At 40.4% G+C, this 102,753-nt stretch overlaps 2 protein-coding genes across 6 annotated transcripts; one reads left to right on the forward strand and one right to left on the reverse strand.

Moving 5' to 3' along the window:
* Positions 1 to 8,933: 8,933 nt before the first annotated feature.
* On the forward strand, positions 8,934 to 84,145 carry RASGRP3 (RAS guanyl releasing protein 3). 2 transcript variants are annotated; one of them, XM_032216813.1, is made up of 17 exons: positions 8,934 to 9,164; positions 53,042 to 53,222; positions 54,503 to 54,605; positions 55,663 to 55,725; positions 56,776 to 56,907; positions 58,351 to 58,498; positions 59,643 to 59,816; positions 61,726 to 61,842; positions 64,337 to 64,612; positions 71,494 to 71,571; positions 72,063 to 72,176; positions 74,000 to 74,115; positions 75,877 to 76,024; positions 77,451 to 77,487; positions 78,682 to 78,807; positions 80,166 to 80,518; positions 83,244 to 84,145. In XM_032216813.1, the coding sequence occupies exons 2-17, from the start codon at positions 53,153 to 53,155 to the stop codon at positions 83,250 to 83,252; spliced, it is 2,064 nt and encodes a 687-aa protein (XP_032072704.1). In that variant the 5' UTR covers positions 8,934 to 9,164; positions 53,042 to 53,152; the 3' UTR covers positions 83,253 to 84,145. The 2 variants fall into 2 exon arrangements, with proteins under 2 accessions (XP_032072704.1, XP_032072705.1); XM_032216814.1 differs by lacking the exon at positions 8,934 to 9,164 and adding an exon at positions 35,218 to 35,302.
* A 2,832-nt stretch (positions 84,146 to 86,977) lies between these two features.
* Positions 86,978 to 101,055, reverse strand: FAM98A (family with sequence similarity 98 member A). Of its 4 annotated transcripts, none has more exons than XM_032216189.1 (9): positions 100,911 to 101,055; positions 100,203 to 100,307; positions 98,114 to 98,262; positions 97,601 to 97,735; positions 96,101 to 96,285; positions 94,892 to 94,972; positions 93,727 to 93,843; positions 90,040 to 90,207; positions 86,978 to 88,739 (listed from the first exon to the last, which is right to left on the reverse strand). In XM_032216189.1, the coding sequence occupies exons 2-9, from the start codon at positions 100,253 to 100,255 to the stop codon at positions 87,960 to 87,962; spliced, it is 1,668 nt and encodes a 555-aa protein (XP_032072080.1). In that variant the 5' UTR covers positions 100,256 to 100,307; positions 100,911 to 101,055; the 3' UTR covers positions 86,978 to 87,959. The 4 variants fall into 4 exon arrangements, with proteins under 4 accessions (XP_032072080.1, XP_032072081.1, XP_032072078.1 ...); XM_032216190.1 differs by lacking the exon at positions 100,911 to 101,055 and adding an exon at positions 100,787 to 100,879; XM_032216187.1 differs by lacking the exon at positions 100,911 to 101,055 and adding an exon at positions 100,678 to 100,751.
* Between the last annotated feature and the right edge of the window lie 1,698 nt (positions 101,056 to 102,753).

A 102,753-nucleotide genomic window follows, 5' to 3' on the forward strand; every position in this document is an offset into this window, starting at 1 on the left:
GTTGCCATAGTACTTGAACTGACATGGCAGAATCCCCACTCTCTCTGTTGTGATTACAGAGAAGGAAAAAAAGACAGCAGAAATTTTGCCATATATTTAGATCCATATTCATGATTAGCCAATTAATTAGACAGGAAGAATAAATCATCACTGAAGAATAAATACGGGTGAATAGGACGGGCAAAACCATAACTTCCTGGGGTTTATACATTAGATCAGTGTTTCTCAACCTTGTCGACTTTAAGCTCTCGCTGGCTGGGGAATTCTGGGAGTTGAAGTCCACAGGACTTAAAATCGACAAGGTTGAGAAACACTGCATTAGATGCTTAAAAAAAAAACCAGATAAACAATCATGTGTCATCAAATTCTTAGGGGGGGGGGAAACCATTGTGAACCCCCAGATATATCTAGTTTGGATCTCACTAATTCCTCTACCTCTTCTTCTGTCACCTTTAATCACCATATTCACCATAAATTTACAGATCTATCTGAAAGGTTCCTTTGCATTGTCTTCTAAAATGTACATATTATGAAAAGAAACCTCCCAGTCTCCTGGACCATGCAGAACTCTTAGTGGTTTTTTAACAGAATCCAGACTCTGAGTTTAGTGAGAAGGATGATTCCACCCGCAGTCCTTTCTTAACAGGTAAATGTGATCTCTGCTTTCAGTTCTGCTGGCTGGAGGATGACCTGCCACAAATGCCTGAAACGTTTTTTGTTTAATCAAATCAAACCTTTACTACACTCCTTCACCAACCATTCTTCATAATCCTTTCTTTTTAAAGCAAAATAATATTTTTTGTCATCCAGAAAACTCTGTATCATTGGGCAATGGAATTGTGCTTCTCCCACCCAATAAATGGAAATAAAAATGCTCAGCTTTTTCAGTGCCAGCATAGCATCAACAGAGATTATTCCTTCAGTGTGGATCAAATAATTATGGATTTACTGGTACTGGCCCAATATTTATATTTTAAAAATCACATTTTTGGAACAAAATAAAAGATCATGAACTGATTCCATTACAGTTACCTTGTTTTGAGGGGGGGTGGGGAGGTAAACAATGTGCTGCTAAATTACAGTTACAGTAACCTATTGAATATCTTGATTTTCTATTAACAGCATTTGCCTCTCTAGCATGGACAAGCAAAACAAAAGTACAAAAATGAACCAGACTTTTCTTTCTTCGGATAAAAGGGATATCAGTTACTATCATTTCATTCCTTGGTTTAAAATATTGAGGTACCCTCAAAATGACCAGGCAGAATAGCATCTATTGAGCTGCACATATCTCAAATTCTGTAATATGATTCTTTCAGATGAAAGCTGAGGAAATGGGATTGAGGCCTGGGGAGGTATTGCCATTATAAGAACCAACTAAAGGAGAAAAACACTATTGTCAGCAGTTTGAGGAAAGCCATGTCAGGAAACAAAAACTTTGATTCAATATCCAGGATTACCCTCTGCGAGAAATTAAAATGCACCACTATCGATAAACGCCTCCTCTTCCTCATACAAAAATTGAATGCCAATTCCACCTTGAAAGAGAGGTGCAATCCCCAAGGGAGTTTAACTGGCCCAATAAGGGTACAAAAAGGGGTATGGCAGGGTTGCACCCTGTCCCCCTCCCTCTTTAACTTCTATATTAATCCCCCTAACCTAGCCCAACACAAAATTCCAATTCTCTTATATGCTGATGGTGTTGCTATTATTTCACAAACCCCTATAGGACTGAAGAGAGCAATTAGGGAAACACTCGGCTATTACAGGCAAAACAAGCTGGTCCTTAACTTTGTTAAATCAAAAATTTTAGTTTTTGCTAAAAGACCTAGCCAATACCCCTGGAAAATAGAAGGACATAGTTTGGAACAGGTTAGTACAATTAGATACCTTGGGGTGGTTTTCCACTCACAAGGGACATGGAAGGCACACCTGGACCACACATTGCAAGTAGCCAATAGGTTCTCAAACGCAATTAAACATTTATTTTACACAGGTGGAAGTCAGTTAGTACCTGCTGCCTTAAAACTTTTTGAGGCCAAAACATTGGCACAAATTCTATATGGGGCACAAATAGGAATCCTTGCAAAGAAAGACTTGCTAGAAAGCATACAAACCAAATTCCTGCGAGCCATCTTAGCTGCCCCCAACGGAACTCCAAATGCCCAGTTAAGAATTGAGACAGGCATGCCACAAATTCAGGTAAGAGCCTGGAAGATGATAATCATTCATTGGCTTAAAATGCATTTCTTTCCAGAGGGACTGTCCCCACTAGTGTTGACTGACAACTTCCCCTCTCCCTGGAAACGGGCAATTGATCACATGCTGGGCTCTTATGGGCTCTCACTGGTATTCTTAATGTCCCTAGGCTTTGAGCAAGCAAAGCAAGTAGTAATCAATAGAATGAAGGACATGGAGTTCCAAGAAGAACTAAATAGGTTGCCTCTCCACAGTAGGGACTGAATCAAACAGGGTTTGTAGAATCGGCAAGATATCTAAATGACCTGATCTTCCCAAAACAAAGAATAGCTTTCTTCAGAGCCAGATTTAACATTCTTCCTTCAGCACTCCGCCAGGGCAGGTATAAGAGAACACCTATAGCAGAATGGGTTTGTATATGTGGTAAAGGAGAAGTGGAAGATATCTCACATGTTCTATTACACTGAGCTATACAGAGTTTGTAGATCTGCACGTATTCTCCCCTTATTAGAGAGATTGCCAGGGAGGGCAGACAATTTTTAACTAGGCTTTCTCCTCCAGGACACAAACCCAGCTACCACGTATGCAGTGGCAAAGTTCTGTGCTGCTGCAATGTCCACAAGAAAAAAAAATGGTTACAGAAGTATAGCTGTCATCTTGTATCAATTATTTGGACATATCTCTTAACAATTTCTGGACCATTGTATTTACTCATATTTAACGGCTTTTCACCCAGGTAAACCAGGGAGTGACCCGAACAATTTGAGAATATGTATGTTATTTTCCACTTTTAACATCAATACTTTTTAATTATATCTTAATATCAGTACTTTTTAACATATTGTAAAAAGTAATGTGTATTGCTGGTCTTTGACCGTAATAAAGATTTATTATACATACAGACATGGAAACTCTAGAAATCTGCCCTAGGCTATAAAAGTAGAATCTTGAAGCCTGTTTCTCTTCTTTCTCTCTTCTACCGAACAGACTCAAGGTGGCCTGTCTTAAGTTTCCTTCTCACCATTTCTTCTGTTTCATCATTTTCTGAGCTAAGTCATGTTTTTTTAATGCATGCCACATATTTTCTCTAAGGCCATCCCTGTATACTTCTACACTTCTCTTTTGTGACCAGTGGACATCTTAGAAATTTGGAGAACATGTTGCAGGCTGTTTTATAAATACAATGTACACTTAGCGACCGTTCATAATTATGACAGATGCACCCAAGGCTATTTATAATTAGACTTAAAATTCCACTGGCCAGCTCTCCGCCGGCGCCCCCCCCCCAATACATACACAATCACATGATCACATTTTGGGCATTTGGCAACCAACCTACATTTACGACTGTTTACAGTATCTTGCAGTCATGTGACCATGATTTATAAATTTTTTCTGGAAACTGCCATTTATTTCTGGTTTCTGGCAAAAAAAATGCCCATGGCAAATAATGGTTTTGCTTAACCACTGCAGTACTTAACGATCAGAGCGTTTGCTTAATGACTGCAAAAAAAAAGCATCAAATTGAAGTGCCGTAGTGCAGTGACCTGCTTAATGATGGCATGACATATAACTGAAATTCTGGGCTCACTTCCAAGCTGACAGCCTTCATTCAGTGACAATTTGAAATTAGAATGAAAAAATGGATCCCTGTCTGAAGTTATGGCCATTGCAGTGCTCTCACAAGGAGGTGATCCAAATTCAGGTGCAGGGCAGACCGCCTATATTTACAACTGTGGGGGCATTGTAACTTCCCCTGGCTATTCCCCCCTCACCCGCCTCAATGTCTTTTTGGTCACCCTGCACAGTGACATTCAGTGGCTTCCCATTGGTCTCTGAGCACAATTCAAGGTGCTGGCTAAAGCCCTACATGGCTTAGGACTCAGATAGCTTCAAGACCATCTTCTGCCGCACACCTCCCTAAGATCGATAAGATCGCACAGGATGGGCCTTCTCCAGGTGCCATCAGCTGGACAATGCTAGCTGGCAACGCCTCGGAGTAGGGCCTTCTCTGTTGCCACTCCAGCCCTATAGAATGAGCTACCCCCAGAGATCCGGACCCTGCCCACTCTCATGGCCTTCCGGAAAGCTGTTAAGACCTGGCTATTCCGGCAGGCCTGGGGCTGTTAACCTCTGGATTGAGGGGGATGATGCAATGATAGTAAATATGAAAACTGTTCATAAGTCACTCTTTTCAGTTCCATTATATCTTCAAGCAGTCATTAACAAATGGTTGGAAGTCGAGGACTATCTGCATTTGTTTTGATTTATCTGAAGGAAGGATTTATCTGGGATTATGCCTTGGCAGGGTGAAGCCAGCAGAAACTCTGGTGGAGGTCCATAGCCGTTCTGACGTGCAAATCGGTCATCCAATCTGGGTATAGGGGCGAAAGACTAATCGAACCATCTAGTAGCTGGTTCCCTCCAAAGTTTCCCTCAGGATAGCTGGCATAAGGCTGCCGCAGTTTTATCAGGTTAACCGAATGATTAGAAGTCTTGGACCGAAACGATCTCAACTTATTTTCAAACTTTAAATGGGTGAGAAGCCCGGCTCGCTGGCGTGGAGCCAGGCATGGAATGTGAGACGTCTAGTGGGCCACTTTTGGTAAGCAGAACTGGCGCTGCACTCCTAGTTAATGTTGAAGCTTTATGTAGAATGTCACTGAATAGCCAACTTGATACCACAAAAGTGAGCAGGATTGGCTGCCATACTCTGCACTAGGACAGACTGGCAAAGCATGAGCAATGATTGGCTGAAGATCCTTAAGCATTCAGACAAACGCCACTAAAACATATCAAGAATAGCTGCAGGATTTGGGTCTGGCTAGTCTAAAGAAAAGAATTAGGGGTGACATGATAATAATATTCCAGCATTTGAGGGGCTGCCACAAAGAAGAGGATTTCAGATTATTCTACAAAGCACCAGAGGCCAAGACAAGAAACAATGGTTGGAAAATAATCAAAGAGAGAAGCAACCTGGAATCAAGAAGAAACTTCCCAACAGTGAGGACAATTAATTGGTGGCACAGAAGTTGCCTTCAGAAACTGTGGGTGCTCCATCACTGGATGTTTTTAAGAAGAGACTAGACAATCACTTACCTGAAATAGCTTGAGCAGGAGGCTGGACTAGAAGACCTCCAAGGTCCCTTCCAGCTCTATTCTATTGTAACAATTCTGAAAGCATTTAATGTCTGCAAATAATGAGAGCATTAGGGAATTGCAGGCTGAATTGAAATCCACCCTGTAGTAGGCATTTGAAGTTTATTATGAATACCTTACCCGTATTTCATATTTTCAGATTGGAAAATCTTACAGGAGACTAATGCAAAATAAAATGTACCATACTAGTATCCTTATAGCAGCGATGGCGAACCTTTTTGGTGCCAAGTGCCCAAAGCATATGTGTGCACTCCCAAAATGCAATGTGAGAGGCACCTGCACATGCACCTATGCATGCACTTCACCACCCCCCATGCATGCGCACGTGTCCCCTGTGCATGCATCTCATGCCTCCCTTGCCCATTTTTGGCTTCCAGGCTGGTGCAGGAGGCCTTCCAGGCTCAAAACAGGACACGGAGCGTGCACGCGGGCCCTATACCCAATTCTGGCTTCCAGGTTGGTGCAAGAGGCCTTCCATGTCCAAAATGGGTGTGAGGGGCACACACGCGGACGAACCCCCAAAATGCAATCCAAGCACCCCCAACGCATGTGCCCCACCGACTCCCTCATATGCACACACGTGTCCCCAACATGCGCCCCGGCCCCCATACATGCAGAGACCTGAAGACCAGCTGGCCGGTGGGAGGTGCACGTGCATATGTGGTGAAGCTGGACTGGGGTGGCAGCTGACATGCCCGCAAAGAAGGCTCTGCATGACACCTGTGGCACATGTGCCATAGATTCGCCATCACAGCTGTATAGCATCCACTCCTTCCCATTAGCCAAAGACTGCTGAAAAATATTACTGTAAAAGGTAAAGGAGAAAAGGAGAAAGGCTTTAAACAGGAGACGTCTGATGACCTCAAGTCAGGAGGAAAACCTCTCAGGAGGAACGTCTCTCAAGCTCTCCAGTCGAGGAAGAAAATTCCCAAACAAGCAAGCAAGAGAACCGGCTTAATTTGTTCAGACTTTCAACCCGTGCTTTAAAGTCCCTTGACAGACCTATATTGACATTAAGTATTATCAAGAAGCAAAGAGTTGTCAGACATTTTAAAAAAATGTTTACCTGGTTAGTCACTAGGAAGGCCACAGAGACTCATTTAGTCCAGGTTGTTCTTTCTTTGTCTTTCATTCACAAAGGTGAGTCATCTTACAAAGGGAGCAAATGTTCTGTAATCAGGGCCTTGGTGAGTCAGGCATAGCCAGGAACTCAAATAGAGAAAGTCCAGGAGCCTGAGGAAGAGAGAAATATATCAACCGTTCCCAAAGGGTACGTATATGAAGCTTACATAGATCTCACTGATCATGGTTGTCTCTGAGCTTAGTTGTTTCCTTGCAGACATGTCATTACCCAAACTAGGTAACATCATCAGTGCTAGTAAGGAGTGGGATTTGCTCTTAGTTTATATTCTAGTGTTGGTGGGAGTGGTCTTGGAAGCTTTTTGGTTGGACTGTTTATTATTACCTTCTTTGGCAATTCCTTGATTTGGGGTATTATTTACTTCTTGATTTCCTGATTTCTTGGCCTCGGTTTTTCCTTTATCGGTACCACGTATGAGGGTTCTTTTTTTTCCCCTGCTGGAAAGCATCTCAATTCTCTCATATGTTATTGTCATAAGTTGATATTGCTGGAAAATACATTATACGAGAATATCAAGTCTCTCCTACACACCCTCATGCCATGATTCTGTTTGCAGATTGCAGGCTCAGATGGATCCTTCTATACTTCTGCAATTGAGTCCCAGTTTGGAGAGACACTACAATTTACCTTAAAGTAGTAATAGAACATGGGCTTTGTAGGCTAATGTTCCAGTTTTAGTCCTCACGTCAGAATATCTGTCTGAAAATGGGGGAAACCAAGAAATGGAGGCCATCCTAATTTAAAAGGATGGTGACTTTGATTCAATCACTCTCTTTATCTCTGGTCACCATTCTGCCAATCTGGACACAAGATAGCAAACTGCCTGAAGTTGCACAACAGGTTCATTCAAAATCTCACACAACAACATGCTAAAGGCTATTGTATTCGTACAACATACAAAATTAGCTTTAATAATTGTTAAGAGCTTTGTGCACAAATCCAAACCGCTGTATGTAAATAATTATTTACTGTGCAAACCCAGAAAATGGGTTTATTCAGAGAACTTTACCACTGGAAGCAGATTGGAGAGCATAATGTCTCAGCCACTCTCTTTCTGCTTCTTATTGAACTAACTGCTTAGCATTCTTGGATTAATCAAAGTTATGGTCAGTCTTTTCTAGCCTTCTCCATATATCTCTGTTACTTATCCTGTTCCTCCTCTTTTGCTTTTCTCTTCAGTGGTGGGATTCAAATATTTTTACTACTGGTTCTGTGGGCGTGGCTTTAGGCTTTGTGGGCATGGAGGGGAAGGATATTGCAAAATCCCCACTCCCTCCCTACCCCACTAACCTGCTTTCCAGCTCTATTCTCCTGTTCAGGGCAACAAAAGAAGATCAGCTGGAGGCAGCAAAGCTGGGGCCAGCCTCTTAGCTGGTTCTTTAAACTACTCAAAATTTCTGCTACTGGTTCTCCAGAATCTGTCAGAACTGGTTGAATGCCACCTCGGTTTCTCTTCCTTCAGAAGACGTTGCAACCTCAACTTAGAGGAAGACATTCCTAGCTTATGGCTGTAAAAGTTGTTGCCCTCCTATTGTTGATCAATACTTAGTAACAAAGGCCTAAAACAGATGTAAGCTGCAATTAAACAATTAAAATCCCATTAAAAAAAAACTGGGGCATAGATGTACCACAAACAAATCTGAGTGATGAATTCATAAGATGTTAGTTGCTTAGACAGATCTTTGCTGTTTAAAAAAACATATTAAGAAATTATGTGAAAATAGGCAAGTCTGTTCTTTAAAATATCTAAGCCCACATTCCAAAAGATATTGAATGCATGCATGGGCTACATACCTAGTTCTCAGTTTCAAAATGAATGATTGCAACTATTTTGGGGGAAGATTTCTTTGGATATGACAATGTACATGGTCACGACTTCCTCTGTTGTTCCTGTAATACGATATCAAAATTCCTACTGGAAGTGGTGACAAGCGCTAAGATTTATTCTCATGTCACGATATCCAAAGACTGCCAACACTGCAAAAAGAAATTAACCAAAGCTTTTGCCACTGCACCAAACTTTAAACTGGAAGTAATATTATCTGATTTGTGACTGTTGAGAAAAACCGGGCTTCCCATATCACTTTCAAAATCTAAGTAAACAACAAAAATAGCAACAGCAGAAAACTTTAAAATGAGTTAGTTTTGTAACCCCTGACATTAATAACATTGCTTGGAAACTTGTGACCGAACAGTTCAATGTGATCACCAATTAATATTGAGTTTATTTTGTGGTGGATCCTGGAAATAGGCATAAGTTGTTTGCTTGTTTCACTTCTCATCACAGCCAACACACATGAAGTCTCTCCTTTGCTTTCCTGTATTTCCTGCTGCCTTCGCTATTATAAGTTATGTTGTGGAAGCTCTATTTATAGTACAAGGAAAGGAAAAAGCACTTCTGGAGGCAGGAAAACCAACCAAGGAAAGAATCAAAGGAAGTGTGGCTGCCATTTTACCAAACAATTTGGAAAGCATTGAGCTTCGAAACTCACAAGCGTTGTCATTGTTGCTAAGAATATGAACTGAGCACAATTCCTTTGTTTGTCCTCCAGAAGTATTCAAAAGGGCAGCCTGAACGAGAAGGATAACGGAATGAAAAAAATCTTAATTTAATCAGTGTACTAAGAGCAGAAAAAAATCTGGAGCAGAAAAAGGGGGTGCGCAGGTAGGTAATGCAGACACAGAGGTAAAGTATGCAGTCTACATTTTTATTTCTAGGTTTCTTAGAGATGCAAATAAGGTTGTCTTTCTTCAGAGTTCTGCTTCCCTAAGCTCACTGCTCCATCTCTGTGTCTATTACTTTTTGGCTGGATTGATGGGAATTGTACTTTGAGGTGTGAAAACTAAATGTGCTGGGGTCATTGAATGTCAAGTGGAAGAAACTGGCACCAATACAGGTGCTGTGTCAGAATTTCTGTAGAGACAAAAGGAGATGGTAATAAATCGAAGAAAGTTGAAGTGTGACAATATCTAACGCACGTGTTCTTGAATAACATGTTTACATTACAGAAAAAGTACACTTGTTGTGTTTAGTTTGTGGCAAATATCGCAGTAATTGTATGAGTGGGATGTGATCTAAATGTCTGCTCTTACAAGGGCTGATCTTGTTGCTAAAAGCAGCTGGAGACCATTTAGCGACGCATCTGCAAGATCTCCTGATGTCTTCTCACTTTGACTGGTCTGGGGAAACTTTGTAATTACACAGATTTTGTTGACTTGCTTTCATGGATTCAGAACTTTCATTGAGACATAGTGGTGGCTGTGAGTGTGGGCTGTGATTCACAGCAGCCTATGCCCCAACAAATGTGTTAGGCTTTTAAATGGTCCAAAACTTTGTTGTTGTTGTTGTTATAGCTTTTTTGGTTTCTACTATTCTCCTACCACAATTTGGTAGAAAAGAAACTATAAATAAACTGATGGTGATGAATACTATCAAGATCGAGTAGCTGTATTTGTTTGAAGAAGCAGGGACGAAACAATGGCAAATATGCTTAGTTTGCACGGGCAGTTTATTCTTTGTGTTGGTAGAAAGTATCAATGGTGTAGTTGCCTCCGAGTTGTCCGAGATCTGAAAAGTACCAGCTGCCCTCTTTATTCTCAACTAGCATCCTAATTTCAGTGGCTAACTTAAAGATCCAGGGTGACTTTTTTCTAACCTCTTGTGTCTTTGGGGGGGGGGGGAGTATAATGGCAGTCACAACTGTACAATGAAAGTCCATCCTTTTTCAGTTTATTAACCTTTGTTGAGCTCCACTCTACCGCAAATGTTCATGCTGCCTTATCCATCCGTATGTTTCTTTCATTGCCCCTCTTCCCGGTCACTGCCAGTCATCTGACTCCCCCCCCACCAGATAATGGGAAGATGACAAAGTCTAGTCTAACACATTTTTTAAAACCGTAAGGCTCCCTTTGGCCAAATCAGGAGAAGAAAGGGACTCCAATACATCTAGGGATGTCTATATAAGTCAACCTTCTTCATGTGCTGTGTGTAATATGAAGGTAAAGTCATGATGGAAGAATTATGCTACCAGAGCATATTTCTACTATAATAAGATTAAATATAAGGCCTTCTGTACATTTTTGGAGGTTTCATTTTGCCTGTAAGAAAAACAAATGTGAAGGTGTCTCTGGAAGTTAAAAGTTGAAGAGGCGTATTATTGTTCAGCAGATACTTTTAAAAGTTAGAGTTATGTACAAAATTACACAGAGTCATATGATAGTTGCATGTATAACGAAATAAAAGTGTGTAAATAGGAAGTAGTATAAATTAATAAAATGAGAATATGGGAATATTTGAAACTTTGCTAGACTGAGTCAAACAGTTATCTAAGTTTGCAAACATGTACATGCAACCGGGGCGGGGGGGGGCATTTTTTGTGTCTGCAAGCGCCTCCATGATAGGCTCCCTATCTGATATGTTTTGATTATGCTATTTTAATTTTTGAAAATAAATGAAAAGCAGGCACATTGCAAAGCAAAGTTCCAAATCATACAGTCTTTCAGTACATTGCAAAAATGCCGCTCTCTTGTGAATACAGATGCAAAATTGATCCAAAAATAGTTAAAAACTAGAACATAAACCCTGAAAGGTGTTTTTTGTTAATTATTATTTTAGTGGTGGAAAGTAGGAACTGGGATTATTAAGAGAGCAGGTAGCAGGAAGTGGCCTCACCATTTTAGTTCTGATGAAGTGAATGGTATTTTGGGGTCTGACTATATTTCCTGCAGTCTTTTTTTGAAAACACTCATAATATTATCATCATATTTTGGGACTCAAGATATTACACTCTAATCCTAGAATGGAAGAGTGCTTGGGGATACCTTCTAGATGTCTTTTGGATGAAATGGATTACAGCTTCCAAAATTTGCAGCCAGTTCTTCTTTTCATAAAGCAAAGATATTACCGGTAGATTGCAGAAAGCTGATTTGTCCATTGCTTTCTGAGGTACAGGTGTGAATAGAGAAAAACAAAAAACAACTTTCTAATGGAAGTCCTTACAGACATACAGTATAGTATTGAGAAAGAACTACACAACCACAATAATGCTGTTTGTTCCAAGAATTTGGTCAGCTTGCATTCCACAAATAGTGCAGCATTCCTCAAAGGCAGATCTTTGAGCTGCAGTGCTAATTGGTTTTGGAAACTTAGAGGGTTTTTAAGGTCATATGAAGGATTATATGGCAGGAGTTTGGTCAGTCGAAGCAGAACAGATTTTCTTTTAAAAAAAAATCTCAGCCTTTGGCTGCCTTCTTCCTGGGATCCCTGCTGATGAGTTTCAGCTGACGGAAGAGAAGAACTGTTGGGTTTGTTCACTCATGATGTGCGTCTTGTCTTGTGTCTGACTCATGACATTAAATGTAAGATTGCACAAGCAGCAGAACAATAACAAAGATTCAGGGTGATCCTCAAACCATATCTAATGTTATTGCCCTTCTTGGCTGAATCATGTGGCTAAAACAGTTCTGTTCGTGGCTTGTTGCTGCCATTTATTGTGTTATCTATGGGCAAAAGAGGCTTGCTTTAGCCCCAACAGTCTGTTGGAAGAAATGTCCTTCTGGGTTCAGCTCCAAGTGGGGAAAAAGACACTGGAGCATTGAGCATGGAGGCTGCTTAGAAAGATGGTTTAATGGTGGACAGGACCGCATGGCTTGAGGTCCTGGGGAAAAAGGTGATCACATGCTTCCAGATGTTGGGTGAAGAAGAAGGGCCGAGGGAGGGCCTTGCAGGGTTTTTTATAATCTGTTCGGCCCCACCTATCTGTTTCCTGTTCCTGTGTAAGAAATGTATTCTGATTGGCCATCAGACTCACATGGGGCCATGCAGGGGTAACTCTCTAGGCTGAGTCCAGGTTTGGTTGAATTCTCAGATGCCATGTGGTCAGTTGGGTAAAGGTCTTATACTAGCATGCCTTGATTCCATCACCCTGGAGTTGATGCGGTGGGGTCTTTGTTACGTGAATAGACTGGCTTGGCATCTTAATGGCCCATTGACAAAAAGGGGGTGAGGCAGGAAGGTGCAGGAAGTTTCTCTTTAAAACGTTTCTCCTTTTTCACATCCAGGGAAACATAATATTCTGCCTTTTCAATATTTCCTAGGATATTTCATTTTTCTGGGAGAGGGTTGGGTTATAACTTCCTACAAGTCCATTCCAATACATGTTTCATGATGCAGCTTTGCCCTTCCAATTGTGGTAGTGACCTGTTTCATCTGTCATTGGAAAACCAGAATTCAGTGATGGGAGTATCTGCATAGACTTCTCTGCGAGAGAAACACTAATGGAGCAATGGGGGATATGGGCATCCAGGAGCAAGGAGAGCAACTGTCATCACATGCACATTGATGTCATCACACCTTTGATATCAATTATGTCATTTGCAAATTTCATAACTTGTGTCTTGTACAGTGATGTCATGAGGCACTTGTCATCATTGTGGTTTGTGCCCATGCCTATGGTGGTGGTCAGCTACTTCAGGGTGGATTGCTCTTAAATCCCTTTAAGTAGGGATTAAAACTGCCTGCTCTCTATGGTCCTTTGGGATTACTTGTTGCTTGATTGAAAAAAATTGAACAGCCTAATTGTGAAAACAAAAGCACATTTTTCATGATTGTTTGCATATACATGATTTTGCAATCTGGTCGTAGTGTCAACTATCTACAACTATGGGAATTGTAGTTCAATGCATCTGGTAAGTACTTGGACCAACAAAAATACATTTTAGAATAACAGGCGATATCTACTACATTCTCCTAGAACTTCTCACTCCAGTTTACAGATCAAGAATTCATACTAGCACGAATGCCCACGTGGCACATGAACTGATGAACTCAGTGCTTCTCCACGAAGAAGTGACTCACTCATCTAGAGTTAAGGTGATGTGGGCCACCTTCTTCCTTCCTGACGATATTTTTGTCCTCAATCCCACACTCTCCATCCTCTCTTTCTCTCCCCCACTCCCCCTTCAGCGAACATATACTTGTCAGTCTCCTTTCTTTTCAAACCTTCCTTCCTCAAGTAATGACTGCTCAGTGTTGGACAGTGGGTCCAATTCACTCTTTCTGATTTTGAAAGGGTTGATTGGGCCAGTGGAGAACAAGCTCACCACCTTTCTCAAAGGTATCCCTCCTTGGGTAGTAAGCAGAGACGTGCAGTCAGGGGAGGCAGGGGAGGCAGAGCCTCACCACTGTCATCATGAAAAGAAAAAAAATGTAAAAGGAAAAAGGCTGAGCTAGTTGCTGCCAGAATCACAGTGGATGACTCTGCTTAGTGCTTAACTGTGTAAAAAAGCCTCTAAAAAAGTGCCCTCTATAGGAGGAGGCGGGGAGGGAGGGAGAGAGGGAGGAAGGAGGGGGAGGGAGAAGAAAAAGAATGAAGGAAAACTTTTTCACAAAGGAGAAAAACAAATGCTGTCGCTTCAAATCGGAACTGAGCATGCCTGGCTGTGGAATTCTGGAAGTTGAAGTCCACAAGTCTAAAAAAATTTGAAACCCCTGTGTCAGTGCCTCACCAGCCATAAACCTCACTGCACATCACTGGTAGGAAGCTATGTCCAGTAGTGAGCATTGTTCTCTTTCTGTTAAGGTCCACCTTCCTCTGACCATGCAAGGTTTATTTTCTCCCTTAGTTTACTCAGAGATCTTTGGTAAAGGTTTTACTTCACTGCTCTTTGTTTCAAATTCTGTGGGTGAACAGCCTCCAACTACAGATCCAATCTATGATTGATTCCCCATCAGCATTTCTTACCTGCTATTACATTTGGGATCCATCTTTGTGTGGCTGAAGTATAAAAGCTTTCTAACTCAGTTAAATATCTACTGTCTCGATCTTTATTGGCAATGCCTCACCCACATAGTGGCCCAAGGAAGGCCTGTTGAATATGCCAGGTGCTGCAGCATCATAGACTTTCAGAGTTCTTTCTTTGCCCTGCACAGCAATAAAGGAGAATATTTATTGTTCATGGTTGAAATGAAGGATCCTTGGCACTCTCTGAACTTGCCTGTTTTCTTGCAGATGTTTCATTATCCAAACTAGGAAACACCATCAGTGCTAGTTCTCACAACCAAACAACAAAGCTCAGAGAGCACCAAGGACCCCTGCTCAGCAATGCTAGTAGATGATACTACGTGATTAATGCTGAGAGGAGATATAGTCTCCTGCTCATGTGCCAAATTCTCTAGGCCAGTTTACATGACTGGCAGGAGGAATACTCTTACTACTGTGCCCCACTGTGGCCTTATCTTCTGAGAGTGGATTTGGAGTCTACTGTAAGGAAAGTAGAAATGGATAGAGAGAGATCTGTGGTATTTTGGGGGGGGGATGTCTTAAAAGACTCTTCCCCAAAGAACTCTAGCCTCTTGGGATATCAATGTTGTATTTATATAGCTATCAGCAACAGTTACAAACATTTCACACATTTTCTTAATAAAGAAAATGAATGGCAAAAAGGATTTCTCAGTTGCATCTGTACATCAGTGTCTTTTTTCCCCATAAAGTTTTTTTTATTTTTCATTTTCATAACATATAATAACATGTATACTATTACATATCCAACATCGTATTGTATTATTAAATGTTTACATCAATTAATCTTACCATCAACTCCCCAAGAGGGGAAAAAAAAACAGTTATTGGCCCTTCTGCTCTACATACACTATATTTGTGCATTCACTTTCTTTTCTCTCTCTCATCCCCCTCCCTACCTCCTTTCTTCTCTCTGTCCTCCTTCCCTTCTCTACTTCCCCTTCCTCTCTCTTACTCCTCTCTCCCCTGTCCACTTCTCTGTCCACTCCCCACTTCCTCTCTCCTACTCCTCTCTCCCCTGTCCCCTCCCCTGTCCACTCCTCATTTCTCTCCTCCTCTTCCCTCTCCTACCTATCCCTCTCTCCTTCCTTACCTCTCTCCTTTTCTCCCCACTCTTCATCTCATTTGCTTGGTGTATTTCAGCTTCTGAGCAAGCTCCATTTTATGTTGATGGTATTTATAGTTCCTTTTCAATATACATATTTAATTTTAAACATATATTCTCCTCCTTTAAAAAAAAAGAAAAATAGAACAAAAAAGTATACATATGTTGAAAGAAATGTCCTTCTGGGTTCAGATGCAAGTGGGGAAGAAGACACTGGAGACATGGAGGCTGCTTGGAAAGATGGTTTATTGTTGGACAGGGCCACATGGCTTGAGCCCTGAACGGAAAAGGTGATCACATGGTTCAATGTAGGTGGAGAAGAAGAGAGAAGAAGAAGAGGAAGGGGCTTGCTAGGCTTTTTATACCCTGTTTAGTCCCACCTCTCTGTTTCCTGTTCCTGTGTAAGAAATGTATTCTGATTGGTTGTCAGACTCCCATGGTGCCATGCAGGGGACTACTCTCTAGGCTGTGATGAGTTCTCAGATGCCTTGTGGTCAGTTTAGTATATTATCATGCCTTTCTGTAGCTGCTGGTGAAGTCTTTATTATGTAAAGTGGGCTAGCCTGGCCATCTCAATGGCCCATTAACTGGGGATGGGCAGGAAGCTACAGGCAACTATTCTGTCTTTTAAAACATGCTTCTTTTCACATCCAGAGGAACATTCTGCCTTTTCAATATTTCCTAGGATATTTCATTTTTTTCTGGGAGAGGGCTGGATGATAACTTCCCACACATATATAGTCATTGTACTTTAAAAAAAACTCAGCCTAATTTTGGTCGAGATGTAGACCTGGTTACAATTCCCAGCTATTCCCATTGTTATCTTTATATAATTATACATCCTTACACGCTCCCAATTTGTGATTCTCCCTTTAAGTCTCAATAGTTTCCGATTATAAGTGTATTTCATGTTCCCGCTGTAATTTTTCCATGTCTTGGATTAGATTACCTTTAGATGTCTATGAATGGCAAACCTCACTGTTCAATATTCATTTCAATTCCCTTAATCTATTGTATAGAATAACAAAAGGTAAACATCTCTCTTTATTTCATCATCTTAAAAGTACTATGTATAGCCATATTTCATAAATTTTAACCCATGCTTAGTTGTCCTTCTGTTGTCATTTCTAGTCAATTTGCCACTCAGTTTAATTATCATGTATAAAAGTGAATGGCAAACCTCTGCTTTACAACCTCCACATGTCAGTTTCATATTTATCCGCATTCCATATATTTTGGGCTTAGTTTAGTTGTCTTTCCATTATTATATTCAACCAGTTAGCAACTTCATTTTATTGTCATGTTTTTCACAACCTCCCCACATCAATATCAATATCATATTTACCCACATTCCATATATTTCAACCTTTACTTAATTATCTTTCCATTATTACATTCAATCAATTAGCAACTCCATTTTATTGTCGTATTTAGAAATAAAACCCTTATCTTAGTTTTATATTCTCCCACATAAAAATTTCAGGTTGTCTGATTTTTTTTCTAGTAAATCTTTTTCCCCACTTCTCTGCGCCTGCCCTCTCCCTTCTCTTTGCTTCGGCACATCCAATCTCCCCAACTTTCCCCAGGTCACCACCAAAAGGATGTTTTTTATTTCTCTTTGTAGGGACCTCCCCCTTCAACTTCCCTTATGCCACTAACAGCCTCAACCTCTTTTGTCTGCCTTTTGTTTCCCTCTGTTTCTAGTCCTTCATTATCTTGCCCCCCCCCCCAGCCCCTCTTCCTCTTTGAATTCTTCTTTAGATATCCGCTTCTCTGGGTTCAGAATTCTATTTAGACTTGATTTTAATGATTTATGCATATTTTTTATAATTTCACGTAGTTCTTCAAATTCCCAGCTTTCCATGATGTCCAGTTCCAAGTTAGAATTAGCTCTATGGTTATTTCAAAGTTCTGGTCCACCTTAAGTTTGTCCACTTCCACTGCTGTAGGAGAGAACAATGGGACCCATCTTGATCTTTTATGCTTCCTTAATATCCAGTTCCAAGATTGCAGTTAGTTATACAAAGTCTTGTTTTGAGGCTCTGATCCACCTTAAGTTTTAGCTACTGTGGGACCGGAAGTGAAGCTGGGGCCATCTTAATCTTTTGCAGTAAAATAAGAAGATGAAGGAGGGAAGAAAAGAAAAGAAAAAAATAGCATTTTCCAGTTCTTATCTCTGTAATAATTCTTCCCCCTGTCACCTTCTGTCTCTGATCAGGCACAGCTGCTTAAAACATATCAATTAGAATAAACTTATAAAGAGCTAGATTCGGGTATGGGTCTCTTTTGCCTCATGCTCTTGGTTAGGTTATCCGTTATCAGAGAAAAAGAGATCAAAATATTTGGTTTCTATTTGATATCCGAGACCAAATTAGAGTTTATATTGAGTAGGTTCAGAAGAAGACGTGCTTTTTTATTGATTATTTTCGCTGGAAGGGATTCAAACAAAGTAAAAATATTGGTTTCTGTTTAAGATCCAAAACCAAATTTAACGTTTATAATTAGGTGGTTTGTAGCTGCTCTGCTTTCTGTTCTTCTGTTCGAAAGTGCAGACAAAGAACTTCAGGGGAGGCTGGTGTTACAACCCTCCACCTTCCTTTCTTCCTTTTCTTTTAGGAAAAAAAAGTCCCAATCTGACCATCAGTATTATTTATGTTCTCAAAATTTCTTTACCTTTTCCAGGTTTAATTTATAGTTATGGGTAAGATAAATTCTCTTACCAGGTCTTTTATCTCTCCCTGTCTCCTCCTGTTCCAAACTTATTTTTACAAAAAGGCCAGTATCTTGTCAGCCATGAAGGTTAACACTCCAACTCTGATTCATAGGCAAATCTCTAACCCACAAGAGATCTGTTGCTTCTCTCAGGGTCTGATGAGACACTGCCCTTCTTCTGATTCCAAAAAATCTTCAGAGGTGGTTTGTCAGACAGGGTTCATGTGAGACTCTTAGGAGCCCACATTTCCCATGTCTGTCCAGCCGGACAACTTCCTGTTGAATCGTACATCAGTGTCTTTCTGATGGTGATAGATTGTATGCTGCACTGGAGCAGGAGCAATGTGAACATAAAAAGCCTTTTCTTCTATGTCTCTAATTATCAATGTGGAATTTTAATTATGGTGTACTTCAGGAACTGTGGGCCCACCTGACTGAGAGAACAATGTAAGCTCTTTTCCTAATCTTAATTGTGCAGGCTAAACACTAAATCTTTTTACCTCTCAAAGCATTTGTATCATCTAGACTGTTTAGGAAAATCCTCAAATTGATGATTAAATGAGTTCCTTACAGGTCACAAGGCGCAGAGATGGCATGAGTAGCATTTCATGTGGGCATTGATGTTGCTGTCCTGGCATCCACTTGTCACCAAAGGCCGTGTTCCTGGAAGCATGACAATAGTTTGAGGAAGGCTGAATTAGATATAACAGAGATGAAGTAAGTCAATAAGTAGAGTAGATATTGTAAATTGAAACAGAGTCCTCAGAAATGTTCCCACTTTGGATATAAATATTTTACTGGTACCTAGCTTTCTTACCAAAACTGGAGGTCACTCTGGAGAAAGAAAATAATGCGATGGCGAACCTTTTCAGCACCAAGTGTTGAAAAGGTTGTGTGGAAATGTCATGCATGCACACACACACACATTCATTGGGGCCATGCTCCAGAAAAGCTGAACTTCCAGGTTCTAGCGTACATGTGTACCCAATGATCAGCTGGCCAGCCCAAATGCATAGGCCGGTTTTCAGCACTGCCGCACGTATGAAGGGATTGTGCTCCAGAAAAGCTGAACTTCCAGGTTCTGGCACGCGTGCGCACCCAACAATCAGCTGCTGGCGCTTGCAACACTGGTTTTCAGCACTGGTGTGCGAGCTAAGGACAGCTGATTGTCGCGTGTATAGGCAGACCAGAAACCCAGAAGACAAACAGGCAAGGCCACACGTGCCAGGTGGCATGGCTTTGTGTGCCAATTTGGACACGCATGCCATAGGTTCGCCATCACGGACCTACACTAATCCTGTTGAGTGAAATTGTGGTGCATATAAACCATACACGCTGAAGGGAATTCTGCCTTCATGAGGTCATTCAAATTATGGAAAGAACAGCTTCAGGAAACGTATTAGTGTTTCGTATTAGCAAACAAACTGTTCTCTTTACAGTGTTAAATCAGCCCCATTCTTCCTGAATTTCTATATTTTCTCCTTTAAAGCCAACTTCTGTGAAGGTTTTGTACAGAGCAGGCCTTTCATTAAATGAAAAGCACGGTGGTTAGTGTGCTGGTCTGAAGGCCCATCCATACAGGCTCTGTTCCCTGCTACAGAAATAGTCTGCCCCTGTACTATCTTCTACAAGTGTACTGCTGCTGAACTGATGTATCTCTGGTTCATTTGCAATAGAGCTCAAATGATAGAAAAAAATAAATGGAAAGCTTACTATGTTGGGCAAGCTGGTTTTCCACTGGTCAGAACTCTACCTCTTCCTGCCTCCTGGACTCTGTGGACTATTTCTTGTTCCCCACCTCCACTGGTATCCCACTCTTGCTATCAGTCTATAGACATGTTTCTCTCCCCCCCCCCCCAGGTACATAGAAATGTAAAACCATGATTAGATAGTCCAGGGCTATACAAATAGTGAAAACAAAAAAGGATAGCTATCTCTGTATTTGCAAGCATGGATGGGATTCGTTTCCTTTCCCAGTATTTACCTCACACTTTCAATCTGATTAAGTGGAGCCCCTCATACAAGCTATACAGTAATAGAAGAACAGTGTGGAAGGAAGAGAGTAGGGAGAACTTGAACATTGGGCACTATCTAATAAAATGAAATTCAATGGTGAAGAGTGTAAAGTTCTACATTTAGACAACAAAAACGAAATGCACAGGTACAGTATAGGTGGTACCTTGCTCAATAGTAGTAACTGTGAGAGGGATCTTGGAGTCCTAGTGGACAACCATTTAAATATGAGCCAGCAGTGTGCAGCAGCTGCCAAAAAAGACAACACAGTTTTAGGCTGCATTAACAGAGGGACAGAATCAAGATCACGTGAAGTGTTAATACCACCATATAAGGCCACACTTGGAATACTGCAGTTAGTTTTGGTTGCCACAATGTAGAAAAGATGTGGAGACTCTAGAAAGAGTGCAGAGAAGAGCAACAAAGATGATTAGGGGACTGGATACTAAAACATATGAAGAACGGTTGCAGGAACTGGGTATGTCTAGCTTAAAAGAAAGAAGGACTAGGGGAGACATGATAGCAGTGTTCTAATATCTCAGGGGTTGCCACAAAGAAGAGGGAGTCATACTATTCTCCAAGTCACCTGAAGGTAGAACAAGAAGCAATGGGTGGAAACTAATCAAGGAGAGAAGCAACTTAGAACTGAGGAGAAGCTGCTGCTGACTATCTTCCCCCCTCCCCACTGCTATTTCTAAGGAAGTTGCTTCCTGAGGCAGCAGCTGGGTATTCAACTCTCTTCTCCTCCTCTGACCAATTGGATCATCTGGAATCAAGGAAATGGGCAGGAGAAGTCCAATCAAATGATGGCATTTTCAGAAGTCCTGACATTGGGACTCAGTTCTTCTCCTGCGTTCCTTATGGGGCAAGGAAAAACCATCCATGTGGCTGTCCCTCTGCCCTCAATCTCTGCCACCTGCAGGAGAGGCTTGACAGAACTGTCTTACCATTGGAGGAATCATCTGAGAAGTTTATCTTGGGTTCCAGAGAGTCTTACTTTAAACACTAGAGAGTTTGGTAAAAAAATGGATATGTGGTTATTTTGCCATTATGGGTATTGAAAGAACCTTAAAAGTAACAAGGGAAGAATATGTTTGGAGGCAAGAAATTCCCTTCATAGCAACTGCTCAGAGGTATGAGTTGTTTTGCAAACTGTTTAAGCAAATGCACACAAGTTACAGATGTGCAATTCTCAATATTCCAACATTCCCAGAAAAACTGCTGAATTCTTAGTTTACTGTTAGAAGTTTCTGGATCTGATTGTAATCCAGTCCTATTCTAAGCAAGGTTCATGTGCCCTCTACTTTGTATTTTAATAGTGGGGTTTTTTTACATCTACAACTGCATATAAACAAGATAAAATAAAATAATTCATACACTACAATAGATGTAGTGAATGGGGGATTACTAGAAATGTTTTGGAGAACAGATTAAGGAGTTTTTGTTACTCCAAGATTTATTTGGGGGTCAGGATGTTTACAAGGTGACAATTATTGTATTTTCTCTTTGTCAACTACAGCTAAACTTTTATTGGCTTCCTATATGGTGCTGCCTACTAGAAACAGGAGAATTAAGATGATTGCCCTACAGAATTTATAGTAAAAATGATTAGTATCACATTTTTCATGAGTAATTGAGGTTGGGAAACAATATGATGTGGAGATGAGCTAAGAAACCCAGGTTCGAATCTGGGGAATCTCACTGAGTCACCTTGAGTGAATCTCTGTCTCTCAACTCAGTCTTCCTTGCAGGCAGCGTCATCTGCAGAGAAAACCTTCAGGGAAAATAGTGAAAGCAGGATTTGCCATTGTGATGCACGCAGTGCCCCCATGTTGTGACATTGCATGCATGTATGAAAGTTTGTGTTGCTATGTTTTAACACTTTTGTTATGGTTTTGATAAAAGTGCTAATCCTGTGGTGTAGAGGTGAGCTTGAAAGAAATATGCAGGAACCGTTAGATCAGCAAAAGCGACAAAAATATTTTTGAAGGCCAGAACAATGAGGGAACATTTGGAAGCAGTTCAGAGCAGATGCCTCCAGGAGGAGGGATGGTGGGAGAGGTAGGGGGTGGAGGAGAAGGAGAAGGAGGAGGAGGAGGAGGAGGAGGAGGAGGAGGAGGAGGAGGAGGAGGAGGAGGAGGAGGAGGAGGCGGCTTATAAGATTCTGTTATTCCAGCCAATCTCAGTTACAGCCTTCTTGTGAAATTGAATTTCTTTCTGATCTACCTAGTGGGGCTGACATCAGCACAGCTCTTCTTGAGGGGTCTTTGGAGAAAAAGTATTATTTCATGCTATCTTGAACTCCTAACCATCTAACAAGATTATCAAATATTTTATTGTTTCTCTACACTTAGTTCCAAGGCTTTACACCTGCACACCCATCACTGATAATATGAAGTGTTTCACATCTTCACATTCATGCCTTTGTTTTTTGTGGAGTCCATACGTTATCTCTGCTTACAGTGTGAGCCCTGCAAGGCATTTTTCTACTGCCATATCTAGAGAAAGCTTTTCTTTCCACCATGTCCTCCAGATGCCTTTAAGCAAAACCACTTCACATGAGAGCTGCTTGTTTATTTATAGCCGGCTTTTAATCACACTTGGATATTTTTAAAATGTCTTGCCTGGTAATATCGGAATTGCTTTCATTCATACATTTGCTTAAATCTCATTGTTTGTCCAGCAATAGCAGAACTAGAAAGGTACTATATAGCAGTAAATCCAGCAGCCACTTTCTTTTGGAAGCCCACTTAGGAGAAAATCCTAAAGATAAACAATAAAAGCCTACGAGATATGATTAGAGCACAAGCATGTTCTTTGAAAAAATCATGCCACACTCTTCCCCAACTCACTGCCCTTAAGCTGTGTAGGGTTGTAAATGCCATCAACCTTAGCAGCAGTACTACTGACATACTAGCTGGCAACATGGACATTATAGTCCAACCTTGGAAGGGTGTCAGGTTGGATGAGACTACTCAACAGAGACTCAACACCATTCAAATCAGGCTGGTCTTGAGCTTTTGCACAGTCTCATTGCACTGAGGCATATGTATGGATTCAATCAGGGGCAAAGTGCATTACAGAAGGACCATTTAGCCTTGTCAGAGGTAAAGAATTCATAGAAGATAAATTGAGAGTAATGGAATAAATGAAGGATTCAACTACAGGAATGTTTTTGGCCCCACTGTCTTGTGCAACATCCCTCCCCAGCCTCACCTGAACAGAGAGGAATGAAATGGGAGAGGGACTACTGGGGAGAAGGGAATGATTATAAATTAAGCCTGGGCATCATCATCATCGTCAATTAAGTGTAAGTTTCTCAATTAAATTTAAATGTATTAAACTTAAAATAGTTTAATAAATACATGAAGTGGCCTCTCTCACACCACTTCATGTTGCCCTGGAGAAACATTTCAAAGGTACCTCAACATGCTGCTTCAGTAGAAAGAAGGGAGTCTAAAGAAGGTTTATTTTGTCAACGTCCTTAAGTTTCTGTTTTTGAATCCAGGCAAAGCATTTTAGACTGCATTTCCCACTTCCCTTTTTTACTTGTAAGCCGCCCTGAGTCTCTAGAGAGTGGGCGGCATACAAACTAATTAAATATAAATATATAAATATTTTAAGTGAAATCCAGGGACAGATATGGGAAAAAAAACTTACTCAGAAATCTCCTAAGGCATTCTAGTATAAAAGACCGCAACTAAAAGTGTTAAAAGGTTAGTGAAGCTGCTTCACACACTTTCAAAAGGACGTCAATTCAGATTATCTAGGGAAATAGAGGGTGGGGTGGAGGATTATTTTGGGAAAGGTAAGATTAAGCAAAGATCAAGCAACAAATTAGAGCCTACCAAGGTTAAACATCAAGGAAACAGAATGCCCACCAAATATTTGTTTGCATTTCTTTTTTCTTTGGCTGCAGCCAGACAGCATTGGAATGCTACTTTCCAATCTGTGAGGTGATGGGAAAGTATGTTGGCATAAATTATGCTGTCCTCATTATCTGATCCTTATTCTGCCTCAGTGATATGTTTTACTGTTTTCATGAAAAACAAGTTAAGCAAATTGATTGATAACCATGACCTGGATGACTGAGAATCTACATAGACAATAACTAGTTTAGCTGCCTATTATTTTGCCTAACCAAGAGGCTGTACAATGAGGAGTGGATTTCAATGCTCTGCTGAAAGAATGCTAGAGTCCAAAAATAGTTCAGTTCACAAGTCACACATAGGGAGGAGATGACTGATCATGAGTGAGCTCCACCTTTGACTGATCCTACCACAAGACTGGCATTGCTGCTAGTAAGTGGCAACTACCAGCAATGGGCCATGAGCACTCAGGGGTAGCCTGTGGACAAAGCAATAGAAATATGAAAAGTCTAGCCATGCTAGACACAATGTTGGAAGAAGCAGCAGAAAACTTGCAGTTTGCTCATTGATGACACAATCAGTAACACCAGCAGTACTTGAGAGTAGTCGTCTAGCTTTTCAACTCATATTTGCTCTGAGCTCTGGTGGTGCAGTGGTTAAGATGGAGTATTGCAGGCAAACTCTGCCCACAGCCTGGAGTTCAATCCTGACAAAGCTCGAAGTTGACTCAGCCTTCTATCCTTCCAAGATCTGTAAAACGAGGGCTCAGATTGTTGGGGGCAATATGCTGACATTGTAAATTGCCAGAAAGTGCTGTAAAGCACTTTGAAGCAGTATATAAATCTCAGTGTTATTGCCAAATTTAGTAATAAGAATGCTAAAATATCCAGCAGTCTTCAAAAGACCACCATTAAACCTGTGCATATAAGAAGCCCATGTAAGATTTGACCTGGCATTATGTCATCACATGCTTCTGAAAAAGCCAAGCACTTGGTGTCTTCAACAGGTGAAGTCAAAATGGCTGGAGGGGGGCAGGTGATAGCTAATAATTTGAGAGCGAGGGAGGAAACCCATTGAAATAGGCAGTAAAATAAAATAACTAAAATAGGCATTAAAAACTGGGCAGATACCTCTATAATACATTCACTCTTTTTCATATTATCTAGTCTACACACACACACACACACACACAAACACACACACACACGTATTTAAAGTTAGCCAAGAAGGGAGAATTACATGAAAAGGGAAAGGATTTCATTTTCCCTTTCTATGATAAATCTGCATTATAATTCTTTGAGGGGTTATATTCTAGCCTTCAATTCCTCATCACTGTCAGATTAAATTTCACAATGTTGCACATATTGCCTTTCTTTCCCTTAGAACATTAGTAAGTTATATAATTCAACTACTCCCCATTTGTCCTTTAATGTGGACAGCAGAAAGAGTTTGGGGTTTGTTTGTTTTTTCCAACCACATCTGAACCCAAACAGACCAGCCTCAGGTCTTGATTTATTACTATCTTCCTGAATCTAACCCTAAGGTAAAGGTAAAGGTTCTCCATGCACATATGTGCTAGTCGTTCCCAACTCTTGGGGGCGGTGCTCATCTCCGTTTCAAAGCCGAAGAACCTGGGCTGTCCAAAAACATCTCCATGGTCATGTGGTCAGCATGACTAAATGCCGAAGGTGCACAGAATGCTGTTACCTTCCCACCAAAGGTGGGTCCTATTTTTTCTACTTGCATGTTTATGTGTTTTCGAGCTGCTAGGTTGGCAGAAGCTGGAACAATTAATGGGAGCTCACTCCGTTATGCAGCGCTAGGGATTCGAACCACCAAACTGCCAACCTTTCTGATTGACAAGCTCAGCATCTTAGCCACTAAGCCACCATGTCCCTTTTTTAATCTAACCCTAGACAAAGTTAACACAATATACAATATACAAATGTGATTAAATGGTACATTACATTCATGCATGTATACATACATGCATTCATTCATTCACACATATATACATACTAAAATTCTACTTCTACTCAACTTGGCAAACAGAACTTAATAAGAAAAAGGAGCAAACGTTACTATTCTCCTTTTCTCAAGCACGGCTGACTATGTGTGAGCCCAAGACCAATTTTGGCCAACTCTCAAGTAAACATGGCATAATGTGGTATTCAACCACATCTGAACTCAAGAAATGTGACTAAGTTTTGCTATAGTGGATTTACAATAGGCTAGCCTCCGGCTATGGTTTATTATTATCTTCCTGAATCTAACCATAGAGAAAGTAAACTCTGTGTCTTTACTAAGCTACTAGTGAATATGAGATGGGCAGCTATACAAATTAGCACAAGGTGCATATAATAAAGTTAGTAGGTAAAAGCAGGGTCAATTTGAAATTCAGATCACCAAGATCCACTCTCAATGGCAAGTCTGTGTAGCAAGATGTCATCAAGGTGCTAACAGAGATGAAAGATCCTGAGTTGTCATAGCAAATGGAGGGATCAAAGGAAGCACAATCTCAGCTTCTTACGAAAGTTGTTCTAGCATGTGAATATTCTTCCCCCCTCCCCTTCCTCCCACCTTTTCTCTCCCTTTCTCCCTGTCTCTCTTTCTATTTCCTACGCTCTCACCTTCTTTCTCTCTCCCTCTCTCCTCTCTTTTTCTCTCCCTTTCTCCCTCTCTCTCCCCCTCCCTCCCCACTCCCCACCTCTCTCCACCTACCACAGCCAAGGCCACAGTAGCTGATTGTTCTGATTATTCTTACTCCAGAGCAATAAAAATACAAATCCTGCTATTTGGTGTTTGGGGAGGGGGAGAACCGCACAATAAACAACTCATCCCAAGGTGTAGCTGTGAGCAATTTAGTATTCCTCTGGCTTTGCGTTCAGTGTCATTGATATTCAGACAGATTTAAAGACTTTGCTTATCCACGAAGCCTGATTCCAGTTTTACTATTTTCAAGATCACCCCAACTTTTATAAGAAGCCTTTTCAACTCTGCTGTGCTCTGCTTCTCCTCTTTGGACAAAGATACTGTATATCCTTACAAGGAATGTTTATCTCTAATGTTTATCAGCTGACCTCTTGCCCAAGCAAATATCTTCAAAGAGGCAGCAACTACAGGAGACAATACTAACATCAGAGGTGATAAGAGCACAGATAAGTGAGATTCCAGTTAGGATGCTCTGTGCTCTTTGGGGATAATTTGTGCACTCAGAAGTGTGAATGACACTACAGTGAAAATGTGCCAGAACAACAATTTACAAAAACAAAATAGTTTGTTGAATAACCCATAGTGGGGTCTGGTACAGACACAATGTGGGGGGGGGGGCAATGCTAAACTATTCTGGGGTGATTGTTAAACCATATAGTAGATTGGTGTCTGATGTTGAGGTAAGCCATGTAATAATATGGAATTAAATTTAAATATTAAATTGAAAAGAAATATGCCCCCTTTAATGTTGTTGTTAGTTGCGAAGTTGTGTCCGGCCCATCGCGACCCGATGGACAACATTCCTCCAAGCCTTCCTATCATCTACCATCTTCTGGAATCCATTTAAACTCACACCTACTGCTTCAGTGACTCCATCCAGCCACTTCATTCTCTGTCATTTCCTTCTTTTGCCCTCAATTGTTCCAAGCATTAGGCTCTTCTCCAGTGAGTCCTTCTTTCTCATTAGGTGACCCAAGTATTTGAGTTTCATCGTCAGGATCTGCCCTTCTAAAGATCAGCCAGGGTTCATCTCCTCTAGGACTGACCAGTTTGATCATCTTGCAGTCCAAGGGATTCACAGAAGTCTTCTCCAGCACCATAGTTCAAAGGCCTCTTTACTGTATATTGTTACTAACCCCCTCCCCCCGCCCCAAGAACAGATGGAAGAATGAATACAGTTAAGGTCAAACTGAAAGAAACACTGAGAGGGATTCTTGATATTTGAATGAGAAATTAAAGGGTAGGAATGTCCTTCCCAAAAGAAGAATGATCAGAATACATTGTAGGGCTCTTCAACCTTGACCCAGGCTTGGCATTACTTTCTGCCTGAGTGCTTTCAAAACAGCCAGTGTATATGGAAGCGTCTATAAATTGTTTCTGTTTCTGTACAGCAGAGGAACTAAGAGATAATGCTGCAGTTTACCAAGTTGGTTGTTGCCACGTAGGCTGAATTTTTCCAGCTTGTCATCCATAATAGTAGTTAAAAGAATTATTATTGCCAATGTTGGCAACCTTCTGATATGTTGGATTATAATATCCATCACCTCAGCCAACATAATTATTGTCTGAATGTGTTGACTAATAAGTGACATCATCCCAGTGAGCCCTGATATCATTTAGGATGATGAGAGCTGTAATCCAACATTTCTGGATTTGGAAGGCAACGGTTGGGGAAGTTGAGGTAGCAATAGCAATAGCAATAGCAGTTAGACTTATATACTGCTTCAAAGGGCTTTCAGCCCTCTCTAAGCGGTTTACAGAGTCAGCATATTGCCCCCAACAACAATCCGGGTTCTCATTTTACCCACCTCGGAAGGATGGAAGGCTGAGTCAACCCTGAGCCGGTGAGATTTGAACAGCCGAACTGCAGAACTGCAGTCAGCTGAAGTAGCCTGCAGTGCTGCATTTAACCATTGCGCCACCTCGGTGAACACATTGGTTTTGAAAAAATGAAACTCAGGACCAAATTGTTATTTTACTCACAAATGTCTGTATCACTTGTGCTTTAACATATTTCAAAAGGTGTTATTGTTGAAGATAACATGAGGTAAGTTTATTTTGCTGTGCTGAAATCTTAGGTAGAAGATGGGTGTGATACAAATATGATAAAACAAATTCTTTGGCCTTTTTTCCCTCTTTCCCCCTCATATTTCTTGCAAATACTTTTTAAGCCGGCTATCAATGAGTCTTTTTATGTTTTCTTCAGTAACTGTTAGCAGGATATATAACTAAAGCTGCCTTTGTTATTTACTTAAGAGCTTGCAGTGGACAGTCCCTCAGCTAGTGGAAGAATTAACTGAAAAATAAATAGGTCAGCTGTATTTGAGATTATGAAATATTTGAGATAAATTTAACTCAGCTCAGCACTAAACTTACTGTGTTTCTTCCAAAAGCTTCTTCATCTCCATTATACTCCTGCTATGTAACAGCAGGTCCAGAAGGCTTTGAGATTTCATTGGTTCCTTGTATTAATTCATGAAGATATGATGCTTTTCCCCAAATATCAGCCTTCCCTGACTGAAGACTTTCCAGATTGGCTTTGTATCATCTCTAGCTAGCAGATCCACTCACTTAGGACTGATCGAAGTTGTAATAGGCTCTATGACTTCTGTCCATAAAGTCCATAGCCAAAATAGTTCCAGGACCTCACCATTCAGTTCATAAAATGTTCAATTTTGTAATGATTCCTTACTCCTTTTGTATCACAAAAAAAGCATTTTTCCACCCACCCTATGTCTATGCTTTATTTCTCAAAAGAACTCCGAATACTCAGCTATTGTGAAGGATTTCTCCCTCTACCTGACATTTCCATTTTCATGAAAATGGATCTTTTGGATCTCGATTTCTTTCATTATTCTTTGGCCTTTCTCTGTTGTCATTTTGCATCAAGGCAGTCATGTCTAAAACAGGGAAACAAAAGTGATACGGGCATATATCATAGGTACATCTATTCACTTATGTGTATAAATCTAAGCTGCATAATCTAGGCTGCAAACATTGGGATGACCACCAGGAAATGGCAACTATTTGCTACTATCTTTGTGGCCCAGATCTGGTATCCTTGTACTTGGGAGTAATGTCTATAAATAGAAAAGCAATACACCTTACCAAAGCAGTGAAAACTGTGACCAGAGGATCAGAGAAATGCTTGATTTGTGCCTGACTTACCTCTGCTGTTCTTCCTACTGGTGGAACTTAATGTGTAAAGGGTTACTTAGCCTTTCAAAGTCTTACACATAGAAGGCAATCCTCTATAAAGGTAATCCTAACTTTTTCTGCCTTCATCCCACATTGTTGCTTTGCCTCTCCAATTCTTCTCAGCTTGGGAAAATGATGGATGGGACACTTTTTTTCACCAATCCACCTGAGAGTTCTTAGCATCTTCAGTGAGACTGAGGCTAACAATGGACATGAGCAGAATTTGTGTTTCTGTAAGTGTTACAGATGTTCATTTTGCCTAAAAAATGCAAAAATACTCTGCATCCTGGATCCTCTGGAGAAAAAATAAGAATTTCAGGGTAAATCTGATTCTTATGGCATCTAGCATTTTCAAAAATTCAGCTTAATTGCAGAATTTATAATTGTAGAAATGAAACCTAATTTTCTACTTCAATATTGTTTTCCCCTTCCTTCCTTCCTTCCTTCCTTCCTTCCTTCCTTCCTTCTTTTCTTCTTGATTTTTTATCTTCAGGCCTGAAGGAAAACTCTAAAGTCTGTATTTTGTGGCATGCATGTTGATCTTGATAAAGGCATTGTCCAACTGATGATTTTCAGGTGTTTTCTATCAGCACCTATGTGTCATTTGCATTTTTTGAAGAAGAATAAAATAAAATGTCCTAAGAAGTCATCATGGTAAATGTTCAGCCAGAGGGGAGAGATGGGTGGGTGCAATTTATCAAGCACATATATTTTTCACGAAGAAATTTGTTCATTAAACAAAGCCACAATTACTTCTGAAGAAGACTACTACTAGTAGAGAAATAAATTCCATTATTTTTGTTATTAGCCTGAAGACAAGCTTTCTGAAGTATCCTGAAATTTTCTAGATTTAGAAGTATAAACTCAAAGTACCAAATACTACTGATTTGGGCAAGAACAGATTAAGAGATTGTGGGGACTCTGCCAATAAAAAAGTATTGTTAAATTATGTGATAGCAATAGCACTTAGAACTACATACCACTTTACAGTGCTTTACAGCCCTCTCTAAGCAGTTTACAGAGTCAGCATATTGCCCCCAACAATCTGGGTCCTCATTTTACCAACCTCGGAAGGATGGAAGGCTGAGTCAACCTTGAGCCTGGTGAGATTTGAACTGACAAATTGCAAGCAGGCAGTAGAAGTAGCCTGCACTCTAACCACTGTGCCACTGCAGCTCCTGGTGGCATTGTTATATCGAAGATCAATTTCATATAGTAGTCTAGAAAGTGAGAAACTGAGTTCTGGTCCTATGTTAGGAACAAAGATAGCTGGGTTTTTATGGGACAATCACTCTCTCTCATCCCTAGGAAGAAAGCAATGGCAAGCCACTTCTGATAATGTTACCAAGAAAACTTCATGGATTTGTTCATGTTTTCACTAAGATTTCAGACAGTTCCTACAATGCATTATGATGCCAACTAGCTTCTCATCTATTCTGTTTGCAAACTTTAATATAGGTACCATAGGATGCAAAACATGGACCCCATTTTCTCATACCAAAGTCATTAACTATCTTACTTATTTTCAATATTTGTTCATTTAACAAGTAACCTGGGTTTCCATACTTCTGGCAGAAAGTAAGCAAATCTAACAAATATAATGAATAAAATAACAGCACATTTTAAAACCACAATACATAAAGCAGATTTCAGAAAGGAAAAATGAAATGAAAACCAAAATGCTGAAGACTTTTTCCCCCCTCTGAATATCAGATCTGTAAAGGCTCCAAATTCAAAATCTAGATTTTTCTATGAGTTCTCTGGAAAAAGGTTATCTTTTCTCACTCCTAATCAGGAAGTGAAACGATTCAAAAATGGCAGTTCCCCGGGGAGCTCAAAATAGTACATTTTAAATATAATATGAACATGTTTGGATAGATCAGCATAGGTGTTAAGAAGATTGTTATGTACAAGAGCCAGTCGGGTACAGAAATTCAATAAACATCTACCATATTTTCTATGCAAAGGATAGAATTCTATACAGTATAAACAAACACTGTCTATTTATACTTCTGAGCTTCTTTAGCTTTTCTAACCTGTAAATACAGTTGCAATCTTTGTTCCTGTTTTCCTTAAGTTACCATTTACACCATTTAATTCAGAATAAACATTCCATTTTTCTTACCTGTGTGTGTTGGAGAAACCTTATTCAGCTGGCATTGAGGGAAGTGTCTATTTCTGACATGATAAATATAGGGGAAGCTTATGTATCTTTTTTTGTCATCTATTCCTAAGCTCTGCTTTCCATTCAACAGTTTTCAAGACTCTAAGACAGTTTTACAAAAGTTTTCCTTTATTATTACAGGTACTCCTCAACCTACAACCACAATTGAACCCAAAATTTATGTTGCTAAGCGAGAAATTTGTTAAGTGAGTTCTGCCCACTTTTCTTGCCACAACTGTTAAGTAAATCACTGCAGCTGTTAAATTAGTAACACCGTTTTTAAGTGAATCTGACTTTCCCATTGACTTTGCTTGCCAGAAGTCACAATAGGGGATCATAGGACCCCAGGACACTGCAACCATCATAAATATGAAACCAACATCTGAATTCTGATCACATAACTATGGGGATGCTGCAGTGGTCATATATGAAAAATGGTCATAAGTCACTTTTTTCAGTGCCGTTGTAACTTCGAATGGTCACTAAATGAACTGTTGTAAATCGACAACTATCTGTATTTTACAATAGATGAAATGAGTCCAGTCTATTATGGGTATCATACCACACTGCTCAGTTACCAAATACAGTGCTCAGATGCTGGATAGACTGGATTGTTTTAACATCTGCTCTCCATATACCTCCAGTCTCTAGGACTCAACTTTTGCCCTGCTTTATTATCTCTGATGCAGAGCTCCATCCTGGATTGCAAAACTCCAATCAACCCTTGGATGGCAGCAAAGGCTCAGGTGTTCTGAAACCCTTAGCTGTCAAATGATGCCTCTTAGATTGTTGTAGCTCAAACATGGTAACCCTACACTCTTCTGGCTTCTAATGGGATTAGGCTTGGAGGCAGTAAGAGGGGGTGACTTGGCTGGCTTCCAAGGAGGGTATAGTGGTGAGGCAGAAATATATGCAGTGGGGTGAGTTGTGGCCAAATAAATAGCTGGGGCAGAATAGAGCTTCCAATATTTTATCTCTTTCTGTACCAAAATCTATTGGTTTCTTTAAAAAAAACCTGAACATTTCATCTATATGTGCCTTCTGTAAGTGAAGGACAGTAGGGGAAGAAACAACAAGAAAGCCATGTTATTTACTGGCCAATAATAATTCTGTCCCTTATAACATATAGTAGGATACCATAGTTGATAGTACTGAACAGCATTGAGAAATCTAAAAGGACTAAAAGGATCACTTGAAAGTCTAAAAGGACCACAAAGGCTGCATTCCCTCATCTAAGTCCCAGTAAAAACCTTGTACCAGAGCAATCAGTGCTATTTCTACCCCATGACCAGGTCTGAAGCCTAAATGAAGTGGATCCAGATAACCCATTTGTAGTTGATTCCCCATCGCCTTCCATAAGAGGTAGAGAATGTGCAAAATTGTCACATCAAGTCTGAATCAGAGATTGTTTTTCAGTTGGAAGTACAATCAGCTACAAAAATAAAAGCTCATGGTCATCATTCTTTCTTTCATTTTGACCTCCTTTCTTAAGGGGTTCTCTAACGAGTGGGTGGGGGGAACCTTTTTAATCATAGGATTTTTGAATAGTTACTTAATTAATCACCTGCCATTTAATCTATGAATTGTATCAGTGAAATTAACTGGCTTCTTCCCAGACTCCCATTTTCTTTTTAAGACACAGTTGAAAGGATAAAACATCTTACTATATTATACATGCAAAAAGAAGTGTTCCAGCAATAATGGAAAACTAACTTTAATTAGAGGAAAATCAACCTGTACAAAATTTGCATGTTCCATGAAAGAACATTTCAATGAATACTTAAAGCACACCACCCAGAATTAAAAGTGCTTTTTTAAAAATTCCAGTCCAAGTACACAACCAATGGTAGGATTCAATTGTTTATACTACCGCTTCTGTGGGCATGGCATGGCATGGTGAGCCTGTGGGCGTGGTGTGGACGTGGCATGGCTTGGTGGGCGTGGCAGGGAAAGGATGCTGTAAAATCTCCATTCCCACCGCACTCCAGGGGAAGGATACTGCAAAATCCCCATTCCTTCCCAATCAGCTGGGACTTGGGAGGCAGAGAATAGATGGGGGGGGCAGTGAAAGGTGGTATTTACCAGTTCTCTGAACTACTCAAAATTTCCACTACCAGTTCTCCAGAACTAGTCAGAACCAGTGGTGGGATTAAAAAATTTTTACCCTCATTTCTGTGGGTGTGGCTTTATGGACGTGGCAGGGGAAGGATACTGCAAAATCCCCATTCCCTCTCCACTCTCAAAATTTCTCCAGAAAGTTCTCCAGACGCTGTCAGAACTGGCTGAATACCACCTCTGGTCAGAACCTGCTGAATTCCACCTCTGTCACAACTATATAAAATCCTGCAGGAGTCTAATTCCTAATGCCTCGGGGGACTGAAGAAGGGTTATTCAGAGGAGGGAGCATTTTTACAGCTAAGGCCACACTGATTTTAAAAACTTTCTTTTTAAAATCAGTGTCCTGCCAGGAAAGAGATTGACAGTGATGTCACCAAAAATGGGATGGTCCCAAATTTGTGTTTTGCTAGAGTAGAAACTTTGAAGAAATTGTGGGAGGCTGATTTTTTTTTAGTGTATTTAAATATGTAAGTTTTGTGCTAAATGACAATGTGTTTTAATTTTAGCTGTTAAAAACCAACTAAACTAAAATGTATTATAATGAAGGTGCTCCTTAGCCCATAAAAAGAGCGTCGATTAAAGGAATCCCCCCCCCCAAAAAAGTCAGAAATCATGTAATTAGTAAGGTCTTGGTGAAATCTGTTCACAAACTGAATCAATGAGGCAGGATTACTGTAATATCAGATAGAAAAGCAAAACGTGCAGGTTAAGCTACAATGCAATGTTTTTTTTTAATTTTCTACCGTAGTTGGTCCTACCTTTAGATAAGGAGCCTTATCTATTTTACATTTATAGTTTACGTTTATGGTTTGTAAAGTCTGCCTCTGAATTATAATTCTGAGGGGTAGCACAGGTTCTGCTCACATGGTTTTTGCTAAGATTGATGTTAAGAAAAGAAAGTGGTTTGTTGTTTAAATGGGGGTAGAAGAACGATTGTTGGAGACTGACCTCTTGGCACAACCAAGAGATTTATCAAAGGGTGCATGTGACTAAGTTAAGTAAGAGACACAGCCCCAGCTTGAAGGAAACAGCTGCTCGTTTTTGCTTTCACACTTGGCAGCTGGACAAAGAAGGGAGATGTTTGTGTTGAATACCTCTGCAAAACTGAGTACAGTAAGTGATTTTCTCTGTTGTCCTTGGGTTGGGAATGTGTTTGCATTTTTTTTAAAGCCAGGAATACTACTTTTTTCTCTTGTAGCTTCTTTCGTAAAAGTTGAAATCTAGATTGCTATCTCATGGATTTACCGTAGTTCCACAGACTAGTTCTTTTAACTAACTAATACACCAGAACCTGGGTTACTTTGCTTCAGGGAAAGAAAAATAAATAAAGCTAGCTAGCTTAAACTACAGCGTTGTAATTGCTTTTCAAGGGTATTCGGCTTGGCTTGCCATGTGCGGTTTAGAACGGGGGATACTGTTACTTTAAAGAGCAAATACTTACAGCTGCAGCTGCTGTTGTAGTGTTGCTGTTTGCCGGAGAAGCTGTAGCTTGTACAATTCTTCCCCCCCTCCCCCCCCAAAAAAAAACAAGGTACAAGAATGTGGTCCTGCTTATGGTGTGCCGGCTATTGTTTCCTTACAATGTCACGAAGAGGCTCACGACGTCAAGCGCCTTGTATAACAGTGAGACTTCTTCTATGGCAATTTAGAAGAGAGCTCAGCACTTTTCAGTGGCAGCTATCAGGGGAAAACACATTGCTGACTTTGAGCTAATAAAAATGCAGCAGACAAATGCTATCATGTATCATGGTGCCAGACAAGATTTCCAAAAATATTGTTCTTGTCTGCATAGTTATTGGGATTGCCAGGAGAGAACTCCTTGTAGCAGGACAAGGAGTTCCTTAATTGCTACTAGCTGTTGGAATTTGTTTAAGCTCTTGATAAGGACTCTGTTGTCTTGCTATGTGCATAAATTACTTAAAAGTCTGAGGGGAGGAGGAAAGCTGGTTGTCTTTAGGGCTGTTGTCAGCTTCTAGGAGCCTCTGATTGGCCACTGTGAGAAATAGGATGCTCCCTGGGTGGACTTTGGGTCTTGATGTTCTTTTTTAACTCAATGAAACAATTCAAGGTTGCCCTTGGAGCCAGAATTATAGGGGCTGAAAGGGTCAGTTGAAGGTGATGTGGCAAATAAGCCACCCTACCAGGATTACTGCTAGTTGAGACAGGAACTTTAATTCCTACCTGTGATAAGTCTTCTCTGCATTTTATGGTCATGGGTGGCATTTGAACTTGTCTCTGTGCCTACATTTTTGCTTTAAAATAAATATAATATTTTTTTTACACATAGCAGAAGCGTGAATGCAAAGTACTTTAAATTTCTGTAGTCATAATGATACTGCAAAGTATAGAGGCTTAGATGATTTCCTGTCTTGTCCAGGTTGACAGTTTTGATTTGACTACTATTTTAGGAATGGAAAAGTGAAAGCAAAGTGTGAAATGTCATGCTGGAAAAGGGAAGAACAGGAATGACATTTGTTTTGATTTTACAACAGAAGTCATGGCAACCTAAAGGAATCCACAGTTATGATTATTAAGTATAAGTGGCTAAGATTGATAGGTGTAATTTGGACTAGTGCAGGAGGTCAGCAACCCACAGCTCTGGAGCCACAGATGGTTCTTTTATCCCTCTGCGGCAGCTCCCTATCACCAGTCAGCTCCATAATTGATAGGACTTTCTCGGTTAGGACAGGTAGAAGAAAAAGGATGCCGCGCTAGGAGAAGACTCTATGGTGGGGGAACCGGACTTCTGGTCAGTTCCAGAATTGAATGGGGGGCTTCCAGTTAGGACCTTTATGGCTCTTCGATTGTTTAAGGTTGCCGACCCCTGGACTAGTGGTTTAGGCACCAACTTAAAAGTGAGAGACTACGAGTTCTGGTTCGGCTTTAGCCATGAAAGCCAGTTGGGTGGCCTTAAGCCAGTTATCTCTCAGTTGAACTCACACAGGAGGGTTGTTGCTGTGGGGAAAATAGGACCAGGAAGGTGTGTTGGATAGGTTTGCTGTTTTGGGTTATTTGTAAAAATAATAAAGGCTGAATGCAAATAAAATAAATAATCTAGATCTCCCAGTTAACTGGAGGAATTATATTGTCCATCCTTTAAATGCTAGTATTTGATTGTATGCATGGGAATTTCCATTGCTGTATGGAAACCTGATTGCATGAGATTGCATGTTTCTTTCCATGAGATAAGTGATATAGTCTCACAATTTTCCTGCATTAATTCAAAACCTTTCAAAAATTACTTGTCTTTTTCTTGTTTTCAGCAGCTAGTGTTTCTCTGTTCTATTGCAATAGTAGCAATACGGCAGCCATTCTATGTCTAGAGCAAGCAATCCACCAAATTTTAAATTTTAAAACTTTCTGCCTGACCACCTAATAATTGGGCATTCTAAATTAGGATTATCCTTGCTCTAGATAAGGGTTTTAAATCTTTCTCCCTTTTATCATGAAGATTGGTCCTCAGAAGTACTGATTGCCTGGATTAGGGGAAACACATGTATACATAAAAAGATACTTCAAGGGAATAATCTTCACTAGAAAATTGGGGGAAATGAAAAAGGTTAATCTCCTTGTACCAGGATCTTAATCCAGATTACTTTTAAAGGGAACAGAAAAGCAGTCATGCATTTTACAATCCTTTTTGCTAAAGAGATGCCCAAAGCAGAACTTTCACATCTACAACTTTTTCCCCAAGGCCTTTGTTGTGGTTTGGTGGGGGGGGGGGGAATATTCAGTACCAGATAGCTCACTTCTAAACTATTGTGGGAAGTTATCATCCAGCCCTCTCCCAGAAAAATGAAATATCCTAGGAAATATTGAAAAGGCAGAATATTTCTCTGGATATGAAAAGAAAGAAACATGTTTTAAAAGACAGAATAGTTCCCTGTAGCTTCCTGCCCATCCCCACTGTTAATAGGCCATTAAGAAGGCCAAGCTAGTCCCTTTTACATAATAAAGACTTCTCCACTGCAGGCCCAGGGGGATGGGAGCAAAGGCCCTTTACTCAACTGACCACATGGCATCTGAGAACTCAACTAAACCTGGATTCAAAACACAGCCCAGAGAGTTGCCCCGGCATGGCCCTATGGGAGTCGGACAACCAATCAGAATACATTTCTTACACAGGAACAGGAAACAGGGAGGTGGGACTGAACAGGTTATAAAAAGCCTAGCAAGCCCCTCTCTCGGCCCTTCTCTTCTTCTCCACCAATATTGAAGCATGTGATCCCCTTTTCTGTTCAGGACCAAAGCCATGTGGTCCTGTCCACAATAAACCATCTTTCCAAGCAGCCTCCATGTCTCCAGTGTCTTTTTCCCCACTTGGAGCCGAACCCAGAAGGACATTTCTTTCATCACTATTATGGAAGGAAAATAAGGAACAGAGTTTATTGGATTTTCCCAGAGAAAAACAGTGAGTTTTTTTTTCTAATTTCTAATTCAAAGTTAATACCCTGATCATTGATCTCTCTCCTTTTGGCCAATGAGAGTTGAAACACAGACAAGATTCGGGAAAAGATTCAGTCTTTAGCAAAAAAAAAAAAAAAAAATAACCATAGGACATATTGCTTCTTATTTTCTCTGTTCGTGCCAGTGAAATTGCATTTTTTAGCATATAGTACTCCGCTTAGTAAACCTGTGAGTTAATTGATGTGGAATTCTGTGAGACAGACGGTGTGTGAACAAAAGATAGCAGCAGGGGTCAGGGATGTGTGAAATCACATTTAGGAGTTCCCAAACAAAATTAATGGATTTTCCATTCACATGGAAGGTGTTAATGTAATTGTTGTAAATGAACAGGTGAATTTTAGTGGGAAGAGAACACTAGAAACAAAATACTAGCAGCGGGATCCGGGGGGCGGAGCCTGTTGCCGAGGAGGGCTCAACCGAGCTCCTCTCAGAGATCTGGTCTGTATATCTAAATAAGGTTTAGGTTTTTTAGGTTTTAGGTTTTATTTGCATTTGTAGGCCGCCCTTTTCCCTGAGGGGACTCAGGGCGGCTCACAGAAAACCAGGGAAAGGGGAAATAAAACATTGAGACAACACATAATAAAATAATGAGCAACATGCATACAACATTCGGGCGGGGTAGAAATCCTTATCCCCAGGCCTGACGGGCGAGCCAGTTCTTCAAGGCAGTGCGGAAGGCCTGGACGGTGGAGAGGGTACGAATCTCCACGGGGAGCTCGTTCCAAAGGGTCGGGGCTACTGCTGAGAAGGCCCTCCTCCTTGTGGTTGCCAGCCGACACTGGCTGGCCGATGGAATGCGGAGGAGGCCTAATCTATGGGATCTTACAGGTCGTAGGGAGGTAATTGGCAGAAGGCGGTCTCTCAAGTATCCAGATCCACTGCCATGTAGGGCTTTATGGGTGATCAATAGCACCTTGAAGCGCATCCGGAGATCGACAGGTAGCCAGCGCAACTCGCGGAGGATAGGTGTAATGCGGGTGAATCGGGGTGCACCCGCAATCACTCGCGCGGCTGCGTTCTGTACTAGCTGAAGTCGCCGGATGCTCCTCAAGGGCAGCCCCATGTAGAGCACGTTGCAGTATTCCAGCCTAGAGGTCACAAGGGCCCGAGTGACTGTTGTGAGGGCCTCCCGGTTCAGGTAGGGTCGCAACTGGCGCACCAGGCGTACCTGGGCGAATGCCCCCCTGGTCACAGCCGCTATATGATGGTCGAATGACAGCTGTGGATCCAGGAGGACTCCCAAGTTGCGGACCCTCTCTGAGGGGTGTAAAATTTGACCCCCCAGCCTGAGTGTTGGATTATTGGCCAAATCTTTGGGAGGAAAACACAACAGCCACTCGGTCTTTTCCGGGTTGAGCACAAGCTTGTTAATCCTCATCCAGTCCATGACGGCTTCAAGCCCCCGGTCCATCACGTCAACCGCTTCATTGATTTGGCACGGGGCGGACAGATACAATTGAGTATCGTCCGCATATTGATGGTATCTGATCCCGTGCCTACGGATGATCTCTCCCAGCGGTTTCATGTAGATGTTAAATAGTAGGGGGGATAAGACCGAACCCTGCGGCACCCCATATTTTAGGGGCCTTGGGGACGATCTCTGCCCTCCCACTAACACCGACTGCGACCTGTCCGAGAGGTAGGAGGAGAACCACCGTAACACGGTGCCCCCCACTCCCACCTCCCGCAGTCGTCGCAGAAGGATACCATGGTCGATGGTATCGAAAGCCGCTGAGAGGTCAAGGAGGACCAGGATGGAGGGATGTCCTTCATCTCTGGCTCTCCAAAGATCATCCATCAATGCGACCAAAGCAGTTTCCGTGCTGTAACCGGGTCTGAAGCCTGACTGGAAGGGGTCTAGATAGTCTGCTTCCTCCAAGGACCGTTGGAGCTGGAAGGCCACCACCTTCTCAACAACCTTCCCCAGAAAGGGGAGGTTGGAGACCGGGCGATAGTTGTTAAGGACAGCTGGATCCAAGGATGGTTTCTTCAGGAGGGGTCTCACCACCGCCGCTTTCAGTGCGGCGGGGAAGTTCCCCTCCCGAAGGGAGGCGGTTACAACCGCCTGGATCCAGCCTCGTGTCACCTCACTGCAGTTAGAAACCAGCCATGAGGGACACGGATCCAGGACACAGGTGGAGGAACTCACAGCTCTCATGGCCTTGTCCACATCCCCGGGGGTAACCTCCTGAAACTCAACCCAGAGCTGTTCTACTTGGTCCCCCTGTGCCTCGGCTGGAACTGCAGGTGTGGAGTCCAAGTCCGTCCGAAACCGAGCAATTTTGTCCGCTAAGAATTGGGCATATTCTTCAGCTCTGCCCTGCAAGGGTTCCCCCGTCTCCCTTTTGTTCAATAGGGAGCGGGTTATCCTAAACAGGGCGGCTGGACGGGACTCAGCGGATGCGACCAGGGAGGCTATATGTGATCTTTTAGCTGCCCTAAGTGCCCTAGTATATTCCCTGGTGCAGGTGGTTACCATTGCTCGGTTCGATGCGGACTTATCGGACCTCCAACGGTGCTCTAGGCATCTCCTCCGGCGCTTCATCTCCCGGAGCTCCTCGGTGAACCAAGGGGGTCTCCGGGATCCGCCGCCTCGGAGGGGCCGCAGTGGCGCAATCCGGTCGAGGGCCTCTGACGCTGCCAAGTGCCACGCAGCAGCCAGAGTCTCTGCCGGACTGTGGGCGAAAGTGTCAGGAATAACCCCAAGCTCTGTCTGGAACCTTGCTGGCTCCATAAGACGCCTGGGGCGGAACCACCTGGTCGGTTCCTCCTCCCTACAGTGGGGGTTTGGCCTCCGGAAGTCGAGCCTCAGTAGGCAATGGTCTGACCACGACAGGGGTATGATGTCACTCCCCCTCAGACCAAGATCACACATCCACTGCTCCGAGAGAAATACGAGGTCAAGCATGTGTCCCGCTGAATGGGTTGGGCCTCGGATTACTTGAGCCAAGCCCATGGCTGTCATGGAAGCCATGAACTCCTGCGCCCCATCAGAGTTTTCACCGAGCGACGGCAAATTAAAGTCCCCCAGGACCATCAACCTAGGGAACTCAATTGCCAGCTCGGCTACCGACTCGAGGAGCGAGGGGAGGGCTGCTGCAACGCTGTTGGGAGGCAGGTACGTTAGCAGCAAACCCACTTGACCCTTGAGGTCCAACTTTAACAGCAAGGACTCACACCCGACAATCTCCGGAGCAGGGACCCTACGAGGAACTAACGACTCCCGGATGACAACGGCCACACCCCCACCCCTTCCCTGGGCTCTCGGCTGATGTAGCACCTGAAATCCTTCTGGGCACAGTTCTACAAGGGGGACTCCTCCCTCTGGGCCCAGCCAGGTCTCAGTAATACATGCCAGGTCTGCCCTCTCGTCTAAAATTAAGTCCCGGACGAGAGGTGCTTTATGTACAACAGACCTGGCATTTAGCGACAACAGCCTGAGACCAGGGTCCTGACTACTTGCGCCATCTGGTCTTGGAGTGGGACTCCTAGGGCCGGAAGGAGGGATCTCTGTGATGTAGCGAACCCTCCTTCCCCGGTAATGGCCTGCCCTAAAGTCCCCGCCGTATCTGCCCCTCCCTGTTACGACCGCAATACCCCGACCCTCTCCCGTGTCTTTAGTCCCCTCAACCACCCCCATAGCCCCCGCAATTCCCGGCAGGTCCTCCGAATCAAGCACACTCATTTATACACTCAAGCAATCCCCACGAAATAATTAAAAACACATAAAAAATACAACAATCATGGAATAATAAAAGTGGGATCATCCAGTTCACACATACAATCACATGCACTCACCATACCATTTAAAAATTTGCGCAGCGTGCGTAGATCTTATAAAAGAATATATATAGAAGGGGAGGTAGCATTTCTTCCCTTCTTACGTAGTTGGGAAGGTCCCAAAAGTCCAGGCGATTAAAAGAAATCGTCAAAGATGTTAAAGTCCGGTTTGTCAATAATGTCAGTGAAGGCAGAGTCTGGGTAGTTGAGATGGTTTCCCTGGGACGACGAGGGGCAATATTAACCAGATGGGTACAATTTGTTCGTACGTGAAGAAGCCCAACAGATGTAATTGTAGATGTAATTATAGGAGGGGTGGGTAGATGGTAATTAAAGAGGCGGTAAAGATGATAAAGATGGTAAAAATGATGAGACCAGCCAAAGGATGGAGGAAGTGCCAGTAATGGCCACTGGGGGGAGTCTGAGGTCCACATACGCTGCCTTTCCGGAGCAATGGCGTCCAATACAGAATGGTCCGGTGGACGATTTTGCCTAACGTGGCCCTCCTGAGGCAGCAGCAGCAACAGATGATACCCAACACAACAAAGAGCCTGTCGTTGAAATCCTGGGATCACAGTCCAGGTGGATAGATGATAAGTAAAACGTTGCAGAGCCCAGTGGAAGCAACGGCAAAACACAAAAAGGATGCCGTGCCAGGGGGAAAGGAAGCAATCAGCAGGGCCGCAGTACAGAGCAACAAAGTTGCGGTGGGGGTAGAGAGCCAGTCCTCCAGTCCAAACAGGCACTTCCATACAGTTCCCTACCCTCTGTTCAGGGCACAAATCAAGCCTCCCAGGGTAGCGGGGCAGCCTCCTAAGGCAGCGGGGCCGAAGCCGCCGCCGCTCGCGCAACGCCGCCACCGCCGCCGCCCAGCTGTTCGAAAAAATCACCGAGGGAGGTAATACCGTCCAGGGGCCACCCGAAGGCAGCCCCCTCCTCAAATAATTACCTCCCCGGGAAGCCCGAATGTTGATCTCTTGCAAGGACCCCTCCGTTGTCATGTTCGGGGTCCTAGTCGCCTGGAATCTATCGCTATTATTTCTCAGTAGCCGGAGCGTTGAAACTCGGCGGCCATTCCCATTCTCACGCATGCGCCATGATCACCCCTTTTTGGCTAAGAAAGGGGCAGGGAGTAGCTCTGTGTGCTAGGGTCTATTCGTAATCCACAGCCTTTCTCTTTTTTTCGGCTGTGGACAGAGATTAGATCCAGTGGGAGCGGAGCTTTTATCTCCAGCCAGTTCTTCTCAGCTGCCTTTTTTTTGCAGCCCCAGACAGGCGAGCCCCCCCCCCCCAGGACAAAGCAAAGTTGTTTCAAGCTAGGATTAATACGGGCGGGTCCCACTCCTGTGAGATTTATGCTTTTATTGCTATCTTAAATACCAGCACCATTTGTCTTAGAGACTTCTTTGTCTAAACGGACTTCAAAATGGCGATTTCTCTCCGTTGGTGACTGATAGTGGATGTACTTAGCCGGTTTTACCTTCCTGCAGACCGCTCCTTAACAAAATAAACTCTTTTTTTTTTTTGGAAACAGAGGGGAGCGAAAGCGCTGTTTATTTGTTTATTTATTATGGCACCCAGGTCAAAATCGAAGCGTCTCTCTACAAATGTGCCTAAAGAATCTAAAGAATTTATATTGGAGTCACAGCCCTTGTCTCCTATGCCCTCTACTGGAGAATTTTTAACACAGGAATCTTTCTTTCAAATGCTTAATGATTTTAAACAAGAAATCAAGGAATTTGTATTGGAGCTATATGATGATTTAAAGTCTAAAATTGACCAAATGAAGGCGAATACGTTTGCAGCCGTGTCTGCCCTGTCAGATTATTCTGCTGAAATAGAGAATAAATTGGAAAGCTTGGAGGAGGTTAATTAATTTGACTACTAATATTCAAATATTACAACAAAAAATTAGAGACACCGAAGAACAACTCGTGATGATAAATTTTAATAGGAAGGCATTTGCAATAAGAGTCAGAGGACTCCGCGAAAAGGAGCGAGAGAATTTGAAACAGACCTTTGTTGAAGCCTTCAGCCATGCGGTGGGAAGCCTGGGACTTAACTTTGATTGGCAGATTCGGAAAATCTATCGCCAGAACTCGTTGGTAGCGGAACAGCGACAGCTCCCGAGGGACATAATTATATATTTTTCCACAAAAGAATCCAGAAACGCGATTATGCAAAAGTTTCATAATAACAGTCTGCGAGTTGATGACCAGGACTTGATTGTCTTTAAAGAAATACCTTTCCAGATGTTGAGAGCAAGAAGAGACTACGCCTTTTTAACTAAAGAGCTTAGGAATCAACAGATTCAATACAGATGGGAGGCCCCAGCCGGCATTACGGTCACATTTGAGAATCAAAGATTTCGTCTTAACTCTGTTTCGGAGGCTCGAGATTTCTATTACAAGACTTTGAAGGCGGGACTTCCTGATTCACTTGGAAAAGAGGAGAGACAAGCGGAAGGAGAAGGCAAGCGGCAGGCCGCGTGGCTGCAAGATGGAGGGGGTAGCCTTTCCTCCCTCTGAGAAGCAGAAAAGCGGAGATCGAGGATTTAGACATTTTAAAATATTTGCCAAAGTTGTGGACTGAATGGGGGTTTGCGACCTCTCTCCGGTAGAAAAAGTGGAACTTATTGGTGGGGTGATATTGATTGTAATGAATGCGGAATGATTTATGTGGCTTAAATTCTGTTAGAAGGGATTACCTTAAAACAGAAGGTTAACTGACTTTTGTTGAAAGTATTATTTGAATATGTGGAATGATCCATGTTATTTAATTCTTATTAGAAGGGAAAGTTGGGTGAAATTACTTTGAGCTAGATCTTAAACTAATGTCTGCATAAATTTGATAGTGGTAAATATCAGACAAGCAAGGGATGAGGGTAAAATGCATGCGGAATGATTTACGTTGTTTAAATCCTATTAGAAGAGAAAGCCGGTTGGGATTATCTTAAGATAGAACGTAAACTGATTTTTGTGTAAAGTAATACTTGATTCACGCTGCTTAAACTTTACTAAGAAGGGAAAGTTTGGTTAGATTATTTTGAATTACTGTTTTAAAATGAGGTTAAGAAAGATTATTTACGCTGTTTAAATTCTATTAGAAGGGAAAGTTTGATTATTCTTCTGTAAAGTAATATTTGAATATGTGGCATGAGCCACGTTGCTTAAATTTTACTGGAAGGGATTATTTTTGGCTAGACTGTATATCGATGCCTACATAAATCTGTATAAATGTTTATCTGAATACAAGGTTAAGGAAGAGGAACGGGAGAGTCTACAGGAGGTTGGGGTAAATAACAAAGAAGTAAGAGACGAGAATAAAATATAGATAGAACGACTTATACTATTTAAGCATAGATAAAGATGGGGGGCTGAGCTCAACACAAAGAGTTTTTTTTTCCTTTTTTTTCCCCTTTTCTTTTTTCTCTTTTCTCTTTTCTTTTCTTTCTTTTTTTTGTTTTTCTTTCCTTTAATATATTACTTTTATTTTTAATCCATATGTACACAAGATACTTTAGACAGAAGGCAGTGCCAGGTGTGGGCCCTGGGAAGTCGGGGGGATTAGGGATGGGGATTTATGGGGGGTGGGTGGGTGGGTGTTAACATAGTCTCAATAAGAACAAGAATGTACTTATATACGGTTGTTTTTCTTTTTTCTTTTTTTCTTTTTTTTTCTTTTCCTTTTCTTTCTTTATATTTTTTTTCCTTGGTTTATCAGATTAAACAACACTTGAATAAAGGCATACACCAAGGAGGGAGGTAGAGGGAAAGAAGAGGGAGGAGTAAGGAAGGAGTAAGGGGAATGAAAGGAGGGCGTGTTGGGAGTAAGGGGAGAAGGAAGGTTTGAGGGGAAAGGGAAGTAGGAGGGGAGTGTTAGAGGGAGAAAGGAAAGTTGGAGGGGGTAGATGGGGTGTATGGAGGATGGAAGTGTCAGGTGGGGTTGTGAATGATGAGTTGTGTTTTCTTTTTTATTGTGTTTTCTTTTCTTACCCTGTATATAAGTGATTGCAAAATGGAATGTGAAAATGAATAAAATATATTATTCCCGAAACAAAATACTAGCAGGGAGGTCAAATAAAAGTGAAGCCATGGTCTTTCTAAACTACAAAGTTTAGAACACAAGCAAAGCATTGAATGTACAGTAAAGATGTTGCTCCCAGATTATGTCTCCAAGAAAGTCCCCGTATACATAAGGATTTGGGACTTCATAATATAGCCAAAACCTTCAAAAATCTGATGTTCAAATATTCAGCCTAAAGCTTTCTTTTGCGAGGCAATATCTTTACCTTTGGCCTGGCTTATGGAAATGTAGAAATTGTAAAAGGCATCTTCGACAGAAGAAAAAGTAAGCACTCCTGTTTAAGTTGTATAGTTGCTTAAAGTTGGTGCAGAAAATAAGTTGTGTTTATCTCTTCAAATACAGTATGTGGTTGGAAGAGAGCCTTGTCTGAAATCTAAAGTGAATTCAATTCCAATTTTGCATTATGACAATCATGTGTATTGCTGATGAATCTTATCTGCAACAGTAACCTTCCCATTCTAATTACATTAAAACATGTTGAATTACAATGCACTCTAAATGGCTACATTGGCTGGGAAGGTGCCCAATTGAGGATGATAATCTATGGCTATTACATGGGTTGCAATAATTAAGAGTTGAACTTGGTTGTGAGAAGACCTAGAATTGTGCCCCTTATCAGTCATGGAATTCACTGGATGGGAAAACTGTGGCTAGATGGATAAAATGAGGAGAGATCCTATAATATACTACATAGGTTTTCCTGAACTGGCATATTAAACAGATACAAATAACAACAAAATACAAATTTTGGACAGAACAGAATCTTTATAATGTAAGTTTTCACTTATAGAAAAAGCATAATTGTGCTAAGGAAAAACTAATGTGATCATCATATACTGTTGCCTTTATGAGGCTACACTATAATGAAAGAACTGTCCATAGTGAATATTCCCTCAAAAATGGCTTGGGTAAATAAATTAAGACTTATGTCATTTATTGAAATTGTTGATCAGGCACTAAATATAGCACAGAGTTGGTCAATGTAGCTTGATCCCTGTTAGATTGGGTAATAGATAGGCACACACAGGCTTAACGGTAACAACAGCTCTTTATTGAATACAATAAGTGAGAACAATCCAATGAAGGTTGAGCCTGACAGCAACCCTTTTATAGGGAGCTGTCAGACCCTTCGACCAATAGGATTAAACCTCTGTTCCCACCTGAACAGAGGACCTTGGTGGAAACCACTGTAGATAGGGTGAATATCTAACACCCCTCCCCTCTTAGATGGAACAATCCTACTGGTAACACAGGTAGGCGGACTTTTGGGTCGCTCTGCCTGACCTGCGCAGTTCAGTAGGAGGGGTTTCCTTGGACAGGTCGGACGGACCTGTTTGCTCCGCAGCTTTGTTTGGTGGAAGCTCCTGGAACCTTTCACAGCTGGAGCTTCTAGAGCCAGTTCACGTGGAGCTCGCTGCGGGCCTGCAACAAAACCAGATAAGTTTCCCGGTACCCTCAGGCTTGAGCTGGCTATGGAAGGAGTGAGTGATTGCTCCATTTCGGTAGGGCTTTGGCTAACTCGTTCAGGAGTTACCTCTGGTTGTCTAAGAGTGGAGTTGGAGAGGCAGCCACAGAGTTGGTCAATATCCCTTTTCCAATTCCTACCATTCTCGAGCTCTAAGAGGTAAGAGTGAGGGCCAGTGATGCGTATCACTGTGGCAGGAATCCACAGAGTTCCCTGTCGTAGTTGTGGGCATATACCGAATCCCCTACGCTAAATGTCCGAATCTTGCTTGTGGAGTCTGAGGGCGATGCGGCAGAATAATTGGAGTGTAGCCGGTGTAAGTGGGACCTTAGCTGGCGACCCATGAGAAGCTCGGAGGGGCTTCTCCCAGTGGTTGCACTGGGTGTGATGTGCTGAATTAGCAAATAGTGATCAACCCATGTTTGCCAATCTCCCAGGCCCATCCTAGCCAGGGCCTCTTTTGCAGCTCTCACCATTCTCTCTGCCTGACTATTGGAGGCCGGATGGAATGGCGCAACCAGGGCATGTCTGATTCCCTGAGCTGCTAGGAAGGTCTCGAATTGCATGGTGATGAATTGGGGCCCGTTGTCAGAGAACAAGACGTCAGGGAGACCGTGCATTGAGAAAAGTCTCCATAGCACTTGATGACCGCTTCTGCCATAGTGGAAGTCATCAGGACTACCTCTAACCATTTCGAGTAGACATCCACAACTACGAGAAATGTCTGGCCATAAACTTGGCCAGCAAAGTCAATGTGCACCCTAGACCATGGTGCTTGAGGTCGCTTCCACTCCTCAGCGGGTGCCTCTAGGTGAGCTGGTCTGGACTCCTGGCACGATGTGCAGGAGGCCACCTACTCTTCGATCTCCCTGTCCATGTTAGGCCACCACACATAACTCCTAGCCAAAGACTTCATCCTGACGATTCCAGGATCCCCTACATGTAAAGCCTCTAATACTGCAATGTGCAGTTTGGGTGGAACAACTACCTGGTCCCCCCACAGTAAACAGCCATTAACAACCAATAACTCATCGCGTTTGGCAAAATACATTTTGAAATCAGGCCCCTTGGGTCACCCCCTCCACACCCAGTTTAAAATTTGCTTGATGGTGGAGTCCTTTGCAGAGTGACGGGCAATGTCACTGAACAAGACAGACCCAGTTTCGAGGCAGTCAATGAGAAGGACTGGCGTCTCAGGGGTAGGGTCAATGAAAAGTTCTGGCAACGGGAAGCAGCTCAAAGCGTCAGCATGTCCCAAAGTGGAGCCAGGTCGGTGGATGAGGCAGTAGAAGTAGGCAGCTAGGAAAATGGTCCATCTGGTCATGCAAGGTGATAACGACACTGGGGTAGGTCGGTCCCCAGCTAGTAAGCCCCACAATGGCTTGTGGTCAGTAACCAGTTCGAAGTCCCGGCCGAAAAGGTATTCGTGGAACCTCTTTACTCCGGCCACTGCAGCCAAAGCTCACAGTCCAATTGGCTGTAGTTCCACTCAGTGGCAGACAAGGTCCTGGAGTAAAATGCAATAGGGGCTTCAGTTCCGTTGGGCATGCGATGGCTGAGGACAGCGTCGACACCGAAGGGGGAAGCATCGCAGGTCAGCACCAATGGCAGGGTCTGGCTGTATTGGACTAAAAAGGAGTCCGCCGACAGGAGTCATTTTACTGTGGCAAATGCGGCAGCCTCGGTTCTGCCCCAGGACCACTTCGCGTTCTTAGCCAGGAGACAGTGTAAAGGCTCGGCAACGGTGGCTTTCTGTTTGAGAAAGACGCTGTAGAAATTAAGGAGCCCGAGGAACGTCTGCAGCTTGGCTTGATTGTGAGGTGTCGGGGCCTCCTGAATAGCTTTGATTTTTTGTGTAGTTGGGTGAATCCCAGAACCATCGATCAGGTACCCTAGGAATTCATCCCTTGGCACATTAATTTGGCATTTCTCTTTTTTGAGACGGAGGCCTTTGTCTCTAATTCGAGCCAAAACTGTTCGTACGCATTTTAAAAGTTGCTCCTCGTTTGCAGCCGATACCAAGATGTCGTTGAAATAGAGGATGACTCCTGGAATCCCCTGCAAAAGCCATTCCATGATGCTTTGGAACAGACCAGGGGCAATACTAATGCCGAATTGCAAGCAGTGACATTTGAATGCACCCCTGTGTATCACAATGCTTTGGGCCTCTGCTGTAGCGCCATCTACAGGCAATTGTTGGTATGCCTGCGCCATGTCCAATTTTACAAAGATTTTTCCTGGGCCTAGTGAATGAAGTAGGTGTTATACAATGGGTACAGGGTAGGCACTTTGTTGTAGCGCTTTATTTATTGTGCACTTATAGTCCACACAGATATGGACAGACCCGTCAGATTTGACAGGTGTCACTATAGGGGGTCTCCGAGCGTGCATGAACAATCGGTTCTAGGATTCCCTGGCTCACAAGCTTGTCAATTTCCCTGTCAATTTTGGGGCGGAAAGCAAAAGGTACTCTCCTGGGCTTTAGCCTAATTGGGGCTATGTTGGGGTCCAAACTAAAGAAAATTGGAGTCCCCACATACTTACAGACTTGGCCTATTGACGTATGGTAGGTGACTCTATTGTTGCCCTCTCAGCGCCGTGGTGCCTTCTGCCAGGCCCCTGGTTTGGGCCTCTGTTGGTGGCTTGGTGCACTTTTAGGGTGCCAGGGCATGGCAGGAAATTCGATCCGGCACACCTTGGTGATGTGCCCCTTTCGCTCGCAGTGCTGACAGGTTGCGTCATGGAAATGGCAAGACGATCTGGCATGGTCTTCTCCGCAGCTGGCGCAGGGTGGGAGATGCGATTTGAATTTGCGTGCTGGCTCGGCGTGGTTACTGTGCATGCGGCAGTTGTCATCTTCCCTGCCTTCTGAGCTCTCAGGCTTTGCAGCCTCGCGATGTACGCGTGTACTTTTTTGTACTTCTTGTGGTACGCTTTGGCGCTGCAGTGTCTCAGTCGATTTGGCGGCTGATTTGGACGCTCTGGTCTTGTCCAATGCGATCTGCAGAGTGAGGTTAAATTTAACGAGTAACCTCCTCTGCAGGGTAATGTCCCACACGCTGCAAATTATGCGGTCCAGAATCAGCTCATCCAGGTCTCGGAATTCACTGTACGCTGTGGCCTTGAGAAGCGCTGCCACGTACTCGTTAATCAACTCACCCTTCTTCTGGTTTCTGATGTTAAACTCATGTCGGCGAACGTGCTTGGACGGCTTGTGTGCATAGTGGGTCTTTACCATCTGCTGCAGCGCGGACCAGGGAGCTGCCTTGAAGTGGTGTCGGCTCAGAAAGGTTTTTCGCCGTCTTGAACACTTCCCAGCCACAGTATGCGAGGAACATGTTCTTCTTGCGGCCTTTGGGAATGCCCATGAGGTCGTTTGCCTAGAGGAAGCAGTCAAATCGTAGCATGTACGATTCCCAGTGCTCTGTGACTGGGTCATATGGAGTCGGTGGGGTGCGCATAGCCATTTTGCATACAGAGAGTGATTTGAGTTTGCCACGCAAAAATGGCTGCGCGATGCTGTGCTGAGCTCCGGGCTCGATGTACTTGCTGGATTGCTACGCTCTTTTTGGTTCGCCTAGTTGCCTTCCAATCCCACCTTCGTCATCAGTGTTAGATTGGGTAATGGATAGGCACACACAGGCTTAATGGTAACAACAGCTCTTTATTGAATACAAAAGTGAGAACAATCCAGTGAAGGTTGAGTCTGACAGCAGCCCTTTTATAGGGAGCTGTCAGACCTTTCGACCAATAGGATTAAACCTCTGTTTCCGCCAGAAGAGAGGACCTTGGTGGAAACCACTGTAGATAGGGTGAATTTCTAACAATCCCTGTTTCAAATTGTAACCTCTTTTGAGGGAGGAGCTTGGTTTCTTCTGATCTGATAAAGAATCCTGATTGAATGGAAACATTAAACCTAAATCAATGTAATAGCTCTATTCTTCATAAACATGGTTATCTTAGGTTTTTTTGATGTTTTTTATTAATAGGTGCTTTTTGTCTCTACCAATTTCTTTTCTAAAAAGATTCTGAAATTTTAATAGCAAAAGTGGGCTTGACAATTGCAACAGTTATAATTATAAGAGCTGTAATGGTGCAGTGGTTAGAATGCAATATTGCAGCTAACTCTGCTGACTGCCAGGAGTTTGATCCTGAGCGACTCAAGATTGACTCAGTCTCCCATCCATCTGAGGTCTGTAAAATGAGGACCCAGACTGTTGGGAGCAATTTGTTATCTCTGTAAACTGCTTAGAGAGAGCTCTAAATATATAAGTCTAAGTGCTATTGCTATTGTGTCTTATTCATGTCTGATGTTTCATCATCTACTGATGAAACATCTACTGCTGGGTTTGCTATTATTTATAATACTTCATTGATTTACAAACTTTTTTCAATAGAATATAAATATTTCAGATGAACAAATACAGTGATTGCACTCTCAAACTTAAATTGACTATTTGTGTTTTAAATTTAGAGTCAGCAATGATAAATATTTTTTCTTGTTAGTACTTGTATTTCAGCAATTTCCTTGTCTGAACAAATTAGAGGAACAATTATTATTTATGTATAACAGTTATATCTTGCTGAGTCAAATTATATTCACAAAGCAGCTTACAATTAAGATAAATGACATTTATTGTACTGTCATTAACAGTTGTGAGTAATGATCATTCTAAAGTTGTGGCAAACCATCCATCCGGAAGGCAGAGCTGCCTTCTTTTGCAGTTGTTGCCCAACCTATTCTCATTTATCAGTTATAAAAGCTCTGCATAAACTGTTTCTGAGATGCCACTATGCAGAGTTCAGGTTTAATTCCCAAATGGTGCTAGGAAAATAAACATAGTAACTCTTTAAAGCAGCTGCATCTTATGCTGTTGCTATCCTGGGAAAGAAAAGGCACAGCTGCTTGGACTTGGAGAGATGACCTACATTCAAACTACCATGTGCTCTGCAACATCTTTTTGGAATCTGGACAGTTCTATTAACTTTCTACAAAGATGAATTGAATTATAAACCCTGATGTAAACATCTCGTTTCTCATCATCTTTCCACAGTTTTTTCAAGTGTCACAGAGAATGCAACTTACAGTTATTGAATGGGGCCCTTCCTGCTTTTCGTTGCTGTGGTGAAAGTGTGGCCATTTTTTTGACAAGGATCAAAGGACGATGGAGTCCAACACACTTGGAAAAGCTGCAACACTTGATGAACTATTACATGCCTGCATTAAAATGTTTGGTACAAATCTTAAATATATATTTTAACTCATCTAAACACTTTCCTCTTACTGGTAATTTACTGTGTGCTGTGTATTAACCCTACTTGTTGCCTGTCATTGCATTCATAGTGGCTTGGATTCATAGTATTTGGACTAATAGATTTAGTAGTGTTATATTTTATCTTAATATTATTTTAATTCAGGGTTGTTAGTTTCAAAGTTGTTAGAACTTTCCCCATAAGCTGAAATTATGAACCAACTTAAAGCATTCCATTGCAATACTGACCAAAATTAAAATTAATAGAAGGGTTTAATAAAATGCTGCTTGTGCCTGGTTAAATACAATCATATGTGAAAAATTGGTCCATATTTTGGTTGTCACGAGACAGGATTATGGTAATAAAAAAGAATTGCTAAGTTGGCCATTCTTGAAGTGAACATGATGTACTTCATCAGCCAAGTACCCTAGGTAAAAACTAGTTTCTTATGCAGAAATTTGTATTGATATATCTAGTTCATCAGCCAGTTCTAAGAAATAGTACATAAATAGGCTGGGATATAAGACAAAATGGACCTGGTGATGTAGGGGTTAAAATGCAGTACTGAGGCAAAATCTACCCACAGCCTGGAGTTCAACCCTGATTGGGCTCAAGGTTGATGTAAGTTTCCATCTTTTCAAGGTCAGCAGAATGAGGACCCAGACTGTTGGGGGCAGTATGCTGATGTTGTAAACCACTCAGAAAGTGCTATAAAGCACTAGGGGTCATATATGAGTCTAAGTGTTATTACTATTGCTTCACTAGGACAATATGTGTAAAATAATTTTGCAAATTTGATACCGTCTGACCATACATTGGAAAGACTGTTTAAGGAAATTGAAGTCCAATACATCTAGCACAGTGTTTCTCAACCTTGGCAACTTGAAGATGTCCAGACTTCAACTCCCAGAATTCCCCAGCCAGCATTCGCGAATGCATTCGCGAATGCTGGCTGGGGAATTCTGGGAGTTGAAGTCTGGACATCTTCAAGTTGCCAAGGTTGAGAAACACTGATCTAGCAGGTATCAGATTGAGGAAATGTATCCTAGAGAATTGCCTGGTGTACCCACATTTCTACTCTCTAATAGTGTATGGATTTCTCTGATAAATTCATTTCATTCCTCAACATAAAACTTTATTTTTATTTTGTTTTTATTTAGAAACAAATACTTAGCAATATTTAGGAATTTAACATTTGGATGCTTTTTCTCATTCAGTCATATTCACTGTTCTGTTTTCAATGTATCTGTTTTCTTTTACAGATGACAAAGGGGAGCTGAATGGCAATAATTTGCCAAGAACTTTTCTTTTAATGCATAGATGGTATCTGTCATCCACAGAGCTGGCAAATAAACTTCTCTCCCTATATCCTTTCAGAGAGTTATGTTGATGATTCTAAGAATCAGTTTATCTAAAATACTTTCAAGGTAGAACTTGATGATGATAGAGAAGCCATTTGACAAGCATAATTAAAATAAAAGCAATTATTTTTATTTGGAGGAAGATAAGTGAACTCTACTGTAAATGTACTTGTGGTTGCAGTCTTCCATTCTGCAGGTAGCTGGCGTTTCAAGTCAACTATATATTTCATTAAAAGCCCTTCTATATTATTGAAAAAAGAAAATAAAGAAAAAAGAAAATAACAGCAGACTATTAACAATGTATTGTAGATTTGTTGTTTTAAGCAATGAATAGGCTGAGATTGTGTTCCAGTTTCTTCAAAGTGATCATGGTGGAAAATTAAGCTGTCAACCTCCAAAGCGCCATAACTTGTATAAGTTATTTATATCTTGTGAATTGCAAAATAAATAGAAATATATAACTTTTAGTATTGTATTATGGTACAATCAGAGGTGGGTTGCTGCCAGTTTGTCTGAACTGGAAGTAGAATTCAGGCCTGGGTCACAGCACCAGCAGCGACCCAGCCCTGACACAACCCCAAACCAGTACCCTTGCTGCCTCTGATGTCGCTGCCATGTTGGATTTTAGTGACTGTACATACGCAGTTCACTGTAAATTGTTTTGCACATGCATGCAGAATAATTTACATAGAACAACGCATGCACGCACAATGCGTGTCTGATGCACACACAATGCGAACCAGTAGTAAAACCGGAAGCAACCCACCCCTGTATTCTATCCCTATTCATATTATATTACATAGAATATAGCTTTACATTTCTATTATAATCTTTGTAATAATGTAATAATGCATTGAACTTTTTTAGTCAAACATATTTACATCCTGCCTTTCTAATATTGTGTGGGTATCACATTTAAGGAAAGAAGCATAAAAGAAATGTTAAATATCAGATTCAATTATAATTAAAATATGCAATTGTAGTAGCTTAATCAAAATGCTCTGTTTAAGCAAAATTTAAAAACCAAAGAAAATTTTTAAAAACCTCTTTAACTAATTTACATATAGAAATGCCAATGGAGGAAACTGCAGTGAAATCCGCTTAAAAATCTGTTACTTTATGAGGTAAATGGAACTTTAAATTTAACTAGAAATGTACTTTTATAGTTTTCAAGGCTTAAGGGAATGAACCCTCCTATTTAAATTGAAACTATTGGAACTAAATTAAGTGCAAAATGATTCCAAATAGCCATGGTAGAAGGCTCCAGAATCAAATCCACTCATACTTCTATTTAATAAGCAATTTCCACTAAGACTGGAAAAACATCCTTCCATATCTCTTGAAGACCTGTTGCCAGTCAGAGGATGTGATTAGACAATTGTGTCCTTATTTGGTATAAACCTCAAGGGCAGTGATGGCAAACCTTTTGGGCTCAGTGTATCAAATATTCAGGAAATACCAACTTTGACTCTGGTGACATGCCACCACCACCACCCTGCCCCCTGGACAAAAGAGAAATGAAGAGCAATAAATTATCTGAATGTATTAATAGATACCATAAGTACACAATTGTAATTTTTTTTTCAAAATGCTTATTTAAGGCAATTTTAGATTGCACAAAGCCTGGATATTTTGGAGAATGCTCTTGCATGGCCTTGGAATCCTCCAAAAAGAGCAGAAAATCACATCCCATTCTTACAGTATATGTAAAGACCTCAGAGGCTCCATGAGAGCAGGGCCCTCTCACTTGACTTCCAGCAGGTCCAGAGGCCTGGTGTATCAGTAAAAATGTCATGGCATGTCATCTGTGACACATTTGCCATAGGTTCACCATCACTGCTCTAGGTGATTAAATACTGTCCCACAGTTGAGAAGAAGAGAGTAGAACTTATTTGAAAGGGATTTTTTTTTAGTTTTATAGAAGAATTGTTGTGTATAGGTGTCGTTTCTCTGTTAGACAGAGTAAATGTCTAAAGCTAAATATTTAATATTCATGGAGCTGCTGTTTATGGAGTAGAAAACATTCAGTGGTTGAGAGACCACATGTAATGGGACCCCTGCCCAGAGAATATACACAGTTGAGATAATTGATTAAAAGTACTATCTTCTCTGGTTCTGAAGTGTAAGAAATCCATGGGCAGATATATGACTAATTCTTGTGTTAACAATTTCAGGTACTGGATTTTAGAATTTCCTGCCGAATTTAATCTGGATCTTGGTTTGGTTCATCTGACTGAGGAGTTTCAAGAATTAGCTTGCCATCTAGGTTATGAAGAACATATACACCTTATTGACATTTCTAGCATGTAAGGATTATCACCTGTGAGGTACCATTATTAAACTAGGATTCTCAACATCATTATAAAGAAGCAATTGGTGTGGCATATTTGAAATGTCCTGTTTTATTATATGCTATATAAAAAGTTTTAATAATCTTCACATCAAATGCTAGCTACCAAACTAATAATGTCAGTCATGTCAAATTATTAGTAATGATGAAGAATTATGTAATAGCTGCCTCTTTAGATAACTGGAAAGAGAGGGTTCCAAGTAACACTCCAACAAAAGAAGACTTCACAAAAAACAAGGCATGCAGAGGGTTTGGGAATCCTGCAGAGTGCAAAAACTTTTTTTAAAAATTTACTTCTTTAAAATCTTGGTGCGTCTTATACTCCGATGTGTCTTATAGTCCCAAAAATACGGTTTATTATGAATGTATGTATGTATGTGTGTGTGTGTGTGTGTATGTGTACATATATATTTCAAAACATTATTTCTGTTATATAAGATATAACAAGATTGAACTGCTACTTTAAAGAATGACTTTGCATTATGGCTGTAGGTAGATTTTATTCCCAATTGATGCCATTGCAGTGATGCAATTAGATTTTAGGAATTGTCACTATATTCTGCAGAAGTATAGTGTTTTCTCTAATAGTCCATTCAATTGGCAGTGATCAGTCTGATAATAAAGTATCAGGCTAGATTTCTATAGTCAGCATCAAAGTCCTGAAAAGAAGAAAAAAGGCACCTTTCAGGCAACATATCCCTAGATGTGCAGAAGGCACTGCGGTATAACCTCAGAATGTGAGATTCACATTTTCCAGAAATGTGAAAAAACATCTCTCTTGTGTCTAATGTATTCTTAATTAGATCGTGTCTCTGCTGTCAAATGTTGGTGTCCACAGTTCTAAATCTGAAGTACTGACTACACTCAAATGCCTCTCAGTTTCCCTCTGTTTAATTTTCGTACATATTGTTAATGTTGACCCAATATGATGGACTGCTGTATAAAGATTTCAAAATCGATAGTATTTTGAGATAGTGCACACCAGATCAATATACTTCTGTCACATTCCAGCTTGATTTCACAGTCTTGAAAAATGTTTCTGGAAAAAAGTTGAAAACTATCTAAAGAAATCATCTAGCTCAATAAGAGTAAGTGAGCCTTCTCTAAGACGATACTCTTTCAATGCTTTGGATATTAACTTCCATCATTCCAAACCTGTCACTAAATGAATTGTTGCAAGTTGAGAACTATCTGTACTTGTCTCAGCATACTGACTCAGAGCAACTCTCTCACTTTCCTTATAATATATGAAGATTTTAAAGTCTTATCTCTGACTTTACACCAAAAAAGAATGTGCAAGTATTTTTCTTTATATGCCTTGACAATGGCCATTGTTTTTTTTCTGGGGCATCAGATCAAACCAGGCTCTACATTCTTTTTTTCTTTCTTTTTTTAACAGACCCTCTTATGATTGGATGAGAAGAATCACACAAAGGAAAAAAACATCCAAGAAAGGAAAAGCTTGTCTATTGTTTGATCACCTGGAACCCATTGAATTAGCAGAGCATCTGACTTTTTTGGAGTATAAATCATTTCGAAGGATCTCTGTAAGAATTTTACAATTTCTTATACTACTTTGAATTCATGGCTAGAAGTGCCTATAACTCTGAATCTGACCTTATGACAAAGGTTCCATGAAGTATTATATCAAGTCCCAATGCTAATTCATGCATGCATTCTCACTACCTATTGATTGTAGCATCAAGAGATTATTTTTATTGCACGTATGAAGTATCAGCGATAAATTATTAACCAAATCATACATAATCTTTTTAAACAGAGCAAATTAATTTTTGTACCATCAATTATTAATTAGGATGCCATAAACACTATTGCAAGTTCCTGCCTATTTAAGACAGAGGCAATTATTATGGATTTGCCTTCTTATGATAGAATACTTCTTAATAGCCCTTCTTATTTGGTCTGTGAATGGTTATTTACCTAAATTGTAAATAGCTGATGTGTTTAGCAGCTTCTGTGTGCAAAACAACAACCATGGGGTGGACAGATGACAGTTTCTAGCAGAAGGTGAATTAAACTACCAATGTAATCTGTAAAAGCTTACATTTTGCAAAACTGTCAATCTGATTCCACTTACACTTTGTCTCTGAGTTTGTAAGTAAAGCCATTATTATAAAGGTACTCCAAAAATCCAAAACATTCTCATGCAAAGAAAATATACTCATTAGCAATACATCCTTCATCAATTTATCAGCAGCTGAAACAGAGAATGTTTAACACTGGATGTTTATTTCATACATTCAGGTATGAGTCAGTTTGGAATAATCTTTGCAGTCACCAGATTACATGCAAAATATATCCAAATAAGTTTAGCTTGCTAATTATCCCACTATAGAGAACTGCTTCTGAAATCCAAAGCCATGTAAGTTCTGAAGGCTGTTGGAAAAGATATGAACGAAGGAGAGTCAAGATTTAATCATTGTGATGATGATGATGATGATGATGATGATGATGATGATGATGATGATGATTACATTAACAATAATAATTAAACTGCACATACTTAAAATACTTTCCTTTGGATGAGGGCATTTAAGGAGTAGAGCTTTTGTAGCAAATGTGGGAATTCTTGAATTTGCTTTCCCAGCAAATCTGGAGGGCACCACCTTGGGGATGTGTTAATATGATTTGAGATAATCACATGAGAGTGAAGCTCCTCCCTTTGACTAGTTTACAGATTATCAGAGCTATGTGATCCATGGATGCCTGGAGAACAATCCGACCCTGGAAAGGTCAATTGCTTTATTTAATGGCATCTCAAAGTGGGTCCAATTGATGGTTCTGAGCAAACCAACTCCTCAACAAAGAGCAGAAGTTATCACAAAATTCATCAATGTTGCACAGGTAATTTTATGCTGTTGGAGCCTGATTTAATCCTGTGGAATAAAATTGAATGAAATGCAGGTTAAAAAAAAGAGTCTGTGACTTCAATGTTTTAAACTGTTTCATATTTAATATATTCTCTTCGTGGAGAAGTCCTTAACACTTGGATGCTGCTGGGCATGTATATGGAATTTCAAAAACCAGGATGTAGGTACTGTCAAAAAAATGGCTGTTAGGCGGGATTTTCTCCATTGTAAAATGTCAGACTTATAAGGTTCATTATCAGGTTCATTTTGTAAGCGGCCCAGAGTTGCTTCAATAGTGAGATGGGTGGCATATATATTTTATAAATAAATAAAGCATCAATTTTCAGAAAGCTCTTTGACACCCTTCTAGGCTCGTATCCAATAGGATATTCCCTTTATCTCTGCTTATTTTTATTCCTTTGAGGGAGATTGGCAAATTTCCAAGCAAAGCACTGGGCAATCACTGCCCATCAATTTCTAGAGAACAAAGTTGTATACTGTTGCTGTGCTTTGCGGTGTGCCAGCTTCTCTAAAAATAATATTAAAAATAAAAAGCCGAAGAATGTTGTTGGCTGCCATTGGAAAAAGTTGATAAAAGGCATAGCATACATTTAACTACTGTTCTTGATGATCCACAGTATGTTAAAAAAAAAGATCCTGGTTAAATAAAAAGACTATATATAAAAAAAGAGGATGAACCATTTTTCAGAAATGTGCTGAGTCTACTTTTATGTGTATCATACAAGCTACTTCCCTCACTGCAGACCACCCATATCATGTTCCAAAATGAGAAAGGGTAGAATCTGAGGGTCTACCTGGAATCTTTTTGATGATGGGAGTTTACTCTAGACCAGTGTTTCTCAACCTTTGCAACTTGAAGTCCTGTGGACTTCAACTCCCAGAATTCCCCAGCCAGCTGGCTGGGGGATTCTGGGAGTTGAAGTCCACAGGACTTCAAGTTGTCAAGGTTGAGAAACACTGCTCTAGACCATCATCTTGCAATTCCCTTTTGATTGATTTATGGATGGCCGTGCTAATAGACCTTTCATGTAGCAGTTCCACAAATGTCACAAGCAGAATGTCACAAGAGCATGGGGTGCAAATCATTATGCCTATCAAATCAGGTTCCAAATGAAAAGTGTAAAGACATTAAAAAAAACATTTCTAATAAATTGTGCACCCCAGTCTCTGCAACAAAGGGAGCAAAGGAGCAAAACTGTGACTTCTACACTTGGGTTCAGTATCAGGACACAAGTACCAAAAGGTGAAGAGTGCATTGTGATGTTGCCACATACATTTCTTCATTACTTCTTTTTTTATCACTGTGGTTTATAAACAAATTCCTATGAATATGTGTAATGGAAATATATGTAAATGTCATTGATTGAATATGGAAAAAGTTGATCGGTATATATCTAACTTTATTTCTCTCTATAAATATGTTACAGTCATGGACTTAAATCTTGAAATTAATAAATTCTAAATAATATTTAAGCTTGTAATGGAATTTTTCCTTCTTTTTTTAATCATTTACTTTATTCAAAAATCATTTTAATTTATGGATTTATTGACAGCTCTATCAGTACTTGAATTTCTAATATAAACTGCTGAATCAAAATTACTTTTGATGCTTGGTTGTGAAATAACACTCCTCAGTCACAATCCTATTGGTCTAAATTACATAAAATTGTGGGATTTCACCATCTGGAGTTTATTTGTATGCTTCTCTTCTGAGACCATACATTTGGTCTAGATCAGGGTTTCCCAATGTTGAGAACTTTAATATTTGCCAGGGAGTTCTGAGAATTGAAATCCACACATCTTCAACTGAAGTTCCCAAGCTTGGTTTAGATGAATAATGAAAAATATAATTTTTTAACAAAAATGTTCGAATGTCTCCACAGAAACTTCTTCAGCTTCAAAATTTCAATACACTGATGGCTGTTGTAGGAGGCCTAAGTCACAGTTCTATTTCACGTCTGAAAGAAACTCATTCTTATCTTTCTTCAGAAGTTACCAAGGTATGAGAGTAAACTCACATTTCATTTCTACATAGAAAAAATATACCACTGAATTTTTAAATAGGTTGAAAGTGGCATAAGGAAAATTGAAGTAGGAAGTTATGCCCCAACAAAGAGAGATATAAAAGAACTTTCTGATGGTGGTCTGGGGAAAATTGAAGAGGGTTGGTGTGTCAAAACAAAGAAAAGGGAGACAGCAGGAACAGAGAAGTGGGACAAGAGACTTACTATGAAAAAATCAGACAACTAAAAATTGTTATATGGGAAACTACAAAACTCAGATAAGGGGTTTATTCCTAAATATGACAATAAAATGGAATTGCTAACTGGTTGAATATGATATTGGAAAGATAATTAAACAAAGGTTAAAATACATGGAATATGGACAAATATGAAACTGAGATGGGGAGATTGTAAAGCAGAGGTTTGTGATTCATTTTTATACATGCTAATTAAACTGAGTTGCTAATTGATTGAATATGACAATAGAACAGGGGTGGGTTCCTCCCGGTTCACACCGGTTCGCACAAACCGGTTTGTCGGTGAACCCGGAAGTAAATAACTTCTGGGAACGCCGGTACCGGTCCTGGCCCCTGTCACTGCAAAGCGCCCTTTTGCCGGCGAGTCACAGCTCACTTGCTCATTCCCCCGCCCATCCGCAGCTCGCTCCCTCGCTCCCCAACCCATCCGCACTAAGCCCAGCCTGCCGCTCACTGATTGGCTGGAGTCCAGCCAATCAGTGAGCAGGCTCGAGGCGAAGCGAAGCTTTTTTCGTGCTTGACCTCCATTTGAAAATTCCCTTCAGCCTTCGCTTGCTGCTTCCCCCTCAGGTAAGCAACAAAGCCCCAGCGGCAGGACTCGGGAGGCTTCGGGTGGGTGGCGGCGGCCCAGCTTTTGTGAGGGAAGGCCTGTGCACTACACAGCCGAAGCTGGGTGGGGGGGGCAGCGGTGGCGGCGTTAGTGGCGGTGTTGGCGGCGGCAGCTGTAGCGGCTGAAGTGGGGGGCGGCAGCATTAGCAGTGGCAGCATTAGTGGGGGCGTTAGCAGCGGCGGCTTTAGCAGCGGCGGCGTTGGCGGCGTTAGCGGTGTTAGCGGCGTTAGCAGTGGCGGTAGGCCTTCCCTTGCAAAAGCCGCGGGCTTGCGTGCACTCCGCAGCCAAAGGCGGGTGGGGGGGCAGCGTTAGCGGCGTTGGCGTTAGCGGCGTTGGCGTTAGCGGCGTTGGCGTTAGCGGCGGTGGCTTTAGCGGCGTCGGCATTAGCGGCGTCAGCGGCATTAGCAAGCCACTCCCACCGGTCACATGGGTAGAAAGCCACTCCCACAAAGGAGGCCACGCCCACAGAGTAGGTTCGAACAATTTTTGAAACCCACTCCTGCAATAGAAGGACAATTAAGTGTGATTAAATATATATGAAACATGGATATATATAGAACTATTAAGATGATGAACAGGGTGAGATGTGTACCACTTATTAATCTATATAGTAGATTAAGGGAGTTGTAATGAACATTGAACAGTAAGGATTGTTATTTAAAGACAATTAAGGGTGATATAATCCAAGATATGGTAAAATGAAGAGGGAACATGAAATATATTTACAGTGGGAAACTATTGAGATTTAAAGACAGAAGCACAAATTGGGTGTGTGTAAGGATGTATAATTATATAAATATAATGATGAGAATAGCTGGGAATTGTAACCAGGTCTTAATCCCGGCCTGAACTAGGCTGAGGGTGGTGGTTAAAGGCACAATGACTATATATGTATACTTTTTTGTTCTATTTCTTAAAAAAAGGGAGGAAGATACATGTTAAAATTAAATATCTATATTGAAAAGGAATTATATAAACACCATCAACATAAAATGGAGCTCGCTCAGAAGCTGAAATACACCAAGCAAATGAGATGGAGAGTGTGAAACAGAGGAGAGAGGCAAGGACTTCTGAGATGGAGAGGAATAGAAGAGAGGGCAGGGGGGGAGAGAAAGGAGGAGTGGAAAGGGGAGAGAGGAGAAAGAGAGAGGAAGGTGAAGTGGAGAAGAGAAGGATGACAGAGGGAAGAAAGGAAGTAGGGAGGGGGAGGAGAGAAGGAGAAGAAAGTGATGGATAAGGTGCAAATATGGTGTATGTAGAGCAGAAGAGCCAATAATCGTTTTTGGGAGTTGATGGTAAGATGAATTGATGTATAAATTGTATTGTATTACATTAATACAATTGTATTAATAATACAATACGATGTTGGCTATGTAATAGTATATATGTGATTATATGTTATGAAAATGAAAAAAATAAAAACTTAAAAAAAATAACTATGACTCTTTGTCAAATATATACAGGAATCAATCATCTGCTTTATTTTTGCAATTGGAAAGTGATTCCCTTTACAAAAAAGTTAGATTTCTAGTCCTCCCATGTAATTTTTCTAAGTTTCCTCTTAATCAAAGCAAAACCAAGAATGTTATTGCTGAGTCTTGCTTCTTCTTGGCCTTCTTTGTAGGATTGGGATGAAATGACTGAACTGGTCTCTTCCAATGGAAACTACTGCAACTACCGCAAAACATTTGCAGACTGTGTCAACTTCAAAATCCCCATCTTAGGAGTCCACTTGAAGGATCTAATAGCAGTTCATGTAGTTTTTCCAGACTGGATCAATGAGGACAAAGCTAACCTTGTGAAAATGCAGCAGCTTTCAGTCACTTTGAGTGAGCTGATAGCCCTGCAGACAGCATCTCACCATCTTGAGCCAAATATGGATTTAATTAATCTACTGACGGTAAGATTAATATGACTTGTGCAGTGCTACTTGAAGATTGTTCAAAAATATCTGCTGATATACTGTGGAGCAACTCACAATATTTGGTAAAATGGATACATGACACAATACTGTACTATAAACCTGGGTTGATCATTTGTGTATTTTTTAAGCCAAATTTAATGATTGGTAATCTAATTTAAGATTTAAAAAGTATAGCCAGTCTTTGCTTTAAGGACTTCCTTCATTTTATTCAAAACAGTCTCAGAGGTTCTATCCAGAGATCTACCATCAAAACCAGATAGATTGATAGTCATTATAGACTGGGCCTTCTCAATTATGAAGCTCCTTTTTAAATGCTTTATGTATAGACCTTCAAACAAGTATTTTTTTTAAAAAAAAGCAATGTTCTCAGCAGCTTTTTCCTAATAAAGTTTTGGTGTTGTTGATCTGAAATGCCTCTGAAAAATCTTTAGAAAATCCATCTGGTCTTTTGTTTGGTTTGATTATTGTTTGGTTTACACTGGAATTGTTTTATACAGGTGAAACTCAAAAAATTAGAATATCGTGCAAAAGTTCATTTATTTCAGTAATGCAACTTAAAAGGTGAAACTAATATATGAGATAGACTCATTACATGCAAAGCAAGATAGTTCAAGCTGTGATTTGTCATAATTGTGATGATTATGGCTTAAGAAACCCTTTGCAAGTGTTATGGCTTAATTAGCTGATTAGAGTGGGACACTTTGAGCCTAGAATATTGCACTTTTTCACAATATTCTAATTTTCTGAGATTGTGGATTTGGGGTTTTCATGAGCTGTAAGCTATTCTAATGGTAGAAGTAGTTGGTGTTCAGGATTCCATACATAATGGAAGGAGTCCCAGATTGGATGATTGGTGTAATCATTGGAGAGTTTAGGTGCCCTTGTGATGTCCTTTTGAAGTCCTGCTGCTCTAATAATTTTTGAACAAGATGACTAAAATTAATTATACTTGACTTCATTAAATGTTTTTCACTTACTTCTGCTAGACTATCGTTGCAGTGACATTTTTACATGGAACACTTCAGTTTTGTTCCATTCAGTTACTGATCAGGCCTATATAACTTAAAGAATTTGGGATCTCCTAGAAGAATTACGGCTGTCTGCTGTATGAACCTGACAAACATTCAGGCGTGATCAACAGGTCTTCCCATTTGAAATTAAGAAGGCAAAGGAGGAAGAGTCTTCTTGGCTATGGGTTTCTTATTTAGAAAAGGGGAGGACATCTTAAAACCTTTTCTATTTGAGTCATTTTATCTGCATCACTATTATTTTTAAGTTTTTTAGGCTTCTGGTGATCACAATTGCTTCCATTATTTTATGGGTTTTTTCTTTGAATGCTATTTATTTGTTGTAATTTGATCATGTGCTACTGTAGACCTTTATCCTAGTAAATCTATTAAAGCTGCAATTGTTTTGCAGCAGGATTACTTCTAACTAAGCCTGCTAAGGAAGTTACTGCAAATAAAAGGAAATAAGCAGGGTTAATCATTAGCACTGCACACAGTATTTAAGATTGCATAGATAGACCATCTGATAAATTGGTTATTTGTTTGATTGTTTATTTAAAATATTTATACAGCCATCCATCTTACAACAATAAATCTGACAGATATACAAAGATTAAAATGATAATACAAAATGATGCCCCAGGTTGAACAACCCCCAGAACAAAATCACAGTATTGAGAAAATTGACTTAGCTGCCTGGAGAAACAGATCTTCAGAGATTTATGAAGGGCTAGCAGAGTTGGTTGCATCTCAGTGGATGCAGCTATAGAGAAGGCACAAGATCCATGGTGGCATTGTTGGATGGAGGGGTTCCAGAACATAGTCTCTCTATTAGGCCTGGTGGGACAGCAGAAAGAATGGAGGAAAGATGGTCCCAGAAATAGCCTGCTCCTTTCCCATATAGGATTGAATAAATGGTAACCCTCTGGCAATCTACTGGGAGCCAGCGCACTCATGAAGCTATATATTTTATGAGAATATCAAGAATGGTCATAAACTTCAGATGGTCCAGAATGTTGTATTGTGGGCACACACCAGCATTCTGGGCCATCTGAAACTTCTGGATGTTCTCCAGGGTCAGCTCAATGTAAAGGGCATTATTCTAATTTAAATGGGAGATGACTAAGATATGAATCACCATGAGCCAGGCTTCCCAGTCCAGGAAAAGATGAACCTGTGTAAAAGCCCACAATGCAGCTGTCTCCTGCTTTTGGATAAAATCTGTGAGACTAGGAAGACCATCCAAGTTGCACACTAATTCTGAATGGAGAAGTTTGTCCTCTTCAAAACTAAAGATGGAAAATCTTCAGGACTTAAAATCTAGAGCCACTCAGTTTTTCCAGAATTAAGTTGAAGCCTGTCCTCCTCCATCTAAATCTCCACAAATTCTAAGCACCCTTTTTTGCAGTCATTGTTAAATAAATCAGTTTTCGCAAATGGGCTGTTTTTTTTTTTTGCTGGAAAACAAAAGTAAACCACAGAAACTGGGGGGGGGGGGGGGACCAAAAATCACAATCATGCAACCACAGGATGCTGCAAATGGGTATAAATGTGAACCAGTTGCCAAAGCACCTAACGCAGGGGAGGGAGTACAGCCAGCAGAACTTCAAAAACAGGTTGTAAGTTGCTCTGGGCAAGTTGTTGTAACTTAGCTGCTAAGCGACCAGTTGTTGAGCAAGGACTACCTGCGCTATGTTGCTATTTTTTTTCAGGATCATCCTTTATTTTCCTTACCTATTCTCTGTTCCTTTCCTATTGTCAAATGTTGCAGTCAGGAATATATATATCTGGTACCAAATTAAAACTTGCATGTTTTTTAAATATAGAAATATTATATATTAGTATTCAGAACAAACACAACCCCCCTAAACACATCCTGGACCTGACCAACCACTGCCTAACCAACACATACTTCATCCATAATGGACAAAGATACAAACAGATGGAAGAAGCACCCATAGGATCACCCCTCTCACCCATCATCGCAAACTTATATATGGAACATTTTGAATCCAATGCCTTAGATAAATCTGAACACAAACCCAAACTCTGGCTTAGATATATTGACGACACTTTCGTCATTTGGCCACATGGGAAAGAAAAACTGCACAACTTCCTCACACATCTCAACAGCCTATACACCAAAATACAATTCATTATGGAAACAGAAGCAAACAAACAACTTCCCTTTCTGCATGTCCTAATCTACAAAAAACCTAATGGCTCCCTAGGACACACCATCGACTGGAAGAAAAAAAAAACACCAACCGCTACTTAAACGCATAATCCCATCACCACCCTGCACAGATCAACTCTGTAGCCAAGACTCTCATCTCCAGAACCAAACGCCTAGCTGACAAAGACCACCTGAAAACTGAATTACACACTCTCACAAATGTATTAATCTCTAACGGATTCTAAAGAAAAACAATTACCAACCTAATCCAAAGGGAGGCTTCCCTCCAAGAACCGAGACACAGAACAGAACAGCATCGCCCTCCTCCCTTACATCAAAGGCACCACAGATAAAATCAGCAAAATTCTCCACAAATACAATATCAAGATAGCCATTAACACTGACCAAAAAATAGCCAACGTCTTAAGAAACCCCAAAGAGAAAATCCAGCTAGAAAACCAAGGAGTCTACAAAATACCATGCAAAATCTGCCCTGCAACATACATAGGACAAACTAATAGGAGAATAAATGCATGCATCGCAGAACACAAGAACGCAGTAAGAAAAAAAGAAAAAACTTCCTCCCTTTTCCAGCACCTTAAAGCCATAGGACACAAAATTGATTCTGAAGGAACTAAATTAATCTCCAAAACTTACCACTTCAACAAGAGAATAATTATGGAAGCTATCAAAATAGAGAAACATCCCCAAAACATGAACAAACAAGATGATACCTCCCGCCTACCAGACGTCTGGAAACCAGCCCTAGTCAACAAATGAGCCCCACCCACCATCGAGGCCGTTACAGCACAAAACAACAATGGACACACAGCCAGCACCAATCTACCAATCATGATACAACTACACAGCCAATCAATCCACTTACTGAAACAAAGCCAGCACTCCACACACACACACCAAGATTTATAGAGAGACGGCAGCTCCGACCACACTTTTCTCACACAGACACGAAGCCGAAAACACCAGCCTGAAGATGGCGAGTGAGACCTCGCCGAAACGTTGCCAAGACAATCTCAATCTTACATGGGAAAAGACTTGAATACAACAAGATCAGCATACCTACACCCGTGAAAATTTACAAAAATATGTATGTATGTGTGTATGTATGTATGTATGTATATGGTCTTGTTCTATTCGGGTCTTTTCCTGTGTAAGATTGAGATTGTCTTGGCAACGTTTCGGCGAGGTCTCACTCGCCATCTTCAGGCTGGTGTTTTCGGCTTAAAGCGTGATTGGAGCGTTGTTGTAATGGCCTGGGTGGTGGGTGGGGCTCGTTTGTTGACTGGGGCTGGTTTCCAGATGTCTGGTAGGTGGGAGGTATCATCACGTTTATTTATGTTGTGGGGGTGTTTCTCTATTTCGATAGCTTCCATAATTATTCTCTTGTTAAAATGTTCAGTTTTGGAGATTAATTTGGTTCCTTCAAACACCAGCCTGAAGATGGCGAGTGGGACCTCGCCGAATCGGGTCTTTTCCCATGTAAGATTGAGATTGTCTTACATGGGAATCTTATACGGGAAAAGACCCGAACACAAGACCAGCATAACTACACCCGTGAAAATCTACGAAAACAAATATATATTTGTTTTCGTAGATTTTCACGGGTGTGTGTGTGTGTGTGTGTGTGTGTGTGTAATACCGAATGAACAGTATTTTATTCTCAAAGTTGCTATCAATGATAGAAAGACCAGAAGGAACAAATTGATTTTAGAGTTGTCTTACTATGTCTCACTCTTAATTAACCTGTTCTGAAAATATGCAAATGCCTGGAAAGCCCCAGTTGTTTTTACAGTTGAATGAACGTGTGTGAACTACAATCTTTTAGAAAATTTCAGATTGAAACTAACTCAGGAAATCTGTTTTTAAAGGTGAATTTTAAAATTAGGTGAGAGGTTTAATTTGCTCAGGGGACTTCTGGATCTTGTTTATTTTTGCTTATTAGATTTTTATCCTGCCATTATTAATTTATAATAAGGTAATCAATTTTACTCAGTGTGATTGTTGGTGAAAGTTGTTGACACTTGTAGCTGAGCGGTTGCTGTACATTCCTCATCTTGTTCAGTAGGTTCATGTTGTTATTTTGCACTAGATATGAAAAACTGAAAGCTTCTTATCCTGGTTTAGGGCTCACTGAAACCATCTATAATTATATCAGCTATTCTATCTGTTTGTCTGATTTCTTTCTTCATCTCAAGAGTATCTGGTATTTTCGTCTTTCAGAGGATTAAAGGCCTCAATTGCTATATTTTATTATGTGGAATTATTTACACGTTTCTGAGCAGAAACCATATATACCCCACTAGTTCATCAGACTTCAGGTCCTTTCTGACATTTACAATTTCCAATATGTATTTCCTGAGTTTCTTTCTTTAGAAGTTTAGGATAATTATGTGCCATTGATTTTTTATTGAGCCCTACAGCAGGGTGAGACATCTATGGTCCTTCAAGTCTGGCCTCCCTGATTTATTCATGAATGTCCTGTTAGAATATCAAACGGTAGCCACCATGGCTGCCACTGAACACATTTCTCTCTTCAAGGCTTTTTTGGGGAGACATTGGGGGAATAAATGAAAGAAGTAGAAGAAAACATATGAAGATTGCAAACAGAAAATGGGGTTACCTAAATCCTTTGTAAATTCTCTAAGGAGACTAGGTATGCCTTACCTAATAAATAAGTCCCTTACCTTGAAGTCAGAAGTAATGAGACTCGGTACAGTAAAAAATAAATGACATAAAGTTATTCCTGAAAGTCAACATCTAAAGAAAGAAAAAAGGAAGGCACATTGAAAATGATGCAGTAAATGTCACAAAACTTAAGTCCAATAAATTAGCAGGTTGTACTTCCCACCCAGAGATATAGAAACATCCTAATCTAATAAGGGGGACTTCTTTACTTCCCCCCCCCAATCAAAATGCTAAGGATAATCTTCAGATTAGAAAAAAAATTAGGGAGGCATGAAGAGGAGTAAATTCTGTATAGGTAGCTCTCAGCTTGTGACAGCAATTGGGACCAGAGCTGCCATGTGGTTGTAAAGCAAGACATTGCATGACCAAATCTTTAGCAACAGCAATTCCAGCAGTTTTGAATGTTGTCTTTAAGTGAAGACTATAGGGATCATTAAGCAAGGACTCGCATGATTAAGACTTCTGATTTCCTACTAGCTTCCCCATTGACTTCGCTTGTGGGAGGCTGACAGAGAAAGCTTGTTTATTACTACTGAGTTTGACCAACAAAGTAATTTCTGTTTTGGCAGCAACACACTCTCATCCCCTGCAAAAGTGAAGAAGCCTGAGGTGGAGCATCATGGGATTATGACACTATCAACTATTAAGTTGAAATCACACGCACACCAGTTTCTGCACAAAACAACTCCCAGTTTCTTGTCATGCTTCCCTCCTGGAGTATTAATATACATCAAATTTACAAACGTACTTTGCAGATTTATATTTGCATGGGAGAAGGGGTTTCAAGCATTGAACAATGGCAAATGGGTCATGGTTGGAAAGTGCCCCCAACTGCTTCTTTTAAGAGTGGTGTTCCTATAACTGAAACAGCTATTAAAGTTTATTGCGACATTTATGGTTTTTTTCAAATGTATTAGGTTAGTGGCAGTAATTAATATATGCTACATTTATTTTTATTTGACTTTCAGCTTTCACTGGATCTCTACCACACAGAAGATGATATTTATAAGCTTTCACTGGTGCTAGAACCTAGAACATCTAAATCAGTAAGTTTGGTGGAGGGGTTTTCTGGTGTAAGAGTAAATATAACCTTGCAGTATTGGAGCAGTGATTCATAATCTACTTTTTTGTGTTAAGATTCATTGATTTCTCCATTTTTAGAATCATGCTTTGCTTTTTCTGGATAAAAATGTGAAAGTGTGCTCTTACCTTGCCTTTCAACAATCATTTCATTCTTAATTGGCTTTACTGTGCATTGCAGAGGCTTAAACAGGATAATCCTTGTGGCCCACAATTGTAGAGACCGAATAGGAAAGAACTATTATGCAAAATTTGATTGTTTAATTTGTAACTTTGGTTTCTCTCTCTCTCTCCCTCCCTCCCTCCCTCTCTCTCTCTCTCTCTCTCTCTCTCTCTGTACTTTTTTTCTTTTTTAAAAAAACAACTCTTCAGAAATCTTCCACAAAATCAGTTCTCCTGCAATTCATTCATACTGATTTTTTTTAAAAAAAAAATGCTTCTCTGTTTTCTTTCACAGCCTACCTCTCCAACAACTCCTACTAAGCCAGGAGTACCCCTTGAGTGGGCATCTGGTGTAATACCAAAGCCTGACCCAAGTGTTATTAATAAACATATCCAAAAGCTAGTTGATGTGAGTATTGACAGTAGAATTCCAGTTTATTTTCCTATCTTCTCACCTATCTCATGAATGCATGAATGTTCTGTATTCTCTAATTCACTCCACCATATTCAATGTTTTTAATTGACTATAATTGTATTTGTGGTGTAAAATAAAATTTTACTTTTGTACAGCACTTAATTATTTTTCTAAAAAAAAGTTAGGATATGCACAAACAGATAGGGCCTTCAGTAGAGTTTCCAAATCTGAAATCTCATATACAAAACCAGAGTTTGTCATTACGCATAAGTGTGTGTGCGTGCAAAAATGCATATGCACATATGCACCTTCAAGTCAGGGTTCACTATTGGCAATTCCCTGGACAAGCCTCTGCAGTATTCTTGGCAAGATCTCAGAAGTGCTTTGCTATTATTTCCTTCCTAACTGAAACAGAGTAACTGGCCCAAGATGTCTTCATGCCTAAGAAAACTCACAGTCATCTGTTGTCTAACCTGGTGCTTTTAACTATTGCACCAAACTGGCTCTTAAATGTTGTAAGGTAAAGGTAAAGGTTCTCCCGCACATGAGGGCTATGCTCATTTCTGTTTCTAAGCCAAAGAGCCAGAGCTATCCAAAGATATCTCCATGGTCATGTTGCCAGCATGATTAAACGCTGAAGGCGCATGGAGCATTGTTACCTTCCCACCAAAGGCGGTCCCTATTTTTCTACTTGCATTTTTTACGTGCTTTCGAACTGCTAGGTTGGCAAAAGCAGGGACAAGTAACGGAAGCTCACTCCGTTATGTGGTGCTAGGGATTCGAACCACTGAACTGCCAAACTTCTGATAAACAAGCTCAGCATCTTAGCCACTGAGCCAATGCGTCATATGTTATTATACAGGCACACAATTTGCCGGCTGAAGCAAATGTGGCATTTAGTTAATGCATTTATCAAGCTCCTGTCCCACCAATTAACAACAATGGAATTCAGAATGAGCTTCTGAAATAGAAGACTGATCATTCCAGCTTTGGCTGGTTTACCTTAGGTGACAAAATAGTTGCATGTATCTTATCTATGTAGCATAGCCTGACAAAAGTTAAGTTTTAGTGCAGTATTGAATCTAGATATGTTTTTTTTTTTCTGGGAAGTGACTTTCAAAGATTCCAGACCATCCAAAGAAGGCTCTGCTCCTGGAAGACCCCTGCCAAATTTCAGTTTCAAAGGCATCAGATTAGGAACTTGATGTTTAACTGGGGGAAGGTTGCATAGATGAGCCTGCTGGGGAAAAGGCTGGATGAATTTGCCTCATATTAGAATGAATTTGCCTAATATTGCCCCATAATTAATTAATCCTCTCTCAGTCTTGTTCTTGTTTAATAATCTAATTGTTTCGATTGGTTTTTTAATATTTTATTTTAATGGTTGCATTATATGCCACCATGATCACCTTGCATGAGCTTTACATGTAAATTTAATAAATAAATAGTTAACTGCATTAATACCTATACTCATTCTGTGGGCATGCGAGCCATCGGCCCAGTTCAGCTCCACCACACATGTGCATGTACCTCCCGCTAGCCAGCTGGCTGTTGGGTCTCTGCAGTAGATTTGCAGGGGGTGGGGCATGTGCAGGGAGCATGTGTATGCGCAGGGTGGGGCGCATATGCATATACAAGGGCCATGTGTGCATTGCATTTTGGGGGGTTGGGCGCACGCACACTTTGGACACTCGGGCAAGAAAAGGTTAGCCCTCACTGACCTATACCGAGCTTTTATTTTAAGATGCACCCCTCTGCTTTGTTGTCTATAATCATTTGACATTTTCTTCTCTTTTTCTTATTTCTTGCATCTTCAGTCTGTTTTTAAGAATTATGACCATGACCATGATGGGTATATTTCACAAGAAGACTTTGAAAGTATAGCAGCAAATTTTCCTTTTCTGGATTCATTCTGCGTATTAGACAAAGATCAGTAAGTATCCTGCTCTTGGTATTATTTTCAGTGCAACTTCATTCATGTTTAAAGACAATGATATTCTTGAGTCCTTCCACTCCCCACTCCCATCCAGCTCAGTTTCTGGCTTTCTAAGGCTTGATGGAGTATATACTTTCTTCCTCCAAGACGCTCTCTTTTGTCCCATTGTAACTTTCACCTTTGGCATTTCCTGGTGATCTCCTTTCTGACTACTAACCTGCTATGCCTAGCTTAGCTTTCTTGGAACTCAGCCAAGCCAACTAACCCCATGCACATTTATCAAGTGTTAAGTCTTTATTTTCTCAATCAGGCATATTCTCAGTTACACGTGTACAGATTTGCAATCTTAATTTCTGAATAGATTTTCAAAAAATGGCGTTCATTTTATGAAGGAAGGCAAATATACATGTTCCAGGATAATGTTGCAGGATACACCTTCTAGTAGAGAGAAGTTCCCTGAGGATGGGCTCCAACACAAATCCAAAAGCTTGGAAGACTAAACCTCTAATCCCAGTGACCAACCCAGATTGGATCCTGCAGCGTTCTTCTTTTTTTAAATTATCTCCAGTGTTTCTATAATGATCAAGATTGATACCGGTCTTTCTGTTTCTCAGTCATCATGTCAATACTCCAAGGGACAGGCGACTTATACAAGCAGTCCTCAACTTTTGACCACAATTGAGACCATAATTTGTGTTGCTAAGCAAAGCATTGTCAAGTGACTTGTGCCCAACATTATCACCTTTTTTTGCCATAGTTGTTAAGCAAATCACTGCAGCTATTGAATGAATCGCACTGCCATTAAGTGAAATCAGCTTCCCCCATCAACTTGGCTTATCGGAAGCTGGCTTGGATGGTTGCAAATGAGGATCACATGACCCTGGGAGCCACAACTGTGGTAAATACATGCTGGATGTCAAGTGCCCAAATTCTAATCACATGGCCGTAGGGATTCTTCAGTGGTCATAAGCGTGAGGATTGGTCATAAGTCACTTTTTTCAGTGCCACTGTAATTTTGAACCATTGCTAAATGAATGGATATAAGTCAAGGACTACCTGTAGTCCCATTTTACATTACAGTACCTTTTCTTAGACCATTAAATACAAATGGATGAATGAATCACAGACTGAACCCTGAATCTACTAGCTCCCAAGGAAAATTTATGGACAAATAATTCACAGTCAGTGTTACCCATATCAACTTGTTTGGAGGGGGGAGGTATGTGAAACATTGGATCCAGAGATGGTATTTAGCAGGTTCTGACCAGTTCTGGAGAACCAGTAGCGTGACCTCTGAGTAGTTCAGAGAACCGGTAAGTAGCATCTCTGACTGGCCCCATCCCCATCGATTCTCTGCTCCCAAGTCCCAGCTGATCGGGAGGAAATGGGGATTTTTGCAGTAACCTTCCCCTAGTGTGGGGTGAAAATGGAGATTTTGCATTATCCTTCCCCTGCCACGCCCACCAAGCCACGCCCACCAAGCCATGCCATGCCCACCAAGCCATACCCACAGAACTGGTAGTAAAAAAAAAAATTGAAACTCACCACTGGAGTGTTTCTGTGCAAATTTCTTCTTGGAATATTTTTTTCCTGACCAAAAAAGTATCAGAAGGTTTTGAAATCATATCTGTGGAAGTACTGCCTTTCAGAAATTGGACAAATTAACCCCTTGGGAAGAGAGCCATAATTCTGTTGTTTTCCCTAGCATGGTGATGACTGATTTCCTCTTCCCTTCCTGATTTTTTTTTTTTTTTACAGGGATGGTCTTATCAGCAAAGGGGAAATGATGGCATATTTTCTAAGGGCTAAATCACAGCTACAGTGCAAAATGGGACCAGGTTTTATACATAACTTCCAAGAGATGACCTATCTTAAGCCAACCTTCTGTGAACATTGTGCTGGTTTTGTAAGTATACAATGGTGGAATGGGGAGATTAAGATGTGTTAAGGGATAAATAATAGAACCTTCATACTTGAGCATGACCTATTTCAAAAATAATATTCATCTCTCTCTCTCGCGCACACACACACTGCACCAACATGATATGAAAGAGTGGGCCAGGTTTTTGTTGTCTGATTGTGTCTCCTTGTAGCTTTACCGGTTGTTAAATTGGTTTTACTTCACTCATTCATCTGTTTTTCTATTATTGCTGTTTTCTATTTTTCTGACTGAATCAGAATCAGAATCAAACTGGAAGGAACATTGGAGATCTTCTAGTATTTCTAGACCATGGGTGTCAAACTCATGTTGTCGCAATGTTATCATGTGACGTATCAGCGCATTTCCCCCCTTCACTAAACTGGGTGGGGGCGTGTGACGCAACTGGCCCCTGGGCTGGGAGTTTGACACCCCTGTTCTAGACTGTAATAAGGGGAAAGCAGAACGATTGCACATGCCTTTCATCCCCATCAGAGAGACTCGGTGTCAGCTTCTGCTTTGCTGTTGCTTCAGCTGCCATGAAACGGGAAGGGGGGGGCATGTATGTGGGAGGGATTTAATTGACGTGCTGGAGGAAGGTTCTAGGATGCACCAGTCGTTGGGAGTACGCATGCGTACGTGTTTCCCGCCTGCATCAACGGCCTACACATTCCATCTTCGGCCTGTCTGTTTGAAGTTATCTCACACCTGACATTTGAAGGACTTATGATTGGACTGGAGCTTTGATCCTAGGGGGGGGAACGGGTTTCCCTATATATCAATTGCTTTCGCGCCATATTATTCAGATCTTGCTTCACTACTGCTCGCTTACCATTTATAATTAGTAAAAGTACTTTGGATTTCCAACCCATGGAGTCTCTTAGTCTTCTTTCCTAATTATGGAGTGGAGTGGGCCCTGACACTCGGGAGTTTAGCATTACAGATAACAGAAATCAATAGTGCAATCCTATGCCCACCTATTGAAAGGAAGAAGCTTCACCGAGTTGAGTGTGCCTCTTTCCAGATATGCCAGTACAGGAGTCTATCCTTGTTGAGGGTATATGTGTCTATTTTCAATATTATTGCAGTGTAGCAAAACCACACTCTATGGTGCATCAAAGTCTCTGAAAATGGGTTTAGTAGAAATGCAGAAACAGACTCTGATGAAGAGTCTTCTGCTGATTCACTGGGAAAGCATTTGTGTGACCTGTTGAATCAGTTCTGTGCTGGTTCATTCGTAGGCAATGGAATGTGTGGGCAAAGTCTCACAGTTGAATGGATAGTTCTTTCTAACAGGAAGGGTGTTGAGTGGAGTAATTTCCTGTTTGTGCTTTTGTAGCCATTGTTACTACGTTCATAAGGAGGTTGTGTTCCTTCCGGCTTTCTTTTTTATATCTTTTGTCTTTAATTACAGCTCTGGGGTATAATCAAGCAAGGCTACAAATGCAAAGGTACTGGAAATCATGCATGGCCATTTCATTTCTGGGTGTTGTTGTTTTTTTAATATTCAGCCTTTTGATTGTTGGTAAAATGCCATTCAATACATTTTTGGATTCAGGTTAGTCTGAATAAATGCCATCCCTATGCATGCCTACTCCTCTGCTACGCTTCTGAATTACAGTCTTGTCCAATTTTTCTAGTGCAAACATATAACTTTGAACCAGTAATCAACTCCTGACCACTATTTCTTTGGGAGAAGCATAAAAATGGAGCATTCTCACATGCCTGACTGCCTCTTGACAATTTTCCATGCTCCTGGCAATTTTCCATGCATTCACCCATAAAACCTATTAAGAAATTAGAGCATAATCCTTTCTGCTCAGCTTTAGAGTCCATGCAGAATACTTCTTGACTTAATTTTCCCAACATATATAAATAGTGTGTTGCTTCCCTTAACAGCAGCCTGCAGCTGAGACTAATAATGCTTGAATGCATTACATCTGGCAGTATAAAGGAGACATGACTGGCAAAAATAGCTGGTAGTCAAGATTGGAAAAATGCACTTTAGAGGGGAAATAGCATGCAGGATGTCACATGGTTTATTTTCCTTATATTTTTATATTGAAAATGAACTGATCTTATCCAGTTGAGAAAGTGGTTATTTGAAAGCAATTAATACTCTGAGACAGGTGGGAATGTGGGAAAGAGAGATTTTAAAGTGAGGAATAAATCTATGTGTAGAACTCTTGTTGGTTTTTGTTTTTTTTTGGTAGAAAAAATACTTTTGGACTGAAGAGGTATAGATACATGAGTTTTTAATCTTTTTCACGCTACCAGTTTCTTCTTCAGTCCATGTTACATGCTGCCACAGTACCTCCCCATGAGATTCCAAACATACTTTCTCCATGGCAATATTTGTACTATTTTGGCAACCTATTTAAGCTGCATTATAAGTGCCAAAAAGTTGGAAAGAGCAAATAGGTCTTCCATTATTTCATAAGCAAAGAAATATGACCAAGTACCCCTTTCAATGTCACACTGCATGTTCTGTTGCCATGTACATAATATCAGTTATCCAGGGTTTTTACTTTTGAGTTTTGAAAATGTTTTATAAATGCAAATTCTATGCTGGCCTATCTCATTTTGGAAATAGCAGTTTACCAAAACTAACTATTCTTTATTCCTTTGCTGGTGATTTACTCCAGACTGTGGTGCCAACTGCCATAAACAGTGCAGAGATCTGCTAGTTCTAGCTTGTAGGAAATTTGCCAGGGGGGCTTCACTGAACAGTGGTCATGGTTCATTGCCCAATAGCCCATCACTACCTGCAGGTAAGAGGCGACTCCATGTCTCGTGGCTGATTGTTTAACCCATGCTTTCCATGTCCCAACAGCATTTGAAATGAATGCCCTGAATGCACTAATTATTGTCCTTTTGAAATAAAGAGTCTTTGTTATGATTTGAGAGGACCCTCTTATTTAACTTGCACAGTTGCATAAGAAAGCCTGACATAATTGTAATGGGGTATCCCCTCCCAATGAGATTCACAGGGCTCAATCTGCATAGTTGACAATTTTAATTTTCCCACCCCCGGCTAGGGATACATCACTATACAAAGCACTCATCTATACTTGGCAGCAACTCAAAAGTCTGTTAGAGATGGCATACAAGTTTTATAATCCCTGTTGCATTTCATATGGAATTCTTGCTGTCGGTATAACTGTGTAGTTGCGGCTTGCAATTATGCTGAAATGAAGCCCAGTATCTGAAACAGTTCAATTTTTGTTTAGGGTCAATTCTGCCACAACAGTAAATGACTATTTTTGTTTCTTATGATCACCCGCATAATTTCCAACAGAGTTATCTGATGTGTGAAGAGATCTCTTTTTGGAAAGGTCAAAGAAATGATGGTTTAAAACACTGGCTTTAACTTTGAAAGGTTTACATTATTAAGAAGTCCCTGAGAGAGTCAAACTATCTTAATATGTATCTGTTCAGACATTTAAGGTCTGCAGAAGAGTTTCTTAAAAATGACTTACATATTGCTGCAGAATGCATTTCCTTGGCAAATGTCTATGGAGATTCTCAATCATCCATGTGGGGAAAAGGTGTGTCTTATACTCTAAAAAATACGGCATTTAAGGTTTTGAAAGGAAGATTTTCTTTGTAAAATTATTAACTGAGATTAGCTGGTCTTGAAGAAATTGGTAGGATTATTTGCTTACTAGGAGTTTAAGTGTTTGATTTTAAGGTGACAACTTGGAGGTTTCTTGATTTATGTACCAAATGTCACACATTTAATTATTAGTTATTGTAGGTCAGCCTTCCCCAGGTCTATGCTTTATACTCTAGTCTAGGAGTATTTATTGTAGGTTTTGTCATGTTGAGAGTTGTAATCTCACACTTCTAGAATAAACCAGATAGCGGAAGTAATTAAAACTTTTCTGATTTACCAGTATGATGGACAGAACTAAAACAATGTTTAATTCTGTCAAAATTGTGGAATGTGAAATGTGTATGTATTCCTTAAAGAAAAATTGTGTGAATTACACTTGCGGTATATACTTTCCAGAAGACTTCAAATTAGAGATGTTTTCATTTTTCCTATCTGAAACTAATTTGCTATCTGGTTTGTTTCATATTTGTATTTTACATTGACTTAAATGATTTGCACTTTGTTATATTTCAGTACAAGATGAAGTATTTAAATTCCCCACTGTAAGGCCACGAAATCAGGATCTTGATAGCAGAGCAATCACACTTGTAACCGGCTGCTCTCAGAAGATTTCAGTTCATCTCCAGCGGGTAACCACAAGTCAAGCAACTCAGACAGAACCACTGTGGAATGAACCAGGTTGGGGTGATGCAGGATCACATACTTTCCCCAAAATGAAATCTAGATTCCATGGTAAATCTGGAAAAAATAAAGGTTTTGCAAAATGGGAGAATGAAAAGTCTAACATTCCAGTCAACAGGGACACAACAGTGCGTGTGATGGATCAAAATGGAACAGAAACTCTCCTAGAAAGACAGGAAGTCAAGGTTTGTAGTATAAAATTCTTAAAACTCTTCTCTCTCCCTCTCTTTCTCTCTCTTTCTCTCTCTAACTAGCTATCTCTCTATACACACACACACACACACACACACATATATATACAGGTGAAACTCAAAAAATTAAAATATTGTGCAAAAATTCATTTATTTCAGTAATGCAACTTAAAAGGTAAAACTAATATATACTCATTACATGCAAAGCAAGATAGTGCAAGCCGTGATTTGTCATAATTGTGATGATTATGGCTTACAGCTCATGAAAACCCCAAATCCACCATCTTAGAAAATTAGAATATTACATGCAATCAATAAAACAAGGATTGTACATAGAACAATATCGGACCTCTGAAAAGTATAAGCATGCATATGTACTCAGTACTTGGTTTGGGCCTCTTTTGTGGCAATTACTGCCTCAATGTGGCGTGGCATGGAAACTATCATCCTGTGGCACTGCTGAGGTGATGGAAGACCAGGATGCTTCAATAGCAGCCTTCAGCTCTTCTGCATTGTTCGGTCTCATGTCTCTCATCTTTCTCTTGGCAATGCCCCATAGATTCTCTATGGGGTTCAGGTCAGGCGAGTTTGCTGGCCAATCAAGCACAGTAATCCCACGGTCATTGAACCAGGTTTTGGTGCTTTTGGCAGTGTGGGCAGCTGGAAAATGAAGTCAGCATCCCCATAAAGCTCGTCTCCAGAAGGAAGCATGAAGTGCTCCAAAATATCCCGGTAGACGGCTGTGTTGACCCTGGACTTAATGAAGCACAGTGGTCCAAAGTCCTGTTGCTCAATGGTCCAAAGTCCTCTTTTCTGATGAGAGCAACTTTTGCCAAAAGCACCAAAACCTGGTTCAATGACCGTGGGATTACTGTGCTGGATTGGCCTCTCCATTCTTCCTCCATACTCTGGGTCCTTGGTTTCCAAATGAGATGCAAAAGTTGCTCTCATCAAAAAGTTGCTCTCATCCACGCCGCATTGAGGCAGTAATTGCCGCAAAAGTGGCCCAAACCAAGTATTGAGTACATATGCATGCTTATACTTTTCAGAGGTCCAATATAGATATAATATTACATGCAATCAATAAAATATTGATTGCATATATAAATAATATATATAAAATCTTACACGGGAAAAGACCCGAATAGAACAAGACCAGCATGTGTGTGTGTTCTAGCATAACTCTGGAACTCCTTGAGCAATTTCAACCAAACTTGGTACACAGATGACTTATCTCTGGAAACAAATACTGTGGGGGTAAGACACCCCTCGGTGTGTGTGTTTTGTTAAGATACAGCCTTTTGTGCCTTAAAATGGCTTCTACTGTACAGAGCATTGGAGCTGCCATGGTAACGGCTTCACAGTACTCCACAAGGAGGCTCCCTCTGGTAAGGGGGAAAATCCAACATTAGAAATTACATTTGGTACAGACATTTTCCTCCTAGAAATAAATACCCAGGCAACGCCAGGTTATCAACCAGTATACTATAATTTTTAACATGCCATTTTTGCAAGTGTAAACAACAGGGCAAATGATATATATGTAGGCATGGCATATATATCTGTGCAGCATATAAATTTAATAACTAAGTAAGTGAAATAGTCACCAACAAAGACTATTGCATATCTTCAAGAACTTTTTTCCATTAGCTGAAGTAATATATTTATGGAATTAGGTATATATCCTCCCTATTATGACAATGTATTTGAGATTGGACACTGTAATGTATACTGTGAAGAAATTTTATATTTAGAATTCAATACTTGAGATAAAAATGATTACTTTCAAGGTTATTTAATGTCTAGTGTCAGTCTCAATGAAGAAGTGAGGGTTGAGCCTGTCTTTGAAAGAGGTGGTGTGTGCCCTCTCCTCAGAAAATCACTGCTGGATTCAACAGTCCAGAATAATTTTTATCCAGTTTCCAACCATTTTTTTGTAGAAAAGATGGTTGAATACTGTAGTCAGTCAAGCTGGGGCTTCTCATGATCCTGGAGGGATCAGAGTATCTAAACCCTTCTCAACTACTTTTCACACTGGGGCATATCGGTGAGATAACAGTGGTGGTAATTGTTGATGATCACTAGTGGAGCCAAGAAGGAATAATTAATACTTGATAGCCTGTGGGAACTGACAGTGGGGGCCATATTGTGGTAGTTCTCCTTTGTCCGTGGTTGGTTGCTATGGTGTTGCCTGGAGGGAAAAGTTTGTGCCTAAAGCTCTTAGAATATGGGATGCCACAGGGCTCAACATTCTTACCCCACCTGTTTTAACATCAAAATGAGACCACTGAAAATGTATGGGGATGTTTCATTACTTTGTCCAATTATATTGTTTCTAATATACTATTTTCGTGCTGTTTTCAGTGTCATATGTTGCCAAGAATCACTATGGAGTGAAGCAGCCTTATAAATTATACTGAAATAAATAGTACAATAAAAGCTACCTAATGCAGTTTACCATTTCAGACTAAATGGCTGCATATGTTAAAAGCTTCCTGCTGACAGAAAATCAGCATGCCAAAGAGAATAGATAAGCCATATTCTTATCCATAGCAGCAAATAAATATTAGTATACAATGCAGGCAGATTAAAGCACAGAATCCTTGCATGTTGAATGGTAGCCTGGTGATACTATTGATTTTGTGTCTTCCTCCCGAAATATGTATATCAATCTCCTCTAAACAAAACACTGAGAATTATTTCTTCTGATTTATTATAGGCTTGTTGATCTGCTGCAGAAAATCTGCTGTCGGAAGATAGTTCAAGAAAACAGTGTGATATTTTACAAATAGCCTGGATATGGCTGAACTTCATACCAATGTTACATTCATCAGATTTTATCATTGGTGACAGTTGCTTAATGACAAGAGTACACTATTTATTTTCTCACAAAAGTAATTTGATCAATCTTGCACTGATGGAAAACAAAGGAACATTATAACTGCAGAACTTCCACATTTCTGTTACCAGCAGAGAATCCTGGCTCTGAATCTACACTTAGTATCACTACTAAAACCATCACTACCAAAATCATATGGGCTTATAGACGTGTCAGTTACCAAAATTCCTGGATTCAAATTTTGTCAACCTTCCACATTCTGAGGCATCCCCCATCAACAACTGAAAGCTGATTTTCTATCTGGAACTAAGGATTCAGATTCCCCAGTGGCTGCATTCACATATTAGAATCATTAGGTTGAGGGCTTTCTTTAAAAAGTATTATTTCTCAACACAAGTATGAAGCTATCTAAATTTTTATATTCAATTTGTAATAATCCACAATGTGTGCTTGCTACATAGTTCACGGAACTGGGTGAAATCAAATTATATACTTGACATACAAAGATTGTGGAATTCAGGGGATGTAATTTAGCCTAGCTTTCTTCAATCTTAATATCTGCCAAGTGCAGTTCACAATTCCCATCGTCCCCAGCATGGCTAAGAGCCAACTACACCTGGACAGCACCAAGCTGAAGAAGTCTGAGAGTAAAAGTTGGTCTTTCACTGTTTCCTAGAATGATGTAAACATGTATTATGTTTAATTTCATGGTTTCATGGAGCGGTTTTGTTGGTTTTCACATCTTTTAGCAAACTGGAAATAAACACTGGATTTTATAAATAGCAAATGCTTTATAATATACAGAACATTAGATGAAAGTCAAGAGTCGATAGAATTAGTATCCTTACCTAGAGATTCAGTAACATTGTGATGTCTCATCTTGCTCAGTGCTATAACTTTGAAAGAGACTAGCTAAAATTGTGCATCTGCTTGAAACATTCATTATCTTGTAGGCTAGCGTAGGTCCCACAGAATCTTCCCACAATGGTATTATTCTATGATATGGCCACAAAGGTATTTATTTGTCTTCTGAAATCATAAAATTGTAAATGTAAAATTGTATGGAAATCTGCCGATTTAAATCCAAATCACTGGAGTGATTTCAGTTCATTACTTATTCTATGTTGCAAGATATAAGGGAACCTTTTTAAAAAATTAATATTTAGCAGATTCTATTTCTCGGTAATATCTGATACTACTTCCAACAAATTCCCAGAAAAGGCTTTAATTCGGAAACCGTAGTGCTGGCCTTAAAATCATCCATAAGATTTATCCATTTTTAAAAATTCAATATATTTTTTTTGCATTATTTGCAAGCAACTACAGTATAGTATTCTGGTGCTAACTCTACTGAGATTTAAAAATTAGATGTTTTGTATCTTCCAATTATTTTAGCTGTTCCTAAGAGGAAAAATGAGACTAGCCTTTGTGCTTAAATAACTAGTTTTCAATTTCATTTTTTCACCATCTCTTGGCTGACAGATTATCATACATCATTTAGGCAGGCATATACATTTTTTTTTCTTGCAAATTATACCATCCCTGAGGAGGAAAAACACATTTATTGCAGGCAGAATAAGTACCTTTTCCTACAAATCAGTGACTTATTTTGGATCCAGATAAGGACGCGTATGTATTACTACATAGTTCACACCGGAGGGGGTTAGGAATAGAAGAAGCACATAAAATGATCAATTCTGCTTAAGGAGAAGCTTTTTATATGTGTATCTATATCTCACTTCTAATTGGCCAGGTACCAATTAACATCCACTTTCTATATCTTTGGAAATTCCCTAAGATACAAAAAATGTACAATTGATATATTTTGTTGCCCTTGTGCCAAAGAGTTCAATTATGGTTACCTTATTTTAACATACGTTACAAATCATGTTGGACCTAAAATATTGGGTGTTCTGTTGGCTAGACCAGGAAGTCAAAGAAAGCCCCCAGTAGAGCCTTTCTATGATGTTATCAAGAAAGTGCAGTCAATGACAGACAAACTCAACACAGGGGATGGGAGGTGGGTGTAGATCCTAATTACAATACAATACAATAGCAGAGTTGGAAGGGACCTTGGAGGTCTTCTAGTCCAACCCCCTGCCTAGGCAGGAAACCCTATACCATTTCAGACAGATGGCTATCCACTTATTTTAGTACAGGTAGTCCTCAAATTACAACTTCATTTAGTGACTGTTCAAAGTTACAACGGAACTGATAAAAGTGACATGATCGTTTTTCACACTTGCAACCTTTGCAGCATCCCCATAGTCATGTGATCAAAATTCAGATGCTTTGCAAGTGACTCAAATTTATGACGGTTGCAGTGTCCCAGGAGAGGGGGGGTGTCACATGATCCCTTTATTCAATGGGTAAAGCCAGGTTCACTTAACAAGCACATTACTAATTTAATAATTTAACTGCAGTGATTCACTTAACAAATAAGGCAAGAAATGTTGTAAAAGGAGGCAAAACTCACTTAACAAATGTCTCACTTAACAATAGAAATTTTGGGCTCAATTGTGGTTGTAAGTCAAGGACTACCTGTACATACAAAACAAAGAATTGAAAAACTGCTTAAAGATCAATTGAGCTCCATAATTTTTGTTACTTTCACATAGCAGACTTCTTCCCGTCAAGATTTCATGCCATCATAGTTCTTATATAGACTGAAATATCTTACACACGCATTGCCCGCCTGTGTTAGCTGTTCTGTAATTCCTATTATATGTTGACTATTGGTCAATATGCACAATACAATGTAGAAGCTGTTAATTCACTGTTATACTTTCTTATGTTTTTGATTCATCTAATATGTTTACAGATTTCTAGAAACAGTGTCCTCACCCATCTTAACTGGTAGTAATTTTCAGGAAATTCAACAAAGATATCCAAGATACCAAACTACTTGAAATGTTATTTGCACTATTGGCATCATGCCCAGAAGCCTCTTTTTAAAAAAATGTTTCCACAAAAAATTAAAGATATATATATGCAGGACTTTCTACATGTGATATGGAACACCGTCCTCTAATCCAGTGATTAGAGAATTAATTTTTTTTAGTTGTGAATCAGGAGCAGCCCCTAGTGGAGATTTTTAAAACTGTGAACTATTTTATGCTGCAAATATCAGAGCTTTTAGGAACTATTTTACTGAGCTATAAATATCTTATTTTCAGAATCTAGTGGCCTGAATTCTCAATAGAGTTTTAGCACCTTGACTTCAAAATCGGCATACTTGGTAACTAAGAAGCGGAACAAATGCGCTTGATGAATCTAAGAATGCAATACAAACTTGGATGAAAAATTAATTGGTGCCCTTGTAAAGTGAATTGAGTGGGTTAAGTGTGTTTCTTCTGCCATTCTCATAGCTTTCTAAAATTGCTCTGCCAGAAGTAATTTAGTATCAATAACAGAGCACAATCAGTTATTGCTAGATGAGAATGTTGCTCATCTTCTTCCACATTTTCTTCCCATCTCCAATTCTGTTTAGTGCAGAACTTTGTCCATCAATCCAGTGCTTTTTTTTTACAGTCTTAAGATGCTTCTTCCACCTCATGCTAAAGAAACAAAGCAATTTATTTTTGTAATGCTAAGGACCAATAAACCAAAGGGAGAACAGATATTTTTTTTTATTGCTCACCTTTTACAAGAGCACACCTTCAGCCATTTTCTTTCACAGCTTGACAATATTTCTATTTGCAAATAAACCCCAAAAAATAAAAATAAAGGCAAGGCGCACTAATGCAACTTTTAGTGAAGAAAAATGTAACAAACTGAGCAGAAGGGCATTTCATCTCGAGTTAAGATGACAAAATGAAACCATTCCGCGTTTCAGGTTGAGTGGTTTTAATTAGTGCATAAAAAATGGTTCCAGGCTGCCATTACAAGCTAGTTTCAAGTAAAAGTTAGGCTGATCAGGGGACCAACTGGTTTGTAATCGATGAGAGCAAGGTGGACATATGGGGAAGCATGGGGCTATTTCTAGTCTCTCTTTACAACTTAGCTTGACTAACTATGATTTTGCATGGCATGAGTGTCAGGACATTTGATTTAACATGTGTCTTCAGTCAGAGCAATAAGGCTACTTGAACAAGTTACCAGCAGTAGAGCTCATATAATAACTCCAGGACCTAGCAAAGAAGGCTGCAATTCTTTGCATAGTTAAAATGCTTAAATCCATCTGACTTAACTGGACTTATGCACAGCTAACTACACAGATGTGCAGCATTACAGTATAGATCTGAAGCCAGCAATCCAATATGGTATATAAATAAGAGATGGATTTACATGGGAAAAACAAGTCCATGTAAAAAGATAGGCATCCTGGCTCTCATATTACTTGCATGAACATCCCATGCTTTCTGAATCTCCAGTTTATTCTTAAGATATAGAACCTCGGCTGCTGTATTAAAGTTCTGAGTCCTGGAGAAGAAAACTGCATTTAGACTTGGGCAGTGTATCCATATTTTCATGTATGCTCAGAAGCACAAATAGTTTGAAAGGTCAGCCTGACATGTCGACTGATATTAAGTCAAAGAGAAAAAATAAGCAGACTACTATTACATGAGCTCTGCCAATTGAGAAACTTTTATAGCCTCAACTTGTGAAGTGTCTTCCTTGTCCAAATCCAGATTGATTGTACTGATATCCCCCTTGCTGGAAATGCTGCTCAAACTGACCCCCCTGGTTAATGTTCTGTGCACCTCTTCCTCCCCAGCCACCTCCTTGCCCACCGCGATTGCCACGGCCTCCGCGGCCACCTCGCCCTCCTCCACGACCTCCACCTCGATCACCGGTGTGCCCATCTTGATATCTGTTGTCTTGTTGATAGGTGCCACTTCCACCTTGATATCCACTTCCTGAATATGATTGGTAACCACCATATCCACCTCCTTGGTAGCCACCTCCACTGCCACCACCATGGTAGCCACCAGTTTGAAATCCAGAATCTCTGTAATTATTATCCCTATAGAGATCTTGATAGCCACTTCCTCCACCATCGGTCCAACCACCTTGAGGTTTGCCTCCTCTTCCTCCCCCTCTGCCACCATGGTCATAGCCACCACGTCCACGGCCTCGTTCGTGACCCCCGTGTTCATGACTTCCTCGGTTTCCATATGATGAGTCATACCCTCCTCGACTTCCTCTTTCGTAACTTCCTTGGTCATATCCTCCTCGGCCGCCTCGGTCATGACTCCCTTGGTCATAGCCTCCACGTCCTCCATACGATGACTCATAGCCACCTCTTCCACCTCTGCCCCCACCACCTTGCTGTTGAGGACCATCTTGCCTTTTCTGCCATGGTGGCATCTCAGGTGGAGGTGGCTCGATTTCATTGGGTCTCCCACCTCGGTCAGGCACTCGGCCCATAAGCACCTAAAAGGAAACAGAACCAATATGGCGGAAAAGTAAATGCAAAAGTATGCCAATATATCATTTTCTTTTAAAAAAAAAAACTACTATGTAAGTTTGAGTCCATGTAAGGGGGAGGGGGGAATAAAACATTACAATGAAAAATACAACTGATGATTTAGCAAGGGAAAAGAAGCTTCCAAAGAGAAAGATTATAAGCCTGTGGAAAATATTCTATAGCCAAACTGTTCCAGGCACAGACTAGCTTGTTGAATATACTATGCTTCAATTAAAGGGCAGTAAGTAAAGGGGAGAGAAAGGGAAGGATACCATGGGAATATCATCAGATACGTTAGGATACAGGCATGCAGAAAAGGAGAGGAAAGATCCACCAGTCTTGCCTACTCATTCTATTAGCACCCTATAATATCCTTCCAGATTTTGTCTTAGTTGAAATCCAAAACATTCTAATTTTGCTTTGGCCACATTATGACTCTCTTCAAACAATCCAACCAAATTGTCAAGCCACAGTGTTGTTTGTTCTTGTACAGAACAGTAATTAATTTGGGGACATTTAGGATTTAAAGAATATCATAATCACAATCATGAGTTTACAATACAGCTCAATTTAAACAGTGTGGTTTTGTTATGCAAAGCTCTAAGTCTGAAACGCTAAATAATATTACATATGTTTTTAATCTCTGAAAGAAAAATAGCCTTAAACTAATCGATATAGTACAAAAATAGACTGGGCTACGTATACAGCTTCGAAAGGTATCAAATAAATCCTTCAGTGGAACAAACCTGGCATTCACTCCTTTCTAATGTCAGATGTAATCTACGGTATCTGTTACAGATGATTTACCGCAAGCATCTTTACACCCCTGAGTACATCTATAATCAAGCATTACATTACTTTTTTATGAACTAGCTTGCTAGCTGGTACATCAGTACAAGTATGACCACTGTTTTGATTACGAACTCAAACCTTACTTTTACAACCAAGTATAAAAATATAAACCAAGTAACTAAACTGCCATTATGGACCGATAATTTTCAGTTCACAGAAGTCAGTCCTGATGTGATAATGTCATAAATCCTAGAGAGGGTGGGAGGGAGGGAGGGAGGGAGGGAGGGAGGAAGGAAGGAAGGATTGATTGATTGATTTTGGCAAAAGAAACTAGGAAAAGGATGGAAGCTCAATGTTCATATATACACAGAAAACAATGAAATTTTGCGTGAGTACAATTTTTTCCCAATGCATTTCCTTAACAAACATAGATATATACAAATTGAAAAAAATCATAGTCTGAACAACAGATACCTTATTAATGGCACATGCAGTCTTTTCTCTGATAGAGCCACTGCTAGTCCTCATTATCTTTGATAAATCCTGTCGAGCTGCCAAGAGGTGTGCAACAGATATAACACATTTAGCAGATAAGATGGCACGCTTTGGCTGATAGACTTTTGCCAATTTCTCTGTTTGGCTCTATTGCAGAGAGAGAGGAAGTGAAGAGAGTCAATTGTATGAAACATTCACTTAAACAATTATTAAGCATATAGGCACATGTTGAAACAACATGTGAAAAGTTTTTATAACAATGGCTGTATTTACTCATGAAGTAGTATATAATGAAACAATACACTTTCTGGCCCCCATCTGATACCTCCCCTGATGGCTGATACCTCCCCCGTTTCTTCTTTGTTTTACAAACCATACTTAGATTGGTGAAGTGTATAAATATGTATGTATGTATGTATGTATGTATGTATGTATGTATGTATGTGGTGTGTGTGTGTGTGTGTGTAGATTTTCATGGGTGTAGGTATGCTGGTCTTGTTGTATTCGGGTCTTTTCCAGTGTAAGATTGAGATTGTCTTGGCAATGTTTCAGCTAGGTCTCACTCGCCATCTTCAGGCTGTGTTTTGGGCTCAAAATCCACCACCCCCCCAGTCAACAGCCTTGATAGCCATTTTACTTTAAAACCTTATTTCCATGACAACCAGTAGTCCCTACATCCTGGTTTTAAAAGAGGTACAATCACTGAAAAGAATGAAAAATCTATCTTGCAAAAATCTATCCAGCAGCAAATAAAAGAAGCGTAAGATTCTGAAGACGTAGACAATTTTTCCTTTCTCCTCCAACTTTCCATACCTCATATCCTACTTAACCACAGCTGCTTGATCTTTCTGTTCCAGATCTACGCCCGTGAAAAACATTCAAAAACATGTCAGATGACATTATTAATGGATGTTATTTTCTAAGTTTATTATCAGTAATGAGTGTGAGCAGGAAAAGATCAGGATCGGAAAGAAGGGTGTAACAATTAGTACTTTTACTGTAAAGCGTCTAAGGCAGGGGTATCAAACTCAAGGCCCGGGGGCCAGATGCGGTCCGTAGGATGCTTAGATCCTGGAAACAACGAAGGACTGGCCCACATTGCCTCTGCCAGCGAAAAGGCCACAGGGTTGCAGGAGGCCAAAAGCAGAGCTCAGGAGCCCGTTTTCTCTAATGGAGCACACAGGTGCCCACAGGTGCCCCCCCCCAACACAAGTGATGGTGAGCTAGCCATGCCCACCCTGGCCACACCCACTCTGCTCCCCCAAGGTCAAAAACAAGCCTGATGCGGCCCACAATGAAATTGAGTTTGATTCCCCTGGTCTAAGGCATGGGTGTCCAACCTTTTAGTTTGCCTGGGCTGCACTGAGTGAAGAAGAATTGGTTTGGGCCGCATACAAAATATATAGTTAATGTATGTAAATCACATGATAAATGCTAAAAGCTTACAATTGGATTACTAACTGTCCAGGGCTGCATGCAACCTGTGGGCTGGACCCGCCTAGTCTAAGGTTTTGAGCGGCCATTTATGGAAGTGCTTCTGTGCATATGGCCTGAATTTGAATCTATGGCACATCAATAATTATTTTATGCTGAATACATGGATTTCCCACAAGAATAAGGAGTTTAGCAGAAAGTGTTTTACAATGAATGAGATGCAAGCTGAAGAAAGGGAAGTTAAAAATTGGACTATAAAATGAAGAGTCATAGCTCAATGGTATGCAAGAGCTCCTAGTTCAAACTCTTCAATTCTATAGGTAGGACTAGAAAATGAGTATCGGTTTCAACAGACCCTTTTCAACCTGGTGCCTTTCAAATATATTAAAAAATAAAAAGTGGAATGGAAGGTGTGTTGAGGGTGGCCCATCACTCCCATCCAAAATACCCAGACTTTCCTCCGTCCTGCTGCTGCATTTTCCTCCTGCCCCTTCTGTCCCTCTCCCTGGTCTTTCCATTTGCTTTCCCACTTTTTTTTTTACTACTCCAAATACTGCCCATCACTTTTTTTTTCTCCTATTCACAGGGAAAGGGAAGAAAAGCCACAGGGTTCTATTGCCAGCAGCAGAGGGGGACTTCCAAATGGTTTCTTTTAATAGATCCTTCTACTAGAAAAAGAAAATGTTGCAAAGTTTTACAAAGCCTACCATGGCATTTCTCAAGATGCAGCCCAAAGAGAGCACAGTATATGTATTTTCTCCACAATAAGTAGGGAATTCTACTCTGTGTTATTTGTTAAACTCACACTTTATTATTTGTGCCAGAAAAAACTAATGTGTATTTAAAAGGTTAGCCATTTCTCTTCCCATTAATTAATTAATTAAATCTATAAAACTGATTGGCTGCATAGCAGCTTACAGTCATAAAAATAACTAAATATGTCTAAAATCAAAGTCATTTGGGGAGGGTGAGGAGAGGTTGAATCTGTTGGTACTTGATCAAACACCTCCACTATGCTGTTCCCCCATTGGGGCGCCAGGTCAAGTGGCAGAGCCAGGTCTTTAGGCCCTAATGAAGGATAGAAGGGGAGACGTAGATGTTCCAGAGGGCAGGAGCAACAGCAGAGAATCCTTATCCTAGACCCCACCAGCCAGAATGATCTGGTTGGCGGGACACGCAGCATGCCTTCTCTGCTGGCATGAGTGGGACGGGCTAATCCCAGTGGGGTGAGATGGTCCCTCAAGTAACCTGGATCCATGTCATGAAGAGCTTTAAAGATGATCACCAATACCTAGAATTGCACCGGGAAGCAGACTGGTAACCAATGCAGGTTGTAGAACAGTGGTATTATAGGGCCCCCCAAAACTGTCCATGCTGCTGCACTCTGTACCAGTTGTAGCTTCAAAATTCTCTTCAAGCCCCAGAAGACTGAACAACTGAGCACAGAAAATCCTGATCCAGGAAAGGCTGCAACTGGTGCACAACATGAAGTTATGCAAAGGTTCTCCTAGGTGCGACTGCTACCTGTTCCTTGAGCAGGAGTCACAAGTCCAGGAGAACCCCCAAGTTGCAGACCGGATCTTTCTTGGGCAGTGGCACCCCATCCAAAGTCAAAGATGACAAAGTCTCGGATCCTGGAGTCCCATGTACCCAAAGCCATTTGGTATTACCAGGGTTCTGGCCCTCATCCAGATCCCCACAGCTTTCAAGCAACGTAGAGAGGGGCCACAGCATCACTTGGGTCACCAAGAATGGAAATATAGAGTTGGGTGTCATCAGCATACTGTAGTTGTCTCAAGCCATGGGGATGGATGATTCGCCAAGTTTCATGTAGATGTTGAAATGGTGTGAAGAGAGTACCAAGTTCTGTGGCACACCACAAAATAGCAACCAAGGGCTGGACCTCTCACTCCCTATCAATACCAATTGGGACCAGTCACAGAGAAAGGAGCCAAACCAGCTCTGAACTGTGCCGTCCAGCCCCAGCTCCCGCAACTGATCCAAAAAGGTACCAGGGTTGATGGTATCAAAACCCACCAAGAGGTCAGGAGAATGAGCATGGTTGCACTACCTCTATCTCGCTCTCGAGATAGCGATCATCGACAAGCGAGACCAATGTCCGTTTCTGTCCCATAACTGACTGAAAGGGGTTAATTACAACAGATAGTTTTCTAACTACAGACAGATAATACACTTTCAAAAAAAAAAATGACTACAGAAAGAAAACTATACCTTTGCTCGATCTGACCAGCCGAATGACTGTACAGTTACATCCAGACGTTTCACTAATAATTTTCTCCGGACTTCATATTCATTGGCTATGGCTTGATTAATAGCTTCAATTTTTTCCTGAAATGAAAATTCACATATATGTTGGACTTCCTCAAAACCTAGTATTACAGGATTTTGTTCAAATATCTTAAAGGAGATCATTCAGGCAAAAGTATCAATTGCACTCATCCTCATAATAACAGATTCTGTGTGTGTGTGTGTGTGTGTGTGTGTGTGTTACAATTAATGTTTTTCTTGATAGATAGATGAAGAACAGATTCAGTAGGGCACAAACTCCAGAGAACCTCTAGAGCTGGAATGACAAATTCTATCCCGTTGCGAGCCACAGGATTTTGTTGCCCTTGGGGGTCTGGGGTGGACGTGGCCTGGTTGTTGTGACCAACTGGATGAGCGTGGCCAGGCCCAGGGCAGCAGGGGCATGTCCCTCACCATCTCTGAAACGGCCTGAGGGTCGACTTAGTGTCCTATTGTGGGTCGGATTGCTCTAGAGATTCTAAACCAGAGGTTCTAATTTTGGCAATTAAAAGTTGTGAATTGGGTGGGGAATTCTGGGAGTTGAAGTCCATAAATCTTAAAGTTGCCGAGTTTAGATATCCCTGTTCTAAACTATATATTAAATCTGACAATAATCAGTATTATTTTTCCGAGCTGTTTTTTCCCATTACAAAATAAGATAAGTGTTTTTCCCAACACTTAGCTTATTTTGTAATGTGTCTCTTAGATAGAAAAAATGAAAATATTATTTGAATAATGATGCACTTGATAAAAAAAACTATAACACTTCAGTGCCATTAACTGAATTCAACCTGTTGTTTGATTCAATGTATTATTATGGGAAATAATATTCATACACATGTACATGATTCTGGGCAGTTAACCAGAATTTAAACAACAGAGAAGTTAAATAATAATAATAATAATATTCCATAACATATAGTACCCTTACTAGCTGTTATATCCCCAACTCCTCCCTCAGGAATGCTGACTATAACATGTCAATTTAAAAAAATGCACATGCTTTGTTATTTTAATATGGATTAAGTACAGCACCAGTGCCAATGAATAGAATTAATACCAGTAGTGAGATTTATAAGCAAATCCTTACCCAATGGACTGGACCCAAGGGTTTCGACAATAAAGGTTTTCCTACATGATTTGAAGGGACCTTTGCTAATGTTTCTTTTAACTGTAACAAAATAAATGGTATTAGTGGATTATATAGACAAAAAGCATAAATATGCAGATGTTCAAATGTGTCTTTCAGATCTATGTATAATCAACATAATACAGGACAAGGTCTGCTCAAGGACATCTTATCTTTTCAACTCCATTGCTCTCCCAACAATTATTCCAGATGATCACCCAATCTTCCACTATTTTGAGAAGAATGGTGGACTGCAGGAGCAGAGAAGGAATTACCTTCTCACTCTGCTTACAAATGAAACTGCTTCTATATTTTAAATAATTCTATGCAACATTATATATTTATAACAATTGCATGGTACAATACAGGTATAGTCTTGAAAAAAGAATAGGTATCTGTTGCAATGTTTTAAAAAATAAATTTAAAATAAAGTAAAAAGAATGATATAAAATCCACAGCATGTCAGTACCATTGTTAACACATCATGTAGCACAGCAAAACTTCATATTCAAGGGAAAAGATATAGTATTCAAAAATGGGTAATAGCTTCTTCATTCCAGCAATCTTAAGTACAATATGAAATCTGGTCATCAATACCAAACTGGATGATTTTTTAAGAGCTCAATGTTTGTACCATTTTGGTTGGCATTATCTATGGATTTTGGAACTTGTAGAGGGACCAAGGGATCATGTGTTATTGTTGTTTACATCAATAATATACTTTAAAATTCACAGAAAAACCTCAGTTCAAGAACATTTATAACTTATTTCAAGCAATTCTGGGGGAGAAATGTGAGAGACTCCTGCTTTAGCTGAAATAACTGAATGTCTTAAAACTAAGATTTTTTTCTTTTTCATATTGTTCATGTTGCTGATAATTATGAAGAAATAACAGTTTATTCATAACACCTGAACACCATATTCTACAAGCCAAATTGGGCATACAGTGGGATAATTTCTAAAGGGTCTTTTTTGATGGTTAAAATGAGCCACCCAAAATAATTATAGAAAGATGATCTTTTTGGTAATATTGCTACAATTGCCATAGCTATTCCGATTCCCAAGGCGGCTTACTTTGTGCCTATTTTAATTACCTTTCTAGAATTAATATGCCGTAATCACTGCCTATGGACTAGGAACTTAATGTATCTTCAAACCTTTAGTTCTTACCTTTTTTTCTATTCCACTGAAGAACTGGAGCATTGTTATGTTGGCTGGGGGCTTTGACATGCCTAAAGCAATGCATATGCCTTTTAATTCCTGAAATACTTCACTACCAGTACCTTCCTGAGCTTTTTGGGGGGGAGCATTCACATACAGCATTCTAGCAGCTTCTAATTCTGAGATGAGGTATGCTGAAAGATGAAAAGTTAACCATTCAGTACAGCAGAATTCATTTTTAAAATGATTGCTTATTTTAAGCCAAGAATATAATTTTACACGCTACATTGTGAGAAATGATTAAATAAAAGAACAGCCTTAAATAGGATGACCTAAAGATAAACCCATAGCTAGTAACCACCCTGGCTAGAGAGCAGAGAAGAATTGATTATTGAGTCAGAACATGGCATTATTCATATAATTTTAAGGAAAATTAAACAAAGTGTAGATCACATAACTACAATGGGAATTTATTTTCATGTATTTTTCATAAACCAACCATACAAATTTGCATTCAAGAACAGTTTATATTTTAAACCATCAAAATGATGACTAAACAGTCAACCTTGCAGAAAAACCTTCTGTTTCATAACATCACCTGTGAATTTCTTTTAACTGTCAAAGCAGATCATCTTGCCAGCAAATTTTATTCATAACAAGCAAGGGAAAATGTGCTTATCTTGATTCAACAACCAATACTGTAGCTACATGACTTCTGATTTACTTGGGATATGGCAGTGGTACTCAAATATTCTTGGTTAATGCTATTCCATCTTATGAATAAGAGCAACTAACAAATTATGATAGTATAAAATCTTAGTACTAAATTATTTCTTTTCCAGCAAGGTATAAATCTAGGTTCCCACGCAATAGAATAGCAAAACATTGATGAACATGTCTTGTATCTACAGACCAAAGGAATCAAGCTCAATTAACAACAGCACAAGCAGGACTGTCAAAAAAATTAATCTACTACAGTATTCCATGCATACATTACCAATAGGACTTGAAGCTGGTGCTCCAGCATCTTCAAATTCAGTCTCTGCAATTATCATTAATCCCTTCCTGTGATTCTAAAAATCAAACGTGGCTGAGTGGTTATCACCATTTGCAGAATACTATAAAGGTAAAGGTTCCCCTTGCACATATGTGCTAGTCAATCCCGACTCTAGGGGGCGGTGCTTATCTCCGTTTCAAAGCCGAAGAGCCAGCACTATCTGAAGACATCTCTGTGGTCATGTGGCCAGCATGACTACATGCTGAAGGCGCATGGAACGCTGTTACCTTCCCACCAAAGGTGTTTCCTAGTTTTCTACTTGCATTTTTACATGCTTTCAAACTGCTAGGCTGGCAAAAGCTGGGACAAGTAACAGGAGCTCACTCTCCGTTACGCGGTGCTAGGGATTCGAACTGCCGAACTGCTGACTTTTCTGATCAACAGAATACTATACTAATTCTATAATTATTTTCTTCATTTTTTACTGTTTTGTGAAGTTTCATTTAACTTACTGAGGAGCAGGAGGCAGTTTTTTTGATTGAGAAGGCGCTTGGTGACGTCTCCTGATGTTAGTGTTGTATAAGGACAATTCATTTCACCTAGTAACCCACTAATTTCAAGCTGGAACTCATCTGCTTCACTTGGACCTTAAGACACAGACATATTTAGGTTATTAGAATATCTCTCTCATTAAATGTTCAAATAGTCAACATTGATTAATGAAGTTTAAATTGCACCACTTTTCTTGAAAACACAAATAATAAAGTTTTCCAATAAAATTAAAAACTAGAATGCATTGTGAGCAAGGAGGGGGGGGAAAGGAATTTCAATAGTAAGCTAACATTTTTTGGTTATTCTTAATAAATATATGCACATAAACGGAACTATTCTTATTAGCTGCAGTGCTTAATAGTTATTTCATCACAAAGGTACAAAAACAGTTACATTCATACTGAAGAAGATACATAATAAATGTCAAGAGTAGTAAGAATGACACAACTGTATAAATGATGCTGATTACTCACTGTTAGTTGCTTGTACATTTTCCTCTAGTTTGCAAAACAGTCTCAACTCTGAAACCAACCAAGCACAGAGTTTGGTATATTCAGGGGAAGTGGCTCCACCAGAAGCTGCCAGGGTCAGAGCTCCATCTTCTAACAATGGACCTTTGTAACTAATAAACAAAACAAATGATGATATCTCAAATCCCTTCTGCAATGTATATGATACTCAATTCATTGTATATATAATAACAGAAATTGCAACAAAGATAGCCCTTGGATTGCGCCAGCATTTGGGACCAGGACTGTGATCACTAGGGATGCAGTCATAAAGTATGCCATCACATGACTCTACACCTTAGCTAGGCAATCCCAGCAGTCAGACTTGCCATCATAATCCCAGGGATGCACAGATCGTTAAGCAGGAAGAAAGAAGAGTCACAGAGAGGTAAGGAGCATGAGGGACTGGGGACCAGGGACCAGTGATGCGGGCAGGGGCAAGATGATAGCTACGCGCAGGCAGTGGGAAGCACGGGTGCTGAGGTTGCAGGCCAATGGGTGGGGTTGCTGAGGTTGTGTACTAAGATCATGGGCAGATGAGGAGGGTGCTACAGAGCACGGGCCTCTGCAATCTCATACTCTGTAGTGGGAGTCTCCTCAGGAGAAAGTGGCAGGAGTGACTTATGGAAGTGATATGCAACTTTCCTTGCCCATTTCCCCATTGATTTCCTTGTGGAAGCAGACAGTGAAATTTGCAAAAGGCGATCACTTTACCATGGCTCACTGCAATGTCATAATTGCAAGCTGGGTATCAAGCATGCAGATCACAATCATAGAGATTCTGTGATGGCTGCAACTTCACAGATCAGCTTTAAGTCCCCCTCATTCAGAGCTGTTATAATTTGAAATAGTTGAACAAGTGATCATAACTTGAGAACCTTGGAGGAGTCTATCAGTCCAACCTTCCTCAGTTTGATTGGTGCCTGGACGTAGTTCTCATAAATCTGGAAGACATTATGCTAGGAAAGCTGATCTAGACATTTTTGCAGCATATTGCTCACATCAGCTCGCTATCAGAAGCATTCCAAATTGGTGAGTGTGACTGATTTACACCTCACTCTTTTCAACCTGTATTGTATGCACTGGATGCACATGACAGGAGGTAGAGCTTCAATCAACTGGTCCTACCTACCATTCTGATGCTATAGATGCACCTCTCTATCCTGCATAGAATAATCTTCTGCACATTGTTGAATCTTTTGTAGATATTTGTTTACTTACAAGTTCTAAAGTGTACATCTTCTGCAGAAAAGTACATACACTATCATATTTTCTACAGGACTCAAAAGTATTACATTTGTATCACAGATTACCATTTTACTATTTTCAATAGTCTAAGATTAAAGCCTTCAGGAATATTTACTTTAAATATTACTAAAACAGATGCTGTGATCACAAGAAATCAATCCTAGAGTTATTTAGGTTTCTGGATTTTCTCTGCGAAGATTTATTATAATATTATAATACTAGACAGATTAAACATATGTACTCTTCTCTCTTGGGCATATTGGGCAACAACTGCATATTCTGATATCCTCCTCCACCATCATAAATATACTTATTTTGCCCTTCCGTAGAAGGAGTTCCTAGCTATCTTCCATCTAGATTAGTTCCATTCTAATTTGACTTCAGTTACCATCAGGTATTCCAAGATCATTAACTGGAATGAAAGGAGTGGATCTTCCTGTATATGATGCAAATTTTGTTTAAAAAACCAACTGAAAGATCAACTGATAAATCTCCCACCCCCCCACCCCATAACAAAAGACATTTCAAAGAAGAGCCAGTAATTAAAATTAATTGAATAGAGGAGAATCAGCCATGGGAATTAAGTGCCAGGAAAAAGAGAATTATCTTCAGAAGACATTGTGATCAGCCCAAGAGGAGAGCATGCTAAAAAACAAAACAAAAATGGTTTTATGGAAGAATAAAAAAAGATCTATCATCTATCTATCTATCTATCTATCTATCTATCTATCTATCTATCTATCTATCTATCTATCTATCTATCTATCTATCTATCTATCTCTATACACATATTTCTTGTACTCACCCGAGGTCTTCAAGTGACTCTAAAATGTCATTCTCCATGAGTTCCAACTCCATCCTGGGGCTTCAGAATGAACACAAAAGGAAAAGGAAAACTAAACTCTGGAGCCTGCAAATAATTATGGGGGAGGGAGAGAGAAAAAAAGATTCAATGAATCTAACCGACTCCAAGTGGGATGAGCCTTTTCCTCCAGTGTCTCCTCCCTCCCTCCCCCGAATAAGGGGCGAAATCTGGGCGCCTTCTATTACGAGAGACCCACCAAATTCCGGCTCTTTTTTTTTTCCATCTACGATAACCCCAAATTAAGCCGCCACCCCAGTTCCACGCAACCTCACTATCTTATACAGTGCTTGTATTCAGAAGTAGGTCTTCTCTGTTCCCCTTCCCTGCAAAGGCGGGGGGGGGCGGCGGAGGGGGTTCCATCACCCCCTCTCCTGGCTGCACCCCCCCAAGTCCCCCCCCCACCGCCTTCACCCACCTCCTGCGCAGCTGCTACGCCGCGGAACGCTGCTGGGTTGGCATATCAGAGGAGGGGGGGAGGGCGGAGACAAGGAAAGCCCCCTCTCCCCCCATGTCTGACCTCTCACCTGCGTTTGAAAGGTTGCCCAAGCAAACGCCTGGTTTAAAAAGGTTGCGCTCGGCGTGTTCTAAACTTGCCGGTTTTCCCTCCCTTCGCTTGATTAGAACGTGTCAGTTTCAGAAAATTCTTGCCTTTGTCTCCGAGGGTTAAAAAAAGTCAGGTTCGACGCGCACCAGGAATATTCTAGCAGGCATAGCCCAGGACAGCCATACAAAGAATTTCTTTTCTTTTCTTTTTCTTTTTTGCCCCTGCGAGGAGACCACGTTGGAAAGCGTTAGGCCTGAAAAAGGAAAGAATGACGTAGAGGGATAAGTGACAAAAGTACTTCAGGCGACAGTCGTTCTCTTGATGAAAACTACAAATCCCAGCATGCCATCGGGTGCTTCTGTAAGCTAACGGAGGTGGTTTAATGCTCGATTAACCTCTCGAGTTAGGAGCACGTTTTGGCTCCCTCGTGCGATTGAGGACTTTGGTGAAAGTAAGCGGGATCAGAGGAGTATCTCGATGCTATATTTCAGTTTAGGTCCTTTATTACCACTAGGTGGTGTGTTTTTGAACGCATTACGCTAGCCACGTTTGTGATAGAAAAGCAAATGCTAAGATTAACTGCAAAAAGAAAAAAGAATTGAGTTGGAATAGGACACCCTAAGCCGCCGAGCTCAACTATCTGCTCAGTGCAGGAATCCAAAATTAAAGTATTTGGGAGAGATTTAAACATCTAATTAAGGAAAGCCCACCTGTAATACTCTAGTCCAACCTGCCTTCTTATAATTTAAAGTCATTCTGTGTTCTGCATCTGGAATGTTTCTCCAAAATTTTTATTTTTAGGTGATTTGTACTCTAAAAAGAGCATTTCTTTTGCTTCTACCTCAAAAGAAAAATTTCAAGAAGTCAGTAATTATTCCAACATGTCAGGATTCAGCAGTACATTTTTGCTTGCTGTAAATAGATTTTCTTCCAATAATGGCTCATATGGATCACATCTACTTTGCCCAGAAAGAAAATGTTTTCCTGTTTTAAATCCATGATAGCTTTCTTCAGCTTAATCAGTATCCTTAAATAGTCTTGTGCCAGCTCTTTTTTTAGAATATATATGGACATCTTTTATATCATGAGATACTTGATTAGATGAATTTAGTCATGCACATTGCATGTATCCTCAGCAAATAAAATGAGTCCAACACTTCTATCTATTACCAGAACAAAGACATTGAAATGGATAAAGAATTTTGTTGTAATTCAGGCTGTTGTCTGTTTTGTTGGTCATTGCTCAAAATGAAGATGGAGTGGCATTTTCTTTTCAGTACAGGATTATCATTTTATAGGGTTTGTGAGTGATCCATTTTTTTTACTGGCTGGAACTATTGGCTCACCTATCTTGCTAGTTACTTCCCATTTTCCGCTTTTAGCCACTGTGTCAACACAGATGCTATTACAAAAGGTATTTTGTAAGCAATGGGGTGAAGGAATCCATATAGCCCCAGGAAGGTAGCTTAACTTGGCAAGCCTCAATGTATTGTGGAAATGCCATGTGTGGTGGAAGTTGCCTAGCAGTACATAACATGAATTGAGAATAAGTACATTTTGTTAAAAAGCAGTCAAGTTTACTAGGAGTGTGTGTGTGTGTGTGTGTGTGTAACCAAGTGCATTTTTGCTTGGCAGCTCTAATCAGAACAGTTATTGCAAATTCACTGCCTTCACCTGCCATAGTTCCTGAATGTTGGACCAAACATCAATGTCTGTCTGTGCTGTTGCTGGTATTTAGAGTGGGGAAGCAAGGAATGTTGCGAATCCCGTCATCTAAGGAGGTAAATCTGGTGGGACCCAGAAGGGCCTTGTTCCTTTCCCTCCCTTTGGAACATCATCCCAAGATGAAATGGGTGGAAATAAATTGTATAAATCCATAAATAAGTGGTTCATTTGATTGTTTGTTGTTGCCAGAGAGGTTGAGGGTGGCTGATGTGTGTGTGTGTG

Source organism: Thamnophis elegans, chromosome 4 (assembly GCF_009769535.1).
Source record: "Thamnophis elegans isolate rThaEle1 chromosome 4, rThaEle1.pri, whole genome shotgun sequence".
Classification (NCBI taxonomy): Eukaryota; Metazoa; Chordata; class Lepidosauria; order Squamata; family Colubridae; genus Thamnophis; species Thamnophis elegans.

What these genes read in the sequence shown, in the direction of transcription:
- RASGRP3 (XM_032216813.1), top strand. Translation starts at nt 53,153, where the DNA reads ATGGAGTCCAACACACTTGGAAAAGCTGCAACACTTGATGAACTATTA. An exon ending in AATTCATCAATGTTGCACAG is followed by an intron (nt 59,817 to 61,725) that starts GTAATTTTATGC and finishes ATGTCTCCACAG; the next exon opens with AAACTTCTTCAGCTTCAAAA. An exon ending in TGCGTATTAGACAAAGATCA is followed by an intron (nt 74,116 to 75,876) that starts GTAAGTATCCTG and finishes TTTTTTTTACAG; the next exon opens with GGATGGTCTTATCAGCAAAG.
- FAM98A (XM_032216189.1), bottom strand. Translation starts at nt 100,255, where the DNA reads ATGGAGTTGGAACTCATGGAGAATGACATTTTAGAGTCACTTGAAGAC. An exon ending in CCTTGGGTCCAGTCCATTGG is followed by an intron (nt 93,844 to 94,891) that starts GTAAGGATTTGC and finishes TTTTCATTTCAG; the next exon opens with GAAAAAATTGAAGCTATTAA. An exon ending in GCTGGTCAGATCGAGCAAAG is followed by an intron (nt 90,208 to 93,726) that starts GTATAGTTTTCT and finishes TCTCTGCAATAG; the next exon opens with AGCCAAACAGAGAAATTGGC.